The 142,700-nt window shown below is 47.1% G+C and overlaps 4 protein-coding genes across 7 annotated transcripts in view; 2 read left to right on the top strand and 2 right to left on the bottom strand.

Moving 5' to 3' along the window:
* Positions 1–14,339, top strand: part of LOC125433084 (procathepsin L-like) — a 17,913-nt gene extending 3,574 nt beyond the window's left edge. Inside the window, exons 4-8 of the mRNA XM_048497421.1 lie at positions 1,324–1,482; positions 3,172–3,396; positions 5,311–5,479; positions 7,801–7,909; positions 13,392–14,339. Of these exons, the coding sequence (XP_048353378.1) occupies positions 1,324–1,482; positions 3,172–3,396; positions 5,311–5,479; positions 7,801–7,909; positions 13,392–13,491 (762 nt within the window). The 3' untranslated portion in view covers positions 13,492–14,339. The remainder of the gene's footprint in view (positions 1–1,323; positions 1,483–3,171; positions 3,397–5,310; positions 5,480–7,800; positions 7,910–13,391) is intronic.
* A 5,889-nt stretch (positions 14,340–20,228) lies between these two features.
* Positions 20,229–36,723, top strand: LOC125433547 (procathepsin L-like). The gene is made up of 8 exons (XM_048498155.1): positions 20,229–20,278; positions 21,710–21,839; positions 23,770–23,892; positions 26,872–27,030; positions 27,993–28,217; positions 33,533–33,698; positions 35,393–35,507; positions 35,870–36,723. The coding sequence occupies exons 2-8, from the start codon at positions 21,714–21,716 to the stop codon at positions 35,982–35,984; spliced, it is 1,029 nt and encodes a 342-aa protein (XP_048354112.1). The 5' UTR covers positions 20,229–20,278; positions 21,710–21,713; the 3' UTR covers positions 35,985–36,723.
* Positions 36,724–58,322: 21,599 nt separating this feature from the next.
* LOC125433287 (cartilage intermediate layer protein 2-like) lies at positions 58,323–80,900 on the bottom strand. The gene is made up of 8 exons (XM_048497789.1): positions 80,877–80,900; positions 76,860–77,145; positions 73,009–73,200; positions 71,209–71,367; positions 68,956–69,270; positions 67,376–67,484; positions 61,663–61,820; positions 58,323–61,294 (listed from the first exon to the last, which is right to left on the bottom strand). The coding sequence occupies exons 1-8, from the start codon at positions 80,898–80,900 to the stop codon at positions 58,902–58,904; spliced, it is 3,636 nt and encodes a 1,211-aa protein (XP_048353746.1). The 3' UTR covers positions 58,323–58,901.
* Positions 80,901–98,761: 17,861 nt separating this feature from the next.
* Positions 98,762–142,209, bottom strand: LOC125433582 (yjeF N-terminal domain-containing 3-like). Of its 4 annotated transcripts, XM_048498211.1 has the most exons (7): positions 141,881–142,206; positions 125,384–125,492; positions 116,664–116,774; positions 108,388–108,504; positions 103,430–103,584; positions 99,094–99,412; positions 98,762–98,980 (listed from the first exon to the last, which is right to left on the bottom strand). In XM_048498211.1, the coding sequence occupies exons 1-6, from the start codon at positions 141,943–141,945 to the stop codon at positions 99,124–99,126; spliced, it is 846 nt and encodes a 281-aa protein (XP_048354168.1). In that variant the 5' UTR covers positions 141,946–142,206; the 3' UTR covers positions 98,762–98,980; positions 99,094–99,123. The 4 variants fall into 4 exon arrangements, with proteins under 4 accessions (XP_048354168.1, XP_048354169.1, XP_048354167.1 ...); XM_048498212.1 differs by having other exon boundaries at positions 98,762–99,412; positions 125,384–125,489; positions 141,881–142,208; XM_048498210.1 differs by having other exon boundaries at positions 98,762–99,412.
* Positions 142,210–142,700: the final 491 nt, after the last annotated feature.

The raw sequence follows: 142,700 nt of genomic DNA, 5'->3' as shown, positions 1-142,700 counted from the left end.
GGGAGGACAGGGGAACAGGGAAGGAAAAAGGAGGAAACGGGAGGGTGGGGAGGCCACACAGATGGAATACAGTTGCTGTCTTCAATTATAAGCCCGAAAGAACGGCTGCGTCTTGCAGGCCCTGGTCTCGTTTGACAGAGTGTTCTACCAGACTGGGGGCCAGGACTGAAGAGGCCCCGCTTTCAGGCCAGGGACCCCCAGTAAATTGTTGTTTGATCTTTGGGGAGTGCATATGGACAGCATACACACACAGTCCTGGCTTCCTTCACTCTACTGGAAGTCTGTTGAAGCCAGAGTGGTATGGTGGTAGAAAGCTCCTATAACGGTGATGAAAAAGAAGGTTGGCACAAAAGCAGAATGGTGTTGTGTGCAACAGCAGTGAGGATGTGGGCAGGCCAGGGAGGTCTGGAGGGCACACAGGAGGCGCTTAGGAACTACCAGGCTGTTGGGTGACAGTGGCAGCTCAGTCAGTGCTTCAGGGGCAAAGACCTCGAGCTGACTTGAGCTTTCTCAACATCCTACCTTACAGGGTGGTTGTGGGGATAAAAGGGGGGAAACTATGTACACTGCCCTAAGCTCACTGGATGAAGGATGTCAAAAAGGTAAAAGTCATCCCCTGTGTAAGCAGCCGATCATTGCTGAGCCACGGGATATCACATTTACTAGGCAGGCTTTGTTTACAGGGTGGTTTGCCAGTCCCTTCCCCAGTCGTCTACACGTTACCCTCTGCAAGCGGGGTACTCATTTGACCAACCACAGAAGGATGGAAGGCTGAATCAACCTTGAGCCAGATATCAAATAAACAAAAGACAGGTGGTGCAACTTTCAGGCAAGCTGGAATTTTGCTTCCTGATCTCATAGACCAGATCTTTAAACTTCAGCTGCAGGGATCTCTCAGCGGAGGAAGACATAGGCCCTCTGCACACACCCAGAGGCATCTTCCCTATTGCACATGTTCCAGGCTGCAGTTTCAGCATTTGAAATGGCTCCTAGGGTCTGAGTTCCTATGAATTTGGATTTGAACAGGGCAGGAAATGAGGAGACCTTGTTTCCTTCCTCTGCAAAATAACGTGCTGAGTATTTCATCAGAGATAACATTAGCAAGATTTCAGTGTGTTTCACATATGTTAGACATTCTCACAACAACCTTGCTAGGTAGGCTAGTGTTGTGATCAGTACTGCAAATGGAGGGAAAGGGGCTGAGGCCAAAAGGAAGGGGGGGGGCAGCATCTGAAGGCTTACTTATGAGTTCATAACTGCATTGAGGTTTGAATAGTGCTCTCCGCAAACAGTGAGGGTTAGCGACTCTGTTTTTCTTTTGAGACGGAGGAAGAGATTAACCGGAGGCTGAATGGCTTCCATCCTGGCCCTGTTCACCGTCATGGTGAGAACCGTGTCTTGTTCCATGAATCGACCTCCCTGGAGAGCCCCAAAGAAGTCGACTGGCGCAAAAAAGGTTACATCACCCCAGTGAAAAATCAGGTGAGAAAACCAACAGCAGAATATGGGATTCACAGTTTGTTACAATAATAAGAATTTCAGGTTTGTAGGGTGTGTGTGTGTGTTAAAATAAAGGGTAGGTTGCTAAGGCTCACAGTTGATGAGACAATTACAAACTTCTCTTGGGTGTCTCCTGTCTTTGCCTCAGATTGAATGTGTCCAGTACACCACATGACACTAAACACTTTCACCCTTGGGGCAAATTATCTTTCTCATTTGTGACGGATGCTGATATTTGTTAGAGAAAGAGTTATCTGTCCCTGAAATCTGTTCCACGAAGGACCAAATGATTGTGATGGTGAAGATCTATACCAGTGGTGGCAAACCTATGGCACGGGTGCCAGAGGTGGCACTCAGAGCCCTCTTTGTGGGCACGCGCAGAGTCCCCCCCCCCCCCCCCACATCTAGGCTGGCCTGGGCCGCTGGGCTCGATTATTAGCATTAAACCTAAGACCTAGTTTTGGGGAAGCAGTGTAGGTAACCCTGTTAAGCGCTGCTAAACCCCACTGATTTTCTTGTGAAGAACTAAAGTACGATCCTTTACCTGGGAGTAAGCTTGGTTGCTGGCAACGGGGCTTGCTTCTGAGTAAACCCTCCTAGGGTCGTGATTCACCCATTTGAAGCATTGCACGGTTGCTTCAAAGCAAAGCCACCAACTACCACCAAGCTTACTCCTGAGTAACGCGCGCTTCGGAGCCAACCGGCTTTTTCTAAACTAAAACCTCAGTATTCAGGTTAAATTGCTGTGTTGGCACTTTGCGATAAATAAGTGGGTCTTGGGTTGCCATTTGGGCACTCGGTCTTGAAAGGTTCGCCATCACTGATCTATACTATAATTGTTGGCTATTTTACTCATTACTCACCTGGAGGGTTGATAACTGTGGACCCCCCCATCACACAAAACAGCTCACACCACTAATAATATCATCATATACTCTGGTTTCTCTTTAGATCGTATAAATCTTTCGCCTTTTACTTAAGTTCTTTCCCCTGGCAGGCTGTGAGCTTCGGGCTCTACTTTAGAATGAGGGGAAATGTTCAACATTCTCCCCAATATGATTGGTCCACTCAATATTTCCCTGCGGCTGCTTACAGAAACAGTTAACCGTGAGATCCTTTTGGGTTGCTTCCACGTCACATTGCTATTTGGTTCAATTGATTTTTCTCTTCCTTTCATTTCCTGCAGCCAACGGGCCATCCTTTCTTTCCTTTTCAATATCGCCAAGGCCTGCTTTTGGTATCAGAAAAGAATGGGAAGAACAAAGTAACTTCTAAGATTTGCACTGGAACTGGATCCAACCCAGGTCTTCATAGTATATGGGTTTTCCTTTCTCACTGTAACAATGGAACCTCCAGATTCAAAGGCAATCTATCTTTGGAAGCAACAGGGCTGGACTTCTCAACCGCGGTTTGCTGACTGATGGAAGTGGGGTGCTAAACAGGATGAACTCTGACCTGATCTAGGAGGTCTGCTGTTATGGAGAAACCTATTAGTGCCTATTAGCCATAGGACCTAAGAGAGCCTCCATTTCCAGAGGCAGTATAGCTCTGAATGCCTTTGGCCCCTGCTTGTGGGCCTTTCAGGGCAATTGATTGGCTTCTGCATGAAACAGAAGCTGAATTAGATGAACCACTGGTCTGATCCAGTGGGGTTGTTTTTTGTTTTCACAGGGCCATTGCGGGGCATGCTGGGCCTTCAGCGCCACTGGAGCTCTGGAGGGTTTGCTCTTCAATAAGACAGGCAAACTGGTCTCGCTCAGCGAACAGAACCTCATCGACTGCTCCGGAAAGCTGGGGAACCACGGCTGCCACGGGGGGTACATCACCCGAGCCTTTGAGTATGTGCGGGATAACAAGGGCATCAACTCAGAGGATGCATACCCCTACATGGAGAAGGTAACCAAAATGCACGTCCACGTGTCTCCTGCAGTTTTGCGTATCAACCACTGAGGGCAGCAAACGGAGAATCGCTACTTTTTGTTTTTGAAATCACTGGTCCGCAACCTTGGCCCTTTCCGCACAAATCTTTTAAAACGTTTTGAGGCAGGAAATAAAACTTCCATGGAGTTCAGCATTGTTTTTTTTCCCCTTACATCCCCAGAAAAGTTCTAATTCCAACCTGAACATATTTTAAATGAATCCCCCTTTAAAACAAACCTCCCTTTAAAACGATGCTTTGGTTTGAAACGTTTTCAAAACGTCTTCGCTTGTATCCCATGCCTCTGTGCCATCCCCAAACGTCTTCCTCAGTGCCATTTTATCACAATGCTGAGCTCACTCCATTCCCCCACAGTTTATTTTCATCACCTGTTGTTTTTTTAATGGGGGGCGGCGGTAATCTTCATTAGTCAGCTCCCTCTTAGCCTTTGCAATGCCGGCAGGCTTGCAGTCCACACTGAAGTCAGCCTTTTGGTTGGGATAAGTCGGGTGCAGTCCATTTAGGCTTCTTGGCAGCAGGGAGGTTTTTGACTTCCCCATGCTGCCAAGAAACCTCTTTGGGAGTCCAAAGAGTCTTCTTGGCGGCATGGGGAAGTCAAAAACTTCCCTGCTGCTCATGGATGGGGCTGTTAGCCTCAGCTCTCTCCCATCGCTAGTAGAATTTTAGCACTGACTTGCCTTACAGGAATGATGTAGAGCTCTCTGCGTTTCCCTTCCTGCAGTAAGGCATATTAACAGTGGAAAGTTGTTGCATGGCATTTTTTGAGAATTCTACGTAAACATGGTGTGTTCATTACAATCTCAAAGCACATCTTTGCTGGAGTGAATGAGTTGGACAATAAATGGTTCCATGTGTGCAACCAGAACTAATTCCTACCTTCTCTCCCTAGCCACTGTTCATGTTCTCCCAATATGGCTTTTATTTGGATGCCATCATTCATTCATTCATTCATTCATTCATTCATTCATTCATTCATTCATTCATTCATTCATTCATTCATTCATTCATTCATTCATTCATTCATTCATTCATTCATTCATTCATTCATTCATTCATTCATTCATTCATTCATTCATTCATTCATTCATTCATTCATTCATTCATTCGATTGGTATCCCGCCCTTCCCGATAGGGCTCAGGGTGGCAAACATTAATATAAAAACAGTTAAAACAATACAATAAAACCAGTGTGAACAGCACCACACCATATAAGACTTTAAACAGCAAAACAGTGAAAGATGGCGATAAAAACCCATCATTAGGCACCCATGGGAGGTCACGATGTACCGGTCAGGCCAGCTGGCAAGATATAAAAGCCTGGTGGAAGAGCTCGGTCTTACAGGCCCAGGAAGTTATTTTCTCTCCTCCCAGAGGCAGGGCCTTTTTGATGGTTGTTGCTTCCAGTATCACAAAACAGCCTTTTCTTGTTACACACCACTGGTTTTAAATAATTTTATTATGCGAGGCATTCAAAATGATGATCCCAATGTTGCAGTGGCGCTTACCTCCAGCACACAGAGCCTTTCCCCCATTTTTCAACAATGATTTATTTATTGCCGAAATCCAAATTATTTCCCCCATTTACACATTTCCCTGAACCTCTTACACCAAGGGAAAGGGACCCTTGCTCCAGAGGAAATTGCTATCACTACTGGGACAGATCTAAAGGATCCAAAAGAGGGGGCTGCCCCTGTTTGTTTTGCTGGGTGTTTTTAAAAAGGGTTTTATGAGAATTCTAAAAAGATGCTCTTGTTTGTAATGCACAAGTATTCCTGTCCGTTTTTACAGCCTCTTTGAGTCAAAGAGCTCCCCCTTAAAATTAAACGCACAGGAATCTAAATACAACAATCTCATTTGTTCTGGCCACGCAGGAGGGATTCAACTGCCGTTACAACCCCCGAGAACGAGCTGCCAACTGCACTTCTCTAGTGGCCGTTCAACGGGGAAGCGAAGCAGCCCTGGAACAGGCGGTGGCCACGATCGGCCCAGTTTCAGTCGCTGTGGATGCCCACCACTTCCCCTTCCATTTCTACAAGTCTGGTAAGATGCCCTCAGGGAGATGCAATTTAGGGAATCTTCAGCAAGACGATCTCCAGAGGACACCCCTCCCAGTTGTAGGAAGAGGAGACACCTGGGGTGTGTTTGCAGACAGTACCACCACTGCTGTTGTCCAGGGGGTACACTCCCCTTGAAAAGTCAGGTTTGCAGCTTGGCTGTGCTGCCTGACATGGCCATCGCTTCAGAAAACAGTGTGGCTGTGGGGGCTCAGAGTGCTTTTGCCCAGCTTTGGCTGGTGCTTCAGCTGCATTCCTTGCAGGTTCAGTCAGATCCAGCCACAGTGGTCCATGCCTTAATTACATGTAGAGCAGCCTATTGCAAAAATGCAATAAGTAGACTATTGCAATGTGAAACAGATAGATGGCTGGGCAGGGCCAGCTACTGGGAGCATACGACCCTGATCCTGCAGCAATGGCACAGGCTTCTGGGCCCAATTCCGGATGATTATTTTGTCCATTAGAACCTGTCACAAAACCAGGCGTGTGGGGGACCACGCCTGTCTTATAAATCCTGGGTTCTTTCTTCCAGATACTCAAAACCCGCTGAGTTTTCAAAGATTTTATTAAAAAACAGAAAACAAGAAAACATTCTGGTACAGACATTTCTCAGCTAACAGTATGATTCCAGGCAGGCTTTGTTTCAGACCTGGGCTCAGGAGGTACTTTCTCCTGCCCACCTTGGATTAGAATATCTTTTGTTCCCTCTCTCTGGTTTCCTGGCCATGCTGTAAACCAGTTCTTTGTTCTGCCACCATTTGGCTACTAGCTTCCTTTTGGGTAATTTATTCAAAGCCTTTTGGTTTCCTATCCGGAGATCAAAGGCCATTGTCAGGCTAGTGTGAATTTGCCTGATACTGTAACCAGAGCAACCTCTTCGGAGAACCCTACATGGTTTAGGACAGGAGTATCTGAAAGACCATCATCTTTCATACATCCCTCCCTAGGAATTAGGATCACAGGGAGTGACCCTCCTGACTGTCCCACCAATCAAAGATGCTTGTCTGGTGGCCACATGAGAAAGGGCCTTTTTGGTAGTAGCCGCACAAGTACGCAACAATCTCCCCAGGGAGGGGCACCTGGCCCCCCTCATATTAGATCTTCAGGAGGCAACTGCAGATGATTTTATTTAAGACTGCATTTGACTTTTGCATTAAGTCTTTATCTACTGGCAATCTTAACTGAGATGTGAAACTGTTGTCTTTCCCATGCTTTAGAACTGTTTCTTGATTTACATTGTAAACCACCTTGAACACAGCGCACACGAATCTGAAAGTAAAGGCAGTCAGAGCATGTCAGTTGCTGCCCTTTTGATCACCCAGTGATTCCATCTCTGGAGGCCCCTTGACTCAGCAAGAGAATGGTTTTTACAGTTTTTTGCTTGAGTTGATAAGTTTTTTTATCTAATTGCAAGTTAGATAGCCCTCCTTTCAGTTCTGAGAAGTTCCGAGGCTGAACAGGAACAAAAACACTACAAGTGTTGATCTATCAAAGCAGTCCCCAACAGAAGCAGCAGACAGATCACAATAGTGCTTTGAACAGGGATCATCATCATATTTATTTAAATGGCCATTTGGACCAAACCAGAGTTATGCTTTGAACTGGGATGGCTATTCCACATACCTCTGGTTTGGCCCTCAATGTGGAGATCCCCCAACATGGATGTATTCACTTTGACCTCCAAAACTGAATTCTTGATACTGGTGTTGTGTCTTCTTTTGCTATCTGAGATAGGAGAAGAAGAGTTTGGATTTATATCCCCCCCTTTCTCTCCTGCAAGGAGAATCAAAGGGGCTTACAATCTCCTTTCCCTTCCACCCTCACAACAAACTCCCTGTGAGAACTCCAAAGAACTGTGACTAACCCAAGGTCACCTAGCTGGCATGTGTTGGAGTGCACAAGCTAATCTGGTTCGCCAGATAAGCCTCCACAGCTCAAGTGGCGGAGCGGGGAATCAAACCCGGTTCTCCGGATTAGAGTGCACATGTTCTTAACCGCTACACCACGCTAGCTTTGGTGTGGGGTGATGATATTGCTAGGAGGGTCTCGGTCAGAGGTGGGATCCAACCAGTTCTCACTACTTCTCTAGAAGTGGTTACTAATTTTTTCTGAGTGCCAAGAAGGGGTTACTAAAGCAACCTCCCTGCCCAATAGGGACTGGAGGTGCGTGTGTGCGGCGGCGCCACTGTTTGAATCCCACCACCATCGGAACCTGTTACTAAATTTTTTGGATCCCACCGCTGGTCTCGGTGTATTTAATGTATGCATCCTTTTGTTTGCTGTCTCCAAACCTCTCCTTTTGTCCAGGAATATTTTCCAACGTCTTCTGCAGCAATGTCGTGAACCACGCCATGTTGGCAGTTGGCTATGGCACATCTCAGGGAGACGGGAAGGCGTACTGGATCCTGAAGAACAGGTGATGACGAGGAAGGGGCACTGGCAAATGGCGGCAGGAAGTCCTAAGAAAAAAGACAGGCCGGACATGGACTTTGTGGGCAGCAGAGCCACAGGCCAGAGGAAGGAGCCGCTCGTTCACTTTTTGGCTGCTCTTCAGCACTGCCAGCGCAGATAGCCAAAAACGGTATTGCGGTTAGCAGCTCAGTAAGGGTTGCAGACAGGATAACCACTTGGCAGTTTGGTGATTTATCCCCCCACAAAGGATCATTTAGTCCAGCCCCCTGCGCATTGCAGGAAATTTACCCACCTAGGCCCAGAGACCCCTGCTCTGTGTCCAGAGGATAGATTCAAATTGTACAATTGGGGAAAAAAAGATCTGAAAGGCCATCTAATCAAACCCTCTGCTCAATGCAGGAAGCTCAAAGCCTGGGTGGTTATTCTTACTATCCCGTCCAGCCTTTGAAGACCTCCAGTGAGGGAAAGCCGCTTCACTGGTTCCAAACTCCAACTGCTGTTGACCCAAGGAAGCTTCTCTCACTGCTCAATCGAAACCTCCCCTCCTGAAACTCAAACCGTTACATCTAGACTTAGCCCTCTGGTCTGTTTGTATTATTTTATATGCTTCTATTTTATTGGATATTTATTACGTTACTTTTTGGTATTTATTTCCATTGATATAATCGCAGCTCCTGTTTTAATTGATGAAATTGCTCGCTATTGTAAACGGCTTTTGCACTCTTAGCCGAAGAGAAGCGATATAGCAGTGGTGGCGAACCAATGGCACGGGTGCCAGAGGTGGCACTCAGAGCCCTCTCTGTGGGCACGCATGCACAGAGTTTGTCATGGGGGGGGGGGGCTTGCTTCTGAGTAAACCCTCCTAGGGTCATGATTCACCCATTTTAAGCGATGCACGGTTGCTTCAAAGCAAAGCCACCGACTACCACCAAGCTTACTCCCGAGTAACGTGTGCCTCGGAGCTAACTGGTTTTCCTAAACGTAAACCTCAGTATTCAGGTTCAATTGCCGTGTTGGCACTTTGCAATAAATAAGTGGGTTTTGGGTTGCAGTTTGGGCACTCAGTCTCGAAAAGGTTCGCCACCACTGCGATATAGGAATGAAATAAGCAAATAAATCAAGCTTTCACCCTTTCCTAAGGGGTTGGCCTCCGGGTAGCTGAAAGGCACAGAGATGCCTCCTTTCAGTCTTCTTTTCTGGTACCTAGGACCAGACCAGGGGTCTGCAACCTGCGGCTCTCCAGATGTTCATGGACTACAATTCCCATCAGCCCCAGCCAGCATGGCCAAGTGGCAGTGCTGATGGAAATTGTAGTCCATGAACATCTGGAGAGCCACAGGTTGCAGACCCCTGGACCAGACAAAGGGCCATAGATGAGGTTAACTATCACTGAATGGAGTCGTATTGTTACTTCTGTGTATTGCAGAAATTAAAAGTCGCATTCTGTTCACATGAGTTAAAATACTTATATGGGGAAGAAAGTAACTAAAAACCCCTTTAGAGGGGCTGATATTTTCTTTCTTCCACCTAGGATTGCCAGTTCTCGCTTGAGGAATTCCAGGAGTTTGGGGGGTTTGAGCTGGGGAGGCCAGGGTTTCGGACAGAAAGGGAACTCAGTGGGGCATGTCATGTCATAGAAACTAACCCCCAAAGCAGCCTCTTTCTCCAGGGAAACTGATCTTGGTTGTCTTGAGATTAATTGTAATAGCAGGAACCATTCTTTGAGAAAACAAGAAACTGCATTAAGGGACTCAGTTTCCTGAACCGTAACAGTGGCCATTTGGAAGCAGAGCGGATCTGTCAGGAAGCTCCTTTCAACAGCACTGCAGGGGCCTGATCCTAAGAACATAAGAACTAGCCTGCTGGATCAGACCAGAGTCCATCTAGTCCAGCTCTCTGCTACTCTTAGTGGCCCACCAGGTGCCTTTGGGAGCTCACCTGCAGGATGTGAAAGCAATGGCCTTCTGCTGCTGCTGCTGCTCCCGAGCACCTGGTCTGCTAAGGCATTTGTAGTCTCAGATCGGGGAGGATCCAGATTGGTAGCCATAAATCGACTTCTCCTCCATAAATCTGTCCAAGCCCTTTTTAAAACTATCCAGGTTAGTGGCCATCACCACCTCCTGTGGCAGCATATTCCAAACACCAATCACATATTGTGTGAAGTGTTTCCTTTTATTAGTCCTAATCCCCCCCCCCCAGCATTTTCAATGAATGCCCCCTGGTTCTAGTATTGTGAGAAAGAGAGAAAAATTTCTCTCTGTCAACATTTTCTACCCCATGCATAATTTTATAGACTTCAATCATATCCCCCTTCAGACGTCTCCTCTCCAAACTACAGAGTCCCAAACGCTGCAGCCTCTCCTCATAAGGAAGGTGCTCCAATCCTTCAATCATCCTCGTTGCCCTTCTCTGCACTTTTTCTATCTCCTCGATATCCTTTTTGAGATGTGGCGACCAGAACTGAACACAGTACTCCAAGTGCGGTCGCACCACGGCTTTATATAAGGGCATGACAATCATTGCAGTTTTATTATCAACTCCTTTCCTAATTATCCCCAGCATAGAGTTTGCCTTTTTCACAGCTGCCATGCATTGAGTTGACATTCCCATGGAACTATCAACTAAGATGCCCAAATCCCTTTCCTGGTCTGTGACTGATAGCACTGACCCTTGTAGCGTGTATGTGAAGTTTGGATTTTTTGCCCCTATGTGCATCACTTTACATTTTGCTACATTGAACTGCATTTGCCATTTCTTAGCCCACTCACCTAATTTATAAAGGTCTGCTTGGAGCTCTTCGCAATCCTTTGTGGTTCTCACCACCCTTCATAATTTGGTATCATCTGCAAACTTGGCCACCACGCTACCCACCCTTACTTCCAGGTCATTTATGAATAGGTTAAAGAGCACTGGTCCCAAAACGGATCCTTGGGGGACACCACTCCCTAAATTTCTCCATTGTGAGAACTTCCCATTTATACCCACCCTTTGTTTCCTGTTCCTCAACCAGTTTTTAATCCATAGGAGGACTACCCCTCTTATTCCTTCCTACTCTGTTGGGATCACCTCAGTGTTGGGGAGGAAGGGTTCCTACCTCCTCCCTATTCCAGTGGTGCTTTTCTGACCTGAAACCCTGGCACCATTTTGTATTGGAAATACAGTGTGAGGCAGAAGTCCCTTCTCACATACTGTGATGGTTCTGACCAGAATTGGTCCCTCACAGTGCAGCTCAAGGGAACGCTCTGGTGAGAACTCACTGCTTCAAAATGGCTGCGCATCCCCAGGGGCAGATTCAGGGACGTCATTGTGTGTAGTTCAGAACAGGAGTGTGGGAGCCGTGGGTTCAATTCCCCATGCAGCCATGAAACTGACTGGGTTTGGATCAGTCGTTCTTATCTAGCCTGCCCTGCAGGGGTTTTGTGAAGAAGAATGGAGAATCCCGAATGCTGCTCTGAACTCTTTTGAGGAAGAGCGAGTGAACTGATTTTGTAGAGTTTTTATCAGCATGATCCGGCACAATTTGGACTCCCTTTACCTTTTCACTGTACATGAGGAACCAGTAGATGGCAGCAGACACAATACTGTTATTTTCTAACTAGGCCTATGTAGCTGAACACCCTCTGTAGGAAAGAAAATTTCTGTACCAATTTAAGCCCAAATCCAGTCAAATTTGTTAATGCATTCTGTTCGCAGACTTGCCATTCTGTAGACTTCAATGGCTGCCATTGGGAAGCTAAATAATCCACCTTCTAGTTATGCCCAATATTCTATCAGTTACCCAAAGTCTGGGCTGTCGAAGAACTGATTAGTGTTGCCAACTCTTAAGTTAGGAAACGCTTTGGAACTTTGGGGAGATTCTTGGGAGGATGGGGTATAATGCCATAAAATCTGCCTTCCAACGCTGCCACCATGTTCTCCCGTGGAACTGATGTCTGGCGTCGAGAGATGAGTTACAATTCCAGGAGCTCTCCTTGAGAAGGATCCACTCAACAGCGGTCGTGGTAACAGCAGAAGCAGTTAAAGAAAAGAAAACGCAGGAACCCAGGCGTTGTACACTTCAAAGAACAGAAGGGTTTTATTCCTTGTTTCCAAAATCACAAAACAGTCTGACAGAGTGCAGCGCAGCAACTGGATAACCAAAGCACGCACAGAGCAAACTGTTCTGTGCACATATATACAGATATACAACCAATCAGGGAGTAGTGATGCAATCACGCTAGATGTGCTTAGTCATGGTTGCATCACCCACCTGAAACTAGGTGAAAGGTGGAGGATTGCATCAGCCAAGCTGTCAAGTAGATTTTGCTGATCTAATAGTCAAGTCCTAACACTCCTGGCCACCTGGATGTTGGCAACCCTAGGCCTTTTCAGATGCATTCCCGTAACATGTTTGGGCTGGAGGAAGAAGCAGATCTTTCCCAGACTGCAGTTCAAGGCTTTGTAGCCCCTGATAAGGACCTCCCTAAGTCATCACTGGCTTGCCAGGCACACGGTTCCAGTTCAGTGTACAGCCTCTCTAGTGAAAGGACCTCAAGTAGCAGATGGGAAAGACTTTTATTGACCTGAGGCCTTATAGAGTAGCGCGAGGACAGAAGAAACCCCCAAGCAAATGAACAAAATTGCCTTTTAATTTTATTTTCTACCATTAAGTCACATCTGACTCACGGTGATGCTATAGGGCAGTAATAGCAAACCTTTTTGAGACCAAGTGCCCAAATTGCAACCCCAAACCCACTTATTTATCGCAAAGTGCCAACACGGCAATTTAACCTGAATACTGAAGTTTTAGTTTAGAAAAAACAGTTGGCTCCGAGGCGTGCGTTACTCGGGAGTAAGCTTGGTAGTAGTCGGTGGCTTTGCTTTGAAGCAACCGTGCAACTCTTCCAACGGATGAATTACGACCCTAGGAGGGTTTACTCAGAAGCAAGCCCCATTGCCAGCAACCGAGCTCACTCCCAGGTAAAGGATCACACTTAAGTTCTACGCATGAAAATCAGTGGGGTTTAACAGTGCTTAATAGGGTTACCTACACTACTTCCCCAAAACTAGGTCTTAGGTTTAATGCTAATAATCGAGCCCAGTGGCCCAGGCCAGCCTAGATGTGTATGGGGGGCACTCTGTTTGTGCGTGCCCACAGAGAGGGCTCTGAGTGGCATCCGTGCCATAGGTTCACCACCACTGCTATAGGGTTTTCAAGGCAAGAGACTGGGGTGGTTTGTCATTACCTGCCTCTGCGTAGTAGTGACCCTGGACTTCCATGCAAACACTAAGCCGGGGCAATCCTGTGTAGCTTCTGAGATTGGACCAACCAGGCCAGGTCTGAGATGTCCTGCCGAGGTATACGTAAGCTGACTTTGCATGTTTGCAAGCAAATTCTGCTTTTTAGCCAGAGGGATCACAGCTCAGCAAGTCAAGGATGTGATTTGGTCCGAGGCAGTTTCTTCTGTAGATGCTCATTCTCTCCTTTTATTTTAACACTCTTGCAGCTGGTCAGAAAATTGGGGCGAGCAAGGTTACATGCGACTGGTGAAGGGAGCTGGCAATCATTGCGGTGTAGCCAACCAAGCGAGCTATCCGACCATGTAACCGACTAAGAAGCCCGGATCCCTTCCAGAGACTTCTCAGCTTCAGAGCATTTCAAGCTACAGCTTCGGTTATCATCCTTCCTGACGTACCTGAAACTGAAAATCTTACTTCAATTCTGGACTTTTGCAAATGATGACACAAAGCCAACTAAGTGTGCATTTCTGGGAGAAGTTTGTACACCCTTTGGATGCTGGTGCTCTTTTCTTTCTTGAAACCATTTCGATTATGGAGGCTAAAATGGAAATAGGGGGAACTCTTACCCAAGAAAATTATTTCTCAAGAAAACAGTCTATGTTTGGCCTGTATGAGAGCCAGCGTGGTGTAGTAGTTAAGAGCAGGTGAATTCTAATCTGGAGAACCGGGTTTGATTCCCCACTCCTCCACCTGAGTAGCAGGGGCTTATCTGGTGAACCAGTCTGGCCTTCCTAGTCCTTCACCAAAACCTGGCTATCCAGCCTCTTGAGAACCAAAGCTCTCTCATTCTCCCCCTTTCTCCTCACAAACACCCACCCTCTGAATTTTCAAACAGCTGCAATACCAGCCAGCCAATCAGGTGGAGGTCCTCTTTAAATTCTCCTTAAACTCCTTAAATTCTTTTTGCTCTGACAGAACTGCCCTTTAAAATTAACCCTTAATGAGCAGCATCACAGCAACAGTCGTATTTGGGTCTTTATTGGTATCTGCTAAACTCTGCTAATTATATCCACTGACAAATTGACCACTGGGTACAGTATTTCTTATGTATTTGCTGTATGAATTATTTTGCTCTCACTGCATTTTTCAGTACTTATGAAATTCCATTTTTTTGCATTCTTTAAGGCAGGGATCTTCAAACTATGGCCCTCCAGATGTTCATGGACTACAATTCCCATCACCCCCTGCCAGCATTGCCAAGTGGTAGGGCTAATGGGAATTGTAGTCTATGAACATCTGGAGGGCCATAATTTGAAGACCCCTGCTTTAAGGTATCATGGGTTTGCTCTGTCTTTCTCTGGATGAGCACGGCAGGTCGACACACAAGATCGTGAGAGTGCTGGAACTCAGGACCAACGAATACTGACTGTCCCACACTCACAAAAGCTCTCCAGTACTGTTGTGCTTCAAATTTTCTTGGAACCAAAACAGCTAACCTGCAACCTTGGTCTGGAGCTGATAAAGTTCAAAATCTGACGTCGGTTCTTGTAGTTTCCTGTGGTTATCTCTCTCTCTCTCTCTCTCTCTGTTTCTCTTTCATGTTCTTTCTGCGGCTCTGGCTGCATAACCACATATATGCTTGCATCTCAGAAACCACCAGTCTCACAGCAATAGAGCAATGAAGAAATGACTTTGTGGGATATATCATGATCGCAATGTATCTAAGAACGGACCTCTGTTTGAACGGGCAATATTCACGCCATCGGGGGCCATGGCTCATGAGTGGAACATCTGCTTGGCATGCAGAATGCCTCTGGTTCAATCTTTGGCATTTCCAGTTAAAAGGACCAGGCAGAAGATGATGGGAAAGACCGCTACCTGAGCCCCTGCAGTGCCGCTGCCCATCAGAGGGGGCAAGACTGCCCTTGATAAGGCCCAGGGTCTGTTTGGATAGAAGGCAGCATCATGTGTGTAAACCTCTGGACAATGTAACAATAATAATGACTTGGAGGTGAAAACGGAGCACCCCAAAGCTAATTGCCAACCCCTGTGTATCTGCTGCTGCCACTGAAAAGACGAAGTACCCCCTTACTTCGAGCAGCAGTGGCGTAGGAGGTTAAGAGCTCGTGTATCTAATCTGGAGGAACCGGGTTTGATTCCCCGCTCTGCCGCCTGAGCTGTGGAGGCTTATCTGGGGAATTCAGGTTAGCCTGTGCACTCCCACCCACGCCAGCTGGGTGACCTTGGGCTAGTCACAGCTTCTCGGAGCTCTCTCAGCCCCACCTACCTCACAGGGTGTTTGTTGTGAGGGGGGAAGGGCAAGGAGATTATAAGCCCCTTTGAGTCTCCTGCAGGAGAGAAAGGGGAGATATAAATCCAAACTCTTCTTCTTACTTGTAGCCATGATTGCTCTTCTCATATTTAAGCCAGCTGGTTTCTAAGCAACCTGTTCTTGTGATTACATGTAGAGCCCCCTTTTTATTTTCTTTATTTATACCCTGCCTTTCCACCCAGTGGGTACCCCAGGTGGCTGCCATCATTCCTATCATCTTATCCTCACAACAGTCCTGGAAGGTAGGTTAGGCTGAGTGTGTGTGACTGGTTCAAGCTTCCATGGTAAGAGTTTAGAGTCATACTAGGGCCGTGGTGGCGAACCTTTGGCACTCCAGATGTTATGGACTACAATTCCCATCAGCCCCAATTGGCCATGCTGGCAGGGGCTGATGGGAATTGTAGTCCATAACATCTGGAGTGCCAAAGGTTCGCCACCACTGTACTAGGGTCTCCCGGATCCCAGTCCAACATTTTAACCACTAAACCACACTAGCTCTCTTTTGGTTTGTGGAGCCAAACGCAGTGGCATAGCTGGACCACTCAGAGCCTGGGGCGGACTCTGAATTTTCCGCCACCCACGTCACGCCCCTCTGCAGCTCCCCTCCCCTGTGCCCCACTTACTTATCCACTGGCCAAGCCTGGTGGGGCGAGGGGGGAAGGAATCCCATGGCTGGTGGGCAGTGAGCATGTTCTCCGGAGAGACGGAGAGCACGCTTACGACTGGAGGCTGGCCAATGGGCGCAGGCTGCATCCCAGGCTGGGCCTCGGCGTGACATGCGCGCATCGCGCCGAGGCCCAGCCACTTCCAGGAAGGAGGAAGGGCATAGCTGGGCCTCAGCAGGACGTTCACACTTTCCCCAAAAGTGTGGGGGTGATTCTTCCACCCCCACGTGACTCTCACAGGGGCACCGAGGACATTTGTCCCCGAGTGTCCCCGTGACAGCTACACCACTGGCTAAACATGATATGCAGAGTCAAGAGGGGGGGTTCCAAGGATGGACTAACCGGGCTCATTCTTGCTGCCTAGAGCTTCCGGGCATCTCTCTAGCTATTACATCTTTTTCCTGTCCTCTAAACAGTTGGCTGAGGGTGCCATGCCTGGTTCTCCCTTCCACCTCTTATCCTCACAACAGCCCTCCTTGGTGGAGAGTGCGTAGTTGCCTCAGAAAGTTACTTGGTAGAATTGGGATCCGACTCGGGCTCTCCCAAATTCTTGTACAACTGCCATGAAAGGCAATGTCCGCCTTTCTGCTGAGCTATTTTATTTATTTATTTATTTATTTATTTAGACTTTTATACCATCCTATCCCCAAAGGGCTCCGGGTGGTGTACAACATGTAGAAATAACAATATAAGATAGCTAAAACATTTAAAAGCAGCGATAAAAACCATAAGAACTAATGCTAATAATTAGAACGGTGTCCAGCATTCTATTTTTTAAAGTTCCCTCCCCCCAAAAGGGAGGAATGGCGAGTCTCATTAGGTGACAAATGGCCCAGACGTCAGGGGCCAAAGGAGGGGGGGAGCCATCAGCAGCCGGTTCCTCCAAAGGCCCGGTGGAACAGCTCCGTCTTGCAGGGCCTGCGGAACTCACCAAGGTCCCGCAGGGCGCGGACAGTTGGAGGGAGAGCGTTCCACCAGGCCGGGGCCAGGGCCATAAAGACCCCGGCCCGAGTGGAGGCCAGCCGCATCGCCGAAGGGCCAGGGACCACTAGTAGATTGGCCTCAGCTGATCGAAGGGACATATGGGGTGATGCGGTCTAGATGTAACTGCGGATGTAACTGCGGCCCCAGGTTATTTCCAGGGGAGTGGATGCTGTGAAATTCTCTCCACAGCACTCCACGGCCCTTTTCCCCATTAGGAAAGCATTGTGGCACAGCAGGTGGAGAAGGGCATAACGTTCACTTCCCCGACTGGCTGTGGTCTATCGACATCTTGTGGTCTCTGTGGATGGTGAAGAAGGAATCCCAAAAGGAAGTAAAGGAGTGGAGGGGTGGATTCCTTGTGATCTTTACCCTACTATTTAACCCTGCTCCCAATGGAAGTCCAAGCAGGAGTGTATCTATGAAAAACAGCACTTAAGATAAACATTGAAAACCCTTCTTCCACTCTTCCCTGCCCCCCCCCCCCCCACCCTTTGTTGCCTGGCTGGGTCCAGCTTTCAATGTGAGCTCCACCTCCAAAGTCCACATGAACTTGGGAAGCAGAGCCAAAGTTTAAACCTGGACCTAGTCAGGCCAAGTCCAGCATCTAAAGGCAGACCTGGTCTGGTTGGGCTCGGCTTTATTGCTGCTGCCTCCATCTCAGAAGTCCACCTGACTTCAACGATGGAGTTTTGGGGATAGAGCCAGCAGTATAAAGCTATACTTACCAGGCCTTGGTGGGTCCACCTTTAAACTGTGGGCTCTGCCTCCAAAGTCCACATGGACTTTGGAAGCAGAGCCTGCTGTTTAAAGCTGACCCATCCCAAGTGGAGAGGAGTCCTTGGCCGGAAGGGGCCAGGTGGCTGAGGGCATCCCCCTTTTAAGTGATGCCCAAAGCATACACCCTGGCTGCCTCACCTCTGAGTCCAAGGAATTAAAAACAATACATTGTCCAGCATGTCAGGAGTGGTGCCCACCCCATCCCACACACACACCTAAGACCAACAGGTGCCAAAGGCCACACCTGGGCTAGGGAGGAATCTGTTCAACTGGAGTGGGGGTGACTTCTGACCCTTTCAGTATCCATGGGCTCTGTCCAGCAGGAGACAATCGCCATGGCCTCGAGACACTTGCTTTCTGAAACAATATCTTTCACCTCGTTGTTCCCACATTCCTTAGAGGATGGGAGGGGGGAGTGAGGTGGACACAGCAAGGGACAAATAATACTGCAAAAGCCAGAACTCACAGTGCCGGCTTTCTGACTGGCTCATTCCGCACATGCAGAATAATGCACTTTCAAACTGCTTTCAGTGCTCTTTGAAACTGTGCGGAATAGCAAAATCCACTTGCAAACAGTTGTGAAAGTGGTTTGGAAATGCATTATTTTGCCTGTGCGGAAGGAGCCTCTGAGTACCTGTTACCAACTCAATAAAGACTTCTGATTTCAAAATCTAGGGTCCACTTATTGGCTATGGGTCCAGGACCTAACAAACAGATGTCTAATTCCAAACAGTGGCTCCAGCGTACAGATTTGAAATTCCACACAATGGGGCCACCCAGGAGTAGAGTGGTTGAACATTGTGAGTTCTATCCATTAAACTGAATTTCCATGGGTGTCTGATTTGGATTGGGACCATGGTATGCAAGGAGAGGGGCTTAAGCCTTCCTCTCTGTGCCATTTTCCTGAACTGAAATGGCTCTGGGAAGTCACTGTATGTCCCATTGGACAAACCTATGTGTCCTACCTTTGGGCTACAGGCAGCTTTCTCCTATGGGGGAAATAGCAATTCCCAAGGGAAGGTTGGGAAAATACTATCTTAATCCCAGCCCCAACTGGCTCCTGCTTGCCCAGGAGGATTCAGTTGTGAGCATGGAAAGCCCAGCAGATGCCTAGTAGATGGGACATATGGTGTCGGGGGGGGGGGGGGGCACAAAACATGAGGAGAATGTATGATGTAGCTAGACCCTGAAAAACCTTGAGAGATGCTAAATTAGAGGTTAAAATGCAACAGTTCATCGGAGTGTTAGAAGTGTTCCAACCAAAGGATGTGATGCGAGTCACAAGATGTCCACACATGGACCCATGCGAGTGAGGATGTGGTCATGGCGCTGATGAGAAGTTTGTGTCACCCAACCAAGAATGGAGCTCTGAGATCATTTGAGTGACTTGGGGTTGACCAGAAAGTCAGTGATGTTGCTAAGAAATGAAACCGTTTGGGTTTATTTCCCTGAAGCTCAAGTGGGTTTGGGACCTTCTAAGTAACCACCTTAGCCTATAAAGGGACTAATCGATATATTCTTTGAACACTTTGCTTCTTTGCCAGCGTGGTGTAGTGCTGAAGAGCATCGGACTCTAATCTGGAGAACTGGGTTTGATTCCCCACTCCTCCACATGAGCTGCAGACTCTAAGCTAGAGAACCAGGTTTGATTCCCCACTCCTGCTGGGTGACCATAGGTCAGTCACAGTTCTTTCAGAACTCTCTCAGCCCCACTTCCCTCACAAGGTGTCTGTTGTGGGGAGGGGAAAGGAAGGTGACTGTAAGGTGCTTTGAGAGTGCTTACAGTTGAGAAAAGGGGAGGTCTTCTTCTTCTTCTTCTTCTTCTTCTTCTTCTTCTTCTTCTTCTTCTTCTTCTTCTTCTTCTTCTTCTTCTTCTTCTTCTTCTTCTTCTTCTTCTTCTTCTTCTTCGGACCTGTCACAGCAGAGCAAGACAGAATTCCATGGGGTCTCTCAAGTTTGAATTAGGTTCTACATTTCCATTGTAAATGGGAAACTGTTAGAGCCAACAGAAGAGCGGGAGATCTTAATTGGATGGCTTGAGTCATAGATGAGTCGTTGAAAGGGGATAGCTGTGATATCAGTTGTGTGTCTTTTGGGACTGGATTCTGCTAACTCAACTTGGTGGCACTGAATTCTGCCTGGTGGTATTTCTGAGTTTCACTGCAAATGCAGCACAAATCTGTTAAATGTGTGGAGTAATCTTACACCCACCTATGAAAATCTTTCTCTCTCTCAAGGTTTGTAGTTTGACTGACTGAACCAATTCCAGAGGGGAAACTGTTCTTCATAAAGAATCTTGGTGAGATAAAAACTTCTGGTGGTTTTTCCTGTTGTGCGGAGACACACGCACATGCAGAATCAACTGAGATTCTTTTGTTTTCCGCTGCAAAGAGAGGTAGGTGTGAAGGGGGGAGTCGAAACATTTTTTTGTGGTTAACATCAGAAAAGATGTCCAGGGTTCTGCGCAGGGGAGGTTTGGAGCTGACAAGAATGTGTTCCCTCTTTTTCCCCCTGCAAATATTGATCATGAATGTGGCAAAAGTGGATATGAAAATATTCAGCAAATATTTTATAGTATCTTCACTGGACACACAATGTTTTTTTTATAATAGCCTATGTTTGAGAGGAAAGGAGAAATTTGGAAGCCTACTCTGAAAGATGTGAATGTTTGAGTCTTAATTGGAAATGAGGTCCTTAAGTATCTGAGCTTTGAAATGTAAATAGCAAGGTTTCCCAGGTTTTTATCTTTGCAAGCCTCCTCAGAGTAGAATCAGGCAGGCAGAAGAATATAACAAAAATGAATTAGTTTGAAATAAAAATGTACCCCAACTGAAGGTCCATGAAGGGGGTGAGGGGTACAAACATAATCATATACCTGGGCCTGTCTGGAGCAGTCACCAGAGGTCAGGTTGAAGGATAAAGACAAGGAAATGTGTCTCCAAGAAATGTACCACCTGTCTGTGAAACTCCCTGCCACAAGATGTTGCAATATTCCCAAAGGTTAGGTGAATATAGTTCATGGGGACTACTAGTCATGTGGGTCTATTATTTATTTTAGATATTTGTACCCTGATGTCTCATAGAATCATAGAGTTGGAAGGGGCCATAAAAGCTATCTAGGGCAACTCCCTGCTCCATGCAGGATCAGCCTAGAGCGTCGCCTGACCAGTGTTTGTCCAGCTGCTGCTTAAGGTCCCCTCACTGGGGCAACCCAAAGTAATTTACAGCGTCATTCTCCCTTTACTCCTTGTTTTCTTCACAACAACCCTGTGAGGTAGGTTTGACTAAGAGTGAGCGACTGGCCCAACTTCACTCAGCCAGCTTCCATGACTAAGTGGGAATTCAGAACCAGAACCAGAATCAGGTCCTAGTTTGACCATCTAACCCAGTGGTTCCCAAACTTATTTGGCCTACTGCCCCTTTTCCAGAAAAAATATTACTTAGCGCCCCCTGGAAATTAATTTTTTTTAAATTTTAATAGCAATTAAACAAAGATATATGTATTAATGTTTCTACCTGTGGCCATCACCGCCCCCCTGGATCGCTGCAGCACCCACCAGGGGGCGGTGGTGCCCACTTTGGGAATCACTGGTCTAGTGTTACTTCACCAGATGTGAGGGTGTGCGGGTGTTATCTTTGGTCTAGCGTTACTTCACCAGACCATGTCAATTTCATGTCAATTTCACGTCTTTGGGAATCACCAGTACACCTAACTTATGTGTTCAGTGACAGACTGCTAAATGTTGGGGATTATCAGTGGTGATATGAAGGAGATGGGAAACTGAGCAGCTAACCTGACAACTCTGGGAATGCTTTGCCCTCCTAGACACATGCTCATCTTCGTGGTGACGACGACCTTCTGGGTCATCCAGAGGACCTCCTCCACAGGACTGGCTCTAGACCTGGAAGGTGTCTGGAAAGACTGGAAGGCCACCCATGGTAAAGAATACCTGGAGGTAAGTAACTGTGACATTGAGCTGAGTGTTTCTGAGCATGTGCAGAATGCCATCCTTGGGAGATTATGAATCTTTTTAAAGGACGAAGCATCTCTTTGCATGTGCTTGGCGCTATTTATTATTATTATTATTATTATTATTATTATTATTATTATTATTATTATTATTATTATTATTACTAATTCAATTTGATAAACCACCCTACCCGCGAAGGGCTCAGGGCGGTGTACAATAGCAAATGACAAGACAATAAAACAAATCGAATAGCCCCAATTAAAAACAATACAAAACCTTAAAACTATAGCAGCAGTAACCTACAAAAAATGAATAATAATAATAAAAGGCGTCTGGCATCAAACCCCAGTGGACAAACCCAGGGAGGGAGGGGGTAGGAAGATGGTCAAGTATATAGCCAGTGCGCAGGGCAGCAAAAGAGGGGCGGGCTCAGCGGCCGCCCCTCCCCCCCAAAGCCCGGTGGAACAACGCAGTTTTGCAGGCCCTGTGGAACTCTCCAAGATCCCACAGGGCCCTAACTGCTGGAGGAAGAGCGTTCCACCAGTCAGGGGCCAGGGCAGTAAATGCCCTGGCCTGCGTGGAGGCCAGCCGCATCATGGAGGGGCCGGGGACCACCAGCAGATTCGCCTCCGTTGAGCAGAGGATGCGACTCGGGACATATGGGGACATAAAGACTAGACTGCTTTAAAGCAGGCCTCTAAACCACAGCATCCATTCTACTGTCCGTGTTTATGACTATGTTTCTATCCAATAATGGCCATCCATGTTCCGGTCTCTGTGGTTGTCCTGCTCCAAACAAAGTTATATGCAACAGCCCCTCATCCCTGCCAGTCTTCAGCTGTAAAATAGAATCTGTCTCAGGGCTTTACGGGGCTTACGTCGCAGCTGTGTGTCTCACAGTGAGAGGTTTTTTTTAACAGGATTCTCCCACTGCAAACTGTCCACAGCCAATCTGATCTGCCATTTGGCCCACCCACCCCACTTCCGCGTTCCGGCCAATGGGGTGGAGCTGCTGTTGGTGGGTGGGGAAAGCCAGCGGGAGCGAGGAAACTTGAAGGAAGTAAAATGCATGTTGGCTTCCCTCAGTTTCCCTTTGCTTTTCCCTGAAAAGTCACACTTCAACCAGTTTTGGAAACTGCAGGGATTCTCTGATCTGAGGGCGGGGTGGCTGCTGAAGAGGGGGAAATGTGTGTGTAACCAAGGGCGATTCCACACATGAGTAAAATAGGTTTGACCCAGTTCCCTGAGAAGGGTACTGACCTAGGTCGAAGCCATTGTTGTTCCCCACTGCAACCAGCTTGATCCCAGCTCGGAGGGCGGGATCATCCTGTGCCTCTTCGCCGCTCCGTTCCGATTGGCTACTGTTCTATGGCCATGTTCTGTCTATCCGCACACACGTTATAAAAAAAACTGCCACAGGAATGGAGGGATGAAGGTGGTGTTTTTTAATAGGCCAGCTGTACGCATGCCCGAAACACTCAGCTGTGATTGGCTGAATGGGGGACTCCTGGCACCAGAGATTCCACACTTTACTGGAATCGAGCTGAGTTCGAGCGTGGTTCCCTGAAAAAGTAGTAGTTCCCAACTGGAGTCCGAAATTTGACCGAAATTTGACGGGGCAAAGTGGTACAAAACCACGTCGATCCCAGTGGTTGTGCGGAGCACTTAGGTCGAACGCAGCTTGAACTTATGTCGATAATGCAAGTGCAGAATCGATCCAAGACTCCAACTCAAAGGGAATGCATGCTGAATGTGAAGGAGCCCAAATGGGCACAATCAGCCTCAGTGTGATCCAGAGCAGCCAAATCCTCTCCTTAGGAGTGTGATCTGGTACTGGATCCCATGGCCTGGACAGTCTCTTTCCAAGCCTGGCTGGCTAGATTAATCCTGACTATTGATTCTGACTTCCTTGCAGGAGGAAGAGAACTTCCGTCGGACCATCTGGGAAAAGAATCTACGGATGATTCGGCAGCACAACTTGGAGGCGTCTCTAGGAAAACACACCTATCGGCTGGGGATGAACCACTTCGGCGATTTGGTAAGCGGGCTCTTGTTCAACACACAAACTTTCCTGTTCACTATTGGTTTAGCCCGTGTTGGATAGGGTTTCCAATTCCAGGTAGTGGCTGGAGACCTGGTTTTACAACTGATCTCCAGACAGAAGACATCAGTTCCCCTGGAGAAAATAGCCACTTTGAAAGGTGGACTCTATGGCCTTATACCCCACTGAAGTTCCTCCCCTTCCCAAACCCCGCCCTCCTCAAGCTCCACCCCCAAATCTCTTGGTCCCCAACCTAGTGTTTGATCATGTTTTGCCTTTCAAATATCTTCTACCTGCGCCTGAAATCTATCTTTAGTTTGGAGAGGAGACGTCTGAGGGGGGATATGATTGAAGTCTATAAAATTATGCACGGGGTAGAAAATGTCGACAGAGAGACATTTTCTCTCTCTTTCTCACAATACTAGAACCAGGGGGCATCCATTGAAAATGCTGGGGGGAAGAATTAGGACTAATAAAAGGAAACACTTCTTCACGCAACGTGTGATTGGTGTTTGGAATATGCTGCCGCAGGAGGTGGTCATGGCCACTAACCTGGATAGTTTTAAAAGGGGCTTGGACAGATTTATGGAGGAGAAGTCGATCTATGGCTACCAATCTTGATCCTCCTTGATCTGAGATTGCAAAGGCCTTAGCAGACCAGGTGGTCAGGAGCAGCAGCAGCAACAGAAGGCCATTGCTTTCACATCCTGCACTTGAGCTCCCAAAGGTGGGCCACTGTGAGTAGCAGAGTGCTGGACTAGATGGACTCTGGTCTGATCCAGCAGGCTTGTTCTTATGTTCTTATCTCTGGCTGATATGGTTGTATTCCATTCTTCCTCAAAGGAAGCCCAGGGTAGCATATCTAGCTCTCCCCTCCTCGATTTCATCCTTACAACAACCCAATGAGCTAGTTTAAGTTGAAAGACAGTGACTGGCCGTAGGTTACCCTCCATGCTTTGTGGCCGTGGGGGGCCTGACTAATGTGGTACAAAGTCTTTGGGTCAGCTTCACCGTGAAGACTTTCTATCAGATGTGGTTTGTGACTTCTGAGCTTGGATTAGGATTCCCAGGTGGGCGTGAGGCCAGTTTAGATGAGGTCCATAGCATGTGAGGAGTGGGTGTTTCTGCTTCTCCCTGCCCAATTCTTTTGACCTGAAATGGTTACCAGTCAGTAGATGTGCAACTCCCAATAGGGCAAGTAGCACACCTCCAGGCCATTTCTGGTCAGAAAAACTGTATGGGTGAAGACCCAGGTGTACCATAATTGGACCTTTGCATGCTTGGAAACGGAGTTCCAGTGGGAATCTTGTAAACCAGCAATTCCCAACCAGGGTTCCGTGGTACCCTGGGGTGCCGTGAGCATGTCCCAGGGTACCGCGGCAATGCTCCCCTCACTTTTGTGGTGTCTACCGCCGGCACCAGCAAGGGTATGGAGCTGGCCCAGGGGGCAGGGCCTGCCGCAAGGTCAGCAGTCACTTCCCACCGACCCCCCGTGCTTCCCTTCACCCTGGGAGTGGAAGGTGGGGGGTGGCAAGCAGGGGCACTGGGAGGGGAAGGTGGGGGGAGGATGCCAGGGGTACCGTGAGATATGAAAAGTGAGTGACATCGAAAAGGTTGGAAAACACTGTCGTAACACGTCTTGTGATGGAATCAGACACAACCCGAGAGCTTTGTCCTCAATGGATATTTGAACTCACATCTCCCAAACCCTAACCCTGTCCCCCGGCTCTTGGCTCTTTCTGCTTGCTGCTCTATATCCCTGGAAAACCTGATTTCCTTGGATCCATTTGGTTCCTTCAAACAGGATTTCAGTCCAGCTGTAGAGGGCAAATTGCACGTGAGCAATCTCAGTCAGGATTGGGGCTGCACTGGAAGGAATTTAACCAACGGTGGGATTCAGCCGGTTCGCACCACTTCGGCAGAACAGGTTGTTAAAATGGTGCTTGTAAACAATCAGTTGTTAAATTATTTGAATCTCGTCACTGGATTTAACCTGGCTTCAACCCTTCACTGAAGCTTTGTCTCTAAGTGCTGCTATTATAAGGTGACTGGATGGTCACCTTTGCGAACCGGGACAGGCGGCCGGCCGCAAGATAAAGACAGCCGCAGCTGCCTTTGGCGCCTGTTTCGCCCCTGTCACAGGGCGGGAAACAGGAGTGCCCCAGAAGGCCGTGCGCTCCTGCGGCCACGCTGGAGGCTGCCGCACTGCCTTGCGCCCCAGAAGGCAGTGCGGCAGCCTTCCAAAACCGGGGACACTGGAAAAAACCCGCGGGACGAGAGGACAAGTTGTTTCAAGGCGGGACTGTCCCGCCAAAAGGGGGACGTCTGGTCAGCCTATGCTATTACCATTTTAAAGGGAAACTCGGATTTAAAAGGATGTGTCATTTATTCACTTAATAAAAGTATTAGACTTAAAATGACAAATTCACACTATCCTTTATTAACTGATCTTGATTAATTTCTTGTCCAGAGTATGTCCCACTGTCAGAGTTCTAGGCTGAACATTCTTGCCCCATGAGCCCCAGCTGGGAGGGAACTTTGCATTCTGCCTATGCTCATAAGCACTCGTCTTTGGTGTTATCCCTTCTCAGTTTGAATTCTGGCAGTAGAAGCAGGTTATGGGGCTGAGGCTTGGGAGAACCATAGCTGGTGGGTATTAATTGTGGAAACAGAGTTGGGGTGGATTAGGGAGGTTGCTCAGTTGCTCAATTCCTATTAAAACATTTGCTAAATTCATAAACAGGTGTGTTGCACCCTAAGGCCTCCGTAATGCTTCAGTATCTGCTCTGTCTCAGCCTTCGTTGCCACAGTTCTTTAAGGCAGGTTGATGTTGCGGCCATTTTGGAGCTGACAGGCTGAGAGAATTGTGGCTTGCCTCAGGTCAGAAGCTTCCTAGCTTCAAAGGCCCAACAACCACTGCCTGGGCGCCACACCTCAGCTGGAAGAAAAGATCCCCCCTGCTGATTTCTTCCTCAGACAAACGAAGAGTTCAACCAGAGGACGAACTGCCTCCTTCCGAGCACAGTGGAACCGCCCGGTGGGAACGTCACCTTGTTCCGGGAATCAGCCATTGTGGAAACGCCCAAGGAGGTGGATTGGCGGAAAAAGGGTTACGTCACCCTAGTCAAAGACCAGGTGAGAAGGATGGTGGGATTCACCCTGACAAGAATCTTTTGAATGGAGCAGGATTCAGTTCAATTCAATTCAATTCTAGCCTTTAATGGCATAATCAGAAAGCAAAATGAATCCAACGGTAATAAAAGCAAAAAAAGCCCCCAAAGGACTACAGCAGATACAGACTATTAGATACTCTCAGCTGTCTCCATAATAAAATTGGCAAGAATGGAGCAGGATAGATATTGGAGTGGCCAATGGGAGCAGCAGTGGCGTAGGAGGTTAAGAGCTCGTGTATCTAATCTGGAGGAACCGGGTTTGATTCCCAGCTCTGCCGCCTGAGCTGTGGAGGCTTATTTGGGGAATTCAGATTAGCCTGTGCACTCCCACACATGCCAGCTGGGTGACCTTGGGCTAGTCACAGCTTCTCGGAGCTCTCTCAGTCCCACCCACCTCACAGGGTGTTTGTTGTGAGGGGGGAAGGGCAAGGAGATTGTCAGCCCCTTTGAGTCTCCTGCAGGAGAGAAAGGGGGGATATAAATCCAAACTCTTCTACTCTTCTTCTTCTTATGACTGAGGGGATTGATTTCTCATGATTCAAATCCTTCTTTCTGTGGACTCCAAAGTATCACCTGCCATGGAGAGCGTCATGGAGCATGGATTCCCCCCCACACACACACACACACATGCTACCTGGTGCTCAATGCCCAGCTGCATCTCCTACAAAGCCGATAGCCGTTCCAGGCTTTCTGCTACCTCATTAGAGCAGGAGGTGTTTCAGAGGAACTCAGAAAGTATTATGTTTATGTCTGCAAAGAGTCCCTATTTAGGAACTGCTTTCCTCCATCAAAGACTGGCAATTGGCCTGGAACCACTTAACATTTTGTTGAACCTACGAAGGAGGAATCTCTTTTTACCTGAAGGGATGGACTCCATGGATCCAGAGGCAAACGGTCTCCTCTTTGGTTTTCCTTTTTTTGCAGGGTAACTGTGGGTCATGTTGGGCATTCAGCGCCACTGGAGCCCTGGAAGGCCTGCATTTCAAGGTGACCAAACGTCTCGTCTCACTAAGTGAACAAAACCTCATTGACTGCTCTGGAAATTTCCGCAATAAAGGATGTGGTGGTGGAAATGCCTCAAGGGCTTTCCTGTATGTGCAGCACAATGGGGGCATTAACTCTGAGGAAACATACCCGTATTTATCAGAGGTAATGTGTGGAGTCTCCTTTAAGTATGCTCACACCATGCAAGTTCGTATTTCTGTATTCTGTCTATCTATCCATCCATCTGCATCCTACATTCACCTCCCTGCTTATCCACTGAGTGCATTTTACCTTACCCTTCCTCAAAGGATCTCAAAACAGCATACATGATTCTCCCGTTCTTTACCAGCATAGAAACATAAGAAACATCAGAACAAGCCAGCTGGATCAGACCAGAGTCCATCTAGTCCAGCTCTCTGCTACTCGCAGTGGCCCACCAGGTGCCATTGGGAGCTCACCTGCAGAATGTGAAAGCAATGGCCTTCTGCGGCTGTTGCTCCCGAGCACCTGTTCTGCTAAGGCATCTGCAATCTCAGATCAAAGAGGATCAAGATTGGTAGCCATGAATCTACTTCTCCTCCATAAAGTTTTGTGGGATATTGTTTTAGACTGTAACTGCCTTTAATCTATATGTATGGTTTATATATATTATATTGTTCACCGCCCTGAGCCCTTCGGGGATAGGGCGGTATATTAAATAAACAAACAAACAAACAAACAAACAAACAAACAAACAAACAAACAAATAAATAAATAAATAAAACCTGTCCAAACCCCTTTTAAAGCTATCCAGGTTAGTGGCCATCACCACCTCCTGTGGCAGCATACTCCAAACACCAATCACACGTTGCGTGAAGAAGTGTTTCCCTTTATTAGTCCTAATTCTTCCCCCCAGCATTTTCAATGTATGCTCCCTGGTTCTAGTATTGTGAGAAAGAGAGAAACATTTCTCTCTGTTGACATTTTCTACCCCATGCATAATTTTATAGACTTCAATCATATCCCCCCTCAGACGTCTCCTCTCCAAACTAAAGAGTCCCAAACGTTGTAGCCTCTCCTCATAAGGAAGGTGCTCCAGTCCCTCAATCATCCTCATTGCCCTTCTTTGCACTTTTTCTATCTCTTCAATATCCTTTTTGAGATGTGGCAACCAGAACTGAACACAGTACTCCAAGTGCAGTCGCACCACTGCTTTATATAAGGGCATGACAATCTTTGCAGTTTTATTTTCAATTCCTTTCCTAATTATCCCCAGCATAGAGTTTGCCTTTTTCACAGCTGCCATGCATTGAGTTGACATTCCCATGGAACTATCAACTAAGATGCCCAAATCCCTTTCCTGGTCTGTGACTGATAGCACTGACCCCTGCAGCGTGTATGTGAAGTTTGGATTTTTTGCCCCGATGTGCATCACTTTACATTTTGCTACATTGAACTGCATTTGCCATTTCTTAGCCCACTCACCTAAGTTATCAAGGTGCGCTTGGAGCTCTTCGCAATCCTTTGCGGTTCTCACCACACTACATAATTTGGTATCATCTGCAAACTTGGCCATCACGCTACCCACCCCTACTTCCAGGTCATTTATGAATAGGCTAAAGAGCACTGGTCCCAAAACGGATCCTTGGGGGACACCACTCCTTACATCTCTCCATTGTGAGAATTTCCCATTTACACCCACTCTTTGCTTCCTGTTTCTCAACCAGTTTTTAATCCATAGGAGGACTTCCCCTCTTATTCCTTGATTGCTGAGTTTTCTCAATAGTCTCTGGTGAGGAACTTTGTCAAAAGTCTTTTGGAAATCCAAGTAGACAATGTCCACTGGTTCCCCCTTATCCACATGCCTGTTTAAACCCTCAAAGAACTCTAGTAAGTTTGTAAGACAGGATTTGCCTCTGCAAAAGCCATGCTGACTCTTTCTCAGCAGGTCTTGCTTTTCTACATGTTTTATAATTTTATCTTTAATGATAGATTCTACTAATTTACCAGGAACAGATGTCAAACTGACTGGCCTGTAATTTCCCGGGTCCCCCCTAGATCCTTTCTTAAAGATTGGTGTGCCATTGGCCATCTTCCAGTCTTCAGGGATGGAGCCTGATTTCAGGGATAAGTTGCATATTAAAGTGAGAAGATCAGCAATTTCATGCTTGAGTTCTTTAAGAACTCTTGGGTGAATGCAATCTGGGCCAGGGGATTTGGTAGCATTTAGTTTATCAATGGCTGCCAGAACTTCTTCCTTGTCTACCACTATCTTTGCTAGTTCCTCGGATTCGCCTCCTAAGAAGCTTGGTTCAGGTGCAGGTATTTTCCTCACCTCCTCTTGGGTGAAGACAGATGCAAAGAATTCATTCAGCTTCTCTGCAATCTCCCTGTCATCTTTTAGCACACCCTTTGTTCCTTTGTCATCTAACGGGCCTACCGCTTCCCTTGCTGGCTTCCTGCTTTTGATGTACTTGAAGAACTGTTTGTTGCTGGTCTTGATGTTCGCAGCCATGCATTCTTCATAATCCTTTTTTGCCTCCCTTACAGCTAACTTGCTTTTCTTTTGCCACCATTTGTGTTCCCTCTCATATTCTTCATCAGTCAAACTGGACTTCCATTTTCTAAAAGACATTTTCTTTTTTCTGATAATTTCCTCAACCTCTCTTGTTAACCATGGTGGCTTTCTTTTGGACTGGGTGCTGCCTTTCCAACTCTCGGAACACATTCCAGCTGAGCTTTTATTACTGTGTTTTTAAATAACCTCCAAGCATCCTGGACAGTTTTGACTCTCTTGATTTTCCTTTTCAGCTTCCTGCACACTATCCCCCTCATCTTTGAGAAATTTCCCTTTCTGAAGGCGAATGTAACTACATTAGTAGTTGTCACTTGTTTGCATGCAGAGATACTGAATCTGACAGCATTGTGGTCACTGTTCCCTATCGGCTCAACAACACTGACTTCCTGCACCAGGTCCTGGGTCCCACATAGAATTAGATCTAGGATCACCAATCCCCTGGTTGGTTCCACAACCATCTGCTCTAAGCCACAGTCATTTAGCATATCCAGGAATGCTCTCTCCTTACTATGACCTGAACATGCATTTTTCCAGTTTATATGGGGATAGTTAAAATCACCCATTACCACTACATTTTTGTTTTTGTTGGCCTCTCTAATTTCTTTTTCCATCTCAGAATCCTCTTGTGCACTTTGGTCAGGGGACGATAATATATTCCTAATATTAAACTGTCCTTCACACCTGGTATTGATATCCACAGTGATTCTGTAGGGGAACCAGCTCCCCTTGCATTGTCTATTTTATGTGACACTATGCTCTCTTTTATGTAAAGGGCAACTCCACCCCCAATGCGCCCTGTCCTATCCTTCCTATAGAGCCTGTAGCCTGGTATAACAGCATCCCACTGGTTCTCCTCATTCCACCATGTCTCTGTAATGCCCACTATATCAAAGTCCTCCTTCAAAACTCTGTACTCCAGCTCCCCCATTTTAGGTCGAAGGCTTCTACTATTAGCATAGAGACACCTGTATACCCTGTCTCTGTCCTTAACCTAGGATTTATGTGCTTTACCCTCAAGTCTTTTGTAGACACTATCCCTTGTCACATGCACATTGCTATGTTCCTTGCTTGTATGTGGTTGATTTAGAAAAACCTCCCTCTCTGTCTGCATCCCCATAGATACTGTATTCTGAACCAAAGTCACCTCAGCTCCTGTCGGCTTTCCCCCAGGGAAACAACATTGTGATGTAGGCTAGGCTGAGAGAGTGTAATTGGCCAGGGTCACCAAATGAACTTCATGGCAGAGTGGCAATTTGAACTCAAGTCTTAAGATCCCCATCCAACATTAGTGGATTCTGCACAGCATAAATATAATGCTTTAGGACTTTATAAAAATATCCATTTTGTGTTCCCACAGCACAAGCGTTGCCAGCCAAAATGGATCTTTTTTTCCTGTCTGCTGCATAAAGATCTTGCCAGTTTCACTGTTGCACCCACCATTTTGTATGATGCTGCAGAGATTGTCCATGCCTCCACCATTTGGTGAAGATTTTCCACGGAGGTTTCCTCTGGTTGCAGCTCATCCACGCGCAATTTCGCTGTAAAAAGAAGATAAGTAAAGTTTGCTTTACCGGCAATCCTGCACACATGTTGTTTTTCCCTTTTTTTTGTTTTGAGGGGGATGTCTGTGAAGCTACGGAAACACCAATATGTGCATATTGCAGCTTCTCTAATTGTGTGCCATAGCTTTGCAGACATCCCCCTCAGAACAAAATAAAAAAGACACATGCGCGGGATCACTAGCCAAAACAAACTTTATTCATCTACTTTTCACAGCGAAATCGTGCACAGATCAGCTGCAATCAGAGGAAATCTCTGGGGCGGGGATCTTCATGGAGACTCTGCTGCAGTACACAAGCTGGTGGGCATGAGCAGCAAAAATGGAAGTAAGAGGTTTGGGTGGCAGCGATAAAGCATTTCCTGCCCACTTTTTGTTGGCTCAGCAGGCTAGAAACCTCTTCAACTCAGGTTTTGGGAGAAAGATAACTAGTTTAGTGATTTTTGAAAAACCCAGGTTGAGAGAAATAAAATGGGATTAAGTTGTTTTGAGGAGGAGAGCTGTGCAAAGTTCTTCCCCAAAACACTTTGTATAAGATCCTAAAGACGTTATATTTATGGTTGTTTCTCCACTTATTTATTTTTATTTTATTTTATTAAACTTATTTTATTAAACTTACCTGGGTGAGTGGTTGCTGCGCGCTACTCCCAGTGTGCGACATTTCTGGCGCGCTCCCGGGCTTCCCACAGAGTGCGGGGTCATCAAAGGCACCGTTTCGAGGAGCCGCTTCTAGGAATGTCGTGTGGCGCTGGGAGAGGGCGCGAGGAGGCTGGCTTAAGCGTCCGGCCAAGGCTTCGCTATGCTATGTCGCCGCTCTGTAGTGGGGAGTGCCGGGGGACCCCAAGGCCACTTGGCAGAGAGTAGCGGCAAGCAGGCAGCGGATGGGTAAGTGGGGAAACGCTCTATGTTGTGTAGAATCTACCATTGTAACCTTTACACCACACTGTGGCTCATTCCGCACATGCAGAATAATGCACTTTCAAACTGCTTTCAATGCTCTTTGAAGCTGTGCGGAATGGCAAAATCCACTTGCAAACAGCTGTGAAAGTGGTTTGAAAACGCATTATTTTGCGTGTGCGGAAGGGGCCTGTATCTGCTTCCCAAAAATTTTGGGAGGCAAATCGAACTGGGTATTGAACAAAGAGCTCAGCATCAACTTAGCTTTCCTTTAAAAAAAGAGAGAGAGAGTGAAGGCAAGTTAGTAGTCTAGTCCAGAAGATGGGAAAAGGGTGAACTACCACAGAACCTGATTGCTTGAACATTCTCCCAAGTAACTAGAAAAGTAGCCCTGTGCTGAGAATCCAGTTGGACACTCCACCCTGTACACACAAAACCCTGAAAGAAGTAATTGTAATTTATCTGCAGAAAAATCCCTGTCGTTACAACCCCCAGAAAATAGCAGCCAAGTGTTCTTCCTCTGTGATGGTCTCGAAGGGGGATGAGAGAGCCCTGGAGCAAGCTGTGGCCAATGTTGGCCCTGTTTCTATTGCCTTGGATTCTAGGAGCAAAGAGTTCCAGTTCTACAAATCAGGTAACGTGCCCTTTGAGGATGGAGGTATACTCTGAGCATTTAAATACATCTGTGTTTTACTGCAACAGTATGAGGGCAACCCACCCCCCCAAAAAAACTTTTAAAACAAGGAAATCACCAGCATAGGAAGTTTTGTCATGCAACTTTATGTTAAATAAAAATGAGCCAACTGAATACAGTGAGGGCAAAAATGAATAGATCACAATATACCTGGCAACTCACAGGCTTGAGCTGCCACAATTTGCCTCGGGACAGTGGCAGAGGGTTCAACTTCTGCTCCATTTTGCTCATTGAAACTGGGCTCCCTTCTTTGTTAGTGTTTAAAGGAAGAAGCAAATTTTTAACAGGACACACACACACACACCCCTTTAAAATGCTAATAGAAGAACAGGGAAGCCTGTTTCCATTTTTGTAGCTAAGTTGAAAGGTTAAACCTCGTCTCCCGTGCACAGTCCCATGGCAAATAGAGGCTATATCAGGCTGCCATTGGCATTTTATACACTGATGACAAATGTGTGATATTTGCCATATCTGCTTGAGCCCTTGTAGCTATCCAATCCAAACAAAATAGTTTTGATTGATCAGAAATGAAAATTCCAACAACATCGTGCAGCACAAAAACACGTCAAGCGCTGTATATAGCAGCCAACCGTATTTCTGATTACTATGAAATTTGAGTATTTATAGCAGGGATAGCCTGTTTAGGATCATTTTAACCTTTGTCAAAGGACTTTCTACTGTCTATTGAACTCATCTACAGCAAATTGCAAGTCAGAGCAATGATGACATCATTGAGTACAGAAAGATTTTCCTTTTAGTAAAAGGTCCGAAGCAATTTATTGAAACACTCCTTTCCTAGTCCTGCTCCTCCATTGGCCCCTTCATGCACCCTCACAGAGAACAAAAGGATGAGGTAGGGGTGGATTGGCCATTATTGCTACCAGGAAAAGTCCTGGTGAGCCAATGGCCTGCAGAACGCCTGTGAAAAGGTTATCCAAAGCCGGGTACCTTACCAGTAACGCACCAAAACCAGGGCTCTTTATCCAGATATTCTCAAACAGCTGAGACTTTAAATTTTTATTGAAAGGACAAGAAATAATAAAATCAGTTCTCTCTCAGCTCTAGACAGTTCCAAATGTAAAAAACAATACAATACAAGGCTATTCAGCCAAAGGCAGAAGAGTAGCAGGAGCAACAATGAGAAAATCTCTAAGAAGAATCCTTTATGAGTGATCTCTTGAGAATGAATCTCCCTAAAATGGTGTCAGGAGGTTTATAGAATTGGCTCATCTAGATAATTTGATCAGTAATTAACCAATTGGGTGTCAGATAGAGTCGATGAGGGATGAGCATTCTTGGCAATTAAGACCCAATGTGGCCTTGTAAAAGCCAATTCCATTATCTAAAGAACAACACTACTCAAACCAAACACAAACACAGTTTACAACTTTAGCAAGGGCAAACGGTTGCACTGTAAAAGACCTAGCAAAACCAAATGGTTGCCTCTTAAGAGACTCAATATATAAGATAAATGACATCTAAGTAAATTTAAAGGAATATATACGTTTTCTTCACAGCGCCCCAAGTGAAGTGAGTGTTGTGTTGTTCATTCACAGTGGCTCTGGAGGTGAGTCACCAGCAGCCACAAGAAAACAAATCAACATTTTACTGGTATCCTTCCTGTCTCTGTCCAGGGATTTTCTCCTGTCCTTGGAATGGCAAAGCGTTGACACACGCCGTGCTGGCAGTGGGCTATGTCAAGTCCCCAGAAGGCGGGAAAGGACCAAACTATTGGATCTTGAAGAACAGGTGAGAGAGAGAGAATGCTGTCTAAGGAAAAGGCAGATGGTACAGAAACATCATGGCCTTTGTTTATAAAACAGATTAGTGAAAAGTCAAGAAGGTGGTGGAGGGTGATGAGAGGGCCTTTCAGTCAGACTCTGCCAGTTGGGGGTCATTATCCCATAAAACTCAACTCAAGCCACAGCTGAGCTTGGGAGGAATTCCAGTTTGAATAGCTCCACCCCCTCACCTGCGTACATCCACCTGCAGGTTCTCCAATGGCCTCTTTACTGGGCAACCCTTATTTTTAAGGCTAGCAAAGTAGGACTTGTAGGACGCTGTCTTTCTGCCCAGGGTGTTCACGATCTCTTAATATTGTTCTCTTGAAGTTGGTCTAAAATATGGGGTGAAAAAGGTTACATGCGACTGTTGAAAGGAGCCAATCAATGCGGTGTAGCTGATGGCGCGAGCTACCCTGTGCTGAAACCAGCCGAAGAGCCGTGACCCCACCTTCCGGAACTTTCCCAACTTCAGTGCTGCGAACCACAGTAAGGTTGGGCTGCTGCGGCTGCTGCGGTCATCGGTTCCGTCAGAGCTGGAGTGAAACTCTGCAGAGATTTGCGACAAACGCTTCCAAATGTGATAAATGGCAGTGCTTTTTCAATAGCCCTAATTTTATCAGCCAGAGGATGCACCCGTTCTTTGTTGATTTTATATCCCAAATACTGTACTTCAGGCTTCATGAAAAACCATTCTTTTTGCCTCAAGCACAGGCCAGATTCCTCTAATCTTTGAAGTACTAGCTCAAGTATCAAAAGGTGTTCTTCATCATCTTGGCCAGTGATAAGGATATCAAACCTAACCACTCTGCCAGGAATCTGTCCCATAGCTCTCTGAAATATACCAGGGGCTGAAGAAATGCCATAGGGTAATTGGTTCTATTACTACAAGCTACTATAAGCTTATAGTATAGGGCGGTAACACTACTGGTATTTGCAATGAACTCCATATCCCATCAGAGAACCTTTCCGGTGCCAGCGATTGTTCTTTCATCGACTTACTTTCAAGTCTTTTGGCCCAACATCTGCAGATTTCCCTCCCAAAAACAAATAATACGCTTTGCAAACAGATGGCCTGTCATCGTTAAGGGTTGTAAACCATGTCGTTACAAATATTTATGACAAAAATATTGGGATGTTAGAAGAGGGAGAGGAACCTTGAAAATAAAGGAGATGAAAACGAAGGAATCTTCTGAGCTCAGTTCTTGCTCCAAAAGCACACTGCGGTCAGAAACGATATGACCCATGGGAGGTTATGATACAAAGTCCAAACTGGATTTATGCACATCTTTAAAAGTACATCTAAAAACCAACTGTGAGTGGAATTCGCACTTGGCCTTCCAAATCCACACTTCCCTGTCACATTTCATGAACTAATCCTTTGGAATTAGAAATCTTTTAGTAAGCAAAACAGTGGTTTAGCCACCATGGGTTATTATTTTAAGACCAGTGCACAGACTGCTGTAGGCAAAGCCAGAATTTGCCTTCCAGGACCCATTCAAAGCCTTTCTAGTCCTGATGCTAAGGCTCTTCCACACAGCAAAAGGGTAACGGGTTGCAGTCCGGGATAAAGGAACCCGTTTTCCCGTTTTGCATTCACATGCATCCATGCAGGCAGCGACTGGAGCCCACAGAAACAATCCAGGTTGCTGTTGCACCTTTGCACGAAGAGGCATCTATTTCTTTAATCACTTCCCACACACATAGCTACGCAGACATGCACAAATTAACCCCTACAGCCATGCTGGCTGTATGATCATCTGCACCTGTGTAGCTATGCAGATGCAAGCCGCAATTTTAAAAAGGAAAGGAAAAGGGAGGCAAAAAAAGCACCTCCCGCCTGGCTGCTTGCTGTCAAAGCGACTTCAGCGGGCCGGATTTTTTTTTTTTTTTTTTTAGATCATAGCGTTTTTTTTAGCGAATTTCCACAAAAAAAAAACAGGTTGGGGAAAATAACACAGGGCACACTCATTTGTGGGGTGGGATCTGTGCAGTGGTGTGTTACGGCCTTAAAAGGGATTCTCCACCAGCTGCTAAAAGTGTAAACAGCACACATAGGATTTTAAAAGTAGCAAAGGGGAATGAACGCTCACGTTGGCAGCGAGAGGGGCCAATAGGAGATCTTTTAGACTGTATAATATGGGGAAGGAATTCTGGCAATGGATATTCCACAGAGAAGCAAGAGTCCAAATTGAATTTAAATGTTTTATATAAATTTGTTCAAAAATACAAACACACAGTAAGACATAAGGGCACATACATTCAAGTTTCCTAGGATATAAGCAGGTTTGAAAGATAGATTGGATGATAGAGAAGGGAATGGGGGTTGTTGTGGGGTAATACGTTACCTAACAATTCTTAGAAGAGTAGAAAGGCAGGGGATTCCATGCCAGCACAGAAACCCAAATGAAGGGGCGATTTTAATCCATGGTCTCAACACCACAGCAAGAGAACATGTGGGTAAATGAGCAAAATGTTGCAGGTAAACTGAAACTTCTTTATAAGGGGTGGGTCATTTCACCTTGATGGGGAAAAGTGAAACCAGAAATCACACTCACGTTCCACATCTGTGCTGGGTTCTTGGGGGGTGCTGAGGTAATAGTAGTCCAGCTCATCTACTGCTAAACCTGGGACAATGGGGGGACCAAAATTGCTTTGTTAAGCTTTCAAACGCAGGGAAATGCTGAAAGACTTCCATGCAGATTAACTCTCTGAGAGTCACTGCCCAGGGATATTCCAGATTTAGCTGAGACATTTAGGATCTACAGGGATAAGGTGGGAGTGATTTAGGAGAGTCATAACAAAGGGGAAGGAAATGCAGAGAAGCAACCCTTTGTTGCTAACTTGGTTTCCCAGAAGAGATAGGGGAAATGACAGTATCTGATAGCAAGTTGGCTTTCCATATTCCCTTTGTGCTTTTAACAGTATCTTTGCAGAGGTACGAGGTTGAAATCAAGCTCATGCCCACAAACAAAATGAGACCTCCAGGTTATGCAGGAGTAACTCATCCTCTTGATTAGATTTTGTAAAGCAGACCTGTGACCTTTGGACATGCTGCTACCTGTATAGAGAAGTGTATGACAACTGGCTTCTGCCAATATTATTTTAAAGCAGAAATATATATAAATAATATTCTGGGGGTCCTTTGGGTCGTTACAGGTGGGATTCAAAAATTTTAGTAACAGGTTCCCATGGTGGAGGGATTCAAACTGTGGGCATTCCGGGGCAGGGCTGTGGCAAGGATGCAGCTGCTGCGCCGGCCCTTGGGCGGGAAACGAATGCACGCAGGCGCAGGCTGCCACGCACGCCAGTGCACCTCCTGCTAGACTGCTTCAAATTCTGCATGCTACTGCTGAGACGAGGGGCGCAACTAAGGCCAAAATCACGTGGCAAAATCACCAATTAGTAACCCCCTCTCGGCACACACAAATAATTAGTAACCTACTCTCGGGAACTTGTGAGAACCTGCTGGATCCCACCTCTGGATCTGTGTGAAGGCTATTTAGTGTCCTTACACCCGTGTTTATTGGCCCATGTGGAAGGGGCCTAAGAAATATGGCAGATTTGGAGGGGGGGGGGAACTCTGTGGTATACCACAGAGTCTGGGAGAATCTAAAATCTTAGCATGGTTAAAGTGGAAGTGGATACTCTAGGACATCCACTTCCCTTGCTGGACGACCTGCACAGAATGGCAGGCAGGCAGATTCTCCCTGACTGTGGTCAGCGTGGAAGGTAAAGTGAACAGGTGAAAGGGAAAGAAATAAGGTGTATCCTGCCTGTTGTGGTCACTCAGGAGCACCTCCAACCCAGGACTGTGCAAAAGGATCGCTGGTTTAGCCATCTTTGACAATCCCGGGTTGAAAGGACTAAAATGGGCCAAACTCATTTTGGGAATGGGACCTGTGAGAAGTCCCCCCAAAACAGTTTATGTTGCATCCTACACTCATTATTTGTGGCCTATGTGGAATCCACCAGTGGTTGATACGAGGATTCAAACGCAGGTCTGTCCAGTGCTAAACCAACCTGTTGACCACTACTCCACAACTTCAAAGGCCTCTTGGGGGGGGGCTTCAAAATAGTTTTGCAGCTTTAGGGACTCTTGCCTTTCTTGCCCCCACAAGTCATAAACACTCTTTGGCCTCAGAATCTGGGAAACGTCTTCCCATCTCATACTGGAACTCTGGAAAAAAAAAAACTATCCGGATTTCAGAAGGTTGTGGATTTTTATTTCACCATCAAGCTGAGGGATTGCCAAGCTGTAAAGTGCAAAATAAAATAAAAACTGAAACACCGGTCGTTTCCTTCTGGACGAGAACAAAACAAGTCTGGTTCAACTTTTCACGGCCCGTTCTCCGTGAAGGAGTCTTTGTTTCCCATAATCTGATAGCTTGTCCAGAGGAGAATGACGGGAGAATTCTGACACGCTTTGGCCAGGCCGTTCACCGGCATGTGGAAAGAAGACTATTTTTACAGCAAGTCTGGAAAGCACCAAACTATCTGCCCCGCCCCCTGTTTTAACAACAACAACAAAATACGTTTGTGGCTCAAATCCCTTCTATTACATACTAGTCAGGAATGAGCCACAGAAGGGCTGATTACACTTCCACAGTTACTTGGAAGCAGAACTGAAAATGGGGTTTCACTTGGACATACATCTAACAGACAAGGCCCTATCCCAGTGTGGATAGCAAAATCTGCACAATAAGGCCACAGCTACCTTTTGGGGCTGTGCAAACTCAGGGGAATGCCCAGATCAGCAGAAAAATCTAGAATGACCTACACATGGTTGTTTTTTTTAATAACCCTGCCTGCAGTTTGACCACTGTGAAGGAGGCAAAACACATGAACAAATGGAGAGGAGACAGAGGCCGTTTCCCCACTTCAAACAAAAAAGCTAAGGCAAACCGGTCTTGCTTGAACCGCTGTTTTTCAGCGCGAGTTCGTGCACCCCACCGCAGCTTGTGCCTTCCGAAAGCTTCGCTGTCTTCCGCGGCGTCAGAAATGCGGGTCTCTTTTCTGATTGGCTGGAGCCCCGCCGTGGCCTGATTGGACGGTAGCGTCCACGTCACTAGGAGCAGCGCCCTGTGCTCTACGAGGGTTTTTCCTGAAGATGCTCTTGCACACAGGAGTGGGAATGACGCACGCTAACGGGGTTGAAGAGCTCCAGAATCGGGGTGGCTGCACCGCCGCCACTGCCACCACCGTGGGGAGTGCCGTTGGACTGCGGGTTACTCGCTGTGAGTAGCCCGCATCAAATGGGGAGTGGGGAAACGGCCAGAAAGAGGAGGACTGGATTTTCTTCTGCCATAAGTCTTCACCCTTGTAATGTTATATTCTCCATAAAAATCTTTTCCCAAAGGTATGAATCTTCCTCAGGGTTACCAACCCCCAGGTGGGACCTGGAGATCTTTTGGAGTTACAACTGATCTCCAAACTATAGAGATCAGTTTCCCCTGGACAGAATGTAAGCTAATTGTGGCGAAACGGGCTTGCTTTTGGCTGGCAGGCCCTATTTCACACTCTGCACACCCCCAGGAGTTACTGACTTTTCCTGGGGAGGGCTAATTTTCTCTTTGGGTATGCTGCCACCACCTGATCAGTTGAGGACTGCCTGCTGGGGAAGATCCAGGAAGTTTCTGTAGCTTTTCCCACTGCACGAGGCCCTCTGCCTCCAGTTTCCTTTGGATTTCCCCTCTCTCTGGAGTTCCACAGGGTAGACTGGAGGATCCTGGAGGAAAAGCTTTGCTCAGCAACCTACCCTCTCTCACCTCCTGAGATTTACATAGGCGTGTGTCCAAGACAGTAGAGGGCATGGTGGTACAAGAGAACTTTCCTCCACAGCCTATAAGTGGTTTTAAAAGTATTTATTAAAAGGAAAATGATTACCATATGTTTTAGCACACACCAAGGGATTTTAGCAAGGGTTACAAAATAAAAGGAGATAAAACGCAGAATCCTCTCTTTCCTATCACTCTCATTAAGCCATACCCTGGCTAAAGGATGGTAGAAAGCAGGGTAGGTCCTTAGAGCTTAAAATAGTTGCCATTTGGCAAAGGAGCATCTTACATTACCTGGCTGAGCACATGGTCCAGGAGGAAATGGATGTCACCTTCCCAGTTCTAGGCAAAAGAGCTCTGCTCCCCTCCAGAGAGACCTGAGCCAAAGAGACCTCGCCCCTCTCTTCCCCTCAATTTATCAGATCCCAGACCCCACCCTCCTTTGACCAGGTCAGGCTGGGTCAAGATATCATTTCCCCCTAGGTCAGGTAGCATTTCCTGATGTATCTCTGGGATTTCTAAGTCCTCCAAATCTCTGGTACCTGGTTGGAGAAGGAGAGGATGAAAGAAAAAGGAAACAGAAGGGGGGGGGGGGAAGGAGCCATTTCTCCACACTATGGAAGGTGGACTCTCTGCTGTTATGTCCACTGAGGGAACCCCACTGTGGCGTAGGGGTTAAGAGCAGGTGCACTCTAATCTGGGGAACTGGGTTTTGATTCTCTGTTCTGCCACTTGAGCTGTGGAGGCTTAATATCTAGTGGAATAGATTGGCTTGTACAATTAAACACCACACCAACTGAAGAGAGACCTTGGAAGTCCCAGCTCTTTGGCCCATTTCTCTCAGTCTTCACCCAATCTCTACAGGGGTGCTTGTTGTGGGGGGGGGAGGGAAAGGAGATTGTAAGCCCCTTTGAGTTTCCTTACAGGAGAGAAAGGGGGGGGGGAGTATAAAACCCAGCTCCTCAACCTCTTCTTTTTCTTCTTCCTACCCATGGCCAAACCACCAGGAATTTCCCAACCTGAATGCGGCAACCCTGTGAATCTTACAATGGCTTTTTCGCGGGTGTAGTCTCCTGCACATTGAGTGTACGTTCTCTTTGTGTTTGAATCTCAGTTAGGCACACAGTTTGCCTTCTTCAGCAGTAGCCCCACCCCCAGAACAGAGAATCCTTGCGGTTCCCAAAACATCCCTTTCACTCCCTTTGTAGGGAAAGCCAAGGAGATCCATGGGCATTAGGCTTCCTTTGGGTTTTTGTTCCTCCTCACCTTCACCCACCCACACCACAGCAGTTCTTCCCACTGTGTGTGCCACCATTTCAAAGCGATCAGAAGGGGTTTTAAAAAAATGTAATGCTGAAGGTCTATGGCTGGAATAATAGACGTGAAATTTACATGAAATTGACATGGTCTGGTGAAGTAACGCTAGCGCAGTGGTGGTGAATCTTTGGCACTCCAGATGTTATGGACTACAATTCCCATCAGCCCCTGCCAGCATGGCCAATTGGCCATGCTGGCGGGAGACTTAATGGTATAATCTAAGGCCATACATGGGGACCACCAAAGGTTAACTAATTCCCCACTGATATCAAACTTCGTGGCCCTCTCAGAGCCCAGTTATGGACTACAGTTCCCACATCATTCCCATGCACCAGCATCATGCTAGCAGGGGATGATGGGAACACAATCCTGTAACATCTGGAGTGGGCCACGAAGCCTTATTCCTATCGCTTAGGCCAAAGATAACACCCACACATCTGGTGAAGTAACACTAGACCAGGGGTAGGGAACCTGCGGCTCTCCAGATGTTCAGGAACTACAATTCCCATCAGCCTTCCTTACCAGTAATTGGCCACCACATGCTGGACAAAGGCTGATGGGTATCAGAGTTCCTGAGCTATCTCAGAGCTGCAGGTTCCCTACCCCTGCACTAGACCAAAGATAACACCACAGAGAGAGAGAGAGAGAGAGAGAGAGACAGACAGACAGACAGACAGACAGACAGACAGACAGACAGACAGACAGACAGACAGACAGACAGACAGACAGACAGACAGACAGACAGACACACACACACACACACACACACACACACACACACACACACACACACACACACAATGACAACAAGCAATCTCCCCAGATGGAGATTGCATGGAAAGAAGGTTGGGGGAGTGGGGGAATGATGGATTGGCTCGGCTGGGGACACTTTGCAGAAGGAAAATCCCCGTGTAAACAAAACACCCACAGGAAAACAACACCACAGCAAAGCAAACACAGCCGTGGGAAAATACTGCATGCATAAATGCCCTGGATTTCTTTAATCGCTCCTGTTTCCTTTCTGCGTTCATCCATGGCACTCCTGACCCAATTGCCCATTATCGGGGGAGGGTTCATTTAACAGGCAAATCCATGATAATGCTACAATCTGACAATAACAACAGAGATCCGGACCCCTGGAGAAAACGGCTGCTTTGGAGAGGGCACTCTATGGCATTTCACCTCTATGGCAATCCCCTCCACACCCCAAACCCAGCCTTCCCCAAACTCCACCCCCAAAATCTCCAGATGTTTCCCACCCAAAGCTGGCATCCATAGTCCCCAGTACACCCGTTCCTCATGCCTGCTGTTTCCTTTCCTTCCTGCAGGTGGCAAAGCTGTTTCTTTTTAATTCCCACTCCTCACAAGGTTGCTAGTCTTTTGCCTTTTATTTCTTGGGTAAAAGTAAAGAAAGCCACAGAGTATTACTTCTTGGGTTCCCCATTTTCTAGTCCCCAGCAACTTATTTTCCCCAACATCTCCTTTCAGCTCCATCATAGCATTTGTTCTGAAAAACCGTCCAGCTTCCGAGGATCCGCCACGCCTCATCCTCGTGGCGTGTCCACTCCAGTAGCTGTTGGTGGCACCTGAGGACACGAGGAAGGAGGCTGCTCCAGAGGCCGCCAAATGCCTCATCCGTTTACCTTGGTCTCTGGCCAGGAGTAATTTCAGACGGGGCAGTCCCTGCCAAACGCGGTGGGGGAGACGGAAAGCTTGATTGGTTTCGGTCGGCCTACTGTTTTCCCTCTTTTTACGACCTCCTGGAATCGTCAGGTCATAACAAGAAGCAGTTGGGTCTGGCCCGTGCTTCCTGAACCCCAGATATCTCCTCTCCTCATCCCTCAGCCTGCATTTCTCATTATCGCTTTGGGAATTTGGGAACACGACGCATAAACAGATGGAGAAACGGGAGCTCGCTGGGGAGAGCCAAACCATGGGCCTGAAGTGCCAAAGGGCTTATAAAAGTAGACCATTTCCCCTGGGCGGGGCTGGTCAAGGACATGTTCCTCTGGTCATACATCAGGAGTTGCTGAGAAGGGCTCTGAGGAGGACACTGAATCGATGTTGTGTACCCGTTCTGGGTTTTTCCAAGTGTTTGTCTCACTGGCATGTGGTGGAACAGATTCTTTAGACTCCAGGGTCCAGGCCAAAGCAAAGACTTAGTCTCAGGTGAAGAAAATGTGCTTACTTCAGATTAGTTATTTATAAAATTTATACCCACACAGAGTATAAATATACCCGCACAGAGTACAGAGTACTCTGCCCACACAGAGAAAGAGCCAAACACCTAGCATTCCCCTCTGAATTCTCTCCAGCAGTTCTCCACGCCCTGGAAAACGGGGCAGAAATTCTTCAAATACTTGTCAACTGATGATATTTGCTTTCCGCATTGACGACTGACCTCGATAGCCCAGGCTAGTCTGATCTTGTCAGAACTCAGTAGCTAATCGGGGTCAGTCCTGGTGAGCCCTTGGATGGGACTGGCCACCAAGGAAATCCAGAGGCCAGAGATGGTAAACCACCTCTGAATGCCTCTGGCCTTGAAACCAGTGGTGGGATCCAAAAATTTTAGAAACAGGTTCCCATGGTGGTGGGATTCAAACTGTGGCGTAATACCAATGGGGCTGGGTGGGGCATTCCGGGGGCGGGGCATTCCTGGGCGGGACTGTGGCAAGGGTGCAGCCACTGCACCTGTCCTTAGGCGGGAAACGAATGCGCGCAGGCTGCCACGCATGCCGGTGCACCTCCTGCTAGACTGCTTCAAGTTCTGCTCACTACTGCTGAGAGGAGGGGGGTAACTAAGGCAAAAATCACCCCTCTGGGCACACACAAATAATTAGTAACCTACTCTCGGGAACCTGTGAGAACCTGCTGGATCCCACCTCTGCTTGAAACCCCACCATAAGTCAGGTGTAACTTGATGACAAAATAAAATAGACAGCTGGTGGGTGAGAGAGGCATTTGATAGCCCTCAGCATTTCCGCCCAAGAACTCTCAGGTTGCCCGAGTTGGGAGAGACCTTCTTCTCTTCCTAGTACCCTGCAGCCGCAGTACCACTCAATATACAAATCCACCCAAGATGGACTGAGGGTCTGATTTACTATAAGACAGCTTTGTACTTTCAGTTGCCCAGCACTGAAGAAGAGTTGGATTTATATCCCTCCTTTCTCTCCTGTAAGGAGACCCAAAGGGGCTTACAATCTCCTTTCCCTTCCCCCCGCCACAACAAACACCTTGTGAGGTGGGTGGGGCTGAGAGAGCTCCAAAGAACTGTGACTAGCTCAAGGTCACCCAGCTGGCGTGTGTTGGAGTGTAGAAGCTAATCTAGTTCACCAGACAAGCCTCCAAAGCTCAAATGGAAGAGTGGGGAATCAAACCCAGTGCTCCAGATTAGAGTGCACCTGCTCTTAACCACTGCACCATGCTGAGTCAGACTCTGGCTCCATCAGTTTCAGTATTTCTCACTCTGGATGGCATTTCTCTAGTGTATCAGATGAAAGCCTTTCTTGGCAGGTGAGATCCTTGAAGCTGAGTGGAATCTATGACCTTCTAGTCCACCAGTGAGTCTTTGGGTGGACAGTTTCAGAGAGAAGCCATTTTGTTCTGCAGTAGAACAGTTAGATTGGACTCCAGGTGCACTTCAGAAACCAACAAGCTTTTGGTGTAAGCTTTTAAGAGTAAAATTTCCTTCAGATAATTTTGTCTTGGGGGTATTATTATTATTATTATTATTATTATTATTATTATTATTATTATTAATTACAATTCGAGCCTCACCCAGAGGCCTAGGAAGTTGTAATGTATTAGCGTAGTATTCGTGCGGATCCCAGCAGGGCTGCCTTCTGAATTGATTGATTGATTGATTGATTGATTGATTGATTGATTGATTGATTGATTGATTGATTGATTGATTGATTGATTGATTGATTGATTGATTGGGGGAGAATTAGGACTAATAAAAGGAAACACTTCTTCATGCAACGTGTGATTGGTGTTTGGAATATGCTGCCACAGGAGGTGGGGATGGCCACTAACCTGGATAGCTTTAAAAGGGGCTTGGACAGATTGATGGAGGAGAAGTCGATCTATGGCTACCAATCTTGATCCTCCCTGATCTCAGTTTGCAAAGGCCTTAGCAGACCAGGTGCTCAGGAGCAGCAGCAGCAGAAGAAGGCCATTGCTTTCATCTCCTGCACGTGAGCTCCCAAAGGCACCTGGTGGGCCACTGCGAGTAGCAGAGGGCTGGACAAGATGGACTCTGGTCTGATCCAACAGGCTTGTTCTTATGTGCTTATGCCACCCCCTCTTATGTACATGCCAACTTATTTGGGCCGACTGTTAGGCCTGGTCCCCTCTCAGGGGCATAGAGTTTTTACCGGGTTGCCATCTAAATCTTAGGTTTCTGGTTGGTTTGTTGTTTGTACTTTAAATTAATAGTTTTTACAGTTATTTATGACTTTTACTTGTGTTTATGTACACAGCCTAGAGCCCTCCAGGGGTGGGCGGTATAGAAAATTAAATAATAAATAAAAATTTAAAAAATAAAATTATGACTGATCTCAGGTCTACAGAGATCCATTGCCCTAAAGCAGTGGTGGTGAACCTTTGGCACTCCAGATGTTATGGACTACAATTCCCATCAGCCCCTGAATTGGCCATGCTTGCAGGGGCTGATGGGAATTGTAGTCTATAACATCTGGAGTGCCTAAGGTTCGCCACCACGGCCCTAAAGAAAACGGCTGCTCTGAAGGGTAGACTTTATGGCATTTTGCCCTGCTGAGGCCTTTTCATTTCCATAAGAACATAAGAACGTAAGAACAAGCCTGCTGGATCAGATCAGAGTCCATCTAGTCCAGCTCTCTGCTACTCGCAGTGGCCCACCAGGTGCCTTTGGGAGCTCACCTGCAGGATGTGAAAGCAATGGCCTTCTGTGGCTGTTGCTCCCGAGCACCTGGTCTGCTAAGGCATTTGCAATCTGAGATCAAGGAGGATCAAGATTGGTAGCCATAAATCGACTTCTCCTCCATAAATCTGTCCAAGCCCTTTTTAAAGCTATCCAGGTTAGTGGCCATCACCACCTCCTGTGGCAGCATGTTCCAAACACCCATCACACGTTGCGTGAAGAAGCGTTTCCTTTTATTAGTCCTGATTCTTCCCCCCAGCATTTTCAATGAATGCCCCCTGGTTCTAGTATTGTGAGAAAGAGAGAAACATTTCCAAATGCTGTTCTTCCCATGTACTACTAATCTACAGGAATTTCCCAACCCAAAGATGGCAAACCTAAAAGGCTCCTCCCTCTAAGCTAATTTTCTTCTTTTTCCCTTTTTTATTTGTTTTTATTTGTTATAGATAAAAATTAACAAAACAGAGAAAGAAAAAAGGAATCAATCGGGAAACAAAATTATGCATACATTATATAAACTTTTTTTTAATTACCAAGAATGGTCATTACTGATGTAGATAATAATACTCAAAAATATGTATTTTTTTTTTTAAAAAACCCACTGGTGAGTAGTTACTATTATAAATCTCTAGAATTTTTCTCACAACATAAAAGTTATATTAGCATGTCATTATCTTTCATAGTTTGGTTAATCGTTTAAATATTTCCCTGTAATCCCGTTCTCAATAGAGTATGTCATGAAGGTTATTGATCACTGGCGTAATGCCCATTGAGCAAGGCGGGCAGCTGCCCAGGGCATCACCTTGTGGGGGGCATCAAAATGCTGGGTTCGTTTTTGGGTATTTTAGTGGTTTCCCATTTTTGGCCTGCAGGGGGCGCAATTTTTGGGCTAGCAGCACCAAGATTTCAGTGTATCATCAGGAGACTGTCCGTATGCTACCCCCCAAGTTTGGTGAGGTTTGGTTCAGGGGGTCCAAAATTATGGACTCCCAAAGGGGGTGCCCCTATCCCCCATTGTTTCCAATGGGAGCTAATGGGAGATGGGGGCTACAGTTTTGAGGGTCCATAACTTTGGCCCCCCTGAACCAAACTGCACCAAACTTGGGGGTTATCATTAGGGCAGTCTCCTGATGAGACCCTGAAAGTTTTGAGACTGTGCCTTCAGAAATGTGCCCCTTCTGCAGTGCCTGCAACCCCCATTGACAGCAATGCAGAAAACTCAATGCAGAACAAAGATTCTTGGGCAAATTTCTAGGATGTTCCCGCAGGTGGTGTATTTTTGGATATATTGGCATCAAAATTTCAGGGTATCATCTGGAGATGATGGCACCCCTCAAGTTTGGTGCAGTAGTTTTGGTTCAGGGGTTGCCAGGATTGGACCCGTCAAAGCTGGTAGCCCCCATCTCCTTAGCAAAGAATGGGGGATGGGGCACCCTTGCTGGAGGGGTCCATATAACTTTGGACCCCCTAAACCAAACTGCACCACACTTTGGGGGTACCATTTTACAAGGACAGTGGACTTCAGATGATACCCTGAAATTCTCCTAAGCTGATACATCCAAAAATACACCCCCTGCAGGGCACATCCTGTAGAAATTTGCCCAAAGAATCCCTTTGTTCTACGATAATGAGTTTTCTGTATCGCTGTTAATGGGAGTTACCAAACGAAGGCACATTTCTGAAGAGCACAATCTCAAAACTCATGTCTCATCGGGAGACTGCTTACAGTAATTACTGAGTTTAATTGCAGTTTGGTTCAGGGCCCCAGTTATGTACCCTCAAAACTGTAGCCCCTTCTCCTATTAGTCAGGTTTGAAACAATGCAATACTCTGAAGGCACAGTCTCAAATCCTCGAGGAGTCTCATCAGGAGACTGTTCTTGATGATTGTTCTAGAGCCAGGTGAAGTTTAGTTCAGGGGGCCCAAAGTTACAAAATTCCCTCAAAAACTGTAGCCCCCTCTCCTATTGCTAGCTCCCATTGTCAATGGGGATGGGTATCCCCTTGGGGAGTCCAAGTAACTTTGGACCCTGAACCAAACTCCTACCAAACTTGGGAGTAGCATACATAGTCTCCTGATGATATGCTGAAATTTTGGTGCTGCTCTGTCTACAAATGCATCCCCTGCAGCCTTTGGGAGTCCCTTAACTTTTGAACCCCCCTGAACAAACCTCCTGTGGAAAATGCTTATAAGGATAGTCTCCTGATGATATCTGAAAGACACAGTGCTATCTATCTAAATGCATCCCCTGCAGGCACCAATGTCCTGGTGCAAAAAAAAATTGGTTGTGGTGGAGTGGCCGCCCATTGGAGGTGGGGGGGGCATCCAACACAGGTTTTGCCCAGGGCTACAGTTTGCCCAGGGCTGCCTCATTACGCCCCTGTTATTGATTATTTATATACTTCGTTTCAGTGATATCCTTCACATCTCACCATTATTTCTTAGTTCGTGTGTGTGTGTAGTAATATAAATAATATAAATCAAATCATTTATTCTGACTCCCCCTAAGCTAAATTATCAAGTTGTGTGAATCAGCAGTGGCATAGGAGGTTAAGAGTTCGTGTATCTAATCTGAAGGAACCGGGTTTGATTCCCAGCTCTGCCACCTGAGCTGTGGAGGCTTATCTGGGGAATTCAGATTAGCCTGTGCACTCCCACACACGCCAGCTGGGTGACCTTGGGCTAGTCACAGCTTCTCAGAGCTCTCTCAGCCCCACCTACCTCACAGGGTGTTTGTTGTGAGGGGGGAAGGGCAAGGAGATTATAAACCCCTTTGAATCTCCTGCAGGAGAGAAAGGGGGGATATAAATCCAAACTCTTCTTCTTCTTCCCTGGGTAAAATGGCAGCTTTGGAGGGTGGATTGTATAGCAACATTTATTTGTTTGTTTATTAAATTTAATACATTTAACCCTCTCCAAACTCTGCCTTCCCCAGACTCCACACCCAAATTGCAGAAATTTCCCATCTGTCAGCCCTCAACACAGTCTCAAGCAGGGGGGGAAAAATTCCCCTATGTCAGCTGTTTGAAAAGAATTTTCCAACCCAAAGCGAGCAACCCTTCAACTTCCAACCTGGGACCTTCTACTCTATCTCAAAGCCACAACTATTCGCTACCCCTTTTTTCTGCCCTACAATTACCTTTGAAGACACACAATCTGGATGCTACAACTGGCTGGATTCTCCTTGTTGATCGTGCAATCAGTCAAGAATGTCTGCCTATGAAGAATGGATCTTGCTTATTGGAGACATTTGGTCTTTCAAGGTCTTTCTCCAAGCCCACCTGGTCCATAATATAGCATTTCACTACTTGGCCCGAGTACCCACTTGTATTTTTGCTTCTGCATGGGAAAGGCCCCAGAGAGTTGTGGTTGTCTGGCTAAGAGGTAGATCAAGGCCAAGAATTTCCACGCAGTTTCTCAGCCAAACGCCATTCTAGTTGGCTTTCAAAAGCCTCCCCTTCTTAAATGCTAAATGGCGTCTCCTGCCAAAGAGACCCAGTATCAGTGTGGGAGGGAGAGAATCCCAATCCAAGTTGCATATTTGAAGGTTTTTGACATAAGGAAGCTTTCAAAAGCAGCATTCTTCCAAGCCGGGCTCCATCGTGAGGTCCGCTGTAAATCTGCGTCTTCCAGGAAAATAGATCAAGCACCAGTGGCATTCCATTTCTCTAATTTGCTTTTAAAAGCCATTCAAACTACCGCCACTGGCATAATGCCCATTGGGCAAGGTGGGCAGCTGCCCAGGGCATCACCTTGTGGGGGGCATCAAAATGCTGGGTTCGTTTTTGGGTATTTTAGTGGTTTTTAGGCTAGCAGCACCAAAATTTCAGCGTATCATCAGGGGACTCTCCTGATGATACCCCCCAAGTTTGGTGAGGTTTGGTTCAGGGAGTCCAAAGTTATGGACTCCCAAAGGGGCTGCCCCTATCCCCCATTGTTTCCAATGGGAGCTAATAGAAGATGGGGGCTACAGTTTTGAGGGTCCATAACTTTGGCCCCCCTGAACCAAACCGCACCAAACTTGGGGCGTATCATTAGGGAAATCTCCTGATGAGACCCTGAAAGTTTTGAGACTGTGCCTTCAGAAATGTGCCCCCCACAGCCTGCAACCCCCATTGACAGCAATGCAGAAAACTCAATGCAGAACAAAGATTCTTGGGCAAATTTCTAGGATGTTCACTGCAGTAGGGGTGCATTTTTGGATGTACGGCTGCAAAATGTGGCCTCCGGTATCATCTGGAGATGATGGCACCCCCAAGTTTAAGCGTACAGTTTGGTTCAGGGGGGCCAAAGTTATGGACCCTCAAAACTGTAGCCCCCTTCTCCTATTAGCTCCCATTGGAAACAATGGGGGATGGGGCACCCCCTTTGGGAGTCCATAACTTTGGACTCCTTGAACCAAACCTCACCAAACTTGGGGAGTAGCATAAGGACAGTTTACTGATGATATGCTGAAATCCTGGTGCTGATATGTCTAAAAATGCACCCCCTGCAGGCACCAATGTCCTGGTGCAAAAGAAAATTTGGTCGTGGTGGAGTGGCCGCCCGGGGGGGCGGGGCGGGCATCCAACTCAGGTTTTGCACAGGGCTACAGTTTGCCCAGGGCTGCCTCATTATGCCCCTGACTACCGCCCATCTTGTGGACATGAGTTTACAAAAAAACGATTGCCTACCATGTGCAGAAGGACTTCCTTTTGTCTACCATGAATTAAGAGCCCCCTTCCCTGGTTCAAATATTACTGAAAGGGGAGAAAAATGTCAGTCTACCAAATTCTCTAGACCTTTGATATAAATGTCATAAATGTTTGTCATGTTTTCCTTCTAAAATGTGAAGCTTTAGGGCTGCTAACCTTCAGGTAGCCACTGGTGATCTTTCAGAGTTTCAGCTGATCTCCAGGCTGCAGAGAAATCTGCGTTGGTGTGTACGCTCTATGGTGTTCTACCCCACTGAAGACATTCCCCTCCCCAAACTTCACCTTCCCCATACTTCAATTCCAAAATCTCCAAGAATTTTCCAACCCAGAACTGCATTCTGTCTCAAGGAAAGATGACAGTGCGGTTGTGCGTTGTGCGGTGGATGTGAAAGGATCCTGTTTCCACTGGGGAAAATAGTGCAGAGTCTCTTTTAGCCTTAGGCCATTTCTCCACTGAGAAATTAAAGCCGGATACAACCAGGTTTCAAAAGAAACAGCACCTTTTCATCGCGGTTTCTCCCTCCCCACTGCAGCGTGTGTCTAGTGAAGACCTCGATGTCTATTGCGGATTCAAGCAATGTAACACTCCCCGCGAACATGCGATCTGCTCAGCGGGTCTGTCCTTCTTTGTCCTGATTGGCTGTTGTGTTGTGTTGGGGCGGGAACTTTTTAAAAACTTTTTTCTGCGCAGCTACATTGTTACATGGATATGTAGGCAGAATTTCCCCACCTTCTGATTGGCTATTGTGCTGGAACGGGAACACTGCTTCGCCCCTGATTGAAAATTCATGTTATTCTTCTTCTTGTTTTTACGTTCGAACGGAGCCACGCATAGACAATTTCTCAAAATCATTATACCGTGGCCTCCTATTTACGTACCTTCGTAGCCACGCCCAGTCCAGCACACAAAAAGGCTGCACGCACTCTGCGCACAGTCCACTGCGCTCTGATTGGCTGGAAGGTTCGAAGGGCAGGAAGAATAAGCCACATCTGTCCTGTTTCTCCCCACCAATCCGGCTTCGGAGCATGATTGGGAAAAAGGTGCACTTCAACGTAGGTTCTGAAAAAACATGGGATGGGGGGAGCGCGTGCCAAAATGAATCCGTGTTCAGCATGTAAGCAGTGGGGAGTGCTTGCTTAAACCGTGTTTGTATCACATGATAAATTGACTGTGGGGCTGTGGGGAATCGACCTTAGAGAATCTTATTTAAGCTCAGCTTTTATCAAATCCATTATTGCCTGCACTGTTAAACATCGAACTTTTAAAAAAGAGCATTTATATTGCCCTGGATGGCTATTAGCAAAACCTGTCCTTTCTGTGAAGCTGCGCTTGCCATTTTCTTTCCAGTTCCTGCCACGGGAAACAAAATGAAAGACACATCTTTACAAAAGGCAAGTCTTGCTAATAGAATAAGAGGAGGAAGAGGAGGAGGAGGAGTTTGGATTTATATCCCCCCTTTCTCTCCTGTAGGAGACTCAAAGGGGCTTACAAACTCCTTACCCTTCCCCCCTAACAACAAACACCCTGTGAGGTAGGTGGGGCTGAGAGTGCTCCGAAAAGCTGTGACTAGCCCAAGGTCACCCAGCCGGCATGTGTGGGAGTGCACAGGCTAATCTGAATTCCCCAGATAAGCCTCCACAGCTCAGGTGGCAGAGCGGGGAATCAAACCCGGTTCCTCCAGATTAGAATGCACCTGCTCTTAACCACTATGCCACTGCTGCTCTTCCAGGGCAATATGAATGCCTTTTTTCAAAGTTGGATGTTTAACAGTGCAGGCAACAATAGTTTTGATGAAAGCGGTGCTCAAACAAGTTTTTCTAAGTCCAAAAGAGAACTGGGAAGGGGGGAGGCTGTCACTAAGACCCCATGGAACATTAAAACATAGGGAATGTCCAGGAAGATGGGGTAGATTAATTCTCACCTCTCCTGATATCTTTCCCAGAGAAAGAGTATAGCAACCCTTCATTCATAGACGTATACATGGGTTTTTTGATATCAATCGTTCCATTTTCAATCCCTTTACTAATAAATAACCCCTGGCTTGAAAACTGTCTCTTGCACTCAATCTGGGTATCTCCTCTTCCACTAGAGAAAGCAGAATTAAACACAGGACCACCACACCAGTGAAAATGAAATTGTATATTTGCAATAAATAACATATAGAAAGTTGTTTACATATCACAACGAAATGCAAAGGTCCTATGTAAAAATGGTTATTTAATAGGGTTTGCTTGAACTCACCCCAAGCATCTTTGCCTCTTGCCCCACTCCCAACACACAATTTCAAGTGCGAAGTTGGCCGAATCTTCCCTTTCTAAGTTGCTGATGTTGCTGCTTCTGACCAGGAAGCTTAGACATACAAAAGGTTTTGCTGGAATAAATGCTACCATTCTTGAAGGTATCCCAGAACTCCCATTTAACTTTGTAGTGGCATTCTTCCAGTCCCAAAACCATCTTACTCTAGCTGGTGAAGTTGTTGGTTATATCAGAATAAGGCCTCTGGTCAGAGAAAAAAGATTCATTGGAAGCAGCCAGGACTATATTCACAAACATTTGGATATTTTGCAGCAATACCCAGAAGACTGCACTGGAGTCTAAGATGGCGGGCTAGACTGTCCCGGACATTATTTTTTATATTTTGTAAAACTGATATTTACATTTAAAGTATGGTAGATGAGGCTCAGCCTCCCCTGAACTAGGGTTGGAGATCCGGACAGTCCGAATCTGGGTTCAGACCGAATCTGCACTGATTCAGATGGATTCGGATGAGCAGGGTCCGAATCCGAGCTGTCCGAATCCCATCTGATCTGAATCCATGGGATTCGGATCAACAGTCAAATTGCGTTTTTGGGGTGTTTTTTCACGTTTTGGCCTGCAGGAAGGGTGCATTTTTAGATGTATCAGCACCAAAAACTTCAGGGTATCATCAGGAGACTGTCCTGATGATCCCTCCAAGTTTGGTGCAGTTTGGTTCAGGGGGGCCAAAGTTATGGACCCCCAAAAGGGATGCCCCTATCCCCCATTCTTTCCAATGGGAGCTAAGGAGATGGGGGCTGCCCCCTGAACCAAACTGCACCAAACTTGGGGGGTATCATCAGGACAGTCTCCTAATGATACCCTGATAGTTTGGTGCCAGTATGTCTAAAAACGTGCCCCTGCAGGCACCCCCAGAAATTTGCCCAAGATTCTTTGTTCTGCAGTGACTTAGCTGCATTGCTGTCAATGGGGAATTTCTGGGGGAAGGTTGTGGGGTGTACATTTCTGAAGGTACAGTCACAAAACTTTCAGGGTATCTTCAGGAGAGTCTCCAGGTTTGGGGGATTTTGCTTCTGGGGGTTCAATTCTATGGGACCCAAAAAGGGTAGGGCCCATCTCCCACTGCCCCCTGAAGCAAAGTTCCCCAAACCTGGATGGTGTCATCCAGAGACTCTCCTGAAGACACCCTGAAAGTTTTGTGACTGTACCTTTGTTTTAATTTCAATTGTACACTAAGCTTCTATCTGCTCCAACATAACCATATAGATTTTTTAAAAATAGGGGGAGGGATTTTCTAGGTGAGAACGTGGACACAAGTCAATGGGAGCCATGCACATCCACCTTGTACAACGAACTGGCAACCATGCTAATTTTTCAGTTTCGAGCATAGAGACAAAAATTATGTCTTGACTCAACATAATGAGGACATTTTACCACATTCACCAAAAGTGACCATTTCCACACAGCACAAAACAAAATGTTTTCAGGATGGGGGGAAAAGTGTTTTGGGATAGAATTATGCACAGTTTTCCCAAAAAATGTTTTATTTCCAGTCTCAAAATGTTTTAAATGAATCCCTTTTTCTATGGTAGCAATTCTTTTGGCTGAAACATTTTTTAAAGGCTTCATTTGTGTGCTGTCTCTTTAAGATGGTCACTTTTTTCCCTGCAGGAGCTCCTTGCCCTGTTTTTGGAAAAATTCAGAGTGTTTTTGATATTTTGAAGGGCTTTCTCTTCACAGCATCAGCTACAGAAGATCAGGGAACTACAGCATGAGACCATGAAGCATGAAGCACTGATTTGCCCTCACACTGGGAAAAAACAGGGAAAAGCAGAAAATAGTAGCCAGGAATTGTCTGAAGGGGGGGGGGGTGAATGTGAACAAAGGAAAGATTGAAAAATATTACAAATGTTTTAGGAAATTAGTAAAGAAAGGGCAAGCAATTCAGTGGTGGGATCCAAAAATTTTAGTAACAGGTTCCCATGGTGGTGGGATTCAAACAGTGGTATAGCGCCAATGGGGCTGGGCGGGGCACGATGGGGGTGTGGCCGGGCATTCCTGGGGCAGGGCATTAAAATTTCTCTGTTACTGTAAAAAACTCTTACTGTAAAAAAAGTTCCTAATTTCCAGCTGGTATCTTTCTGTCCATAATTTAAACTCATTATAGCAAGTCCTATTGTCTAGTGCCAGCAGAAACAACTACTTCTCCTCTAATCGACTGCCTGTCAAATACTTAATACTTTCAAATACGTCATTTTGTCTCTAGAAATCAAAAGAAGGATACTTTCCTTAAACAAGGAACTTTACCATATTTCTAAAACATGTTTTTAAAACAGCCCAACAGGGAGAATTATCCTGTTTTCTACCTTCGCTAACCAGCCACATAGGAAACAACAGGACTTTATGATTTTTGGACCTAATCGAATTTCTAATGGAAAAGCAGACCCAATTAGTCACCCCCTCTCGGCACAAACAAATAATTAGTAACCCACTCTCGGGAACTGGTGAGAACCTGCTGGATCCCACCTCTGGCAAGCATGTACTTGCAAAATCCAAATAGCTGTCTGAAAACAAATTCAATTCCACTGCCCTTCCCAAACGATTACAGCGGTAGATGGTACATTCTACAGTGGTAGAATGGTACAAATACTTCTTCCACCCTAGCTGTTCTTGTTCAAAGGTGGAAAGGGCTTTGGAAAAGACCACCTTATACAACATGAGCCTATATGGTTTTCAAGACAAAAGACATTTAGAGGTAGTTTGCCATCGCCTGCCTCCGCGTCATGACCTTGGCATTCCTTGGAGGGCTTCCATCCGAATTCGAGCCAGGGTCAAAGCTGAGAGTGTGTGACTGGGTCAGGATTCGTCACAGGCATTTGGACATGCTGTCCCAGGAGTAGAGATCTGAACCCTGGTTTATCAGGTTCCAGTTCAGGGGTGGGCAGATTCCTGCGGCTCTCCAGATGTTCATGGACTACAGATCCCATCAGCCCATCAATCGGCCATGCTGGCAGGCGCTGATGGGAATTGTAGTCCATGAACATCTGGAGAGCCGCAGGTTGCAGACCTGTCCTAGTCCAACACCTTAACCACTGCACCACACCACACTGGCTCCCACTGCCTGGCCCTAAATGGTCCAAGCTAACCCAGTCTCTTCACATCTTGAAAGCTAGGCTGGGTCAGTACTTTAGACCACCAAGGAAGGCTGAAAATGCTGGGGGGAAGAATTAGGACTAATAAATTAGGACTAATAAAAGGAAACACTTCTTCACACAACGTGTGATTGGTGTTTGGAATATGCTGCCACAGGAGGTGGTGATGGCCACTAACCTGGATAGCTTTAAAAAGGGCTTAGACAGATGTCTTATATTCGAGGAAACAGGGTATTATATTTGTATCTTCCTTGAACATTTCTTTTAAGAAACTTTATTAATTATACCTCTGTGGTGTTATTTGACTTTTGGAATTTCAATCTAAATCTAGTATCTTGGCCTACGTTAGCTGCAGCTACCAAAGCAATTGTTTTTGGAACTCAACTTGCAAGTGTCCTACTATGCAAACTTGACTTCTTGATTAATATCTGGTAGAGACTTGTCCAGAGGTGGGATCCAACCAGTTCTCACCACTTCTGTAGAAGTGGTTACTAATTTTTTCTGAGTGCCGAGAAGGGGTTACTAAAGCAACCTCCCTGCCCAATAGGGACTGGAGGTGCGTGTGTGCGGCGGCACCACTGTTTGAATCCCACCACCATCGGAACCTGTTATTAAACATTTTGGATCCCACCACTGGACTTGTCCCTCAGTTTCTTAGCTGGAGGGTTAATCAGAGGGGCTAGTGGTGGCTCATAACCTTGAGAGTAATGATTCTCTCCTTGGCATTTCGTGTTTTGCTCTTGCCTAATCTTTCAGTGCCCCGGCCTGGATGGCCAGGCAAGTCGGATCTCATCAGAACTCCATGGTTAGTATTTAGGTGGGAGACCAACCAAGGAATATCAGGGTCACTATGCAGAGGAAAGCAATGGTGAACCACTTCTATTAGTCTCTTGCCTTGAAAATGCCACTGAGTTGCCATCAGCCAGTTGTGTCTTGACAGCACTTTACACACACACAACCTGTTGCCACCTTGGCATGGCAAATGGGTAAAAAGGGGAACTGGGTGAGGGGTTAGAAACCACAAGAACATGGGAGGAGAACCTCGGGCATGTTATGGAAGAGAGAAGTGGGGCTACAAGGGACAGCAACAGTATATGAAGATGCCAGGAATTAACAATTCAGCCATTTGGTATTGCAGGATTTACGGGGTTGACCTGTGAGGAGGGACAAATCCTGCCACGTCGAGACACTTCCCAACCGTGTTAGGGAGGTGTGGACCATATCAGAGGTGATACCATGACCCAAACATTTCTCGGTGTTGCTCACTGTCGGGTCCGAGCAGCACCCACTGTCCTTCGGGAGCTGGGGGTCCGCCGGGCCTGTGTGGAGAACATAGTCCGCAACCCAGACGGGTAAGCCACCACTTGGGAGGGGCTCCGCAGCTGTTCGTTGCCTCCCATTTCACGTCGGATCTCAGTCAGCGTCTGGGCAGGAAATTCAAGCAGCCGCTGGAAGAAGCTCTTGCGCCCTACTGGCTTCTCGTGGCAGGTAAAGCTCAAGGCAATTCCTGTAGTGGACTTCATCTCACGTGAGAAACCGTCCGAAGTTCCATCAAAGCAGCGGCCAATGGCAATCTCCTTGGCAAGGCGTGGATTCTGGTCTGTCACTGTGTAGATGCCATAGTTGTGGCCCAGCGGATCCACTGGAGCCAACATGTTGAAGATTGTGGTGTCATTATTTTCCATCAATGGAGGGTGCCGGCCTAGGTATTCTCTGAGGTAGCTGTTAATAGCTGTACGCCGGCAACTTCCCTGAGGGATGATGGATACCAAAGTCCTGTCCACCAAACCTTGGTCAAACAACATCCCACTGCACTTGAATTCTAAGCAAGCTGCTGAACTGTTATAGATGGTAAGGTCTCGGACACTACGGGCATCCCGTAGGCCGTACAGCTGTCCTCGAGTTCTCGGATGGCTACCACCTACATTCCGTGACCGCACCATGTACTCTTGAGGGCCATTAATCTTCACCTTGATATAGCAGGCCCGGAACTCCTGAGGGTTGGGCCACCAGGAGAGGTAATCTCCTGTCCAGGTGGTCAAGTCACTCTCCTTGAAAGGTACCACGTTGTATTCGTATTTGTCAACTTCTACCCTGTAGAACCGAAAATGGTTGCCTGTGACTGGTGCCTCTTCACATTGCTTCAGACTCCGGTAGGCGTAGATGGGTCCGTTTGTCTCATCAATGTTGTTCTGGTTGGGTTTGGCCAGGTTAATCTTGAAGGCTGTCTTCTTGAGGGCAGGGTCATCATGGTCAGTCCGCCGGTAGCCAAGCTTATTCAGGTAAGGCTGGGAAACTCCGATAGCAGCTGGATTGAGCTTCGGGCTAGATGGCACAGCCTCCAGTTCCTCCCCTCCCATGGTAGCTGTGATGTAGGCGGTGTAAGCATCAGCTCGTTGGCCATCACAGAAGGCAGGCAAGCAAGCTCCGTTGGGTCCAGTCACCACACTGTCGAACCTACCCCAGGCCTGAGGATTGGATGGGTAGCCAGGCCTGGGTTCAAGGTTGATTAGAGTGACCACTATTCCCTCCATCTGTTCATCGGGCATGAACTTCTCATTGATGTACGCCCGGACTTTGACAAAGCAGCGGCGGTTTTCTGGAACATCAAGGTTGAAGAGACGGCGTTCACGGATCTCCAGGTTGCCAATGAGAAAGGCCCTCTCCTCACGCTTTCCCCTCCTCTCCTTAGCCTGCTTGAAGGAGCCTTCTTCTTCCCACAGGCCTGTCACGGGGTTGAGGGACCACAGCTTCATTTTCTGGATATGTTCTGGCATGTTGATTAGCTCGGCATCCATTTTCACCTCCACACGACCCGTTTCTAACCCTTGGTTGCTTTCTTCTTCCCAGAAGTCAACTGAAAACATGCCATAAGTCCTGAGTGGGAAGACATCCCCTTCAGCGTTGATGAAATTTAAGTCACTGGAGGCTGCGTTCACAGAGGTGATGTCCCGGGGGTCTACAAAGGTTATGCTGGCTTTCACAGTGCCATTGTACACTTGCCCGTTGGGTCTAAAGAAAGAAGCAGGCGGGATGACTATCTCCCCAATAGGATCCTCTCCAACCACCTCTCCAAGGGGAATGATGTTGGTCTCCATCGCTTCCAGATTGACAGGTTTTTTCCTCCTCATAAGTTTGACATCCTGGTAGACAGCTCCACCACGCTGGTCGAATGGGAAGACCTTGACGGCATCTACAAATTTCTGCATGCGATCTACAAACTTGACCACCATCCGCTGCGTGTTGGGTGGAACCTCAATGGTGAAGGTTCCCTTGTAGCCAGTGAAGCCAATCTTCTCAGCCCCTAGGTAGATCTCACCAAAACGCAGGGGCTCCCCGTTGTCAGCCGCCGAAGCTTTCCCACGGACCAGGACTTTGGGCTGGGTGCAGGAGGCACAACCACATTCGGCCACCACCTTGATGGGCAGGACATAACCGACACAGTGAATCTCTCGCAACTCCATGCGCAGTGTCCCACAACAGTGCTCCACACCATCTCGACACTGCAAACTGTCCACCAAGCCGCCATCACAAAGGGCGTTGGGACAGCGTCCAACGTTGTAGAAGTGGGAACCTGTATCTTCTTGGAAGCACTCGTCTGGAAGTCTGATGAGATACTGCTTTGGTTGAGCCATGCAGGCAGGGACTCCTGGCTCTGCAACAGCAAGGAGGACAAGAATGTGAGATGTTATTATGTATTTCAGGGATCCTCACCATGGTGCCTATTGGTGCCATGGTGCTTACTGACACTTTTACTGTCCCCACCTGTTCTTGTAAAGACTGGCCTGACTCCTCAGTCAGCAGTTTCTTGGTAGAGGCTTTTATGACAAAAAGACTGATCCTGTACTTCCGTGTTTCTTACAAGGGTATTTCCCATGTGACCAGGTTTCCCCCCCCTCAATTGACACTTTTGTTTGCTGCTGCTGTTTTTGTTGTTAATAATAATAAACAAAAACCACATGACAAGGATACAGCTGTGGATCAGTGAGAACCTGCCCCAACACGGACATGGCAACTGCTCACCTATGATTGTCAGGTGGGCAACGGATGATTTGATAGCCCCCAGGTCACTACTGGCTTTGCAGTGATATGTACCACCCTGATGCAGCCCCAAGTCCTTCAGCACCAAGCTGCTGTTGTACTTGTGCACCTTCCGATCCAGGAGCGTTCCATTGTGATACCTGGAGAATCAGGAAAAAGAGCAGTTGGAGGCTGACCAATCAGAAGCACCCTGGCTGCTTTACAGTACATTTGCTGCTCTTTGTTAAAGGGTCATTTTGGCCAAGTATGCACAAGGCATCTGCTGCGTGATAGGGGCAAATGTGCATTGCAGCAAGATTTCTTGTATGGACATATTTTCTCAAGCCCCGCTTTCACTTTCTATTCTACATGCAGCAAGCGAGACTACTTTTAGCATGCGTTTAATTTTGCTTTGCAGCCAGAGCAGGCTGATTTGCCAGTGGGCACAGCTTTGCCCCGGACCACTTCCCTCTGCCCATAGCCGTCATGCATAGCCACCGACTCCCATGCGCTGCTTTGCATGTTTCCCCCTTGCCCTCCTCCTGTTGCTGACTCCTTCCCAACTTTCTAAAAACTTGCATCAATATGACAACAGGACTTGGCCAGGAAGAGCAGAGTGACCTGCTGGTGTTCATTTTGGAGGGCTTTTCTCAAAGCCACAGCTTTTAAAACAGTGTATTTTAACAGGGGTTATCTCTTTTTCTCCTTGTAAGGCTGCTGAATCTGGAAGGTGGGGCTTAACAGGGGTTAACAGAGTTCATCTCTTGTTCCTCTTTGTCCTAAGAGGTGGGGCTTTTGTCCTGAGAGGTGGGGCTTTAACTCAGTCTCTGGAACCAGCAGAGAGGAGTAGCAGCAGAAGAGACTGGGCCAGGAAGAGCAGAGTGACCTGCTGGAGTTCATTTTTGAGGGCTTTTCTCAAAGCCACAGCTTTTAAAACAGTGTATTTTAACAGGGGTTATCTCTTTTCTCCTTGTAAGGCTGCTGAATCTGGAAGGTGGGCTAACAGGGTTAACAGAGTTCATCTCTTGTTCCTTGTCCTTAGAGGTGGGGGCTTGTCCTGAGAGGTGGGGGGGCTTTAGTTCAGTCTCTGAACTGTGCCACTGCTAGGGCTTTGCAGCTAATTTTAATTTAATTTTTTTGTTTTTTAAATTAATAAGGACATATTTGACAGATAGTACATACAGATAGCTCCAGGGGGGCAGTGACTAAAAGCTTAATATTTAAATATCTTAATATTTAAATATCTAAACAAATCAGATATGAAGGCAGAAAGCCAGCAGGGGGATGGGGGCTTTCCAGTGTTTTGCACTGAGTGTCACATGTATGACTATCTGCCACTAGGACAGAAGTCATGGGTGTGCCCTCGCTGCAATGAGCTCCTGGCACTCAAGGAACGTGTGTGTTCTCTTGAAGCCAAGGTGGCAGACCTGGAGAAGCTGAAAGAGGCAGAGAGGGTGACAGACGAGGCTTTCAGGGACCTAACAGCCGGGTCCCACTCCCAAGGTGACATCTCTTCAGATGTCATGGAGAATGAAGGCCTTGGGGATGGAGGGTGCCAGTCTGAGGTGGGGGAAGATGCTCCCTTAGATGGGATCCCTTCCTTAACTGGTGATCAGCTATCCTCTCGCACTGAGGATACCCCTCGGGGAGGTGGGGGGCTCCTTGTAGTGGGTGATTCGATCATTAGAAACGTAGAGAGTTGGGTATGTGAGAGGCGTGATGACCGCATGGTGACTTGCCTGCCTGGTGCGAAGGTTGCGGATGTCACGCTTCGTCTAGATAGGCTTTTAGACAGTGCTGGGGTGGAGTCAGCAGTTGTGGTCCACATTGGCACCAACGACATTGGGAAATGTAGCATTTATTGAAAATGGTGGGGGGAAGAATTAGGACTAATAAAAGGAAACACTTCTTCACGCAACGTGTGATTGGTGTTTGGAATATGCTGCCACAGGAGGTGGTGATGGCCACTAACCTGGATAGCTTTAAAAGGGGCTTGGACAGATTTATGGAGGAGAAGTCGATTTATGGCTACCAATCTTGATCCTCTTTGATCTGAGATTGCAAATGCCTTAACAGACCAGGTGATCGGGAGCAGCAGCAGCAGAAGGCCATTGCGTTCACATCCTACATGTGAGCTCCCAAAGGCACCTGGTAGGCCACTGCGAGTAGCAGAGAGCTGGACTAGATGGACTTTGGTCTGATCCAGCTGGCTTGTTCTTATGTTCTTATGTTCTTAACTATACAAATAGTTCCTTCCTGGCTCCACCTCACCTTCCCCCACTCTGTTTCTGTCCTCTCCAATGATTGAGAGGGGGTTTTTTACAATTTTATTTCAAACTATATTTTAAAGCAATTTTCCTGTCTGCAGCAGCAGCAGCAGCAGGAGCAGAGAGAGAAAGAGGGAGTGTGTGTGTGTGTGTGTGTGTGAAGGGGAAGGGAGTGGGATCTAGCACATGGTCCTCTTCTTCAGCAGCAAATGATCTGGGAATGGCTTTGCCTCTTTTCTTTTGTGAGGAAGGAGTTATGTTGGGAAAGAAGTACAGTGTTAATGTACCCAGAGGTGGGATCCAACCAGTTCTCACTAATTCTTACTAATTTTTTCTGAGTGCCGAGAAGGGGTTACTAAATGGGGTTACCTGCCCAATAGGGACTGGAGGTGCGTGTGCGCGACGGCGCCACTGTTTGAATCCCACCACCATCGGAACCTGTTATTAAAATTTTTGGATCCCACCACTGAATATACCTATTGAGGTCAATGTTTTAATTCTGCAGGTAAGTTTCAATTGTTAACCAGCTGTTGAGGTGGATCCAAGAGAGCAAATGAATTCCTCGGAAATCACAATCACATTTGCTCAGCATTTAAACTGCATGCAGTTCACTCTTGCTAGGAAAGTACAGTTTGGACTTAGCACCAGTGGCGTTTCTGCCTAGGGACAGGGGGTACCCTATGTCCCCGGGCGCCCCCCATTTGGTCACGTGGGGGGGGCCCACCATTTCAGGGTCGTTTGTGTGATTTTTAATTTTTTTAGTGTTTTTTTATGTTTTGGCCTGCAGGGGCGCATTTTTAAGGCTAGCAACACCAAAATTTCAGGGTACCATCCAGAGACTGTCCTTATGATACCACCCACGTTTGGTGATGTTTGGTTCAGGGGAAACAAAGTTATGGACCCCCAAAGAGGGTGCCCCCTCCCCATTGTTTTCAATGGGAGCTAACAGGAAATGGGGGCTATCCATTTGAGGGACCATAACTTTGCTCCCCCTGAACCTAACTTCACCAAACTTGGGTGGTATCATAAGAATAGTTACCAAATGATATCCTGAAATTTTGGTGTCACTAGCTTTAAAAATACACCCCTTACAGGCACCCCAAGAAAGTTGCCCAAGATTCTTTGTTTTGCAGTGACTTTGCTCCATTGTAGCCAATGGGGAATTTCTGAGGCAGGCTGCACATTTCTGAAGATAGAGGCACCAGACTTTCAAGGTGGCTCCAGGAAGCCCTCCTGGTAATAGCATCCAGGCATAGAGACCTTTGCTTCTGAGGGTTCGATTTTATGGACCCCCAAAAGGCTTATTTTGTTTCCACGCTCCTGCACATGAAAGCCTGCGGGCTGAGTTCTCTCAGAACTCTCTCAAACCCCCCCCCCCTACTCCAGAAGCAAAGCTCACCAAGCTTGGATGCTATTACCCAAGGCCTCTTGGAGCCACCTTGAAAGTCTGGCACCTCTATCTTAAAAAATGTGTGGTCAGTGCTTACACACTCAGAAATTCCCCAGAATCTGCCAGGCTCTTCAGTGAAAGTCTCTCATGGTGGGAAACATTATTTTTTCCCACCATAGGACTTCAATGGGACTTTCTTGTTATGCTTCCAGCTGGCGCTGTGGTAGAGGTTTCCAACAGGAGGCAATGTGTGGTAGTGGTCTTGCTTTCTGGGTGTGGGGCACTAAAGAGTTTCTGCCTGGGATGGGCTCTGAATCGCTGTGGGCATCAGTGGTTCACTCTTCAACTTGGTTCCCACAGCCTTTTAGCAAATTTGGTTGGTTCCTTTCAGGAGACTCACACCAGCAGCCCTGGAGGAAATGCCCCCACCCAGAGCAAGACCCCTACCACAGTGGCTCCCATTGAAACCTCTACCACAGAGCCATCTGGGCATAACAGAAAGCCCCATTGAATTCTATGGTGGTAAAAGTAATTTTTCCCACCACAGAACTTGCTGAAGAGCCTGGCAGATTCTGGGGAATTTCTGAGTGTGTAAGCACTGGCTGCACATTTTTGAAGATAGAGGCACCAGACTTTCAAGGTGGCTCCAAGAGGTCTTGGGTAATAGCATCCAAGCTTGGTGAGCTTTGCTTCTGGAGTGGGGGGGGACGAGTTGAGAGAGTTCTGAGAGAACTCAGCCCGCAGGCTTTCATGTGCAGGAGTGTGGAAACAAAATAAGCCTTTTGGAGGTCCATAAAATTGAACCCAGGAGGGCCTCCTGAGCCATCTTGAAAGTCTGGTGCCTCTGTCTTCAAAAATGTGCAGCCTGCCTACACACTCAGAAATTCCCCATTGGCTACAATGGAGCAAAGTCACTGCAAAACAAAGAATCTTGGGCAACTTTCTTGGGGTGCCTGTAAGGGGTGTATTTTTAAAGCTAGTGACACCAAAATTTCAGGGTATCATCTGGTAACTATTCTTATGATGCCACCCAAGGTTGGTGAAGTTAGGTTCAGGGGGAGCAAAGTTATGGTCCCTCAAATGGGTAGCCCCCATCTGCTGTTAGCTTTAAAAATGTGCTCCCTGCAGGCTGTAAAACACCAAAAATACCCCCCCCAAAAAGCCCAAATACCTTGCATTCACATCTGTTCATATTTGGGCAGGACATAATTGGACACTTTTTGTCCAAATTTGCCCAAATTTGCCCAGATTCTGGCTGAATCTGGTATTTGTTTCATCTAAATCTCCAACCCTCAAAAGTGATGTTGTTTCAGGGTGGGGGAGAATCCACCCCCAAACAGCATCACTCTTCAATTTTGTTTTAACCGGAGACCCCCAGATTCTCCCTTCAAGGTGGATTTAAAAGAAGAATCTGGGAAGCTCTCCCTAGTTTAAGCACCATTGAAAGTGATGCTGTTTGGGGGTGGATTCCACTGGAGGTGTTTTGTGAGAGATGATGCTGACATTTGTTTGGTAAATGTTTTGCTGGGGGGGGTTTGTGAGAGGTTTACATGCTTAATACCCACTTGCACTGGCTTGGAGTTTGTTTCTCAGGCTAACAACCTACCCTCATTAGAGGGTTGTTGTGGGATTAGGAAATTAGGAGAGAAAGAGTTGGTGGGGAGAGAGCCATGTATGTTTTGCTGGGAAGTGGGAGGTGTCTTTGTGAGCTGGTGCAAAAAATAATTGTTTGTTCATGGTGGGGGAGGGTGGCCGCCCATTCGCGGGGGGGGGGGGGGGGGGCGTGCCAAACTCAGGTTTTGTCCCCGGGCTCCAGTCTGCCTAGGTTCGCCCCTGCTTAGCACTTATTGGTCAGTGCCTACGGCATCACTGTTGACTGCTGACTCCCCCTCCCGATTCATGTCATTTCAAAAATAGTTCTATTTTTTTTCTCCTTTTCACAGAATTTTAGCCAGAATAACAATAGGTCAAGGGTCAAATTATAACAATAGGTCAAGGGTCAACACCGCAGAATTACGTGCCCCACACAGTTGCCCCCCCCCCCAGACCCATCACTCACCAGTAATATTTCTTTGGCTCAGGGGTGCCTCGGGCTCTGCAGCAGAACCGGACTTTCGACCCGACTTTCCTCACCTTTGATTCGGGATGGATCACCATGTAAGGCTTCGCTGCCAAATGTGGAAATTAAGCATTATTGATTTTTAGAAAAAATAAATAAATTACTGCCCTCCAAAATCATAGGCAGCTTCTAATAAACCAGAAATAGGGAGATCATTAATATATACACACAGGCCTGCAAAAGAGAGCTAATGTAACAGATTGTCCGAGCCCAACCTGCCAGTTTGGATCTCACCCCAACTTGTATCTGTTGAACTCTGATTTGCTTCAGACATTATGCAAAACCAGAGTTTAACTAAACTAACTGGTTAGTGTGACTGCTTAAGCATGAGGCGCTGGGATCTGCCAAACCAACATCAGAAGCCAAGCTGCGCCAGGAAGCACATAGGGTGACTTGGAGCCGGACTCTCTCTTGCTGATTATGCAATGGTGCTCTGCCCCACGCTGAAGGGAGATCCTTTTCAGGGCAGAACTTCTGTTACGGATGCCTTCCCCCCCCGTCCTCACACTCACTGCAGGGTAGATTTGATAAGCTGTGCTGCTTGGGACAGTGGACAAAAAGTGACCTTTTCTCCTGCTTCACAGGGAAGATGAAAGAAATGGCCCTGCATTATTCTTTGCTTCAAGCTTTTTGGCTCCACCCCACCTCCTCCCAGTGGCGTAGCGCCAAGGGGAAGGGGGGCGTGATGCACCAGGCGTGCGCCAGTGCAGGGGCATGGCGGAGGCATTCTTGGGCAGACGGGGGCGTGCCAGGAGCACAGGGCACACACATGCCCCGGGAGCAGCTCCCCCTCGCTCCGACCCTGCCTCCTCTGCTCCACTTCCACCCTCCCCAATGATTTGGAAAACTTTCTTTTGTAAATAAAGCTTTGTAAAACTTTATTTCTACATCAAGCATTTGTACTATATTAGATCTATCGAAATAATGACAGATCTAATACAGGAATATTGAACTACCCAGGAATATCCAAATAACAAGTCTCTCTTCCTGTGGCGGCAGCAGCAGCAGTAAGTTGCGGTGGTGGGAAGAGAATATCAGTTCTAGGACATCGTCCAGGAAATTGCTTTGTGTCTTTCATTGGGGAGGGGGTATTTTTGGAAAGTGGCTACAAAATCAATATAACTGCATTAACAACAGTATCAATATAACAGCAATTTAAAGGGCTGTAACAAATCCAGCAATCCTGCAACTGTGTGCCTTTAAGAGTGGGTTGATGGGTGGAGCTAAAAGAACCAGGAAAAGCAGGGACCTGGGAGAGTTCAGCCAGCATGATGTGCAGTAGGCAATGGAGTACCTTGTCATGCGTAAATGGAGATATGCGAGGAGACTCCATTACAACCCCACTACAGAACGAAGAGCCCCAGGGTAAGAATTCTATGCATAACAGACCTCTCTCGCTCAGCCTAACCTACCTCACAGGGTTGTTGTGAGGATAAAACAGAGGAGAGGAGAGCCATATTCATTGTGTCTGATCTCCTTAGTAGACAGATGAGCCAGACAGATAGATAATGCCCTCTCACCAAGTCTGTGGAGCACAATCTTTGCCAGGGATGTCTGAGAGCCACTAGGAATGATGGAGGCACTGCCCATGGCAAAACGTTCTAGTCTGGCACTAATGCTGGTGTTGCTCCCGGCACAGATGCCACGGATGGTGAACTGGCCCCGATGGTCACTCCGTGCTAGCACAGCCACTGGTCGGTCTGCGAGAGAGATCTGGACGTTGGCAAGGACCATCCCATCGGCACTCCGTACAGTCCCCGAAAGAGTGTGGTTAGGACAGCTGCAGGAGCTACAGTCCTTGTTGGGGATGCCCGTATCACAGCGGAGTTGGCAAGCTAGGAACAGGGAAGGAAGAAGCAGAGGACACAAATTTAGATTCTCTAGCAGATGGGACAGTGCACAGCAGAGGCGTAGCAAGGGGGAAAGCGCCCAGTGCAATGGTGTGTCCTCCGCCCCGTAACGCCCCACCATGCCCTTGCCACACCCCCACAGGGGTGCACACTCGGTGCGTCATGCCCCCCATGTCCCCTTGGAGCTACGCCTCTGGTGCACAGTGACCGGACCCCAGCTTTGCAGAGATGCAATCCCTGACATTGCCAATTAAAGGTATCAAGTTAAAGATGTTGGCAGAAGGATTTTATCTGCTTGAGACAATCTGCCAGAGACAATCCTGAACCGGAAGGATCAAAGATCCGAGTCTGAATACATGTGTGTTGAAGAGCAAAAATTTAGAGTGACGTGCTTCTGTTCTTAACCAAAGGGACCCGCAGGTCTGTTCATAGCCACGAGGATCTGTGGCAAGGCAGTTTCTTTGCATGCTCTTGGGATGGTGGTGCTGGGGAAGAGATTTCTCTGCTTGAGAATTAGGGGAGCTACGTCTGTACAGTCAGGGGACATAAGAAGCCCCCGTGGTTAGAGGTTAGCGCTGGTGGGTAGAGTTTGGGGAGAGGGGAGTTTGGGGAGAGGAGGACCCTCAGCAAGAGATAATGCCATAGAGTCTGTAACCCCCATGCTCAGAATGGGTTGACCCAGAAAGGGGTGGAGACTCAAAGCAGCAGAAGGCTGCAGAGCTCATGTGGTTTGGAGGAGACAAGGCTACCAGACTCGGACCTTGGTTTGTATAAGCCCTTAACACCTTGTTAAGGGTTTTTATGTTTGTAATGGGTGAGGGTTCTCCTGGAAACCTTCATCATGTTGAATCCTGTTCACCAAGCCCTTGGAGTCTTCAGGAGCCAACCCACTTGCAAAGAAGAATTGGACTTGGCAGTATCAGTAGACTGTAAATATAAGGACTTGAAAATGCAACCTGAACAGGACCTTGAAGTGTGATGTTAAATGTTGATGTTTGATGTTATATGTTAAGTAAACCATTTTGTTTTTTAAAAAAATTGTTGTTGCAAACTCATTCCAAGTTCTGCCCCACAGAACCCACAGATAGAGGTTACAAGTCCTCCTTCCAAGGCACTATTTTCTCCAAGGGATCTGAGCTTTGTTGTCTAGAGATGAGCTGCACTTCCGGGAGATCTCCAGGCCCCATTTGGAAGTTGGCAACTCTACATGTTGGGGACACAGATTAGTATGAGTACCATCAGGATATTTTTCAGAGGACCCCCAAGCCCGCACCACCACCACCACCAAAAAACCCTCTTAATGTTACATTTGGTAGACTAATTTTCAAAATCCATCCACGTGTGATTAAGGCCATTATGTTTGTTTTTAAAAACCTAACGCAGGGGTCTGCAACCTGCGGCTCTCCAGATGTTTGTGGACTACAATTCCCATCAGCCCCTGCCAGCACGGCCAATTGGCCATGCTGGCAGGGGCTGATGGGATTTGTAGTCCCTGAACATCTGGAGAGCTGCAGGTTGCAGACCCCTGACCTAACCTATGCCAAATTCAGTTGTGTTTGAACTGTAAACTTCAACTCTGAAATTTTTGCATGGAAAACTTGGCCCCAGATTTTGTATCCTGCTTTTGTTCAGAGGAATGGACAGAGAGATCACCCTAATCACCGGTGGGCAATGCTCACTGGAATTCACAATCACCCCCTTAAACAATTCTCAGGTGTCCTCAGTTATTTTATTAAAAAAATTCATTTGCTTTATTTACAGTTCACCTTTCTCACTGATGTTCAAGGTGGATTACAGGATATTAAGCAGCGCAGCCAGACAGAGTAACACAACCAGCGAATGAGGCAATAGGGCTACGAATTACCGAATCAGAGAACATCTCCACCTTTTGCCCACTCCCTTTCAGCTCAAGACATCACTCACCTGGGCAGGGTGTCTGGGAGCACTTCTGCATCTCTGACGCACGCCCAACGCAGCGTGAAAGCTTGGACTTCTGGCAGCTCCGCCTCCTCACCCGTTTCCCCCCACTGCCGCAGGTCTTGGAACAGGGACTCCAGGGCCCCCAGGGACTCCACTTGGTCTCTATGGGTCAGAATTCAGTGTTAGAACCCCCTCTTGTCATCCAAGTCTATGTTATATCAAAGAAATCTTAGACTCCAGCAAGTTGATAGTCAACGGAAATTCACTATCAAGGTTCCATTGTCAATGGAAGGCCCCTTCTGCAGATGCAAAAATAATGCACTTTCAATCCACTTTCAATGCATTTTGAAGCTGTACAGAATGGCAAAATCCACTTGCAAAGAATTGTGAAAGTGGATTGAAAGTGCATTATTCTGCATGTGTGGAAGGGGTCTAAGAGTGAAGTGGTTAAGAACATAAGAACATAAGAACAAGCCTGCTGGATCAGACCAGAGTCCATCTAGTCTAGCTCTCTGCTACTCGCAGTGGCCCACCAGGAGTCTTTGGAATATCACCTGCAGGGTGTGAAAGCAATGGCCTTCTGCGGCTGTTGTTCCTGAGCACCTGGTCTGCTAAGGCATTTGCAATCTGAGATCAAGGAGGATCAAGATTGGTAGCTGTAGATCGACTTCTCCTCCATAAATCTGTCCAAGCAAGAGCACTTGGATTCTTATCTGGAGAACTGGGAATCAAGAGGGGTGCTGTTTTTTTTCTTTCTGCAGTATGTAATGCAATTTAAAAATAAAAATAAAGAAAATTACCAATACTGGCTATTTTTTATAATGTGATTGATCATTTGCCTATTTCCCTTTGACTCCTTTTGAATGTAAAGTATTATGTATCATAAAGGTTATTGATAACTTATATACATCATGTCATCAATATCAGTTATTTTTCTGGAGGGAGGGAATAATATAAATTATTCTTTCTATTATGCTTTCCATTCATCTTGACATTTTTTGATTGGTCACTTATTCACAAAGTTTTGTCAGTTTTGCCATTGTTGCATATTCCACTATTTGACAGCACTTTCTTTTACCACCATTGCTTTTCTAACATCCATCCTTCCAAAAATATTGACGATATATTAATGGGATATATTAATGCACCATTAAGTGGGTTTTTTTTCAAAGATTGTTCCAGCCCCATAGTTTCATACATTTTTGTTGGTGTTGGTGTTCCCAATTCATCTGTTTCCTTCACTTTTTTAATATGCTATTGACCTAAAAACAGGTGCCAATTTTCACAGGAACGTTTCTGTCAAATTCTTGTAGTATGGCTCGGGAGGGGAAAAGATCATAGTGGCTTTGTCCCAAGTGGAGAGAACCTTTTCAGAAACTGGGATGCTTCACCCCAAACAATTTGGCCCCAATGTTCAGCCACACCCCTGGTCATGAATATGAAGGGAGAAATAAACTTATTAAATTATGTTATGTTATGTATTAATTGCTGCATTTTAATTTATATTATTTAGAGATTAACTTATATTTGGTTTTATGTTTATCTGTATTCGAATGTCATGTTGTTCACCGCCCAGAGCCCTTCGGGGGTTGGGCGGTATATAAGTTGGAATGAATGAATGAATGAATGAATGAATGAATGAATAAATAAATAAATAAATAAATTCATTGGCAGTAAATGCTCAGATTTCGCCTTTCTAGCACATGTGGAAATATCGTAATAAGGCTGATATTCCAGAGGCATTGTTATTAATTTGTGGTCTATGTAGACTGCCCCCCCAAAATGGAAAGAAGATTTGGATACCTTGGCATGGGCCGGAGCTGCAGGTCCGGCGTTCTGTGGGTTTCCCCAAACATTTCACCCCCTGCCGCAGGACTGAACTAGAGCTATTCAAGCAAGTCCGGTTCCGAGTCTGGACACCGCTCACTCCACAGGCAGTCCGTGAACAAGAACTCCAGGCCGACCAGTCTGACCAGCTGAACCAATCCTTGGGATCTGTTGGAAAATGTGAGATAGAGCTATTTGACAAGAGGAAGAATGGCAGAGAACAGAACATTGATGACTTTCATATTATTTGTTATTTTCAGGGGTCAAGTTTGAGCAGATTGCCAGTAAGCACACACGCACAGGCAGTATTGACTAAAACCAGAGGTGGGATCCAGCAGGTTCTCACCAGTTCCCGAGAGTGGGTTACTAATTATCTGTGTGTGCCGAGAGGGGGTGACTAATTGGGTCTGCTTTTCCGTTAGAAATTCCATTAGGTCCAAAAATCATAAAGTCCTGTTGTTTCCTGTGTGGCTGGTTAGCGAAGGGATAATTCTCCCTGTTGGGCTGTTTTAAAAACATGTTTTAGAAATATGGTAAAGTTCCTTGTTTAAGGAAAGTATCCTTCTTTTGATTTCTAGAAACAAAATTAAGCATTTGAAAGTATTAAGTATTTGACAGGCAGTCAATTAGAGGAGAAGTAGTTGTTTCTGTTGGCAGTAGACGTTGGGACTTGCTATAATGAGTTTAAATTATGGACAGAAAGATACCAGCTGGAAATTAGGAACTTTTTTTTTACAGTAAGAGTTTTTTACAGTAACAGAGAAATTATTAATGCCCCGCCCCCAGAATGCCTGGCCACGCCCCCCGTCATGTCCCACCCCATTGGCGCTACGCCACTGTTTGAATCCCACCACCATGGGAACCTGTTACTAAAATTTTTGGATTCCACCACTGGCTAAAACTGCTGATTGGCAAAAAGGGATCAGTGTGACTGGAAATTTTATTTTGATGTGATGAAATCAAAACGAGTTGCTACAAAACCAAGAGGCAAGTGGCCCTTTCCGCACCTGCAAAGTAATGCACTTTCAATCCACTTTCACGATTGTTTGAAAGTGGATTCCGCTATTCCGCACAGGAAAATCCAGCTTCAAAATGCATTGAAAGTGGATTGAAGGTGCATTCTTCTGCACGTGCGGAAGGGGTCAGGGCCCATCTGAGTTTTTGGAAACCTCCTAGTTCAAGTTTATTAGGCATACGGAGTAAAAAATAAATAAAATAATGCAGTGAGTAATATAAGCAGGTCATGTTCCTTGCTGTTTTCCTTGGTTCCGTACAGCAATCACATGCAGTAGAAATTCATCCATCTTTTCCAGTGTTTCCTGTTTAGTGCTTTATGGTGTATGGATTGTGGTAATAAGCAGTGGTGGGATCCAAAAATTTTAGTAACAGGTTCCCATGGTGGTGGGATTCAAACAGTGGCGTAGCGCCAATGGGACTGGGCAGGGCACGATGGGGGCACGGCCGGGCATTGCAGGGGCAGGGCATTAATAATTTCTCTGTTACTGTAAAAAACTCTTACTTTAAAAGTTCCTAATTTCCAGCTGGTATCTTTCTGTCCATAATTTAAACTCATTATAGCAAGTCCTATCGTCTACTGCCAACAGAAACAACTACCTCTCCTCTAATTGACTGCCTGTCAAATACTTAATACTTTCAAATACTTAATTTTGTTTCTAGAAATCAAAAGAAGGATACTTTCCTTAAACAAGGAACTTTACCATATTTCTAAAACATGTTTTTAAAACAGCCCAACAGGGAGAATGATCCCGTTTTCTACCTTCGCTAACCAGCCACATAGGAAACAACAGGACTTTATGAATTTTTGGACCTAATGGAATTTCTAACGGAAAAGCAGACCCAATTAGTAACCCCCTCTCGGCACACACAAATAATTAGCAACCCACTCTCGGGAACTGGTGAGAACCTGCTGGATCCCACCTCTGGTAATAAGTATCTGATGTTTGAGTACTTAGGACAGAAGAAAATCATGTGATTTAAGGTTTCTACTTGGTTCAGACAATAGGGACAAAATCTTTCATTGGATGGGATAGAAAGTAGTCGCCCCTCCTCTACTGCCGATGGAGACACGTTGCTCTGGTGCGGGTTAGGGCCAGTGGTGGGATCCAAAAATTTTAATAACAGGTTCCATGGTGGTGGGATTCAAACAGTGGCGCTGCCGCACACACGCACCTCCAGTCCCTATTGGACAGGGAGGTTGTTTTAGTAACCCCTTCTCGGCACTCAGAAAAAATTAGTAACCACTTCTACAGAAGTGGTGAGAACTGGTTGGATCCCACCTCTGGTTAGGGCCCATCTCTGTGTTGGCTCCAGTAATAGGTCAATGTAGTGCGCCAGCTGCCGATGTATGGGTACTATATTGTGGTATAGGGGGGAGCATGATCTGTTTGCTGATGCTAGAAGCAGCTGCTGTTCCTGGTCTAGTAGTCTTGTTTTTAGTATGCTGAAGGTCTCATTTGGGTTAAGCACGTGGAATGTTTCCAGAGTGAGAAACCTCCTGATTATACCCCCAGAACTATTTTGATCTGTGCCTCCCCAACTTATTTCAAGAGGGGTTTTTTTCCGTGGTTTTAGGGGAGAGCATTGTATCGATTACATCACAGTTCATTCTTGATCTTTCAGAAATCAAATATCCTGAAGTCATCTCACTCTTTTAGAAAGCAAATTCCTGGTGCTTCTGGAACACTTTAAAAACCCAGCAGTTTAAAAAAAGAAGGTATCTGGACAGTGTTCCGCTGTCACAGCTAGCCAGAACATAAAGCCTGCCAAGGCTAGACCGTATCTATTTATTTTATTTCTAGTCTGCATTTCTCCGTGGGTCTCAAGGGGATTACACAAGAGACACAAATACAATTAACAGAGTGGGGCATCCAATAGACAATGCAATAGGGTTTGATTCTGAGGGAGATCTTGCACACAGACTTATCCCATGCATATTTATTAGGACAGTGGGATTTACTTCCACAGACAGGATTGCAATCTTAGCGCTAGGGGAGAAAGGAGAATTTATAGGCAGTGGTGGGATTCAGCAGGTTCGCACCAACCGGTTGTTAAAAATGGTGCTTATAAACAACCAATGTTAAATTATTTGAATCCCACCACTGTTTATAGCAGTGATGGCGAACCTATAGCACGGGTGCCAGAGGTGGCACTTGGAGCCCTCTCTGTGGGCACACACACAGAGAGTTCATCATGTGGGGGGTGGAAAATCACCCCCCCCACACACACACACTCATCCAGGCTGGCCTGGGCCACTGAGCACAACGTGCACGCACCATGGTGAGCAGGGAGGACTCAGCTGGCGGGCCTGGTGCCTGTGCTCCGGGTGGCTGCTGCCCGAGGAGGGGTGTGCAGAGGAGGCAGATATGCTAGAGAGGCACAGAGCGGTGTGTACGGGACTTTCTGGAGGCTACAGCAGGCTGGCCCCTGCTTGAGCGGGTGGGGCGGAGGAAGAGGGAGCTAACCGTTTTTTTCTAAACTAAAACCTCAGCATTCAGGTTAAATTGCCAGGTTGGCACTTTGCGATAAATAAGTGGGGTTTAGGTTGCAATTTGGGCACTCAGTCTCACAAAGGTTCACTATCACTGGTCTATAGGGTGTACTTTTTGCCCTTATACTTAAGGGTCACCCCATTTTATCTTCTCAACAGCCCTGTGAGGTAGGTCTGCAAGAAAGCAAATCACGGTGAAGAGGGGATGCAAACAGATTTGGGTTCCACTTGTGCCCAAAATGGCACAGGAGCCTTGAGAAGAAGAAAAAAAAATAAGGACAACATTTGAGAAGCAAAGTGCCTGTCTTGCAAAGCTTACCTGCTGGACATAGGAAACGGACATGATAATTGGAGCAGGTTTTGCCCCCTGGTTGATCCTGGTTGAGGCAGCGGAAGCCTTCCTGGGGGTTGTAACGCACCACTTCGCCCACCTCCTCAGGTAGCTCCCATTCTGTGGTCCGGGCTTGGATCGCCTTTGGCTGGGAGCACACCCGCTCCCGGTAGTAGAAGCGAATGGCTTCTAGGGTCTCAAAATCCCCTTCACCCCCAGGATGGTCCACGTTGAACCACGATGTCCATTCACCTATGAGAGAGAAGCAAACCCGCTGTTGTATTGTCGAAGGCTTTCACGGCTGGAATCACTGGGGTGCTGTGTGGTTCCCGGGCTGTATGGCCGAGTTCTAGCAGCATTCTCTCCGGACGTTTCGCCTGCATCTGTGGCTGGCATCTTCAGAGGATCTGATAGTAGGAAAGGAAAGCAAGTGGAGTATATACTTTACTTTACTCACAGGTATATATACTCCACTTGCTTTCCTTTCCTACTACTGTGTTTCCCTGAAAATAAGACAGTGTCTTATATTAATTTTTGCTCCCAAAGATGCGCTGTCTTATTTTCAGGGGATGTCTTATTTTTCTGTGTTCTGTTCGTCGGGCATGCTTCCAAACAAAAACTTTGCTACATCTTACTTTCGGGGGATGCCTTATATTTTGCACTTCAGCAAAACCTCTACTACGTCTTATTTTCAGGGACATCTTATATTTGGGGAAACAGGGTATCAGAACCTCTGAAGATGCCAGCCACAGATGCAGGCGAAACGTCAGGAAAGAATGCTGCTAGAACAGAGCCATACAGCCCGGAAACCACACAGCACCCCAAGGCTGCTGTTTCTTAGAATAAAACCAGAAGGTACACAGTACCCTTTATACCAGCTCTTCCTTTAGGGCGGAAGAACAGGCAGTCCACTTTAATCAGCTACTAAATAAAATATTTGATTTAGATTTTTTTTTCTTAACAAAGCAGGATAATCAGGGGAAGGAGTTGGAATCAGTCACAGTACTTGGCTTTCACTGATAAGCTACAAAAATTAGGTTGCATATAGGAATGGTAAACTTCCCACAAACAATGAAAAATGTATGATCAGTCTATATGATTTACAAAACATGCACCAGTATAGAGAAAAAATACATACACCAAGATAGAAGAAAATCCAGAGACTACTCACAAGAAAACATGAACTAACAATGAAATTACAAACAAAGTGAATTACATCACTGAAAGTCATACACAAATCAAAAAGCCTATATTATGTCAAATATATTATATCAAATAACCTATATTATGGCTCCTAGCACAGCACTTGGAGTTATTTATCTCAGATAAATAAACGTTATTATTTTCTGCAAATATAAAGTGTGCATTTTCTGTCTTGCTGTGATCTTGCACCGAGAGCCTGTTAGAGAGAAATTGACATCTTTGACTATTCATTTTAACACGGCCGTACAACTCGGAAAACCCACAACACCCTATTCATTTTATTGGTCGCCCCATGCGAGATTGTCTTGAAGAACTGCCTTTTTCTAATCTTGGCTTTTGTTGAAAATGAAATGGGGGTAAATAAATACCTATTTTGGGGGGACTTCTGCCAAATCCACAGGGGATTTTCCATATTTATGTGTGAATCTTGCTAGTCACCACCACTGGGACAATCCTAGAATTCTTTATTTTGGGTTTTCGGGCAGTATGATTGTGGCCTGGCTGCAAAGGTGGGATCCAGCAGGTTCTCACAGGATCCTGAGAGTAGGTTACTAATTATTTGTGTGTGCTGAGAGGGGGTTACTAATTGGTGATTTTGCCACGTGATTTTTGCCTTAGTTACGCCCCTCCTCTCAGCAGTAGCATGCAGAACTTGAAGCATTCTATCAGGAGGTGCACCGGCGTGTATGGCAGCCTGCGCCTGCGTGCATTCGTTTCCCGCCCAAGGACCGGCGCAGTGGCTGCGTCCTTGCCACAGCCCTGCCCAGGTATGCCCGGCCACACCCCATATGTGCCCTGCCCAGCCCCATTGGCGCTACGCCACAGTTTGAATCCCACCACTATGGGAAACTGTTACTAAAATTTTTGAATCCCACCACTGTCTGGCTGGTAGTTTTTGCTGGTAACATTTCACCTGCATCTATGGCTGGTATCTTCAGAAGTATGCCAGCCATAGATGCAGATGTAATATTGGGAGCAAAAACTACATAACGGTCACACAGCCCAGAAAACCCACAACAACCAGACAGTTGATTCCAGCCATGAAAGCTTTTGACAATGCAACACTTTATTTACTTTGGGGTATTCAGTCTGTATGTTTTTAAGACATGTAAAGTCTCACCACAACAATTAAAAAGCAGGATAAATTAATATATAACATATTTATATATATAAACAGAGGTGGGATCCAGCAGGTTCTCACAGGTTCCCGAGAGTAGGTTACTAATTATTTGCGTGTGCCGAGAGGGGGTTACTAATTGGCGATTTTGCCACGTGATTTTTGCCTTAGTTACGCCCCTCCTCTCAGCAGTAGCACGCAGAACTTGACGCAGTCTAGCAGGAGGTGCACCGGCATGCGTGGCAGCCTGCGCCTGCGTGCATTCGTTTCCAGCCCAAGGACCGGCGCAGCGGCTGCGTCCTTGCCACAGCCCCGCCCAGGAATGCCTCGCCCCCGGAATGCCCGGCCACTCCCTGTCGTGCCCCGCCCAGCCCCATTGGCACTACGCCACAGTTTGAATCCCACCACCATGGGAACCTGTTACTAAAAATTTTGGATCCCACCACTGCGGCCTAGGGCACAATCAGCTTTCATGCCAAAAACTCAGCACCATGAATGAGTTGCCAACAATAGATGGGAAATTGCTGGAGATTTAGACCTTGGTAGGGTGGGGTTTGGTGTGGGGAGAGACCTCAGAGCAGTTGTAATTCTGCAAGATCTCCAGTCATACTTTTGAGGCTGGAAGGGTTAAGGTCCATGAGGCTCCAGGCAAAGCCAACATCTGGACACACCCTCCAAGCCAATATGTGGGCTTTCTAAATGGAGTGATATATTGCACAATCAATCTAAACTGGCACATTAATGCCATGGATTATCCATAGGGTTCAGACAAGTCCCACCATGACTTTCTGTCTGGTTTCAGCCTACATCTGCACAACTAAGGTCAGTTCCACATGGTACAAATATCCTGGGTTGAACAAGGGAAATATCCCGGTTTCGCCAAGAAGTTCACACGGTTCCAGGCAGTGGTAGGATTCAAATAATTTAACAACCGGTTCCGAAAGGACTCAGTGGTGGGATTACACCAGTTCTCCTGGGTTGAACAAGGGAAATATCCCGGTTTCGCCAAGAAGTTCACACGGTTCCAGGCAGTGGTAGGATTCAAATAATTTAACAACCGGTTCCGAAAGGACTCAGTGGTGGGATTACACCAGTTCTCCTGGGTTGAACAAGGGAAATATCCCGGTTTCGCCAAGAAGTTCACACGGTTCCAGGCAGTGGTAGGATTCAAATAATTTAACAACCGGTTCCGAAAGGACTCAGTGGTGGGATTACACCAGTTCTCTGAACTAGACAAAAAATTAGCTACCGGTTCAACCGAATAAGTGCGAATAGGCTGAATCCTACCACTGGTTCCAGGTCCTAAAGCGGGTTTGTCCCACGATATTTCCCTCATCCCGGGTTTTTAAAAAACCGCTAAAATCACAATCTTTTCCCAAAAGCTTGCATTGAGCCCACTTCTGTGGAAACACCACTGGAGCAAAACCAATTTATTTTTCCCGGCCCACCGCCTGACCTCCCCACCTGACGTCATGTCAGTTTCATTTCTGCTGAGCTGCCGACCGGTGTGGCAGCCCTCCCTTCCTGAAACATTCCCCCAAGCACGTTTTCTGCCCATGGTATCGACCAAGTGCCATTTTGCCTGGGTTAATCGGGAGCTAATCGAGAGAGTCCCAAAAATGTCCCTGTTTTATTTTCTGTACAGGAACTGGTTGCTTGGAGTGTGCAGCTAGACAGATGTGTACCTCTGGCTGAATGTTACTGGGCATATCACAGGGGGAGGAGCAGTGACTCATTTTCTGTAAAATAATAGAATGTGGGTGAGACTTGATGCTCTGCCCCGTTATTGCTCTACGTAAAGGTACTGCACTATGCCTCAGTGGACAGCCCTTGATGTTCACTGTTGAGATACCAACTTTAAAATATAAAATATAAATATAATTATTCCAGATCCACACGGGGAGACAGTAACCTTCGCTGAAGGGAAGATGTTGGGAGTTTCCTCTAAATTTCATCCGTTAGCTGGCTGCTAATGGCAAGCAGTTGTTGACAGAATTTTCTAATATTCTTTCCTCTGCAGAGCCAGGCTGTGTGGTTAGACCACAGGGGCTAGATTGCTCTTTGCATTAGGAAATGTTGTGGTGGGAAAGCTTAAGGAAGCGATGAGAGACTGCATGAACTCCACATATCTTTGTAAACACATGTCACAACAAACAAAAGAAACTTCTAGGTCTAAAATAATAATAATAATTAAGTGCCAGTGTCTGCCTGCTTTTTAAAATAATCTTTATTCATGTATTGTCAAAGGCTTTCACAGCTGGAATCACTGCGGTGCTGTGTGGTTTCCGGACTGTATGGCCGTGTTCTCGCAGCATTCTCTCCTGACGTTTTGCCTGCATCTGTGGCTGGCATCTTCAGAGGATCTGATAGCAGGAAAGCAATGCCTGCCACAGATGCAGGCAAAACGTCAGGAGAGAATGCTGCCAGAACATGGCCATACAGCCCGGAAACCACACAGCACCCCAATCTTTATTAAGTTTAAAAGAAATAACAATATTTGTAAAACAAAGTAACAAATTTTTATAGATCCAGAGGATCATGTCTCCAATACAGATAACACTGTAGTCATCTTTAGTAATACATAATCTTGTAAATATGACTCCTTATTCTTTAAGTCTTTCTTATTTTATTTCTCACTCTACCTTGCTGTAGCTAACTATTTTATACATATTTTTGAGGGGAAAAAACCCATCATGTATACATTAAACTATCTAACCATAGTCCAGCTTCTAAGATTGTCAGCTAAACAACCTAATATTAGCTTCCACTCCTTTTCTGCTACGGTATAAGAATTAAATTACACCATTACAGATTTTCTATCTTCTATCTATTTACATCTTTTATTTAACAGTTTGAATAGTATTTAACAAAAAATTTCCACAAAGAAAAACAGAAACTTACTTTTTTAAAAAAGTGAAAGTTCTGGGAGAGTTCACAACCCTTTTTTTAAGGAGGGGGAAATCAAGCTGTTTCTCTTTGTTAGGCATTACATTAATATTGGGCCTTCCCACACTACAGGTTTGTTCTAGAACAATTATTTGGGACAGTTCCGTTTTCTGCAAGTTTTCCACATTCTCTAGCTCCGTGTCACAGATCAGTTTGGTTCACTTTCCGATTTGTCCCATATCTGACCGTTTACCTCACTTTTTCCCTGCTCCTGGATGTATGTACAACTTTTTCAAAAAACATGGTTTTACTCCGGATGGGCCTGGCTAGTGTGGAAAAAAACTGGTGACTGCTCCACTTTTGATGCCCACCTCACCTGAGACGCAATTTATCCCAGCCAATCGGAAGGCGCCAGTTAATTGGCAATGCGCGGGCAGATTTTTAAGTTTCGATTTCCTGTCACTTGCCTGCTCATGCTCCTCGCGGTCGTCATGCTTTCCATTATCTCTGCGTAGCAAGAACAAGAGATCTCAAGCACTCGGATTGGCAGGAAGGGAACACGGCTCATTGTTATACTGTTTAATCAGGGGGGAGGCTGTCCATAAGAGGCAGAGAGAGCCCCCCCCCTTTGGATACAACCAGCGTGTACTTCGGAGATGCTCTTGTAGGAGGAAGGGGATTCTCTGCTACAGTGGGGGGGGGGGCTATCTACATAATATTGGCACTTTCCTTTTTAAAATAATCTACCAGGTTGGCCAAACCCATGGAGAAGAGCACATCCTTGTAATCGATAGAGGCTGAAGTCTTCCTGACTCAGCTCCAGCTTTAGGGTATGAACTGGCAGTGAAACATGTTCCCTATATTAGATGAACCACTGGGGTAAGAATTGGGAGGGTTATTATTTCTTCATTTCTTCTTCATTTGGGGCAGATCAGAGGGCGTTTCCCCACTCTCCATGACCCCTCCTATGCGCGCGCTGCTCTCATCAAAAGGCGCCATTTTCTCCAGCGCCAGGGATGCCGTGCGCTGAGGGGGCGCAACAGCAGCAGCGTCGGGGCAGCTGCGTTGTTGCTGCCCCTGTCGTGGGGAGTGCCTGGGGACCCCGCGCTACTTGAGGAGAGTAGCGCGGGGCTTAAGGTAAGTGAGGAAAAGCCCAGAATCACCAAGACAGCTAATAACCCCAGTGATCCCAGGGGGAGGCTGTCCATAAGAGGCAGAGAGCCCCCCCCCTTGGGATGCAACCAGCACGTACTTCGGAGATGCTCTTCTAGAGCGGGGGAGGAGGATCCAGGCATGACAAGCTAGGGGCTGGAATAGAAGGGAGGGTAGATCAGAATCACCAAGATAGTTAATAACCCCAGTGAAGTGAGAATACTACAGTTTGTTTTTAAAGTGCAGGCACCAGCTCTGTATTCTGTTGTGCAACTCTGTGTTCTGTTATTTTCATTAGTCTTGCAGCAGACAGAATTTCATCTCAGAAAAAAAAAAGCCAGGTCCTTATTGCTTTTTCCAAAGACACATTCCAGCCAAGGATGTCTTGTGCTCAGTTGTGCTCAGAGCCACTCCATTGTAAATTAAAAAGAACTCTGTACATGCTTTTGGGTTGCCAACAGATCTGCTGGAAAATGTCCATTAAAAAAAAAGTCAAGGCTTAATGTGTGGGAATGCGGAGCAAAAGCGCATGATAGCCAATTGGAAGGAAGGTTTCTGAGATCTCGTTATACCCCCGTGAAAAAGCATGAGATAATGGTAGCCAATAGGAAGACAGGAGTGTTGGCAATGCATTCGAAAAGTGCCCGCCCCAGCAGTGCATGACGGCCAATCAGAACATCGAGGACAATTGCATTGTGCGGTAGTGTGGAAATGTCAGCTTTCTGGAATCAGATGCAGGACCGGACACCTGCCATAGAATGTGGGTCAAGTGTGTAAGAAAAAATCTGCGACAAAAAGTTTCAGTTGCTGCTCCACATAGCATTAATCCACATCTGCTGTACATTTTTTGCCAGTGTGGAAAGGCCCATTATCACCCTAATTACATTTGTGAAAAGATTTTGATCCCTGGGCTAAAAGGGAAACTGGTTCCCCCCCCCCCCCTTTGAAAAACCGCCACTGACTGCAAAATGGGCAGCATGCACCAGCAGGGACCCATTGCAGTTGGATGCATATCAGAACCAGCCCTGCTTGATGCTGCCTGCAACATTTCCTCTGCCAGGCAGGCATGGTGTCTAGAAGCGGTATGCTATGCCATAATTTTGCAATGCTGTCTCTCAGGAAGGTCCAGCAGAATTACAGGCTCTGGTGCTAAGCAAGGAGAGGAGAAAAGGGAAATAAATCCTCCCATGTGAGCTAAAACAGACAGGCCAAAACTAACCTCTCCCCTCCCCTAGACGTTGTTGTTGTTGTTGTTGTTGTTGTTGTTGTTGTTGTTGTTGTTGTTGTTGTTGTTGTTGTTGTTGTTAAGAACATAAGAACATAAGAACAAGCCAGCTGGATCAGACCAGAGTCCATCTAGTCCAGCTCTCTGCTACTTGCAGTGGCCCACCAGGTGCCTTTCGGAGCTCACACGCAGGAGGTGAAAGCCTTCTGCGGCTGCTGCTCCCGAGCACCTGGACTGTTAAGGCATTTGCAATCTCAGATCAAGGAGGATCAAGATTGGTAGCCATACATCGACTTCTCCTCCATAAATCTGTCCAAGCCCCTTTTAAAGCTATCCAGGTTAGTGGCCATCACCACCTCCTGTGGCAGCCTATTCCAAACACCAATCACACGTTGCGTGAAGAAGTGTTTCCTTTTATTAGTCCTAATTCTCCCCCCCCCCCCAGCATTTTCAATGAATGCCCCCTGGTTCTAGTATTGTGAGAAAGAGAGGAAAATTTCTCTCTGTCAACATTTTCTACCCCATGCATAATTTTATAGACTTCAATCATATCCCCCCTCAGACGTCTCCTCTCCAAACTAAAGAGGAGTTGTTGTTGTTGTTGTTGTTGTTGTTGTTGTTCATTCGATTTGATAAACCGCCCTACCCCCAAAGGGCTCAGGGAGGTGTACAACAAAACAGATAACAAACACAATAAAACAAATCGAATAGCCTCAGTTACAAATAATACAAAGCCTTAAAACTATAGCAGCAGTAACCTTCAGTAAATAATTAACAACAAAAGACGTCTGGCATCACACCCCAGTTATCAAACCCTGGGAGGGGGTTGGCAGATGGTCGAATACACAGCCAGTGCACATTCTTGGATAGGGTTGGCAACTCCGGATTCAGAAATACTGGGAGATTTGAAGGTGAAGGCTAGGATATTGGGGTTTAGGGAGGGGAGTTGCTGTGTTCCAAAGCAGCCATTTTCTCTGGGAGAAGTGGAATAAATGGTTTAAATAAATAAACCAGTGATGTATGCAGTCAGGAGATCAGTTTTCTTTCAAGAGGATCTCCAGCCATGACCTGCAGATAGCCAACTGTATTCTTTGACATCCCTAGTATTATTTTGCATCCAGAAGGCCCCAAGTCTTGTAGAGCTTGCTGGAAGTCAGTGGCCCATTCTGCACAGCACAAATAAGATGTCCTGGGGACATCTTTTAAAAAAATGTATTTTCCTCATTTTTTGTCCTGACAGCAGAGACAAATGGCATCAAAGGAGAAAGAGACTTTCCCCCCACCCACCATTTCCTCCTGCCTGAGTTAGAATAATAGAATCATAGGCCCTTTCCGCACGGGCCGTATACAGGGCCCTAGGGACGGCAAAAAACGCCGTCCCTAGGAAGCTGTTCGCATGGGGGACGCAGCTGCTTCGCAGCCGCGCCGCCCTCGTTCCTCCCCAGTGGCGTGAAGCTGCCATTTTCCCACCTCGCTCCCTGAGTGAGGTTTTTGAAAAACGGCGGCTTCTAGCCGCTACCGTGCAAACGGCAGCGGCTGGAAGGCACCATCCCTCCCCCCCCATTCCCAATCGACTTACCTTCCCTGCGACCGTCCGGCACGTTGCCGAGGCCTGGGGACACACACCCCTTGCCCTGCGACTCCGGAGCGGTCGTGCAGGGCAGGGGGGCGTGTCCCCTGGCCTCGGCGACACACTGGACAGTCGCAGGGAAGATACGTCGATCAGGTGACGGCGCTCCGCTGCGCCGTCTTCCCTGTCATTCCCAGGACCATTCGTGTGAACAGTCCCGGGGGGGTTGGGTCGGCGGCATGCCAAGGGCCCTCAAGTCCAACCCCCTGCAATGAAGGAAAACACAATCAAAGCACTCCTGACAGATGGCCATCCAACCTGTCTTTAAAAACCTCCAAAGAAGGAGATTCCACCACAAGCTGAGACAGTGCATTCCACTGTCAAACAGCCCTTACTGTCCGGAATTCCTGGTGTTTAGGTGGAATCTCCTTTCCTTCACCTTAAACTCATTACTCCTGGTCCTAGTCTCTGGAGCAGCAGAAAACAAGCTTGCTCCCTCACCAACATGAATCCCTTCAAATATCTAAATATGGCTGTCATGTCACCTCTGAACCTTTTCTTCACCAAACTAAACATACCCAGTTTAAAGATCTTGCACCCAACATTTTATGGTGCTGCAGTGATTCTCTGTGCCATCAAGGTTTTCCCAGGACAATTGCTCTGCAGGCTCCACTGATCAGTGGAGATGTCCTGGGGAAATCAGCCTGAAAAGTACATGGCTGTACTCCATTCTTCCTGCCAATTCCGTCAATACATAGTTTTCCCCTTGTTTTGATTTTCCAAGAGCTGTCTTCAAAGACACGCAGAAACGATCTGAAAATTGGCATGGATTTCGAAATTGTATCTGCACGTCTACAAAGACAACCCTTCAAAAATTTTAAAAAGAAACTACTGGTATATATATACAACCATATACTTTCCAGGCTGAAAAGGCATCCAGCAGCACAGCCTGCAGAGCAAATGTCCCGGGGAAATGGCTGCAAGGACGGAGAATCAGCACCACAAAATGTCGGGCACAAGCAGCAGAGGAAACTGACAAGAGAGCTTAGCCAGTCAAGTGGGGAAAATAAGATGTTTCCTCAGCTCCTGAGCTCTGCACAGCAAGCAGGAGATGAATTATGGCTACCAATCTTGATCCTCCTTGATCTCAGATTGCAGAGGCCTTAGCAGACCAGGTGCTCAGGAGCAAAAGCCACAGAAGGCCATTGCTTTCACCTCCTGCATGTGAGCTCCCAAAGGCACCTGGTGGGCCACTGCGAGTAGCAGAGAGCTGGACTAGATGGACTCTGGTCTGATCCAGCTGGCTTGTTCTTATGTTCTTATGCAGATGACTAGGGGGAAGTCCACCTCAAAAAAAAGATGCCTTGAGCTGAAATAAGGGAAGAAAATCTGTGCAGAGTTCCTCCCCAAGACACCTTTTCCCCCCATCCTCAGGATGTCTTATTTGTGCTGTGCAGAATGGGCCAGTAATTCCTCAGTGGTGGAGGGGGAGCCATGTGACTCTTTTGTGGCCAATCAAATTGTCAGTTTCCCCATTCAGACAATTACTCACCTGATGGGTTCAAGGATTTTATTGAAAACATGAAAGAGACAAGAGAAGACAGTTCTGGCAAAAAGGCGCCAATAATATGTTGCAGCAAATTCCTACCCCCACATGTGAACCAAGACAGTTAGAAAAAGTCCAGCCTGAAGGCTCATCCCAGCCTCTGAGCTCCAAGGCCAGGGAAACAGATAAATCAGCACCTGCAAAGCTAAAGCGCTCCCCAACAATTCCCCCCTCCCATCAATGGCATCCTGACACAAGTAAAATATAGATTTTATTTCGTAATCCATGCAAGTTTATGTTAGGACCAGCAGTGGCGTAGTGGCTAAGAGCAGGTGCGCTCTGATCTGGAGGAACCAGGTTTGATTCCCAGCTCTGCCGCTTGAGTTGTGGAGGCTTATCTGGGGAATTCAGATTAGCCTGTGCACTCCCACACACGCCAGCTGGGTGACCTTGGGCTAGTCACAGCTTCTTGGAGCTCTCTCAGCCCACCCACCTCACAGAGTGTTTGTTGTGAGGGGGGAAGGGCAAGGAGATTGTCAGCCCCTTTGAGTCTCCTGCAGGAGAGAAAGGGGGGATCTAAATCCAAACTCTTCTTCTCCTCTTCTTAGAATACAATTTTGGTTGATCTTTGGTGCCGCAAGGCTCCTGTGTATTTGTAAGGGATCATGTTTCCTTGAGAGTGGGTTTTATAGTGGGTTGTCGTAGTTAGAACTGGAAACCTGTTGTGCCTGTTGTAAAAAGCATAATGATTTGCCTAGGCAGGGAGAGCAGATGGGACTCTAGCATGTCCTGCTGGCACTTGCTAGTCATCAGTACACTTCCAGCATCTTAATGTTTTTTTGGAAGCCAAACGGAAACGGCCACAAACTCCATTCAGGCCCAAGGGGTTAGAATCCCTCCTGTCCCATCTGACAGGAACTCGCTGAATGCCTCAGAAAACCTCATTCAGTGCTCCGTTCTGTAAACTTCGCGGGACTCGTAAGGCAGGCCTAACTTACGGGGATTTCAAAAGGATTTCAAAAGGAGCCCAAGATATCACCGCCCAGAGCCCCCAGGGAATGGGGCGGTTTATAAATCGAAACAATAAATAAATAAATAAATAAATAAATAAATAAATAAATAAATAAATAAATAAATAAATAAATATTTATGTGTCACAAGCTTCGAATGCCCAGAAGCACTCAATAAAAGCACTCATTGTACCGGTCCGTTGGCCCCATGCAAGAGGCTCCAAGAACAGCTGCGCACCGATTCTCTTGAGACCTTAGACCCAATAGGGCAGGTGCCAAATTAACTTGAGTGAGGCCAGGAGGATTACCAACATCAAGGTAGAGGCCTAAGAGATCACAAGCATTACAGCTGTTATACAGGGCGCTACAGTTTTGAGCAACTAATGGGGATGCGCTCTACAGTATTACACCCCACAGAGGCCCTTTGCTCCCTGAACCCTACCCTCCTCGTTCCACCCCCAAAATGCTAGGGGGAAGAATTAGGACTAATAAAAGGAAACACTTCTTCACACAACGTGTGATTGGTGTTTGGAATATGCTGCCACAGGAGGTGGTGATGGCCACTAACCTGGATAGCTTGAAAAGGGGCTTGGATAGATTTATGGAGGAGAAGTCGATCTATGGCTACCAATCTTGATCCTCCTTGATCTGAGATTGCAAAGGCCTTAGCAGACCAGGTGCTCAGGAGCAACAGCAGCAGAAGGCCATTGCTTTCACATCCTGCAGGTGAGCTCCCAAAGGCACCCGGTGGGCCACTGCGAGTAGCAGAGTGCTGGACTAGTGGGTTGTCGTAGTTAGAACTGGGTCTGATCCAGCAGGCTCGTTCTTATGTTCTTATTAAAATGTCCAGGTATTTCCCAGATAGGTGCTGGCCACCTGGGGGTGGGGGTGGGGAGCTGGCCCTGCACTTAGAAACAGCCTTCTTCCTTCCTAATTCCCCAGCTTTCGTGTCAAAGCTCTACTTGTGGCCCCACTGAGAACACACCGTTCATTGCATTGTGTGTTCATACACTGTGTGTATGGAGAGGTGGGGGGGGCACTTTGCTGCCTTGGGCGGAGCCAGTGGTGAAAGGCATCAAGGATGGGGAGGGCAGGTGGAGGAAAGGACAGATCCACAACCCAGTAAGAAATTCAGGCACGGAGCATTTTGGAAGCCTCCCTGTCCACATGGCGTTTGTAAAAAGCAACCGAGGGTGGGAAGGGATCTCCTTCGCCCCAGAAACATCCCAGTTCTACAGCTGGAGCATCCTTTCTTTGCAACAGATGGGGCGAAAAGACGACAGGATTCTCCTCTTCGGGATTTGCACCTTGTACAAACAATGATGTCCTGGCTCAGTATGACTCTTGGGCCCATTCCGCACATGCAGAATAATGCACTTCCAATCCATTTTAATGTACTTTGCAGCTGGATTTTACTGTGCAAAATAGCAAAATCTACTTGCAAACAACCATGAAAGTGGGTTGAAAGTGCATTTTTCTGCATGTGCGGAAGGGTCAGGAAGGGCTGTGGCTGAGTCGATGACAAAGGGAGAATACAAAATTCTGGTGTTAAACTTCTTCCTCATCATCTCCAGAAACATTCATATCATGCAGGTAAGCCTGGCTGGAGAGCCAGGAGAGCTAAGTGGAACTTCTATGTTCAACGCCAGTGTAACTGAAGACTTCTGCCAGCTTGGGAGCAGACCACATGGTACGGCTGAGGTTTAATTTGTATCGGTCACCCATTTGCAACCACAATTCCCAGAAATGCATTGGATCCGTCAGTTCTTGGTATATTTTGTTTTCCCAAAACCCAGGCACTCTGACAGCCTCTTGGGAAAGATAGAACAAGGGGTATACAAATCTTCTCCACTTTGACCCTGAAGGTTTCAAACTAGAAAGCTACTATCAGTTGCAAGGAACCAGGTAGAAATTATGAGACCCAGGAGAGACAGCAAAAGAAGAACCCATGGATTAAGAAAGGAAGAAGGCTGGCAGATAATCTTTCTCAAGTACAAGTCAGGGGGTTATGAACAGTGGTGGGATCCAAAATTTTTAGTAACAGGTTCCCATGGTGGTGGGATTCAAACTGTGGTGTAGCGCCAATGGGGCTGGGCGGGGCATGACAGGGGCGTGGCCAGGCATTCCGGGGGTGGGGCATTCCTGGGCGGGGCTGTGGCAAGGACGCAGCCGCTGCGCCGGTCCTTGGGCGGGAGACGAATGCACGCAGGCGCAGGCTGCCACGCACGCCGGTGCACCTCCTGCTAGACTGCTTCAAGTTCTGCGCGCTACTGCTGAGAGGAGGGGCGTAACGAAGGCAAAAATCACGTGGCAAAATCACCAATTAGTAACCCCCTCTCGGCACACACAAATAATTCGTAATTTACTCCTGGGAACCTGTGAGAACCTGCTGGATCCCACCTCTGGTTATAAAGTGAATATTTAAAAGGGCTGGCTGTTGTGGGTTTTCAGAGATGTGTGGCCGTGGTCTGGTAGTGGTACATTTTGCTCCCAATATTTCACCTGCATCTATGGCTGACATCTTCAGAAGCATGTTATGGTAAGATGCATTTCCCTCCATAACACAGGAGATGCCAGCCATAGATGTGGATGAAGTATTGTGAGCAAAAACTACCAGGCCATGACCACACAACCCGGAAAACCCGCAACAGCCAGTTGATTCTGGCCGTGAAAGCCTTCAACAGTACACTTTTAAAGAGGCCGTTCTCTACAGAACAGCTCGGGTGTATCAGCACCTGAGAAACCCAAGTTCAAATCCCCACTCAGGCCTAAAGTTGCTAAGCCTGGTTTGGGAAATTTTGGGAAACTTTGGGAACAGGGAATGGAGCCTGGAGAAACTGGGGAAGGAAGGGACCTCAGCAGACTCTAATGTCATAGTCCACTCTTTGAAGCAGGTCATTTTCTGCAGGGAACTACAGAGCCTTGAGATTAGTTGTAATTCTGGGAGATTTCCAGGGCCCTCCTGGAGGTTGGCAACTAGCTGGATTAGAACAAAGGGCCCATCTAGTCCACAACCCAGTTTCTAACCATGAGACTTCTATGAAAAACTCGCAAGTAGGGTCTGAAGATAATGGCTAGGCCCTGTTTCTATTTCCCCAACATTACAGGTAGACTGTGCCTAACAATGGAGTTGCCATTCTCAGATATCATCACAGGCATTACAGCAGTAGCCATAATGAGCTGAGCTGCTAAAAGTAGATTTGCTGGAAGGATGAGAGAGGAATAAAATCACTGAAGGCAGAAGACGGGTTGGTTTTTATACACTGCTTTTATCTACTGTTAGGAGTCTCAAAGTGGCTTACAATTGCCCCCTCTCACAACAACAGGCATCTTGTGAAATAGGTGGGGCTCCAAGAGTTCTCTGAGAGCTGTGACTGGCCCAAGATTATTCAGCAGGCTTCATGCGGAGGAGTGGGGAATTGAACATGGATTTCCATACTAGAGTCCACTGCTCTTAACCACTGCACCGTGCTGAGTAGAACCTAAGCCACATTCAAACACAGAACTCCTTTTAGCGATTCCTATCCTCCAGGAACGTGTGTGGCACCCTAAGGCACACACATGCATGAAAAAAATGTTCTTCCCATTTTTGCCCCGTAGTACAGATTGTCCTGTTTTACGAGTTCACACAAGGCAACAGGTTTCCAGACTGCCAGACGGGCCCTCCCGCATTCAGAGATTCAGCACAGGGGTGGTACTCACAGTGGTGAGATCCAAAAATTTTAGTAACAGGTTCCCATGGTGGTGGGATTCAAACAGTGGCGTAGCGCCAATGGGGCTGGGCGGGGCACGATGGGGCGTGGCTGGGCATTCCGGGGGTGGGGCATTCCTGGGCGGGACTGTGGCAAGGACGCAGCCACTGCGCCGGTCCTTGGGTGGGAAACGAATGCACACAGGCGCAGGCTGCCACGCACGCCGGTGCACCTCCTGCTAGACTGCTTCAAGTTCTGCGCGCTACTGCTGAGAGGAGGGGCGTAACTAAGGCAAAAATCACGTGGCAAAATCACCCATTAGTCACCCCCTCTCGGCACACACAAATAATTAGTAACCTACTCTCGGGAACCTGTGAGAACCTGCTGGATCCCACCTCGGGGTACTCACCACCCTCTTCCTCACCCGTGCAGTTTTATATCCTAATTGCTGGAAACTGTGAAAAAATTACCTTGAGCCGAAGCACTGTCCAACACAACAAAGAGCAAGAGAAGAGCAGAGTTTGGTGGCAGCATCCTTCCAAGGCAGGTGTGGGCTGGGCTGGACCAGGGAAGAATTGGCAGAGTCACCTGCAGAACATCCCTGGAGCAAGCTACTTTGAAACTGGAGCTGCAAAGAACTGCAGGTTTTTATAGGACGTTTCCCCCTGCTCCCTCTCCCATTGGTTTGACCGCTTCTTTGGCCAGCGTACCCTTCATGGGAGGAATAAGAGCTACCAGGGAATTGACCTGACCAAAGCTGGAAGACCATCAGAATTTTTTTTTTGTATTATTATTTTTGGGAAGACCTCAACAGTAGACTTTATAGACTGAGCCACTAAAACAGATTGTGTTTGGAAGAATGAGAAGAGGGAATAAAACCACACGATGAGCTCATGCCGAGCAGAGAGCCAGCGAGTTTCGACTGCAGGCTGCTACTGAGGGGACTCGGTTTGCAAATCTGTGTTCTCACAACAAGCAGGTTCTCTGCCTGATGACTGTTTCACAGGCCACAGACCTCTTCTCCTCAGCTTGGTGCAAAATAGGGACAGAAAATTAAATGCCACCATCCTACCTGTCTTCCTAAAAATCTTCAGTGAAGCCTCAGTGAAGAGAGTAGCAGTGGTGTAGGAGGTTAAGAGCTCGTGTATCTAATCTGGAGGAACCGGGTTTGATTCCCAGCTCTGCTGCTTGAGCTGTGGAGGCTTATCTGGGGAATTCAGATTAGCCTGTGCACTTCCACACATGCCAGCTGCATGACCTTGGGCTAGTCACAGCTTCTCGGAGCTCTCAGCCCCACCTACCTCACAGGGTGTTTGTTGTGAGGGGGGAAGGGCAAGGAGATTGTAAGCCCCTTTGAGTCTCCTGCAGGAGAGAAAGGGGGGATATAAATCCAAACTCTTCTTCTTCAGTTGGAAATACTGTGAAACGTGCTGGTTGTCTCATTGCAAAAAAAGTATATTTATTAGAAATATCACTTTTCTTTAGAAAGACCTGAGTACATTTCTTTCAGTGCTGGGGAAGGAATTGATTAGCTGTTGGATTTTGTATTTTCAAAAAGGAAAGTGGTCATTTTCGGATTTTCTGTCACAGTAAGATTTGAGTTCAGTAGCTCCTTGAAGACCAGCAAGTGTGTAAGCTTTCAAGAATCAAAGAGGAAAGGCGCTTTGACTCTCAAAAGCATACACCCTGGAAATGTTGTGGTTCTCTACGGAACTACTGCCGACCAACACAGCTAACCTGCCCTGCGCCCCAGAACGCCCACGCACTAGCATGTGCCCGGTGCAACACACACACACACACCTCCCCCGGGCGTTACGCCACTGCTACCCACTGAAGCTATCAGTCCCAGTAGACAGCTTCAGGTGGGCTGCTGTGTTAGTTTGTAGTAACAAAGTAAAATTCTAGTCTGGTAGAACATTAGACGAACACTTTCCTGGATATTAGTGTAATCCCTGTGTTCAGGATGGGATGACCCAGAAAGGGTAGAGACTGAAAGAATCAGAAGGCTGCAGAACTCATGAAGTTGAAGGAAGCAAGGCTACTGGGCTGGGACCTTGGTAGATTATTATAATCTCTTAACACCTTGTTTCAGGGCTTTGTGTGTGTAATTGGTGAGAGTTCTTTTGGGGGCCTTCATCATCTCAAATCCAGTACAGCAAACATCTTGAGTCTTCATGAGCCACCCATTGGCATTATCAGACTGTAATTAGAGGGACATGAAATGAAACTTAAACAGGACCTTGAATTGTTATGTTAAATGTTAATACTTGATGAGTGTCACATGTTAATGAAAAGTAAACAATTTTGTTTAAAAATTTTAGTTGTTGCAAAACTTTCCAAGTTCTGCCCCACTGAACCCATAAGCTGAGGTTAATTAGCTTCTGTGAATCTAAGATCAAGGCAGTTATGACTCACAGAAACTGAGGAAAAATTTGTTGCCTTTAAGGTGCTACGGGATTCAAATGTTATTATGTCCCAGTTTAGGGAATCCAGGGGTTTGGTGTGGATCTAAAACCAATCTACTCTTTTTGCTTTCCATGCAGAAAGTCCTAGGTTCAACCTCTAGAACCTCCATTTAAAGAATCTCAGGATGCCAGGGTGGGGAACAATGGCGTATCTGGAGGGGGACAGAAGGGGCAGAGGACCCAGGCACCACTTTCAAGTGTCACATTGGGGGTGCACTTGGCCGTTCCTCTCCAGGAGCAAGTGGGGGCCGGCAGGGAGCAAGGTACCCGCCCGCTTAGATCAGCAGCAGCCCAGCTTTCCCACCCCCAAGAGCAAACTGAGTAGGAGCTCTGTTTATCTGGGAACCAAGAGAGCTCATTCCAGTCAAAATAGACAATAGCTATCAAGTAGCTTCATATGTTCAGTTTCAAGAGGGGAGTCTTGACTCAGGGGAAAACAGATGCTTTCCAGTTGATGTCCCAGGTGTTGTGAAAGATGTTCCTCTGCCCAAGACCCTGAGTGCCCTTCTGGCATTGCAGACAAAAATTAGACGCTTTAAAAAGGCCTATTATTGTACCAAAGAGGCATACACATACGTACCAAGAAGCATAATTCTCTGCTGCCTTGGTTGACGCTCTCTTCCAGGGATTTCAAAGCCCAGATGGTGTTTAACCAACAAAGATATGTTACAAAGAGAAAATTGTTTGACAGTATAATCTATGCAGTTCAAAACAGACATTGATAGCTATGTTATGCAAGAAGTCAGGCTGCAACGTGCACAGGGTTCATGAGCCCATAATAACATGTGGTAGCCCTAGAAGCCAGCTGGGATAAAAATGTGGTGGAGGCATTTCCCCCTGCCAGGCCCTGTAGTCTGCTGGGGAAAGTTATTTTAAAAAGACATCAGCGCTGTGTGCATCATTACGGTGCTTCTGGAACTACAACTGCAGGCTACAGCGATCAGTTTCCTTGGAGGAAATGGTAGCTTTGGTGGTTGGACTCTGGGGCATAAGACCATGTGGAAGTCTCTCCCCAACTCTGCCCTCCTCAGGCTCCACCCACACATCTCCAGGAATTTCCCAGTCTGGAGTTGGCAACCTTATCTTGGAGCCTCTGCTACAGTCTGACTCTGTCCAAGGTTCTTTTCATGTTCATTCCCAGGGCTTTTCCACACAGGGTGTTTGTTGTGAGGGGGGAAGGGCAAGGAGATTGTAAGCCCCTTTGAATCTCCTACAGGAGAGAAAGGGGGGATATAAATCCAAACTCCTCCTCCTCCTCCTCCTCCTCCTCCTCTTCCTCTTCCTCTTCTTCTTCTTCTTCTTCTTCTTCTTCTTCTTCTTCTTCTTCTTCTATTCATTTAAAATGTTTTGAGGCAGGAAATAAAACATTTCTTTTATGGAGTTCCGCATTGTTTTTACCCTCAAATGTTTTATTTCCAGCCTCAAAAAGTTGGAAATAAATCCCCTTTTAAAACTATTCTCTGGCTGAAACGTTTTGAAAACATCTAGCCGCTGTGCAGTCTACTGACTACGTTTCCCAAGCTTCTCTGCTTCCCGGAATGTCCTCCTCAGCGCCATTTTCTGAATTCCCTGTTCACTTATTTGCAGCATTTCTCTGTTTGTTCTTTTATTTTCGGGGGACTGATCTTCAAAGCAAGGAGTAGAGAATGCAGCACGAGGTCGTGAAGCACTGAAGCATCGATTCAACACAGAACTAAGAAAAGGGGGGAAATCATGTAATGGTTGCCGAGAATTGTTTCAAGGATGTGAGTGCAAACAAAAGGGGAGAGTGATTGAAATTGTTTTACAAACATTTTACAAACATTTTAGGAGATTTGTGTGGAAAGTTGGAAAAAGACCCATCCCTGCAGGGGGGTGGGGCTCGGTGGCATGCAGCTGGGGCACACACGTTTCATCATGTGGGACCCCCCATGTGACAGAAAGGCATACGCCCAGGGACATGGGTGACCCCCATGTCCCTATAGGCCGTACGCCTCTGCTTGTGTCTTGTATATAGGGAAATCTGCACCCTTCCGTCCACAAACTCCTTTTGAGCACAATTGTACTACTTGCCGGTAGGGCATGGTCAGGTCCGGCCTTGCGGGGCCAAACAGGCGGCAGGCAAAGCGCAGTCTGATAACAGTCCAATGGACAAGGCAGGTGGCAGGCAAGGCAGAGTCAGATAACAGTCTGGTGCAGGAGAATCAATAAACAGGCTGGGGATCAGCGATGAACCAGGTACACGGCGGAAACAGGTAACACACTTGTTGCACCCAGGCAGAAGCAAGCTCACAGCAAGGCCTTGTCCAAGTGGTTGGGATTTTGCAAGGAGTTAATCCTCATCAGATGCGGATACGTCTATCTTCCCATATCTTACTGCAATACCAGCACTCCTCCATTGCTTCTGCAGCAGCTGCCTCTGCTTCTGCCTCCTGTGGGCAGCTGACTCATTACTAGGTTTCCTAGAGCAGTGGTGGCGAACCTTTGGCACTCCAGATCTTATGTACTACAATTCCCATCAGCCCCTGCCACCATGGCCAATTGACCATGCTGGCAGGGGCTGATGGGAATTGTAGTCCATACCATCTAGAGTGCCAAAGGTTCGCCACCACGGTCCTAGAGGATCCGTAGGCTCCTCCACCTGCACATCATCAGGCAGGGAAGGGATGGGTGTTGGCTCTGCTGCCTGGTTTTCCTCAGGAGCAGCCAACTCTGGCCACACCGTGTTGTCAGGCCCTGCATTAGAGCCCTCTATATCCTGGTAAGTAACCAGGGGCTGGCTCATGACAACAATGTTTCAGTACCAAATCATGAAAACCAGGATAGTGGACAATTGCATGAGAGTGTCGTACAGAAACCAAATTTAAAACTTCTGATTTGAGTAATCCCAAACAAGAGTTTCATGTGTTATCAGCCATTGGTTGCCTATCAAATGTACTCCTTTCCTTCCTCCCTCATAAAAAATGCTATGTGAATAATACTCATTCGTTTACCAATTCAGTAGTCACAGGGACGTAGATATAGATTTTTTATGGGGGGGGGTTCGGGGTGGAGACACACCCCCACCCGCCCCTAGGACATGGCCATGCCTCCCCAAGCCCCCCCCCGGCCTAGCACTTATAAAAGCAGCTCTCCGAGTCCGGGGACAGCAGACTCCCCTGCCCTCCCCTGCCCCCCACCAGCTGGGCTCGCAGCCGGCAGTTCCTTCTGCCCTCCCCTCTGGGCAGAGGCATAGAGGGAAAATGGAGCCCGGTGCAAAATCTGAGTTTTGCGCCCCCCCCCCCCGGTAGCCCCCGTGATGCTGGAATCCACCCCCAAACAGCATCACTTTCAATGGTGTTTAAACTAGAGAGCCCAAATTCTCCTTTTAAATTCCCTGAACCAAACCTCACCAAACCTGGGTAGTATCATCAGGAGAGTCCCCCAAACAATCCCTGAAAGTTTGGTGCTGCTAGCCCAAACAATGCACCCCCTGCAGGCCAAAAACCAAAAAAACACTAAAATGATTTAAAAACCCACAAACGGTGGGGCGGAACTTCGGACATGAATGGGGGGGGGGGTCTGAACCCGAGAACCCCCCCCTTACCTACGTCCTTGAGTAGTCACCTTATTGATTGGTTGTTAATGGGAAGATTTTTTTTAAATTACAGAACTGTTCTGAGAACTGAAGATTGGGGCATGGTTTCTTGGTGATGTCTTAGGGGGTCAGCCGATCACCCCCCCCCCCCGGTGGCTGCTGAGCAATCATACCAGAATAGCTTCTTTTTCAAAACCCGGCCCTGGAACGGAAATAATTAGGTTTAGAAGTGCATTTCAACGGAACAGACAAGAGCTGTCCCAAAGCTGCACCATAGGGTTTTTTTTAAGCTACCTATGTGCATATCTCTGGGCGTTTTTCCCCATGATGAACATCCTTGATGAGTCGAAAAGTAAAGGAAGAGGGAGGGAGAAACCTTTTGATAGATGAAACATCCATGAACAGTAGAAAAACAATTATTAGACAGTTGTATGACATTTTTAAATAAAACCTCTGCTCTCAGCAAAATGTAAAACATGGGCAGAAACTTTAATGGGAATCATAAAAGCTATTTTAAAATGCATTTATACAGGAATCTGATAATTTATTTTAAAACCAGAGCCCTCACCTGAAGCAGACCACAAGTACCCAGACTCAGTCTTTGCCTGATTTACATAACAGAAAAAAAGCATTTCCTTTATCCTCCTCCAACTATAGAATATTCCAAAGTCTACCAGGGGTGTCCAACTCTGGCGCCCCAGATGTTCATGGACTACGATTCCCATCAGCCCCTGCCAGCATGGCCAATTGGCTGATGGGAATCGTAGTCCATGAACATCTGGGGTGCCAGAGTTGGACACCCCTGGCACTGGAACGGTTAATACTTCGGCCTACCTCGCCATCCCAAATATGCAAGCTGAGGGTCGTTTGGGGAGCAAGAGAACCCAACTCAGCTTGACAGCCAGAGCCTCCAGATCCTTAAAGAGAAACCACACACTCTGTGCCAGTATACTCCGGCAAATTGAGTTCGAATTTCTTCTGCACATCATATGGGAGGAAACGCCCAGCCACCAGGTGGTGCTTGCCCATGAACCGGGTGGCGCATTGCTTGGGGGCGGCCAACGAGACAAGGACATCGGGACTGATTCCTTCGCTGCTGCCGGTCTCCACGTCCCACCCTAAAGAAAGGAAGAAAACACGGATACAGGAATCATCCAAGACCAAGGATCCCCTCTCATTACGCTTTCCTTCTTTGGGAAAGCAATGCGGCAAGGACTCTGCTGTGATTTGTCTCCAGAGGTAATTGGAGGTAGACGGCTGCACTGCATGGAGGCTCTATTACACTGGGATAAGAACATAACAAGAGCCCTGCTGGATCAAAACAAGATTTTGGTCTTGATGGAACCATCGGGGCCAGGTTTATGCTTTTGCACAGTCAGTCTTCCATGCTGGAATGCAAGGGAACAGAGATGGTTTCACACCATCTCTGACCCAGATATTCTTCTCTTTCAGAAGATGGCTCCATAATATCCATCATATTTTTACAGCCCCCCCGGGGCCCTTTATACAACAGGCCTCTGCCCCCCTCGCCTGTAACTTGACCAGGCAGCAAACAGCAGAAGCAGAGAAAGGTGAATATTGACCATGGGATGGGTTTAGTCCAGTGATGGCGAACCTTTTCGAGACCGAGTGCCCACATTGCAACCCAAAACCCACTTATTTATCGCAAAGTGCCAACACGGCAATTTAACCTGAATACTGAGGTTTTAGTTTAGAAAAAACAGTTGGCTCCGAGGTGCATGTTACTCGGGAGTAAGCTTGGTGAAGCAATCGTGCAATGCTTCGAATGGGTGAATCATGACCCTAGGAGGGTTTACTCAGAAGCAAGCCCCATTGCCAGCAACCGAGCTTACTCCTGGATAAAGGATCATGCCCAGGCCAGCTTAGGTGTGTGTATGGGGGTGATTTTCTGCCCCCCCCCACATGATGAACTCTGTGCACGCGTGCCCACAGAAAGGAGACCCTGAAGGTGCCAATCACCTCTGGCACCCGTGCCATAGGTTCGCCATCGCTGGTTTAGTCTGTTTTCAAGCTGAACCAGTATCATTGATATTCACCTTTTACAGATGGGAATCCACCCTAGTCACACATTCAATCGCCCGCTATTGAATGTGTGAATCAGCTTTGCACGTTTTGAAGGAGGGCGTTTGAGGCGGACGCACCCCTCTGTCTGAGCGCCAGAGGCGTACTGGGGGTACACGGCGCCCAGAGACAAACTGTCTCCGGGATGCCCCCCAGGCTCCGTCCCCCACTGCCGGTGCCCTCAACCCCGCCCATGTCATCAGTCGGGGGGGGGAGGTAGGGAGGGGGAGTCCGGGGGGGGGGGTTGAGGGCACTTGGAGGCAGCAGGAAGTCCTGCTGCCTCATCGTTTTTGCATGATTGACACGAACGGGGTCGAGGCACGTGAAAACAACAAGGCAGCAGGACTTCCTGGTCATGTGGGGGGCCAATTTTGCGCCCCATGTGACCAGAAGAGTGGCGCCCGGGGACAAGGGGTATCCCTTGGTAGATACGCCACTGCTGAGCGCCCCTGATCCACAGCAGCTGGCCTGCTCTTGAGTCAGAGTTCACTGAGGACCGAGAGTGTAGACCAAATGCTCCTCATGCACACTGCCATTGGGTTCCTGCCCACAGCAGACTGGTTTTCACTGTTTCGCCGGCAACATAGTACAGAGTAAGGGAGAACAGGTCTGAGATTGAAGCAGAGAGATGCGTCTTTTCTCCCCGTCTGGAAGGAAACCTGTTCTGCCAATGCCCGCTGGCAGTAAATATTTTTCTTGGGGGGGAGATCTTCTACGTTTAGATCTCGGAGGCCAGCAATTGCCTGTTTGTTCTTCCACAGAGCAAATTCCGATGCCTGATGGAGATACCAGCTGCCTCCCGCCAGACGCAACAAAGCCACTCTGAATATGACATCATGTCTCAGTTTGGGGGGGAAAAAAACCAGATGCCTTTTTATAGGAAGACCTGCTTTGACAAACTCCGCTGGAGACAAGCTACTGTCCACGCTTGAGCAAGGAACTTGGCTTCAGAGGGAAGGAAGGACACAGGGGAAAGCTAAGCAATGAACTTCTAAGCAATGTTTTCTGAACTTACGGAGTTTGGTGGGTTGGGGGAGGGTGTTTCAATTCCAGGGAAGTTCACAGGAAACGGTGACCCTTTTCCCAGCAGAATTTTGGCACCCTTAATAGCTGCACGACAGCAGGCGTTCAACAGGTGCTTGGTGAACGTGTGGTTGTCACAGCTATTAGAGCACAGGTGTGAAACTCGTGGCCCTCCAGATGTTATGGACTACAGTTCCCATCATCCCCTGCCAGCATGATGCTGGCATGATGCTGGCAGGGGATGATGGGAACTGCAGTGCACAACATCTGGAGGGCCGTGAGTTTGACACCTATGTATTAGAGGCACCATGCCTCAATTAATTTAACAGTGGTAGGAGGGCTTGGAATCTTTTAAGACAGTGGTGGTGAACCTATGGCACTCCAGATGTTCATGGACTACAATTCCCATCAGCCCCTGCCAGGGGGCTGATGGGAATTGTAGTCCATGAGCCCTGAATTGGAAGCCATAGTAGGCTCAGCCACTACTGTTACAAAGTAGGATAGGGCTGGTTCCAGGTAGGGCTGCCAAACTCCTGGATTACTAACCTCGATCTCCAGAGCGCAGAGAGGAGTCCCCCTGAAAGAAACGGCAGCCTTGCAGGGTGGGCTCTACGCCATCATATCCCTGCTGAGCTCCGTCCCATTTCCAAGCTTCACTTTTCCCAGACTCTGCCCCCAAATCAACTTTGTTGTTGTTGTGAATTTGATTTAGCACCCCGCTCTTTCCCTCCGAAGAATTTCCCAACCTGGAGCTGGCAACCACAGTTCCAGGTTTGGGGCAGGATGCTGTTCAGAGGGTCTCCTCATACACGGCAGACAGAGAGAACCACAAGCAGAGGGATGGAACTGTTCTAGGCAGGCAAACAAGGAGCAACCATCACTTGCCCATTCCCTCTGTCTGGCACCAGCTCTTCCCAGCAGTCATCACTGCTCGCTCCGGTAGCCGTAGAGAATAACAGCCAATGGGCATTCAGCAGGTACGATTTCCAGTTGGCCTGGCCCGCTAGAAAATTCCCCAATCCCCCATTCTCAACATATCAGAGAGCAGGAGAAAAATGGATTCTATATTGATGCTGTTGAAATATCCCCTACTCTCTACGGTCATTACCACAGAGATTGGGGGGAATTCCTAGCACATCACAAGAACTCAAGAAGCGACATATCCTCTCTAAAATCCCGGAGGAGGAGGAGGAGGGAGGAGGAGGAGGAGGAGGAGGGAGGAGGAGGAGGAGGAGGAAAAGAAGAAGAAGAAGAAGAAGAAGAAGAAGAAGAAGAAGAAGAAGAAGAAGAAGAAGAAGAAGAAGAAGAAGAAGAAGAAGAAGAAGAAGAAGAAGAAGAAGAAGAGTTTGGGTTGCATGTCCCCCTTTCTCTCCTGCAGGAGACTCAAAGGGGCTGACAATCTCCTTGCCCTTCTCCCCTCACAGCAAACACCCTGTGAGGTGGGTGGGGCTGAGAGAGCTCCGAGAAGCCAGGACTGACCCCAGCCCAAGGAGTCACCCAGCTGGCGTGTGTGGGAGTGCACAGGCTAGTCTGAATTCCCCAGATAAACCTCCCTCCATACCAGCTCAGGTGGCAGGAGCTGGGAGATCCAAACTCCCCGGTTCCTCCAGATTGGAGCCTATCGAGCTCTTAACTCCTCCTATGCTACCACTGCTGCTCCAAAACCAAATCCCCACTGCATACCTCCTCCCACATTTTAATATGCTGGAAGAGGAGAACAGTGTTGTGGTTGGTGTTATAAGGAATAGAAGAACTGAGGAGCAAAGGGAGAAGCTTTCGACTAGTCGAGAAAGGAGGCAAGTGAGATCGCATAAAGCAGTTGTGACCTAAATCCGCAGAGGGTGGGATTCAGCCGGTTCTCACTCGCGCCGACCCGAACCAAGTTGTTAAAATGGTGCTTTGTAAACAATCAGTTGTTAGATTATTGGAACCCCGAACCACCACCGGAACGGCTTTTGTTAAATCATTTGGAATCCCACCACTGGGTACAAAGGAGAGAAAAAAAGCAGTAAGGTCCAAAGTGATCAGCTCAGAGGGAAAGCGTCCAGGCTGACGGGGGGGGGGTTCCTTGGTTTGCTAACGAGTGGCCAGGGCGGCTGGCGACGCTCTGCGACTATCGCCGGATTAGCCTCCACTCCCAGAATGGCGTCAATCACCAAGTTGTATGCATCACTGATGAGCTGGACCTGTTAAGGTAGGAGAGAAGGACAGAGGAGCCTGTGGTTGTCCATATCCCATGAGCGGCTGAGTATTAGTCTGAAGAATCCATTATTCCAGCTGTGGGATTCCACTTTAGGCTGCCAGCTTGAGCCTGGAGATTCCACTTTGGGCTGCCAGCTCGGGCCTGGAGATGTCCTAAAATTACAACCGATCTCCAGACTACAGAGATCAATGCCCCCTCTTCCAAACAGGATCTTGGAATATGCACCAACGCAGAGGTGGGATCCAGCAGGTTCTCACAGGTTCCCGAGAGTAGATTACGAATTATTTGTGTATTGCTGCGAGAGGTTTACTAGTGCGTTAGTTTGCCACGCATGATTTTGCCTTTAGTTACGCCCCTCCTCTCAGCAGCAGTGCGGCAGAACTTGAAGCAGTCCTGGCTAGGAGTGGGGTGCACCGGCGTCGCGCGTGCGCAGCCTGTAGATTCGCGCATTCATTCTCCGTGATCTAGGAGCGGCAGCTGACTGCGTCCAAAGCTTACCACAGCCGCCAGGAATGCCTCGCTCCCGGAATGCCTGACCACGCCCCGTGGGTACCCTTTCGGCCCAGCCCTATTGGCTCTTACCACAGTTTGAATCCCACCACCATGGGAACCTGTTACTAAACTTTTTGGAGCCCACCACTGCCAATGGTAGGATTTCTTTTTCCAGTATAGGAACTGTATTTTAGTGGTTTTAATATAAATTTACCATTAAATTTTTTCATGTACAGGTTGCAGTAATAGTTAAAAACGTTTGCAGTTTTACATTTACATTCCTTTGTCCCTGTTTGCATCGAGAGGAGGAGATGGGTGCTCTGTTTTACGCGATCCAACAAAGCACAGAAGGGAAACCAAACTCTGCCTCCTCCCCACATTTAACATGCTGGAAGAACAGTGTTGTGGTTGGTGTGCAAAGTGAAGAACTGAGGGCAAAGGAGAAACTGACTGGTTGAGAAAGAGAGGGGGTGAGATCATAAAGCGGGGTGACCTCAAATCGCTAAGGGGTACAAGAAGCAGAGGGTGGGGAGTCAATAGTTCGCACCACTTCGGCAGAGCCGGTTATTAAAATGGTGCTTGTAAACAATCAGTTGTTAAATTATTTGAACCCCACCACCAGAACTGGTTGTTAAATTATTTGAATCCCACCACTGGGTACAAGGGAGAGAAAGTGAAGAACTGAGGGCAAAGGAGAAACGGACTGGTTGAGAAAGGTAAGGAGTGAGATTATAAGCGACAGCATGGTAGCACCAATGAGGAGGCGGTGCCATGAGTAGGGGAATTGGCGGACCATGGAGGATTCATCGCGGCGGAGGGCGGGGCAGGTGGTTATACGGCAGGCGCGAGGGCACGCAGTGCCCGAGCACAGTTCCCCTGGCTCCATCCCCTGTAAAGCGGCGTGATCTAAATCCTAATTCAGCAAAGACCTCCTGAAACTGCTTTGACATTTGATTCTTCTGGAAACCATTTTATGTTTTGAATGTATTAAGGACTGAAAATCCCCCAAGACTGGCCTCTTTCTGGCAAGACCAGGAAGAATCTTTTCTTGATTATTACTGCCTCTTATATAACTTATTACATTCTGCATTGTAACAAATGACACATTTATTCGGCGCACCAAACTTCAGGTCGGTTGAACAGTCTGTTTTATGCATTTCGACGAGGTTATATAAAAACATATTGTTAAAAAAAATGCTGTTCTTTCCCCGTTTTTTCATCTTTAATTTCTATTATTCTGACTACCTTTCGTTTGAAATTAGTTTTGTCCCTAGAGGGCGGCAGAGCGGGGAAGAGGAAGCTTTAAGTACCGCTTTTCAAAGTGATTGCTCATTCATTTTTTAAAAAATTGCACGAATTACAATCATAAAGGGGGAAATAAGTAATCGGCAATTGTTTTGGAGAAGGAGGAAAGTAGCAATTAAACACGGAAAGTTATAATTACAGCCTCCCCAACCAAAACTGCAAGAAAAAGAAACTAATTAGGAATCTATTCAAAAATACTAGCATGTCTATAGGAATGAATTATGCGAAGAAATGCTTTAAAGGAGCAAAGTCAAAATTTAAAAGGGCAGCAGCACATCAAGTCTTAGTCTACTGATCATAAATTTACCTTAAGAAGCTTAGCACAGGATACATCGTGAGTCCCCGAAACAATGTCCGTGGGTGCCGTGGCCCTTGCTGACACCTGTCCTGGTGCCCCCCAAGTAGGTGGGTCCAGGCAGAACTTTTGCCCAGCAAGGCTTCAGAATCACCACTGGCGATCTGGTTGATTGGCTGTGCGAATTTTTTTGTAAAATGTCGCTTTGGCAGCATTATCTAACACAGCACAAGTATCTTTTCTGTGTAACTGAAGGTAAACCGAAGCCACCATTTTGTGGCTGGCTCCGCCTCCTACGGCATCCATTTTGTGATTCTGCCCACCTCACTCTGTCAGAATTTCACAGGTGTCTTCAGACTCAAAAAGGTTGGAGACCCCCATTGTACATGGTTCTCTCATTCTGTCCTGTTGGATCTCGGAAGCTAAGCAGTGTCAACCATGGTTAGGATTTGGAGGGGAAACCACCAAGGAAGTCCAGGGTTAGTTAGTTAGTTAGTTAGTTAGTTAGTTAGTTAGTTAGTTAGTTAGTTAGTTAGTTAGTTAGTTGGATTACCTTAGTTAGTTAGTTGGTTATGAGCCTTTCACCTCGAAGAGTCTCCGCCGAAGCTGACTCCTATCATGGCTGTTCACAATGACAGCAAATGCATACTAAAAATACTCAACTTAGAGGCAAGCGTCAATGTAAACCAACCTTAGTCTCTTTGCCCAGAAACCCTACTGGGTTACTGTAAATCAACTGCGACTTAAGACCACTTTACACACACATTCACAAGGTGGGTTTCTTTGTGAAAAAATTTTTACTCTCCCATCCACTGTTTTGCTGCAATAAATAAATACGTCCAGCCCAGCTTCAACGCCTAAGGCGTTATCCATTGTTAGCATGCCCGGTAAGCTTGAAGCAGTGTAACTCTTCGATTTGATCCATAATTATTACCCTGCAGGAGGAATCTGTTACTTTAAGGAGGCTTGACTCATGGGTGGCTATGCCCCAAAAGCGGTACCGCAGTGCGGCAGCGAGCGTCTTGAGTTGCACGGCAATTTAAGGAAATGTGGCAGTTTAACAAGAAGCGCTGCGGAGCGAAAAAGCGGCTACCGAAGACGCCCAGGCCTTAAAAAAACAACTTAAGAAACCTTTCCTCCCCTCGGCCTCTTTCTTTACAGCAGTCCCCAAACCAAAATTACGAGGCCTGCCCCAGAAGCAAACAAGAAAAAGGGGGCTTTCGACAGCTTTGGAAGCTGCACGCTTGCTTGGGTTTTACTGGTAACTGAAAATCAATCCCACTGCTCGCTTCCAGGAACTCGAGACCAAAAGTATTAAAAAGAGGGGCCAGATTTGGCCCCTTCTTTTTTGCCTCAAATGTGATGTTAATTTGAGGCCACAACCCTTGGCAGGACAACTGGAGGGTTTGTGCAGAAGAACAGGAAGGTGGCGTTATATTAAATTCATTCTTTTCACAAGTCGAGGAGAATTCCAGTCCATATATAGACTTTTTACATTTTCTGATTCTCTGTCCAAAAACCCCAGAACTCCAGAGTGTTGAATGCTCACCTCAAAATGACAGTGAAGGTAGACATAACATAAAATGAGCGGTTGGGGCACCTTGTCAGCTGTGTTCTCTGGCCAGATTACCAAATCTCAAAGAAGTTTCAAACCATTACGCGATACCAACATGTCGAACGCTGGTTCATCTACCACTTCTTTCTCTCTAATCATATTTGTCTAGCCTGATCTTATCAGATCTCAGAGGCAAACCATTGTCCGCCCTGGGTAGTAGTTGGGTGGAGACCACCAAGGAAGTCCAGGGGTACCATGTAGACACAGGCAGTGACAAACCACCTCTAAATGTCTCTTGGCTCTTCAAAGTCCTACAGCAGTGATGGCGAACCTTTTTGAGACCGAGTGCCCAAATCTCGGTGGCTTAAAACCCACTTCTTTTAATCTCAGTGAACCCAGCACGGCAATTTAACCTGAATACTGAGGTTTTAGTTTAGAAAAATGGATTTGGCTCCTGCGGCGTGTGTTACTTTCGGGGAGTAAGCTAGGTGGTAGTTGGTGGCTTTGCTTTGAAGCTTTCAACCATGCAACTCTTCCAACGGGTGAATCCCACCACAACCTTCTAGGAGGGTTTACTCAGAAGCAAGCCCCATTGCCAGCAATGAGTTTCTTTACTTCCAGGTGAAGGATCGTGCTTTAGTTCTTTGCATGAAAATCAGGGGGTTTAACAGCGCTTAACAGGTTTAATTACACTGCTTCCCCAAAACTAGGTGTTAGGTTTAATGCTAATAATCGAGCCCAGCGGCCCAGGCCAGCCTAGATGTGGGGGTGTGGGGGACTCTGCACATGCCCACAGAGAGGGCTCTGAGTGCCGCCTCTGGCACCCATGCCATAGGTTCGCCACCACTGTCCTACAGCATCGCTATAAATCGACTACATCTTGACCCCACTTTTTGCTAACAACAACCACCATATTTGGGATGGGCTGTTCCTCTGATATGGTAAAGAACTGAAATGTTGGGATTTAAAAGCATCGATCATAAGTTTTAGAAATGCTGATTGACAACAGAGCTTGCCAAATTTGGGTAGGAATCAGAACACTGATGTACAGTCTGAGGAAAAAATGGGTGTAGCAGCAGCAGCAGCTGCACGCCCCCGGGTGAAGCGCCCAAGGCCCGGCAACCACCAACTGCTCTCACCTCTGCAATGGGCGAATGGAAAAGAAAAGGAATGTCCATCTTCTCACACTGCGTAGTAAAATCCCGATAAAGAGGGTTAGAGGATCTCTTGGGGTAGAAGATCGTCGGCTCATATTCCTGGAACAAGAACAGAAAGTGAAGCATAAAGAAAACAGTCAGAAAAATCACCGTACTATATCTGAGGGTTTTTTAAATGCTTATGCTGCAGATCTCTCTTTACTGTATTCAAGGCAGTTTACAAACTAAAATACTATAACAAACTAAATCAATAAAACATCAGAGACAAAACAACTGGCAGAAGCAATAAACTGTATTCAAGACTTGGTTCCATTGCTGATCCATGCTATGGGAACCTTGAGGCTAGACTACTATAATGCACTCCACATGGGTCTGCCCTTGATGACAACTCCAGCTGAAACAGAGCAGCACTGGTTGTTTACTATCAGGAGCTAGGCAGAGTGTGCATATTACACTCATGCTATTGGTTATTGCTTAGTACCGGTATCCTGACTGAATTCAAGGGTGAGATTCTGGTTTACTACCCACTGAGTCCTTCATATCCATGGGACAGCTTCTTGTGACACACTCTATGGCGGAGGCTTCACTTCACTCTACTAATGGGTCATGACCAGCTACCCATACCTGAGCATTCTCTGATGAAATGACCTGCTAGAAAAGGTCCCTCATATCTCTTGTTCTGCGGGATATATTTATTTATTTATTTATTTATTTTTCCCACTTTTATACCGCCCTCCCCCAAAGGGCCTTCCAGAGTAGGTTCATAACATAAGTACATACAAGTGGGATAAACAGAATAAAAAATGCTAAAATTTTATACCGGTTAAAATGCAGCTCCAAGTTCATAAATATTTAAAACAGGATGCATGTTCTAACCTTTAACTCCTCTAACTCTGAGATGGGAACAAAAGCGGATCTCAGTTGTTAATGTAAGCACCTATCCCAGCAGTCGGCCTCCCCAAAAGCCAGCGGAATAACTACTCAGTCCTTACAGGCCCTGCAGAATTCATTTAGGTCCCTTGAGAAATTCCAGGACAGCTAGTGGAAGAGCATTCCACCAGGCAGGGAGCCAGGGCCATAACCATAAAGCCCTGGCCTCTAGTGGAGGCCAACGCTGCATCATAGAGAGAGGCGGGGACCTCAATAGTAATTGGCCTCTGCCGAGCGCAGAGACCGACGTGGGACATATAATAAATAATAATGGTGAATCAACTCTCGGCAACCCCAGGACCGTGGGATTTTCAGCACACGAGATGAGCAGAAGCGGTTTCCTCCTGCCATTGTGTAGCAACCAGAGGTGGGATCCAACCAGTTCTCACCACTTCTCTAGAAGTGGTTACTAATTTTTTCTGAGTGCCGAGAAGGGGTTACTAAAACGCCTCCTGCCCAATGAGAGTGGAGGTGCGTCAATTGATAATAGCGGCGATGCTGACTGTTTGAATCCCACCACCATCAGAACCTGTTATAAAATGTCTGGATCCCACTACTGGTAGTAACCCTAAAATGGTCTCTCATCCAAGTACTAACCCTTAGCCAACCCTGCTTGTAGGGTTGCCAGCTCTGGTTTGGGAGATACCTGGGATTTGGGGGATGGAGCCTGAGGTGAGTGAGGAGGGGGAGAAACTTCAACAGGATATCATACCGTAGAGTCAGTGGTGGGATCAAAAATTTTAGTAACAGGTTCCCATGGTGGTGGGATTCAAACAGTGGCGTAGCGCCAATAAGGCTGGTGAGGGCATGACAGTGGCGGGCATTCTAAGGGAAGGCATTAATAATTTCTGTTACTGTAAAAACTCTTGCATAGCCAAAAAAAAGTTCCTATTTTCCAGCTGGTATCTTTCTGTTCATAATTTAAACTCATTATAGCAAGTCCTATCGTCTACTGCCAACAGAAACAACTACTTCTCCTCTAATTGACTGCCTGTCAAATACTTAATACTTTCAAGTAGTTAGTGTTGTTTCTAGAAATCAAAAGAAGGATACTTTCCTCAAACAAGGAACTTTACCATATTTCTAAAACATGTTTTTAAAACAGCCCAACAGGGAGAATTATCCCGTTTTCTACCTTCGCTAACCAGCCACATAGGAAACAACAGGACTTTATGATTTTTTTTGGACCTATTGATTTCTAGCGAGGCGGATCCCTCGGCACACATAATAATTAGTAACCCACTCTCGGGAACTGGTGAGAACCGGCTGGATCCCACCTCTGCATAGAGTCCACCTTCCAAAGTGGCCATTTTCTCCAGGGGATCTGACTTCTCTTGCCAGGAGAACAGGTGTAATCCCTCGCTATCTCTAGCCACCACCTGGAGATTGCCAATCCTAAATCGGCTAAGTGGTGAGTTGGAGTCAAATTGGACTGGTCAGGCTGCTGCTCAGCCTGCACAATGGGTATTCAGGAAGCCATTTTTATAAAAAAGAATAGGGGTTTACTGGGCTGCTGTGTGGTTTCCGGGCTGTATGGCCGTGTTCTAGCAGCATTCTGTTCTGACGTTTCGCCTGCATCTGTGGCTACAGCATCTCAAGAGGATCTGAAGAGGGGATCAGGAGAATGCTGCTGGAGCTCTGACGCTGGCCAGCTTCTTTACCAATGATTCAGCTTACGTGAAACCGACAATAGGGGTTTAGTTTTAAAACCTATGGGAATGTTAGGCACTGTTTACTGCCTGTTTGCTTCTAATTTTACAGCATTGTTCTCCAATTTTCTAATCCTATTTATGGCATTGTTGAATGCATTGTACTGTTGTCTTCATATTCTTTAGTTTTGTAATCCGCTTTTCATGAATTCTTTGCATATATTGTATTATTTTTACTGCATTGTGTTTTTAACTGCGAAAAACCTCTAACCCTCATGCTAAACCAGTTCCCGGCATGAATAATACCGTCTTTTGTTTTTTCCTTGTATCATTTCTACTTGGACTGGCAATGCTTTCACTTGGAAATTGCCTGGAGCAGGTCGCTGACATACGAACGCCTTAATTAAACTGCACAATCTGCGTAAATTCCCCAAATGAACTGCATAATCTGCTTTGAGCCTCTGCGAGAAATGTGAACTGTAATTAAATATAATTGGATGAGACATTAAATGTCCAAAAATAACCTTAAAAGGACCCGGAAAACTGCAACTTAAAATCAAGAAGAGGAAATGTAAGGTTTTGAGAAAATAAAAACAAGCATGCCTGGTGGCTAAAAATACAGTTAGGTGAGCACTGATGGGGATGAAGCTCAAAGCTCAAGTACCACCACTAAATAGGTCCTGCTTCTGTGCTGGAGATCGCCCACCTAGGTGCTGAATGTAGGAACACATGACCTCTGATGAAGATCACCTTGGCTAGCAGTCAAGTAAACCTTGGCTAACAATCAAAAAGAGCAGCAGTGGTAGAGGAGTTAAGAGCTTCGTGTATCTAATCTGGAGGAACGGGTTTGATTCCCAGCTCTGCGCCTGACTGTGGAAGGCTTATCTGGGGGATTCAGATTAGCCGTACACTCCCACCAGCTGGGTGACCTTGGGCTAGTCTGCAGCTTCTCGGAGGCATCAGCCCACCTACCTCACAGGGTGTTTGTTGTGAGGGGGGGGAAGAGACAAAGAGTTAATAAGCCCTTTGAGGTCTCTGAAGGAGAATATAAATCCAAACTCTTCTTCTTCTTCTTCTAAACAGAAGAAGAATTCCAAGCATGCCTTTTCCCATGCCAAACAAGACAGATTCCAATCCCCCCACTGGCCGCACTGCAGTGGCGTAGCTCCCAGGGGGCCGGGGGTGCACGACGCACCGAGCCAGCACAAGTGCGAGGGCGTGACATGGTGGGCGGGGGCGCGGTTCCCCCTTGCTCCGGTCCTGACCCACTGACTCATCCCATTTTTGTACCATTCTTTTTTCCTTCAGCAGTTCAGATGTGATTGTGAACTTTATTGACACAACAACCTTTTAAGGAAGGGGAGGCTGAGGCGACGCAAATGGGCCAAGGATATCCAGAAGGTATTAGGCTAACACAGAGATTTGAACCTGAGTCACCCCAGTCTTAACACTCTCATCCCTCTTCCACACTTGAGCTCAGGAGCCCACTCATTTCCTGATTTTAAAATGGAAACTTTTGTTACTCTAGGGCACAGGTGTCAAACTCGCGTCCCTCCAGATGTTATGGACTACAGTTCCCATCATCCCCTGCCAGCATCATGTTGGCAGGGGAATGATAATTATCGAATCCACTATCTGGAAAGAACCTTGAAAATTCTCTAAGGCAGTGATAGTGAACATAGGGCCGAGTGCCCAAATTGCAACCCCAAAACCCACTTATTTATCACAAAGTGCCAGCATAGCGAATTTAGCAGGAATACTGAGGTATTTAGTTTAGAAAAACAGTTAGCTCCGAGGTGTGCGTTACTCAGGAGTAAGCTTGGTAGTTAGTGAGAAGCTTTGCTTTTGGGGAAGCAACAGCGTTGCAACTGCTTCCAGCGAATTGAATCCCGACCTAGGAAGAGTTTATTCCAGAAGGCAGCCCCCCTGCAGCAGCAACGGTTTACTCCCCAGATAAAGGGATCATGAGAAATCAGTGGGGTTTAACAGCTGAACAGGGTTACCTACTGCTTCCCCAAAACTAGGTCTTAGGTTTAATGCTAATAATCGAGCCCAGTGGCCCGGCCCAGCCTAAATATGTGGGGGGGTGGCACTCTGTTTGTGTGTGCCCACATAGAGGGCTCTGAGTGCCACCTCTGGCACCTGTGCCATAGGTTCGCCACCACTGCTCTAGGGATTTCTCCTATTTGGTTCAGTTGTTGTCTATCTTTCATTCCACTTTTTGCACGGTCTTCCTCACGTACTTCATTCCAGTCTTTCTTCCTTTTTTCTGTCTTTTTTTGCACTGTGTTTCTCACCAACTTCATTGCAGTCTAACAAAGGGCATTTCCTTCCTGCCTGCCTTCCTTCCCATTTTTTTTGCACCACGTTCCTCATCTACTTCATTCAAGTCTAACAAGGCAAACTTCTAAGATTAATTCCAGAATTGGGGCATGCACAGTCTGCTGCAGACAGTAGTGTATCTATGGGGGCAGGGGGGGGGGGAGTCATCAGCCCCAAGTGCCACTTCTGGGGGGCCCGTTTTGAGCCATGTCCCGCCCCTCCCCAACTGCGCTCTAGTTGGGAACTTGGTTCGGGAGCTGCAGTTGAAGCAATCTCCATGGGAACATTGGGTGTGCCACACCTGACCTCCACGTGGAGATGGGAACAGCGAGGTCCCATTGGAGCCCAGCTGAGGCCAAGCTTGGACATAGCTCTAAGATGCAGCCTGCAGATTAGAGCAAGATCCAAGCCTGGTCTCAGCCAACCTCAGACTGAAATCAGTGGTGGGATCCACAAATTTTAGTAACAGGTTCCCATGGTGGTGGGATTCAAAGCGGTGGTGGCGTGGCATATTATTAAGAAGGGATGGAGCGGGGCATGATGGGAGGAGTGTGGCCGGGCATTCGAGGCGGAGGGCATTCCTGGGGCCGGGGGGGGGCTGTGGCAAGGACACAGCCACTTCATGATCATGGGCAGGGAAGCGAATGCCGCATGAGGCTCAGGCTGCCCATGCGCCCGGTGCACCTCCTGCTGAACTCGCTTCCAGAAGTTCTGTCTTGCTGCTGCTGAGGGAGGAGAAGTAACTAAGGCAAAAATCACGTGGCAAAATCACCAATTTAGTAACCCCCTCTCGGCACACATAAAGAATTAGTAACCTACTCTCGGGAACCTGTGGGAACCTGCTGGATCCCACCTCTGCTCTCGATCCTTCTAGCTTTATACTGTTGCCTCCACCCCGCACCCCACCCCCACAAACGCCACCTCAGCAGAGGAAAACTAGCAGTGAGGCGGGGACTAACTCAACAAAATAAAACTAGGAAGCTTCAGAACAGCGGGTTCTACTCAACCTGTGAGTCCACGACCCCTTTGGGGAGTCCAGAACAGCAACACTTTACAGGGGTCACCTAAGACCATCGGAAAACACATATTTCTGATGGTCTTAGGAACTGAGACACCGCTCCTCTATCCATTGGGGGTCACCATTATATGAGGAACTGTGTTAAAGGGTCGTGGCATTAGGAAGGCTGAGAACCACTGCTCCAGAGCAATCGACTTCCATCGGAGGGTGGTGGGGGCAGTGGTGTAGCACCAATGGGACTGGGGGGTGCAATGCCCGGGGTGCGCGCTGGGGCTTGGGGGTGTGTGGAGGGGCTTGGAGGAGTATAGAGGGGCATTCCAGGAGTAGTGGCAGGGGAACAGAGACGCATTACATGCCCTGAAGCCTTGATCCCCTCACTCCACCCCTGGGTTGGGGCCAGGCTCAAATGGATCCCTGCTGCTCCCCCACTCCATGTGGAGGTCGGGCGTGGGGCCAGTCCCCATGGAGATTGTGAGAGCTGGTCTAAACCCATCTCTTCCTGCTCCTCTGCTGCAGTGGGGGGGGACTGGCAGGGGAGCCATGGGAGGCTACCAGCTGTGGTCATCCAGGGACAGCACACAGCTCTTAGGTGCTACGGCCAGATTGAGTGAAAGTAGCAAGCATGCCTCAAGGCAGAGGGCGTTCAGTGCTGACAACCACATCCTGCTTGCGGCAGCAGCACCACCAGGGCACACTGCCTGCTGGATCCCGAAAGGACCAGTGACTAGGACAGCACTGCTTACCCTAGCCTAGCTTGGTCTGGCCTACGGGGGGGGGGGGGGAGGAAGGAAGGAAGGAAGGAAGGAAGGAAGGAAGGAAGGAAGGAAGGAAGGAAGGAAGGAAGGAAGGAAGGAAGGAGAGGAGAGGAAGGGAAGGAAGGAAGGAAGGAGGGAAGAGGAAGGAAGGAAGGAAGAGGAAAGGAAGGAAGAGGAAGGGAAGGAAGTGGGTATTCAAAATGCACCCCACAGATGGCCACCAAGGAAGAATGCCCAGCCTTCCTTCCCCATGAAGTGCAGCCTCTGCCTTTCCCCCCTTCTCCGCTCACTGTGCAGTAGATCCCATAATCTCTGCTCTTTGTGAGAAAGGGCAAAGAGCAACCTTTTCCCCTGCTCCACAGGGAAGACTAAACAAAAAGCCCTCTCAGGAAAGACTAGACAAATGGCCCTGTGTTGTTCTTTGCTTCCTGCTTTTTTGCTCTGTTGTTTAGGTCTTTAGGGTATTACTGCATCAGTTAGCGAATATCTTCTGTGATTTAATTTAAACGTTTTTTTTCCCTTTTACAAATGTAGCTGTCCTGGGTTGCTTTATTAAAGGCAGGGAGAGAGGGAAAGCTTGGACCTTCTTTCTTTTTTATTTATTTATTAAAGGCAGGGAGAGAGGGGAAACTTGAACCTTCTCTTTCCATTTTGGTTTCTTCCTGAAAAAGCCACACACACACACCCCTTTCTCGCTGGTCAGGAGAATGCACAAGTACCTGGATTTTCTCCCCTGGTAGGAGTCAAAGCAGTGATGGAGCGGCTTGTCCAGTGAGAAATAAACAGGCAGGTGAAGAGAGGGTCAAAGTTTACACACACACACACACACACACACACACACACACACACACACACACACACACACACACACACAAACATCCCATGCCATTCTCCTTGCCACAGGAATTCTATTTCTATTCCTTGGCTCCATCATCAAAACCAAAGACTGCCAACCAAGAAGAAGGAGGAGGAGGAGGAGGAGGAGGGAGGGAGGGAGGGAGGAGGAGGAGGAGGAGAAGAAAGAAGAAGAAAAGAAGAAGAAAAAAAAAGAGAGGGAGAGGAGGGAGGGAGGAGGAGGAGTTTGGATTTATATCCCTCCTTTCTCTCCTGCAGGAGACTCAAAGGGGCTTACAATCTCCTTGCCCTTCCCCTCACCTTGACACCCTGTGAGATAGGTGGGAGCCTGAGAGAGGCTCCGGCTGTGATGACTAGCCCAAAGGTCACCCGGCTGCTTTGTGTTGTTGGGGTGCACAGGCTAATCCTGAATTCCCAAGATAAGCCCCTCCCACAGCTCAAAGCGTGAGAGCCGAGGGAATCAAACAGTTCCTCCAGATTAGAAATCAGAGAAAGAGAGCGAAGACTGGAAAAGGTCAGCCATAGAGGAGCTAGGAAAGATCCGTGTGAGTATAAGAATGTGTCGCTGGTTATCAAGATTTCCCATCAATATGTATGGGTGTGAGAGTTGGAAAATGAAGAAAGCTGGCAGGTTTTGTCACCCTTGGAAAGTGGAACAACCCGCCACAGGGAGGGCCATCCTGAAGGCATTTTGGAAGAAATTCACGCAGCTGGGTGGTGGATACCTACAAATACACGCAGATGCCTCGCACAGGCCAAGCCGATTGCCCCATTCTGTTCACAGCCACAGACCACCAACAGCGTTGGCTGCTTCTTCACCAGAGAATGCAGAGGAAAAACCTGCAGAAGAAGACCAACTGCGTGAGAAAGGAGGGAAAAGGCATCATAACCCAGCTGCAAAGAGCAGGAAAAAGGCATCATAAACCAGATATAAAAAGCAGGGGTGGGGAAGTAGTATTCAAAGAGGAACCAGCAACAATGCAGAGACCAGATTTTTGCCTTGATATTTGTAAATTTGGATGGTGCATTTCAGCAATCTGTGGCTGATTTTGCATGCCGAAATTGCTCCTCTGTTGGCACAGGGAATGTCCCGATGCAATCGGGAGTTTTGCACTGTGCCCAGTGCTGCAGCGAGGCTGCCAGGTTTCTGCTCTGGAGCCGCCCCGCGTCGTTGGCTTTGCTCTGCGAATTTTGAGGTTGTTCCATGAGGGTTGAGGTTCTTTTGAAGGTTGAGGTTCTTTTGAAATGCCCCCTTGTTGCTCCAGAGGCTGCCGCTGCCATGCAAAACTCCTCCGTAGCATATGGTGACCAGACGTCCCGCTTTTGGCGGGACAGTCTCACTCTCGCTCTAATTTGTCCTGCGTCCTGCGGAGTTTTGAACAAAACACGATTTTTTTGAAGGCTGCGCGCAGGGGAGTGCCCCAGAAGGAACAGTCGCGGCAGCCCTCCTGCGCCACCTTGACGCAGGAGGCGCACTGCCTTCTGGGGTGCTCCCGTTTCGCGTGGGAAACGGGAGCACCCCAGAAGGCAGTGCGCTCCTAAGGCTGTGCGCACATGCACGCGGCCGCCCGCCCGCCCGCCCGGGTCCCAGTTTACAAAGGTGACAATCTGGTCACCTTACCGTAGCAGAACCAGAACCAGTTTTCCCGCCTTGCCTCTCTGCCCCACCCTACCAATGGACAGGCGCTGAGAATTGGCACCCTCCCCCCCACCCCCTGCAGTGAAAAAAATGAAGGGAGAAAACTTGGTTTTTAGAAAGGAGGGAGAAACCTTGTGCGGAAAAGCAGCATGTGCAGGCGCCGCAAATGGGAGGGCAGCGATTCTCTTGCACACGCAAGGATTTTAGATTTAGATTTTAGATGGAGAGGGAGTGGAGGACGGTAATCCAAGTCGCACATGCAAGGATGTTAGATGGGGGGGTGAGGGTTCCAATTCTCAGTGCCTGTTTTGTGTTCGGAGTCATTTAAAGCTAAATTAGTGAAAGTGAGCGGGGTGAATGGGGAAAGATTCAGCTAATCTGAATGCAGGAAACGGAGGCTGCCTGTGCATGCGTGAAATAGACTGTGTAAAAGCTTGCTGTGCTTAAGCGGTGCTTATGGGAAAGTCCCGGGCTTGTGGGAAACCATTCGGGGGCTTCCCTCACCGGCCCTGATTCGGGAGAATGAAAGAGCCGGGCAGCAATGGGGAACTACAAGCAGGGTGAGAAGCCCCACAGCAAGTATGCTCCCCGGATAAGTCACGGAGCAATTTCAACATTCAAAACCGGTCTACATCTACATTGACTCCCCAAGCTCCACCCCCGGCCTCAGTGCTTATAAAAGCAGGTCTCCGAGGCTGGGACTGTAGTCTCTTCTGGCCTGCCCGGAGGGGAGGTCAGAAGACACTGCAGGCTGCCAGCTGGGAGCCCAGCCGGCAGGAGGGGAAAGGAGGGGGGAGTCTAGGGTGGGGTTGAGGGTGCTTGGAGGCAGCAGGAAGTCCTGCTTTCTCGCCATTTTTGCGTGCCTCAACCAACACGGACGATCGAAGCACATGAAAATGACGAGGCAGCAGGACATCCTGGTCACGTGGGGGGCCGATTTTGCACCCCCCCCATGTGACCAGAAGAGTGGCGCCCAGGGACAAGGGGTACCCCTTATCCATAGGTAGATATGCCACTGCACAGCATTCACAAATAGTAGGGGAAAGTTTTAACTTTCCAGAATGTTCAGTAGCTGACTTCACAGTGGCGGTTCTCTTGCAAGGGGATTTCAGAGGGAGCTTAGAAAGAGACTGCTGAATTACAACTGATAATGAAGCTCAGGACGCTGCATTATCCTGAACTTGAATAGAGACGGAGGATTCCTTTCTCATGACAGATGCTGATTTCTCCACGCCTACCATCCCTCTGGATATCATGCCTGCTATTGTCATTTACCTGCTATTGACATTTACGTGCTATTGCCATGGAGTGTCTGAATTCACTCCTCTCTACTTAAGGACAGATGGACTCACATTCTAGCTGTATCTGAAGAAGTGAGTCATGAAAGCTCCTACCCTTCCAGAAATTTTGTTAGTTTTGAAGAAGAAGAAGAAGAAGAAGAAGAAGAAGAAGAAGAAGAAGAAGAAGAAGAAGAAGAAGAAGACGAAGAAGAAGAAGAAGAAGAAAAGGAGGAGTTTGGATTTATATCCCCCCTTTCTCTCCTGCAGGAGACTCAAAGGGGCTTACAATCTCCTTGCCCTTCCCCCCTCACAACAAACACCCTGTGAGGTAGGTGGGGCTGAGAGAGCTCCGAGAACTTGTGACTAGCCCAAGATCACCCAGCTGGCATGTGTGGGAGTGTACAGGCTAATCTGAATTCCCCAGATAAGGTGCTACTAGACTCTTGCTCCTTTCTAGTGTGTGAAAACAAAATGTCATTGCAATATCTTGGGTAGCAGCATCAAATGTACATAGACCCAACCCACCCCCTCCTCTCTGGAGGAATCTGCCTTCATGTCCATCAGTTGCAACTAAGGAGGATCAAAAGCAGACCCCGTTCCAGGCAATCCTTTTGCTTGTTAAAGAACAGTTGTCTCTGTGTTACTTTGGCCCTTTCCACACAACCAAAAACATTTCCTCTGTGGAGTTCTGCATCATTTTTACCCCAAGACGCTTTATCTGCAGCCTCAAAACATTTTAGAATGCATGCTGTTTTATAATGATTATTTAGCCTGAAATGTTTTCAAACCGTTTTCAGGGCTGTGTGATCTATTTAACACATTTTCCATGCCTCTCTGCCATCTTCCTCCTTGGGGCCATTTTCACTTCTCTGCATTCACTCCATTCCTTTTCACCTGATTATTTCCATCATTTTGGGGTTTGTTTTTTTTAATTGTGGGGTTAAATCTTTGACCCTTTGACTCATTCCGCACATGCAGAATAATGCACTTTCAAACTGCTTTCAATGCTCTTTGAAGCTGTGCGGAATAGCAAAATCCACTTGCAAACAGTTGTGAAAGTGGTTTGAAAACGCATTATTTTGCGGGTGCGGAAGGGGCCTTTGATTACACGAACTACGGAGAATCGCAGCGTGAGGCATTGAAGCATCAAAGCATCGATTCCACAGAGAATTTTTTTTAAATAGATAAAACAGAAAATGGCAACCAGGAATCATTCCAAGAGCATGAGTGTGAACAAACAGAAGGGATCGAAAACATTTTCCAATTTTTGCAAACGTTTTCAGGGACTTGTGCAGAATAGACGTTGGATTCATACAACCGGAACATTTAGTTTGGGAAGAGACATCTTTTAGGATTGCCATCTCCAGGTTGGGAAATTCCTGTAGATCTGTGGCTGTAGGCTGGGGAGAGCAGGGTTTGGGGAAGGGAGGGGGAAAAGGTAATGCCTTTTGGGATTGAAGGACTTTGCAATGTCTCTTAACCTCAGACTTCAGAGGGGAACTTGACTAGAGGGTCAGGGAGATGGAGGGTCAAGACACTGGGCACCCTTTCTCTACTGCTCTGACACTATCCTTTTGATGTGTAGATCGCTACTCCCAGGGGAAAAAAATCCTTCCTGCTTTTCACACCTTCCCTCTGCTGGAAGAGAATGACTTTACGCTGTTTCCTGCCTCAACCTACAGAGGGGGTTTTACTAGATAGCCAGTGACTAGATAGGGACCTAGGAATTATCATGCTGGTTCTATCCCTTTGATGTTAGACTGATACTCTTAGGGACTTCCTTCCTTCCGGCTTCTTCTCGAGACCTCTCCATCTTACTTTCACCATGCCTAGAGGAAGGATGGGTGCTCCGTGCATCCGTCACCATCCATCTAGATTAGGATAGATTAGTGAACCTATTTACCTACCTTTCTATCCAGAATGGAGTTCACTAATAAATACTTTTTTCATTAGAATAGAAACTACAACTGACTCGGACTTTCTTTTGTGCAAGCTTGTACGCACATGGGATCCTTCACGCGCACGCACACGAGGTCAGGCTTCTGCTGTGCTCTCAGCCACCCGTGCACCAGGAGTAGTTATTCCAACACCCTCCACCCAGACTCTCTCTTCGCCATTTTGGACCCATGAGAGCAGAACAAGGATTGTGAATCTCCATCCATTCTAGTTAGACTAGATTAGAGACCTATCTCTACCTTATCCTATTTAGAAGAAGAAGAGAAGAAGAGTTTGGATTTATATCCCCCCTTTCTCTCCTGCTGGAGACTCAAAGGAGCTGACAATCTCCTTGCCCTTCCCCCCTCACAACAAACACCCTGTGAGGTGGGTGGGGCTGAGAGAGCTCCGAGAAGCTGTGACTAGCCCAAGGTCACCCAGCTGGCGTGTGTGGGAGTGCACAGGCTAATCTGAATTCCCCAGATAAGCCTCCACCGCTCAGGCGGCAGAGCTGGAAATCAAACCCGGTTCCTCCAGATTAGATACATGAGCTCTTAACCTCCTACGCCACTGCTGCTCTAAATTACATTTAGAAATGTAATTCCTAAACACAGAAAAAGTGCATAATAGTTTGCATAGATAAAAGATGCTCTGCGTACATTTGTTTCAGCACAGCACACAGACTATAGTTTTTATTGCGTAAATTGCCTTAGAGAGCTCTGCTAAAGAGTCCAAAACCCATCTAGCCCCCTTCTCCAGAGCAGCCATTTGGAGCCATCAGGGGGACTGATCTCTGCTTGGAGATGAGGGTATAATTCCAGGAGATCTCATCTAGAGGTTGGCCACTCTCTTGGATTTCCTTGGTTCAGGTTGTGGAATTTGAGTTTCCAGGGACCATCTGAGACAAGTTGATCTGTCCTCCTGTGTAGTGGGTCACTTAAAAAGTCTGCCCATGACTGCAGGCCCCAGCAAGAGCCCATAATTGGGGGGGGGGGGCATCACCAAGGTTATGTTTAATGGCAGAGTTTGTATGTTGTGTTTTTGTGTCTAAACCAGGGGTGTCCGTCCATGGCCCTCCAGATGTTCATACACTATGATTCCCATCAGCCCTGCCAGCGTGGCCAATTGAACATGCTCAGTGGTGGGATCCAAAAATTTTAGTAACAGGTTCCCATGGTGGTGGGATTCAAACAGTGGCGTAGCGCCAATGGGGCTGGGCAGGGCACGACGGTGGCGTGGCCGGGCATTCCGGGGGCGGGGCATTAATAATTTCTCTGTTACTGTAAAAAACTCTTACTGTAAAAAAAAGTTCAGAATTTCCAGCTGGTATCTTTCTGTCCATAATTTAAACTCATTATAGCAAGTCCTATCGTCTACTGCCAACAGAAACAACTACTTCTCTTCTCATTGACTGCCTGTCAAATACTTAAGACTTTCAAATACTTACTTTTGCTTCTAGAAATCAAAAGAAGGATACTTTCCTTAAACAAGGAACTTTACCATATTACTAAAACCTGTTTTTAAAACAGCCCAACAGGGAGAATTATCTCCCATTTTCTACCTTCGCTAACCAGCCGCATAGGAAACAACAGGACTTTATGATTTTTGGACCTAATGGAATTTCTAACGGAAAAGCAGAACCAGTTAGTAGCCCCCTCTTGGCACACAAAATAATTAGTAACCCACTCTCGGGAACTGGTGAGAACCTGCTGGATCCCACCTCTGAACATGCTGACAGGAGCTGAGGGGAATCATAGTCCATGAACATCTGGAGGGCCAGAGTTGGACACCCCAGTGTAAACCATTTCAAGACCCGGCTTGGGAGACGAGCAGGATAAAAATACATTTAAAAAAAATTATATAGGGACACTGCTTATCAGGAATGAGGTCAATAAATAAATAAGCCCTCCCCAAACTTAAAAAAAAAAACACCCCATGGTTTATTCAACAAAATAACTGACAGGGCAGAAAGACCAAATGTGTTACTAAAAGACGCTTGGTAACTCCATTTGGGTGTTTTCTTTTATAAATACATGTCGGGGAGAGAAGGAAAGTATTCCCACTTCTCCATAACTGTACAGTGCCGGACTTTGAAAACTTCTCGGCATTTCCTCGGGGTCATGTTCCTGCGGAGTAGCCCGGCCCGGCCTGCAAGCAATTAAAATCCAGATGAAGCCATTAAGCAGGTGCTGGCGCCGTCCAAAACTAACAGGCTTAGGGGGGAAAGCCTGGCGAAGGCCAGGCCCTCTGTTAAACATCCAAAGGAAACCGCTGACAGGCGCTACCGTTCCAGGAGCGCATTGTCGGGCGTGCTGGAGGCCCACGGGTGGCTACCACATTCCAGAGGCATGGGGGATTGCCAAAGGTGGTTGGACTGTTGCCCTCAGGTCGGGCAGGAGAAAAACAAATGACTCTCCTTAAACAACAGAGCAGCCCGACATGAAGCAAAGGCAGGCCTCTGGTTGCCAACTCTGAGTTGGGAAATGGCTGGAGATTTGGAGGGGGGGTGGAGTATGATTGCCATGTACATCCCCCGGCCACCACTGTGGAATGAGGGGTAGGGTTGCCCAATTCAGGTTCGGAAACTCCTGGAGAATTGGGGATGGAGCCTGGGGAGGACGGACCTCCGTGGGGTACAAGGTCACCCAGCCCACGGCCCTCTAAAGCATCCATTCTCTCTGGGGAAACTGATTTCGGTGATCCGGAGATGAGCTGTACTTCTGGGAGATTTCCCGGTCAAAAAGCTTGACAACTCTCAGGCTGAGCCCAGGAAGAGCAGGGTTTGGGGAGAGTTGGGAGCTCAGCAGGATATGATGTCACAGAGTAAAGGTAAAGTTTCCCCTTCAGTCGTGTCCGACCCTGGGGTACCACTGCAAGCAGTGATTTCATGGGCAAGCCGTTTTTGTGGGGTAGTTTGCCATTGCTTTCCCCGGTTATTCTTTACCCCCTAGCTATGTGCTAGGTCATAGGCGTCAAACTCGCAGCCCTCCAGATGTTATGGACTACAGTTCCCATCATCCCCTGCCGGCATCATGCTGGCAATCCAAACGGGGCCATTTTCTCAGCTCATGTTTATACAGCAAACTTAACACATGCGCAAATGGTAGCATTTTCACCTCTGTTAAGTTTACTGTTGTTTGTTTGAAGAAAAGAAATGGTTGCACGATTCAATCAGAGAACAAAACTGCATATGATGAATTTTTTATTTGAGATTTGCTCATGTGTGAAATTCACTGTATAAATATGAGAAGACTGCACTAAGACTGATGGGATATTCATTTCTACGCTTGGGTAAGGGAAACTGTTATACATTCTCTGTACATCATATTATGATAGGTGTTTAAGCGTTCAACCCATGAGGGTCCCTGATTTCATTCATTATTAGATATGTAATTTCCTCTATATCACGGGTTGGCAACCTTTACCACCCAAAGAGCCACTTGGACCTGTTTTCCACTGCCCCGAAGATCTACCGAGCCGGAGAGGCGGTTCAGCACAGAGCTGCCTCCGGTTCGGCTCCTCCACTCGCATTTCCCTCCAGCGCTGGAAGGCGCAGGTGCCAGGCAGGGAAACCCCCTCTGCCTGATGGAGCAGGCAGTCGCCTGCTCCGTGGGGCGGGGGCAGAGGTGGGATCCAGCAGGTTCTCACCAGTTCCCGAGAGTGGGTTACTAATTATTTGTGTGTCCTGAGAGGGGGTTACTAATTGGGTCCGCTTTTCCATCTCCACGCCCTCGCCTCCCCGAGAGGCGTACTGCCTTTGAACGTGAAGGTTTCATATAGCAATTGCGACTAATAATGTAACTCCCTGAACTGGGTTAATCCCTTTCAGGTACTGCAATTCATTGATTCTCAGCCTTTCGTACCTTTTATCTCACCAGTCTCTGTCAAAGAACCTGTGTGTTTCACCATTGCTGTGTTCAGATTTGTGAGTTGGGGCATTTTCTATAATGTGATGATGATTTAGAAATGACCTGGTGCAAAAAAATTGGGGGGGGTCGTGGTGGGGGGCATCCAACTCAGGTTTTGCCCAGGGCTCAGGTTTGCCTAGGTACACCTCTGCCCCCTTTGCTGAGGGAAGGCTGGCAGGGGAACCTGTTACTAAAATGTTTGGATCCCACCACTGGGCAGGGGGGGGGGTGGCTGCGGGAATGGCAGAGGGGGGATGGCGGCTGCTCTGAAGGGACATGCCCATGCTACCCTCCGACCTCCAGCGCAGTGTTGGAAGGAGAGGTGAGTGGAGGGGATGTGAAAAGCGGCACCCTCATGCACGGAGCCGCCTCCGGTTCGGCCCCTCCACTCCCCTTTCTTTCCAGTGCTGCTCTGGAGGGCTGGAGGGACACGCCCACGCTACCCTCTGACCTCTAGGCCACACGGAGCTGCAGTATAAGGCTGAAAGAGCTGCGGGTTGCAGACCCCTGCCCTGTATAGAGGATATGAGATCAATACCTTTCATAACCTGAGGGATTGTGTCACTTTAGACAGATGTTAGTAAGCCATTAGGTGCAAATTATTATTGGACTGAGACGGGATCCACTGCTCTGCATTCCAGGAGCTCCACTCGACCCTCCCATCACCCCTAGCCGTTGCAGACTTACCTTGGCAACCGCCATGGCGCATGCGTGGCCCCAGATCTCAATCAGCTGTTGCTGCCCAAATCTGAATTCTTCCAGGAGTTCTTTCTCAATGGCTTCTGCTTCTTCCCTGCTGTAATGCATGGGTGCGGGAAGAGAGGAGGGATGGTCATGCAGAATAATAGGGAAGGGGGGCATCAAACTGTTCCAAATATCACCCAAATTAGAACATTCGCGGGATCTAAAGGTGACCACCACTTTTGATAACCTAGACCTCCAAGGGCAGGAGCAGTCTACCTTTAATACTGGAAGAAAGGGATGGTCATTATCTTCACCACCCAGCTGGCAGGTATCCAGAAGCAAAATGGAAAAATCCACAGCTGATACACAGTCCTAGATGTCCCTAAACCAGATGTCACCAACAGGCACCATGGCTCCTGCCAGGACCTTTCCTGCTGCCCAGGAAAGTGGGCAAGTACGACTTTTACTCAGCAAGGTTTCTGATGAGCCACTAGATGCAGGGGTCTTCAACCTGTGGCTCTCCAGATGTTCATGGACTACAATTCCCATCAGCCCCTGCCAGCATGGCCAATTGGCCGGCATGGGAATTGTAGTCCATGAACATCTGGAGAACCACAGGTTGCAGACCCCTGCACTAGAGACTCAATTGGCTGTGCAGGATTTTTGAAAATGTTGCTTTCACAACAGTTACGACCACCACAGCACATGCAGTTTCACTGTATTTTTTGAATGTAAAGTTGTGCCGTCTGCACTGGCTCCCAGTGGAGTTCCGGATTGTCTTCAAGGTGTTGGTTTTGACCTTTAAGGCCCTTTGCGGCTTGGGGCCCTCATACCTACGGGACCGTCTCACCCCATACGTCCCAAGTCGTGTCCTCTGCTCAGCGGAGGCGAATTTGCTGGTGGCCCCCTGTCCCTCTATGATGCGGCTGGCCTCTACGCGGGCCAGGGCCTTTACTGTCCTGGCCCCTGCCTGGTGGAACGCCCTTCCTCCAGCAGTTAGGGCCCTGCAGGACCTTGGAGAGTTCCACAGAGCCTGTAAAACAGTGCTGTTCCACCGGGCTTTTGGGGGGGGGGGCTGCTGAGCCCGCCCCCCTCATTGCCCTGTGCACTGGCTGTATATTTGACCATCTGCCATCCCCCTCCCAGGGTTTGATCACTGGAGTGCGATGCCAGATGTCTCTTGCTAAACTATTTATTGAAGGTTACTGCTCCTATAGTTTTAAGGTTTTGTACTATTTTTAACTGGGATTATTCGATTTGTTTTTACTGCGTTTGTTGTTGTTTTGCTGTGCACCGCCCTGAGCCCTTCGGGGGTAGGGTGGTTTATCAAATCGAATAAATAAAATAAATAAAGTGTGGCAGCCATTTTGTGGCTGCACCTCCCGCAGTTGGTCAGAAGTACAAAGGTGCTCACAGCCTCAAAACAAGTTAGGGATCCCTACCATAGAAGATATACCTCAACCTCCATTGTTACAAGGCAGTATACCACTGGATATAAGATCCTGGAAGCAAAACTCAGGAAAGCAGTCCCCTTCGATTCCTACACTAGGAATTGTCACCATGGCCAATTGGCGGGGGCTGGTGGGAATTGTAGTCCATGAACATCTGGAGAGCCGCAGGTTACAGACCCCTGGCCCAGAAGAAGGGCTGGGGAGACCAACGTTGGAGTCTTCTGTGAGCCTGTGGGAGTGACTCTTTATTCAAGCCAGTCTTTACCAGCTGAACCTATGAAGGTTGTTGAGAGCATCAGAACAACCACGCAGGATAAAAGCGTGACAGGTATTCTCACAATTCAGTTTTATTTTTAAAAAATGATTTGAAAAATATTGCTCATATTCTTAGTTAGGGAGAAATAATTGTCTGGGCTTTAAGCATGAACACTGAATTTGGCAAAGATGACACAGCCTATAATTAGCCTGCAAGACTCAAGCAAGGAAAAAAATCCCCCAACCTTAAGTAGGCCTTGAGGTTAATATTCCAAAAAGCAAAAATTGAATACCAATATAACTTCAGTTGCTAAACGTTTCGCCGTTAATACATAGTGTTTAAATAGCGGTTTTGGTAATCAAAATGCTTTGCCACATATTCTTACAACAGTCCTGTAAGATATGCCTTCCACATTACGGATGACTGGCTGAGCCTGAGCAGCTAGCCCAGGGGGCTGCAACCTGTGGCTCTCCAGATGTTCGTGAACTACAATTCCCATCAGCCCCTGGCAGCGTGGCCAATTGGCCATGCGGGCCATGCTGACAGGGGCTGATGGGAATTGTAATTCATGAACATCTGGAGAGCCGTAGGTTGCACACCCCTGAGCTAGCCTGAGGCTACTGGGATTTGGCAGAGGTAACAGTTAAACCTAGGACTGAACGATTCACAGGTCATTCTCTCAGATGCCACAGTGCGCCATTTTCCCCACACAACTTGCTGAGTGTTACGGAGCAGCAAATGGTCTCTTGCTCTCTGTTTTTGTATTTTAACTGTCTATAACAGTGATGGCGAACCTATGGCATGGGTGCCAGAGGTGGCACTCAGAGCCCTCTCTGTGGGCACACACAGAGTTCATCATGTGGGGGGAAATCGCCCCCCCCCCCACACACACACACATCTAGGCTGGCCTGGCCCGCTGGGTTCGATTATTAGCATTAAACCTAAGACCTAGTTTTGGGGAAGCAGCGTAGGTAACCCTGTTAAGTGCTGTTAAACCCCACTGATTTTCATGCAAAGAACTAAAACGCAATCCTTTACCTGGGAGTAAGCTCGGTTGCTGGCAATGTGGCTTGCTTCTGAGTAAACCCTCCTAGGGTCGTGATTCACCCGTTGGAAGAGTTGCACAGTTGCTTCAAAGCAAAGCCACCAACTACCATCAAGCTTACTCCCGAGTAACGCACACCTTGGAGCCAACTGTTTTTCCTAAACTAAAACCTCAGTATTCAGGTTAAATTGCCGTGTTGGCACTTTGCGATAAATAAGTGGGTTTTGGGTTGCAGTTTGGCACTCGGTCTCAAAAAGGTTCACCATCACTGGTCTATAACCTGACTACAAGAGCCCTGTGGAGCAGAGCGGTAAGCTTCAGCACTGCAGTTAAAGCTCTGCTCACAACCTGAGTTCGATCCCGACGGAAGTCAAGTTTCAGGTAGCTGGCTCATCCTTCCAATGTGTACCCAGCTTGCTGAGGGTAAAGTGTAGATGACGGGGAGAGCTATGGAAAAGCATTCTGTAATGTAAACATTGTGATGTGACGTCACCCCATGGGTCAGTAATTCCCTGGTGCTTACACATGGGTGCATGCACCTTTACCTTTTTAATGGGTGCATGCACCTTTACCTTTTTAATCTGTCTATTTTGTTTAGTGCTCGACCTGCATGGATCTCATCAGATCTCAGAAGCTGGTTAGTACTTGGATGAAAGACCACCAAGATAGTCCAGGGCTATTCTGCAGGGGAACGCAAGGGCACACCATCTCTGCTAGCCCTTGTACCCATGCTCTGAGTGCTTGAACAGACTACAAGTGTTCATTTTGCACGCTAATTAAACTTCTTATATGTGAATGCTCTAAACATTTTGGTTAAGATGGCACCTGTCTCTTCTGCCTATTATACTGTGATTGGGACCTGTTTTGTTTGTCACTGCAGCAATTTGCTTTGATTGCATATTCTACCTTGGTTGTTATTTTTTCAGCATGAGCTTATAATTTAAAACCGAGTAGGAAGGGAAAAGAAACTAAGACCCATTATGCATGGAATGTTTACCTCGAGGCTCTTAGCTGTGCAGTGGGGCTGTAGCATGGTCTCCTCCTGTTTCTCTGTTTACAAGTGACAAGGCATTCACTGCCTGTCCTGCAGAAGCTTGTTGAAATCTAAGCGGGCTTCTGCTTTTCCTGGTTCTCTTAACTCCCCCACCACGTCCCTCATAAAGGCACAGATCTCATTACACCCAGTAGTTGGAAGATGATGAAGAGGTTGGATTTATAGCCCCTTTCTCTCCTGCAAAGAGTCTCATTGTGGCTTACAAACTCCTTTCCCTTCCTCTCCCCACAACAGACACCTTGTGAGGTAGGTGGGGCTGAGATAGTTCTGAGAGAATTGTGACTAGCCCAAGGTCACCTAGCAGACTTCATGTGGAGGAGCGGGGAATCAAATCTAGTTAACCAGATAAGACTCTGCCACTCATGTGGAGAAATGGGGAATCAAACCCAGTTCTCCAGGTTAGAGTCCACCTGCTTTTAACCACTATCCCAAGCTGGCTCTCAGTTGTAAATAAATTGCAGTTAGATCAATATACCTGGGATTGCAAATATACCGATATTGTGGCCCCATTCCAAAAACAATCCCCCAAAGAAAGAGGCACAGCAATTTCCTGAATCACACATGGTTGAAGAAGGGAAACAAGTTCTAGAATTAATAACTCTCCCCAACCCCTTCCACACAAACACACACACGCACACATTCTCTCTCTATTACTTCCTGTTTTCAAACGCAATAAAAACCAACAATTTTGCCATTCTTCTCTGTTTATATTGATATATCAATATAACACCACAAAGTAATAACAATTCTGAAAACGGCAAAGGGGAGAGATGAGCATAAGAGTGCGAGGGGCTAGTGGTGGGTGGGGGAAGATGTCCTGGACTCAGCTGTGCTCTCTGGCAAATCTCCCCAACTCTGGCAAGGAAGAAAATTGAAGTTGCATTTAAAGTGGTGTCACTTGGCGCAGGGAGAATGGAAATTGAAAGCGGAGCTCAGTGAAATACATCTGTACAAGAAATCTTACTGAGATGGACATTTGCCCCTGCTGTGCAGCAAATACCAGGTGCATAATGAGCCTAAGACAGCTGCCAAACTTTCTGCCACGGACCGTCAAGAAGAGACAATTTTCTGGCTGAAAACAGTGGCTGTCATCTGGAAAAAGAATCTGAACTAAAACACCAGTCTGAAGAACTAAAACAACGTTCTGCTAATGATGAGGTGATCCACAATCCAGTTCAACAGCTTTGGGGGTCAGTTGAATCTATCAGTGCCCTATACAGTGAATCCTAATAGCCATGGCTATTCTGTGGAACTCGTACGCTGACAAGACACAATCGACCCCCAAAGCTGTTGAACTGAATGGCAGCATGGGGTAGTGGTTAAGCATGGCCGACTCTAATCTGAAGAACTGGTTTTGACTCCCCACCCCTCCCCCTGAAGCCTGCTGGGTGACCTTGGGCCAGTCACAGTTCTCTCAGAACTCTCTTAGCCTACATGGAGGCAGGCAATGGCGAACCACCTCTGAATATCTCTTTACTTGAAAACCCTACAGGGTCGCCGTAAGTCAGCTGTGATCTGAAGGCCCTTTCTACAACCTCTGACGTGCACCAATACAGCAGGGCCCGAGGGTACCTCATTGTCCCTGGAATTTGATAGCTTCAGACCATGAAGCTGCGAAAGACGGCCCTCACACTAGGTCACAGGTGTCAAACTCGCGCCCCTCCAGATGTTATGGACTACAGTTCCCATCATCCCCTGCCAGCATGATGCTGGCAGGGGATGGTGGGAACTATAGTCCATAACATCTGGAGGGCCGCGAGTTTGACACCTATGCACTAGGTTGTGGGAGCCAAGCAGGAGGTGAAACAACCATGTGGAACCTCTAGAGATACCCTCAGAATTGCTGATGGCAGTGGGAGTTACCCAGTTTGTTTTTGGCCTGGGTAGAGAAAGGGGGTGACATTCCTGAGCAGAGACTTGGAACAGCCACAGAGGTTTCTGACTACCCCAAAAGAACAGGAGAAAGTTGCCAGTCCATTCCTTCATGAGCACCAACATGTAAAAGGACAGAATTGATTTGCACCGGTGAGAAGGATCAGTAGCTCAAGATGTACTAATCCGCCTTCTTTCATTGCATAATTGCTGAAGTTCCCAATTCTCTCTCTCGTTCTCCCTTTCTTTTGTGCTGCCTTTCCTCCAAAGGGTTTCGGGTGGCCCATGTGGTTTGCACCTTCTCCATTTCAACCTAACAGCCTAACAACATTCCTGTGACCGTGATTCTTTACACTTGTGCTTAATTCTCAAGGGGGCAAAATGCATTTCAGGACAAGAAGCAGGGGGGTAACTGATTTCTTGGCACAGGGTTTGAACGTTTGTAGCACAGTGCAAGAATGTGTCCTCGGTGTCGTGTTTCCCATTCATCCACAAAACATCTGTTCCTCTTGCCCCACAGAAGCAGCTGGAATGTAGAGTTGCCCCCCCCCACACACACCTTTGAGCAGAAAGGCTCCTTTTAGTTGTCACGGCTCTTGAGGCACAGGTAGGTCCATCTTCCACAAACAAGCCTTTGAACAAGAATTTAGATTTACACCTGTAAGGAGACTCAAGGCGGCTTACAAACTCCTTTTCCCTTCCTCTCCCCACAACAGACACCTTGTGAGGTAGGCGGGACTGAGAGAGTTCTGAGAGAACTGTGACTGGCTCAAGGTCACCCAGCAGGCTTCATGTGTAGGAATGGGGAAACAGATCCTGCCTGCTTGGGGAAAGACTGTTTCATCTAGGGCATAGTTGTTGCCAACTAGTTTGCTAATGGTAAGTAGTAATTATGGAATTGGCTTATTTTGCATATATGCGAAATGACTGCGGGGGAGGGCTGTGTGTATGTTTTGCACAATGCAAGACACTTTGGCTCCATAGAGAATGGAGTAAAGCGGGTTAAAAGCAGTGGTGGGATCCAAAGATTTTAGTAACAGGTTCCCATGGTGGTGGGATTCAAACTGTGGCGTAACACCAATGGGGCTGGGTGGGGCACACCGGGGGCGTGGCCGGGCATTCCAGGGGGCGGGACATTCCTGGACGGGACTGTGGCAAGGATGCAGCCGCTGCGCCGGTCCTTGGGCGGGAAACGAATGCACGCAGGCGCAGGCTGCCACGCACGCCAGTGCAACTCCTGCTAGACTGCTTCAAGTTCTGTGCGCTACTGCTGAGAGGAGGGGCGTAACTAAGGCAAAAATCACATGGCAAAATCACCCATTAGTAACCCCCTCTCGGCACACACAAATAATTAGTAACCTACTCTCGGGAACCTGTGAGAACCTGCTGGATCCCACCTCTGGTTAAAAGTGTCCTAAATAAATAAGCAGGTGGCTGAGAGGCCGCCAAAATCACCTGGCAGGCTTCATGGCCAAGAAGGAACTTGAACTCAGGTCAAAAATCTAATGCTCTAACCACTATGCAACACTGGCTCTCATTTTTGTGTGTTGCCCTTTTTATGCTTCACAGGCTGTTTATGCATCAAGACGGTTTATGGCGTGCTAATTTAATGGGGAGGAAGGGAAATGCAACAGGGGAAAAAATGCAATTCTAAATGCCTCAGTTCACTCAAGAGAGGAACACAACCAAATGGTGGGCTGCACAATTCAGTAGCATCGTCTTCCTCCGCTGCAGGAGAGAAAGAGCTGCCTGCGGAGACATTTGTAGCCTCCAGCCGGGTTGGAAAATGGAGCGTTTGCGGCCTGACCTCAATTTCTCCCCAGCTTCTCCACCACCCCACCAGTAGCAACAGCCTCTCCGGATGGCTCAATTCATCTCACTCCGCTGGCAAATCAAACGTTCGGAGCCCAAAGAAGCTGTCCAGGCTCAGTGCGATTAAAGTCTGGTCAGACAGCGCGTGGACAGAAAGGCCCCGTATCGCCGTTTACCCTGCCTACTTCTTTTCCTTTTTAAAACATAGGTGGGCAACGCAACAGACTGGAAACGGGTTATGTAAACCTAAACAATGTCTCGGTTGTTCCGTTCTTCACTTGAGACTCCAAACACTTTGGCAGCAGATGCAAGGCCCCAGGAAGAAAAATGTGGACCGTAATTGTTAACAGCTGTTAGCCGGAATCCGCGGATGGCAAAACAATTCGCATTTCGGACCATCCTGTCATTTTCTGATCCAAAAAGTGAAGAGGGTGTCTGTGTATGTAACCAATTTCTGGAGGGAAATACCAGTCAGGTTGGCGGTGTGTGTGTGTATGTGTGTGTGTGCGTGCGTGCGTGTGTGCAATGTTAAGTGAATCCAATGTACTCATTTGAACTGTTTTCACACTCACTTGGCCCTCAAGAAAGCATGTGAGCTAGATATGTATCCAGAAGTACCTTAGGCCCCTTCCGCACATGCAAAATAATGCGTTTTCAAACCACTTTCACAATTGTTTGCAAGTGGATTTTGCTATTCCGCACAGCTTCAAAGAGCACTGAAAGCAGTTTGAAAGTGCATTATTTTGCATGTGCGGAATGAGCCTTAGATTCTTAGGGCATGAGCTTTCAAGAATCGATACTCCCTTTGTCAGATCCCAAGCTTTGACTTTCAAAAGCTTATACCCCGAGGATCTTGTTGATCTCTAAGCTCCTACTGGATTCAAATCTAGATGTTCTACTTCTGACCAACAAAGCTACCCCCTGAAACCATACTCAAGATAGAAATTTCCTCGAGACGTGTGAAGAAGAAGAAGAAGAAGAAGAAGAAGAAGAAGAAGAAGAAGAAGAAGAGTTGGATTTATATCCCCCCTTTCTCTCCTGTAGGAGACTCAAAGGGGCTTACAAACTCCTTACCCTTCTCCCCTCACAACGAACACCCTGTGAGGTGGGTGGGGCTGAGAGAGCTCAGAAGAACTGTGACTAGTCCAAGTGTCAGATTCTCGAACGTGGAAATAATAGAGACCGTAGGAAAGTCCTAAAGCAGTTTATTTCTTGCAACGCGTAGAGTAACAATAGAAAGCAGGATCTGAGCTAGAGTGCTCAGATCCAGGACCTATATCCTTCAAACTCACCCCCCCTGTTTTGCCCCACACCAAATGTCCCTTACAGTTTCTACAACATTTGCACTACAGAGCTTCAAAGAACCTGGGAACCGTTCACACCTTCTTGCAGTTGAGCTGGCGCCAGGAGGTTACCAGGAAGGGAGAGGGAAACAGGAAAGCATTTACAGGAAAACATTTGCAAATTCCCACACAGCAAGACATCTAGGCACTGACAGGCATGGTCCTGACACCTAGGTCACCCAGCTGGCATGTGTTGGAGCTCACAGGTTAATCTGAATTCCCCAGATAACCCTCCATTGCTCAAGCGGCAGAGCGGGGAATCAAACCTGGTTCTTCCAGATTAGAGTATACCTTCGCTTAACCACTACACCACTGCTGCTCCTTATGGAGAAAAAGTCATGGGCAATAAACTGATATTACTACGGTTTAAGTTTGTTCTGTAGATATTCAGGGAAGAACATTCTTTCAGCGCAAAGTGGCACCTGTCAGGCCAGATTTCCTAGCATTCCATGTACCTATGGCACCGGAACAATATCACTTCAGATCCCACCAGTTTATAGGTGACAACAACCTTGCCAGGTAGGATACATGTATAAATCCAGGCAGAGTTGTACCCTTGGAATACTGCAGACAGTTCTGGCCACCCCATTCCCCAAATGAAACTGTGCCGGTGGAAAAGGTACGGAAAAGAGGAAGCCAAACGATCAGGTGGTGCCTTCCTGTCGTGTGGACAAATACTTAATTAGCAGCGTTCATGTAATAATGAGGCAGAAGACCAGTTGCTTTACTGATATAAAGTTTACTTACTACAGGGCAGGGAAACTTGGAAGAAAAACAATAAACATCTTTCTTACTAGCTAGCACCAACAGCCAGCCTGCTGCTTAGACTATTACATGGCTACTAAGCTATAGATAGACTGAACTGACCACGTGCAGAGTGCAACACAAAGAACGTATATCTAAAGCCTACGTGCAGACCTGCATGTAGCCCACCCAACCAATGGGTATCAATTACCTGGTCACTGACTTCTGACCTCACTCACTAATTAGCATGCAACAATTAACTCCTTCATTACTGGATTGTGTGACTGGCACTTGCCAAATCCCATCACTTCCCTTATGAAGAAAGGCTGTGAAGTGCAGGTCTTTTCTGGTTTGGAAAATATCTTTAAGTTAAGGTGGGAGAGAGGTTGATGAAGCTATTATAGAAAATGTTTTCCCTCTGTCATTGTTCTACAAGTTATGATTGCACTGACAGGTTTTGGAAGGACAAAGGGAAGTACTTCTTCACCCAAATCCCAAATTTCTTCATTTATGGAACACACACCGCCACAAGGTTTAGCACTGTCCAGTCACTTTTAGAAAGGGTTTTTTTAGAGAGAGTTTTCAAAAATTGATCTGATGACTTATATCATAAAGCGTCCACACATTTGTCTGGGATAGAGTTGTCAACAGACCCATTAACTAAAGGGAAAGAAGAGTTTAGCCATCACACCTTCCCTGCTTTGTTTGGGGAACCTTCCAAGAAGCCTTTAGCTGGCCAATGGTTGGAATCTGATTGCTGGACTAGATGGAGGGCTCAATCAATAAATCAATGTTATGACACTCATTAACCAGATTCCACCAAAATCATGTATACATTCGGACTTTCAAAAAATTCCAGCAAACCAAAACACCAGATTAGGCTGAAAAAGAATTATTTTAAAAACTGTTTGACTCTTAAATATTCCCTAACTGGATAAAATGAATCTATAGCCGCTAAAATAGCTAAGTCAAAAGTTAAAATTAAAATTCAATTTATGAGCTTATCATTATACACAAGAGGATTTTTAACGACACAACGTAATCTGTGGAGTTTCATCAGAAAAAAAGTTTTTCAAGTCGTTTTTTTTTTCAAGACAACTTGGAATTTTATCTAACAAAGAGTACATGATCTTAGTTCATGTCCCATTACCGAAAGGACAAAGGAAGAAAATATGTTCCAGGGTCTCTATTTCTCCTAGTAGATGTACGATTTCCAACTTTCCATGGGGAGTTGGAGGTACAACCTGGGCAGGGTGGGGTTGAAGAGGAGAAAGACTAATGTCGCAGTCCACCCAAAGTAGCCATTTCTGCAGGAGAACTGATCTCTGTAGTCTGGTCAGTTGTAATTCTGGGAGATCTGGCCTCACCTGGAGGTGAAAGACAGTTTCCATAAATCAGGGGTGTCTAATTCTGGTGCCCCAGTTGTTCACGGACTACAATTCGCATCAGCCCCTGCCAGCATGGTCAATTGATGGGAATATCAGGTCAGTGAACATCTGGCGTGCAGAGTTGAATGACCTCTGCCTTAAATAATATTTAACAAGCACATAGGTATTACTACTTCTACAATTGTATTTTTACTGCAGCAATACTTGTTATGCCCTTACAATGATATAACTCAAACAAAAAGCTCTTTACATGGATATAAGATAAGTATACAATATACAAGGGCTCCTTGTATATTGTATACTTATCTTATATTGTATACTTATCTTATATCCATCTGAAGAGTTTTTTGTTTGAGTTATATCATTGTAAGGGCATAACAAGTATTGCTGTAGTAAAAAAAATACCAATGTGAAGGTAGTAATACTTATGTGCTTGTTAAGTATTATTTAAGGAAACTGTGGCTCATTCCGCACATGCAGAATAATGCACTTTCAAACTGCTTTCAGTGCTCTTTGAAGCTGTGCGGAATAGCAAAATCCACTTGCAAACAGTTGTGAAAGTGGTTTGAAAACGCATTATTTTGTGTGTGCGGAAGGGGCCTGTGTTTCTCAGTTCTTGTGCTCAAAGGTACAGAATATTCTTTTTGATAACTTTCAGGTATACCTATCCCTTTTTTTCTTATGGACTCACCTGGAGGAGGGCAACCCCAAGTAGATGAGTTTTTTGGAGTTAGTCACTTTGCAGTTGGTCACTTTGTGGACAAAGACAGGCTAAACTAGATCAGGGCAAGATGGTCCCTTTGCACCCACCACAGGGCGGGATTTTGAACGCACCACTGCAGGGCCCCCAAAAGATCACACGTTTTATTTTGCACACCAAAAGCTGGACCCAACGCATGCTGGTGAACGTGCTAAGCCCTAATATACATCGCCTTTAGTGGCCATTAACCAAAGGCCCCGTGCCTTTTAGGTGTCCTTTGATTGACCTTGTGGCAGCCTCTACCACTGCCTTGAGAAAGAGAAAAGGCTTCTTTTCCTGGGAGAGGCTGTCAGGTCACGCAAGACACCTTCCTCCTAATCAAGAAAAATCTCCCGCCACCACACAACGGCCGACAAATCTGTTATGGCAGGAGCTGCGGCAGATTAGAGGCCACGTTGTCAGAGACCTGAAATATTATTATTAGCACAAACACAGAGAGAGAGAGATGCGCATGATGTAAACACTGAGACCGAAATGTCACAGAATGCCAGAGGTTCAGTGTGTGACATTTCTAGGCAAACCTCCAAATAACAGCCAAATGAGCAGAGCGAGAAGCATGGAAATCAGACCCAAATAATAATAACAAGAAGAAGAAGAAGAAGAAGAAGAAGAAGAAGAAGAAGAAGAAGAAGAAGAAGAAGAAGAAGAAGAAGAAGAAGAAGGAGAAGGAGGAGGAGGAGGAGGAGGAGGAGGAGGAGAAGGAGGAGGAGGAGGAGAAGAAGAAGAAGGAGGAGGAGGAGGAGGAGGAGTAGGAGGAGTTTGGATGATGATGATGAAGGAGGAGGGGGAGTTTGAATTTTTACTTCACCTTTCTCTCCTCTAAGGAGACTCAAGGTGGCCTACAAACTCCTTTCCCTTCCTCTCCCCACAACAGATACCCTGTGAGTTAGGTGGAGCTGAGATAGTCCTGAACAAATTGTGACTAGTCCAAGGTCACCCAGCAGGAATGTAGGAGTGCAGAAACATATCTGGTTCACCAGATAAGCATCTGACTCTCAGGTGGAGGAGTGGGGAATCAAACCTGGTTCTCCAGATTAGAATCCACCTGCTCTTAACCACTACACCACGCTTCCATGCGGTGGCTGAAGATCTCCTGGGATTACAACTGAACTCCAGCTGACAGAGATAAGTTCCCCTAGAGAAAATGGCTACATGCCGTTATATCCCATTGAAACCCCTCCCCTCCTCAAACCCTGCCATCCTCATGTCCTCCCTCCCCCCAAAATCATCAGGTATTTCCCAACCTACCTACAAGAAACCCCAAAGCCAACTCTGTGCTGATCAGAAGACCCCATCGGTATCGGCAATTTTACCACTCAGGCATGACTTCACAACATCAGGGACTCATGATCCCAAACACACTTTCTCTGACTCCTGCTACTTCCTAATGAAGAGTAACAGGGCCATTTTCTATAGAAAGGAAGGAAGGAAGGAAGGAAGGAAGGAAGGAAGGAAGGAAGGAAGGAAGGAAGGAAGGAAGGAAGGAAGGAAGGAAGGAAGGAAGGAAGGAAGGAAGGAAGGAAGGAAGGAATTCAGTTTCAACCAAAAATGGCAGTTTTCAGAAACCACTGGGAGAATAGTTCACTCGCTCAAGGTCATTTCGTTGCTAACCTGATAGTCACCATTCTGAAAAGAATATCAAGGGAGAATCCAGCTGGAACCTGCTGAATTAGAATATGTCAGCAGGTTTGATCAATAAAGACTTTCTTTCGAGGATACAGAGCCTGTCAGACAGATGTTAAATGTTTAACGCTGAGCTGCCCCAGCTAAGCCCAGCCTCAAACAGGCATCCCCTCCCCTTGAACTCCTTGTGGGTGAGCCACTTTTAATAGATACGCCCCTGTGGGTACTGACTTGGGGAAGCTTTGACCACAATGTCTTGTACACACTGGCATAGGTAAGTCAGAATCTGGGTGTCTAGCATTTTGAGAGCTTTCTCTCGCTATATGTGTGTATTATGTATCTGTCTCTCAATCAGGATACACCCTGTGCCAGGCCTAATTTATTAACATCTCTACTAAGGTTAGAGCTGTTGGTGTTTAAGATTCTGAAAGATTCTTTAAGATCCCACTACTAGACTATTTGTGGTTGTGTTATTCAAAGCTCTACATGACTTGGGACTGGGTTTTCTGAAAGATCTTCTTCTCCCATGTGTTTCTGCCCAGGAATTAAGATCACATAGAGCACAGGTGTCAAACTCGTGGCCCTCATGAAGAAAATAGATCCTGGGACCAAACCCCACCCAAATAAAATCCTGTATCGATTATTACATTTTTATGTCATCCTGGAATCATAGTAATGTAGGAAAGAGATCGGAATAGTTTCTTTGGAGGGTAGGAAAAGCTGTTCTTCCTCTCAACCGTTTACAAAGCTCCCTTCGCCCCACATTTAGCGCACTGAGAATTGCCCCTGCAGAATTTCAGTTCTGTTCGTCTTGCTTGGATTTTTGGTGGTTAACAAGGCACAAAGAGGCCTTTTCCAGAGAAGCTGGAAGGGACAATCTCAACTTCCATGTGTCCCGTTCTACTGTTTAAAAAAAACCATTCAGTGTTGCTAGATAAGTATCCTGAAATCATCACAAGGTATATTAAGCAGCATTGGGGAGAAGTAAAATATGCATTAACTCATGTGTGCATTCACATGTGCCCGTCTATACATACACACACTGTGCACCGTGAGTAAGATTCCACCCCCCCACCCTTTCTCCCTTGGAGGCGACAAAGAAATGACCTCAAAGTGCAGTCATTCCATTTTAACGCGTTCTTTGTATCTGTTGCCACAGAAACAGCCTAAGCGGGAGCCTGTTTGGTTTCTTTAAAGAGAGAAAGGAAGCACCAAAAAAAAAAAATCACAACGCGTAGATGGACTTGAGGAGGGGGCGTTTAACACGAGCCAGGATTCGAGGTGTCGCTGTTCCCCCCTTTCAACAGTAGCCACACTTGGTCCCTTGCACCACTGAGCATAAGCAGAGCGCCTTGTCCTTGAGCCGGAAAACATTTTTGACATCATTTGGAAAACTTCAGTACACCAGATTCTCAGCATGCCCCCCACCCCGACCCCAGCATTCTGGATTCTTTTAAAAAATCTAACTCCAGTGGTTTCTGACCATGCACAATGTGACTTTTTCTTGAACAGAACGAACCATTTTCAAGGGGTTTCGAGCACAAGTTGAACACCTTGTGGAAATAATGCAAGGGCACAGTACCTTTGAGCATGGGCAGAATGCCCCAAGCTCAGATTATTATTTTTACAATACCTCTGATTTAAAGCAGGGAAATATTGTAATATACAAGACACAATCCCCTCAGTGGTGTAGGAGGTTAAGAGCTCATGTATCTAATCTGGAGGAACCGGGTTTGATTCCCAGCTCTGCCGCCTGAGCTGTGGAGGCTTATCTGGGGAATTCAGATTAGCCAGTGCACTCCCACACACGCCAGCTGGGTGACCTTGGGCTAGTCACAGCTTCTCAGAGCTCTCTCAGCCCCACCTACCTCACAGGGTGTTTGTTGTGAGGGGGGAAGGGCAAGGAGATTGTCAGCCCCTTTGAGTCTCCTGCAGGAGAGAAAGGGGGGGGGGTATAAATCTAAAACTCTTCTTCTCTTCTCATCTCCCTGGTTTTACCCACTCCTGTTTGATAACTGTAGAAGAAACATGGGCCTACTGGGAAAACTCTACCTGGGTTGTGTCTGTTTCCCACAAACTGTACAGGGGCAGCCAAGATGGGGGAGAGAATTATTTTCAAAAGTTCATCTGAAACGGGCAACCAACCTTGTGCCCCCCATCTCCGAATCACTCTTCTTTTCACCTCAAAATCCTCTCCCACCTCCACTGCTCTGCCGAATCAGGTCCACTTTATGGTCGCCATGGAGACCGGCATCCGAACAGTGTCATTGAGTCACGATTCACACAACTCTCCCGCACAACTGGGGTGTGGGTGAAATCATCTCTGTTGACATTTTGCTCACGGCCTGGGTCAGCAAACGACCCCCTCCTTTCCTCATCGCAGTTTGGTTTGGGGGGGGGGGTGTGCGGAGACACACCAGCCAGGCGAGATAGCTACAGGAACGGGAACGCCAACCTTGGGATGGTTTTGGTCCTCTTTCTGGTACAGCACAACGGATGGCGCACTGACCCTGCACGACATAACTTTTCACTCGGATGTAGGCCATGCATGCGGGAAGAGGCTACTCGCTTAAAAGGTCAACCCATTAGTCCCAAGTGAACACGAGTTACAGAGCACCAGAGAGCAACATCACTCAGACCTATACATCTGTGACCCGACCAAATCAATACGCGGTTGAAAGCAAAGCATGCCCCACAAAGTCCAGCCAGACATGCCCACGTTAAGAGCCAGCTTAGTGCGGTCACTGAGATCTGGGAGACTTGGATGTGAATCCTTACATAAAGTCCACTTTATATGGTTGTTGCGGTGAAGATACCGGGGAAGAGAAGGACAGAACGTACATCGCCCTGAACTCTTCCAAGGAAGGGCAGGATTTTTTTTCCAGCCCTAAACAAATCAATACAACAACGGCTTCCCCTCTTCTGTTTTGACCTCCAAACTGACTCGTTTCAGCCAAGCACGTTGGCAATTGAGGACTGATCTCCCCATCACACTGACACTGTCTGGGTTCACTGAAGATCGCAATGTTTCCCCAGCTGGAAAGTACAGGAGGGGGGGGGGGGTCTACTTGCTGACTGTCTTCCTCTGTTCACAGGAGGGGGAGGGGGAAGCATGCACACCTGAGCCCCACGCAACCACGGCAACTACTTACCTAAGGTACCGGAGCGGCTGGATCTTCTTTTTGCTGTGGGATGAATTGCAGCCGGGTTTCTCCATGGCAAGGGCTTTGCTTTTCCTTTGGCTGTGGCACTTGTCACAGCAACCCACCCACCCCACCCCCAAAGGCCAGCCTTCACTGCTTCCTTGCTCTTTCTGCTTGATAAAAGGGGGGGATAATGAAGGACAGGAAGAAAAGATAGGGGGAAACAGTGAAAGCAGGAGGGGGGGAGCAACCACCCGGCTCCCCTTGGCAAAGAGCTGTGCCAATGTGGGCACAACAGGAGCCGAGGGAAAGGAACTGATTGGTCAGGTCCTTGCGAGGAGGAATACCAATGAAAAGGGAAGGAGGGTGCGTTAACCCTTCTGGGGCCCCCAAGACAGCTCATAATAACTGTGAATGCCTTTGGAGGACATTCAAGGAGGACAGAAACGAGGGTCACCCTCGCCAGTGCTCCGAACAGCCCTGCAACAGGCAGAAAACCAACAGGAGGTGCTTTTTGCGCAAGGTACAAACCGCACCACACCATGGCAATAACCATGAACTAGGACCCATGATTACAGAAACTGAGAGGGACAGAGACACACAGAGCGCGAGAGAAGTTATATTCTGGTGTAAGACTGTATTAATAAACCGATAGGTCGGTAAGGAGGAAGATTAGATGATAGACAGACAGATAAACACTCAGTGAATCGGCCTCCTTTTTTTTTTTCATTTTGTTTTGTTAAAATATATTTTTTAAATGTTGTGCTTGTACAAAGCCATGCAGGATATGCCCAAGACAACTTGAGAAATTCCACTTTCAGAAACAACG

Source organism: Sphaerodactylus townsendi, linkage group LG05 (genome assembly GCF_021028975.2).
Source record: "Sphaerodactylus townsendi isolate TG3544 linkage group LG05, MPM_Stown_v2.3, whole genome shotgun sequence".
Classification (NCBI taxonomy): domain Eukaryota; kingdom Metazoa; phylum Chordata; class Lepidosauria; order Squamata; family Sphaerodactylidae; genus Sphaerodactylus; species Sphaerodactylus townsendi.
This window is presented reverse-complemented; position numbering and strand designations above follow the sequence as displayed.

Bases quoted from the DNA above. Each gene is read 5' to 3' on its own strand.
- LOC125433547 (XM_048498155.1), top strand. From the start codon at position 21,714: ATGCTCATCTTCGTGGTGACGACGACCTTCTGGGTCATCCAGAGGACC. The intron at 28,218-33,532 runs GTAATGTGTGGA...ATTTATCTGCAG, and splicing joins CATACCCGTATTTATCAGAG to AAAAATCCCTGTCGTTACAA. The intron at 33,699-35,392 runs GTAACGTGCCCT...GTCTCTGTCCAG, and splicing joins GTTCCAGTTCTACAAATCAG to GGATTTTCTCCTGTCCTTGG.
- LOC125433287 (XM_048497789.1), bottom strand. From the start codon at position 80,900: ATGCCCAGTAACATTCAGCCAGAG. The intron at 71,368-73,008 runs GTATCCAAATCT...TCTGACCCATAG, and splicing joins CAGCTCCGGCCCATGCCAAG to AGACCAAGTGGAGTCCCTGG. The intron at 69,271-71,208 runs GTGAGTGATGTC...CCCTGTTCCTAG, and splicing joins CTCCCAGACACCCTGCCCAG to CTTGCCAACTCCGCTGTGAT.
- LOC125433582 (XM_048498210.1), bottom strand. From the start codon at position 141,945: ATGGAGAAACCCGGCTGCAATTCATCCCACAGCAAAAAGAAGATCCAG. The intron at 125,493-141,880 runs GTAAGTAGTTGC...CATGCATTACAG, and splicing joins CAGCCGCTCCGGTACCTTAG to CAGGGAAGAAGCAGAAGCCA. The intron at 108,505-116,663 runs GTAGGTATCCAC...TTCTTGTTCCAG, and splicing joins CGAGGCATCTGCGTGTATTT to GAATATGAGCCGACGATCTT.